The sequence below is a fragment of the Esox lucius genome, chromosome 2 (assembly GCF_011004845.1).
Source record: "Esox lucius isolate fEsoLuc1 chromosome 2, fEsoLuc1.pri, whole genome shotgun sequence".
In the NCBI taxonomy this organism is placed as follows: Eukaryota; Metazoa; Chordata; class Actinopteri; order Esociformes; family Esocidae; genus Esox; species Esox lucius.
Window position 1 is genome coordinate 2,838,182 of NC_047570.1, and position 121,896 is coordinate 2,960,077.

General features: G+C 41.3%; 3 protein-coding genes across 5 annotated transcripts; all 3 read left to right on the plus strand.

Annotated features, from left to right (window-relative positions):
* Positions 1–8,162: 8,162 nt before the first annotated feature.
* Positions 8,163–39,050, plus strand: si:ch211-71n6.4 (para-nitrobenzyl esterase). 3 transcript variants are annotated; one of them, XM_020044131.2, is made up of 10 exons: positions 8,163–8,229; positions 23,054–23,345; positions 28,870–29,290; positions 30,621–30,728; positions 33,897–34,093; positions 34,298–34,497; positions 35,138–35,196; positions 35,606–35,773; positions 36,262–36,489; positions 36,928–39,050. In XM_020044131.2, exons 2-10 carry the CDS (start codon positions 23,064–23,066, stop codon positions 37,068–37,070), a joined length of 1,806 nt encoding a protein of 601 aa, XP_019899690.1. In that variant the 5' UTR covers positions 8,163–8,229; positions 23,054–23,063; the 3' UTR covers positions 37,071–39,050. The 3 variants fall into 3 exon arrangements, with proteins under 3 accessions (XP_019899690.1, XP_010863289.1, XP_019899691.1); XM_010864987.3 differs by having other exon boundaries at positions 23,054–23,333; XM_020044132.2 differs by lacking the exon at positions 8,163–8,229 and adding an exon at positions 18,236–18,340.
* A 255-nt stretch (positions 39,051–39,305) lies between these two features.
* On the plus strand, positions 39,306–96,581 carry si:ch211-288d18.1 (USP6 N-terminal-like protein). The gene is made up of 14 exons (XM_013131961.4): positions 39,306–39,544; positions 51,562–51,635; positions 67,339–67,424; positions 67,535–67,574; positions 71,301–71,381; positions 80,628–80,735; positions 83,765–83,874; positions 85,472–85,520; positions 85,837–85,957; positions 86,163–86,257; positions 88,698–88,763; positions 91,012–91,111; positions 91,564–91,716; positions 92,349–96,581. Exons 2-14 carry the CDS (start codon positions 51,570–51,572, stop codon positions 92,915–92,917), a joined length of 1,644 nt encoding a protein of 547 aa, XP_012987415.2. The 5' UTR covers positions 39,306–39,544; positions 51,562–51,569; the 3' UTR covers positions 92,918–96,581.
* Positions 96,582–100,148: 3,567 nt separating this feature from the next.
* LOC105029473 (ankyrin repeat and BTB/POZ domain-containing protein 2) lies at positions 100,149–121,378 on the plus strand. Its single transcript, XM_020044124.2, has 15 exons — positions 100,149–101,506; positions 106,323–106,472; positions 109,212–109,419; positions 109,923–110,075; positions 110,275–110,440; positions 111,099–111,188; positions 111,536–111,637; positions 112,198–112,430; positions 114,005–114,276; positions 117,991–118,169; positions 118,652–118,757; positions 118,986–119,088; positions 119,557–119,704; positions 119,935–120,048; positions 120,261–121,378. Exons 1-15 carry the CDS (start codon positions 100,654–100,656, stop codon positions 120,504–120,506), a joined length of 3,123 nt encoding a protein of 1,040 aa, XP_019899683.1. The 5' UTR covers positions 100,149–100,653; the 3' UTR covers positions 120,507–121,378.
* The last annotated feature ends 518 nt before the right edge of the window (positions 121,379–121,896 follow it).

Genomic DNA, 121,896 nt, shown 5'->3' on the forward strand with positions numbered 1-121,896 from the left:
CTAAAAAGCATTAGCTGGCTGTCTGTATAGCCTCTTTTCTCTATCCTGAACTAATCCTCTTTTGCCACTGGCCGTTTTAATAGTTAATTGGCCAGTGACACAGTTAAACTGACTAACGTTTCTAACTAAGTTTACCTCCACCACAAATAGCGGCTATGTACTGCGTTTGCCACTGGCCGTTTTAACAGCGTATTAGCCAGTAATAAGCTTTACTGGTATCTACTAACTTACTGGAATAGTCATAAGAATTGAGCAATTGCTAGCGAGTCTGCCAAAGCTATTTAATTTCATGGCAAAACAACATACTTTTTTCTTTCATTTGTGAATGACATTTATACAATAACTATCATTAAGGCAATGATAACTAACTTTTTCTTCAAGTGAAAAGATGAGAGAATTGTGGAATCTACCCGAAATAATTAATAAATGTCGTTGCTCTCAATAGATCCAAACTAAGGACTTCCACCTGAGAGGCACTATTTTTAACCACTATGTTCCAGCAGTCGCTAAACTCCATTGAGGATTGTGTTAAACAGACTAACGTTTCTTTTTAAGTTAACCTCCACCATAAATAGTGTCTATGAACTGTATTGCTTTTGCCACTGGCTGTTTTAACAGCTTATTAGCCAGAAATAGGCTAACTAGTATCTACTAACGTCCTAGGGATAATCATAAGAATTGAGCAAATTGATAGCGAGACTGAAGATGAACTATTCCATGCCAGAAACAGTCTCAATATAACCGTATACAGTTTCAGGTTGCGGTTTTAGCCAGCAAAACTTTAATCAATACAGAATAATTCACAATGCGTATTTTGTTTCGCCTGCAAGGAGATACGCACTCAAGACCTATAGTCTGCTTCTCTAACCACTACGCAATTTAACAGTAGGTCAGGTCCTCCCTCACTCAGTCAGTCAGTAAGTAAGAAACATTCCCTCTTCTTAGCCGGCTCCGCTTAGCGGTCCGGCAAAAATATCTGAAGTGAAAGCATTCTGAATACTGAAGGCTACTGTTCCTTTAAAAATAAAAACCCTACGCAGCCATTTTTATTTGAGGCAAACCCTCGCGAGAAGCGTCAGAGGGTGTTTTGACAATTGTTTTCATTAGCGTCATCCTGGCAACTTTAGAGATTCCCTAGCAAAAACAAGACTTCCGGTTTTCGGATTTTGCCTTCAAAATAGAAGTCTGCGGTGAAACGCGATTTTAATAATATTAAATGTATCGATTTTGACACTTTGCTTAGTGTATATTGTAAAAATGTACTGTAGGAAATGTTCAGGAGAGTGGGTAGAATAATTTTGTGCAAAGAAATCAAGGGGCACTGTGTATTTGCAATTGTTGCTGGCATTTTACTCCACCCAGACCATTGGCCACAATGCAACTCAATGGATATGAAATACATATTGACTCATACAGAAAAAACTATTCTATACGCTGCAGTGAATGTATTGTAGGAAATGTCAAGGAAGGTGGATAGAGTGATTATATGCATAGAAATCAAGGGGCACTGTGTATTTGCAATTGTTGCTGGCATTTTACTCCACCCATCCTAGATCCTATTGGCCACAATGCAACTCAATGGATATGAAATACATATTGACTCATACAGAAAAAGCTATTCTATACGCCACAATGAATGTATTGTAGGAAATGTTCAGGAGATTGTATAGATTGATTATATGCAAAGAAATCAAGGGGCACTGTGTATTTGCAATTGTTGCTGGCATTTTACTCCACCCATCCTATTGGCCACAATATAACTCAATGCATATTAAATCTATATTGGCTTATAAAAAAAAAAAACAGTTCAATACGCTGCAGTGAATGTATTGTAGGAAATGTTCAGGAAAATGGATAGAGTAATTATATGCAAAGAAATCAAGGGGCACTGTGTATTTGCAATTGTTGCTGCCATTTTACTCCACCCATACCATTGGCCACATTCCAAATTGCTGAATAGCCTTTAGATCCATTATTCCTTTTGTTAATGGAGGTGATTATCACCACTTGGTGATTACTTAACAATTCAGCCAATGATCTAATATAGTTGTCAATTACTTATATTAATTGGCCATTAGCCTGCTGTATCACCTTTAGAGATGTAGATGTAGGATTTTATCTGTAAAAATATAAAATTAATGTTACTGAAAAGAAAGGGTATGTTTGCATACTTTCTCTGTAAGAAATGCTGTTTTTGTTCCATCAGAACAGTACCAAATGTCTTTACTACTGAAAACACCAACGTGGGGGGCAAAAAAGTATTTAGTCAGCCACCAATTGTGCGAGTTTTCCCACGTAAAAAGATGAGAGAGGCCTGTAATTTTCATCATAGGTACACTTCAACTATGAGAGACAGAATGAGAAAATCACATTGTAGGATTTTTTATGAATTTATTTGTAAATTCCTCTGTAAAATAAGTATTTGGTCACCTACAAACAAGCAAGATTTCTGGCTCTCACAGACCTGTAACTTCTTCTTTAAGAGGCTCCTCTGTCCTCCACTACATCAGTATAAAAGACACCTGTCCACAACCTCAAACAGTCACACTCCAAACTCCACTATGGCCAAGACTAAAGAGCTGTCAAAGGACACCAGAAACAATATTGTAGACCTGCACCAGGCTGGGAAGACTGAATCTGCAATAGGTAAGCAGCTTGGTGTGAAGAAATCAACTGTGGGAGCAATTATAAGAAAATGGAAGACATACAAGACCACTGATAATCTCCCTCGATCTGGGGCTCCACGTAAGATCTCACCCCGTGTGGTCAAAATGATCACAAGAACGGTGAGCAAAAATCCCAGAACCACACAGGGGGACCTAGTGAATGACCTGCAGAGAGCTGGGACCAAAGTAAGGCTACCATCAGCAACACACTACGCCGCCAGGGATTCAAATCCTGCAGTGCCAGACGTGTCACCCTGCTTAAGCCAGTACATGTCCAGGCCCATCTGAGGTTTGCTAGAGAGCATTTGGATGGTCCAGAAGAGTATTGGGAGAATGTCATATGGTCAGATGAAACCAAAATATAGCTTTTTGGTAAAAACTCAACTCGTTGTGTTTGGAGGAGAAAGAATGCTGAGTTGCATCCAAAGACACCATACCTACTGTGAAGCATGGGGGTGGAAACATCATGCTTTGGGGCTGTTTTTCTGCAAAGGGACCAGGACGACTGATCCGTGTAAAGGAAAGAATGAATGGGGCCATGTATCGTGAGATTTTGAGTGAACACCTCCTTCCATCAGCAAGGGCATTGAAGATGAAACATGGCTGGGTCTTTCAGCATGACAAAGATCCCAAACACACTGCCCGGGCAACAAAGGAGTGGTTTCGTAAGAAGCATTTCAAGGTCTGGTGTGGCCTATCCAGTCACCAGATCTCAACCGCATAGAAAATCTTTGGAGGGAGTTGAAAATCTGTGTTGCCCAGCGACTATAAAATGAACTTGTGCTATAGTTATCCCAATTGTCCTTTCAGTTGACAGGTAGCATCTCGTTCACAAATCTCTCATTTGACAGGCCTGTAATATATAACCAGGTTAGTAGGACCAACCCCATTTGCAGACAGTCTTTGTTTGGACTCTGCTTGGATCAGCTTACATTTGTACTGAATCACCATTACATTTTTTTAAGAGGCATCGTTTCTTCATCAGGTTGGCAATTTCTTCTCAATTTGTTGGTTTTGCTGTTTGATTCATGTTGGTATGCATATGTTGTTAATTTCATTTGCCTAAGCAGAATTCTGATTGATTGAATTATTTTTATAACCAAATGTAGAGACAGAAAATCAATACACACAGCTTCTCCTTATTGGCTTATTTAGATTATTTACAGTAAAACTCTTAAAAAGTATTCATAGCAATATTCCCATAGAGGTCTTTAAAGCACCATGGACATCTCTATGTTAACAAATTTATAGCATATGTCTGCCCTGAATGTTGGTCGCGTAGGGCCAAAACCCAGGTCTTCATTCCGGGGATACCATCTGAGTACAGTTGAGTGCTAACTTCCTCTAAGAAACAAAACAGAAAAGTGTTTTGCCCTTCCAGGACCAACATTGTGCAGTCCTGTAATATATTTGTCTCCAAGCAAATGTTCTCTTTCTAGACAACCGTAAATAATATTGACTTTTCAGTCGTGACAGGAATGTCATGACTGCAAAGAATTGGCCACATTCGTAATACAATGCCCATCCTAAGCATCATAAACTCTAATACAGCCAAGACGGAAGGAGATCAACTTGGGTAGAAAATTGAGTAACTGGTTTGATTTACTGTATGTACTGTGTACCCTATCCTGTTATCATTTAGTACATCATCTTTTATATTGCATGTTGTTTGATGTAAGTTTGGAGTTGTAATGCCCCATATTAGTTGTATTTAGATAAAACCTAACAGCCCACATTCAGAATTTACTAAGAAGGTTTTAGGATGTGCACATATTTCCCCCCCAAAAAAAAAATATATAAAAAAATGTAATTATTGGGATAAATCTCTAACTTTCTTTCCTTATAATTTGTCCTGGTCATTGGTAATTTTCATCTCCGTGCCTTAGTGGAAAACATTGTCCCCATGCCAAATCAGGTTGATTCCACTGGTCGATCTACCATGGCTTTTGGCTTCATGTCCACTCAGGGAGCTAGAGTTTCACATCTGATGGCAGATGTTCGTGGGGAGGTGTTACCCAGAGGCCTTGTCCCAGTCATAATAAGTCTGATCATTCCTGGTAACAACCTTGAAACCTTATCAAGAACTGCTGGCCCTGGAGTATGAAACCCAAGCATGGGATCTGGATGTGCCTTACAGATTGGAGACGTCCAGGGCCTTCCGGGCCCTATGAGCAGTGGCCGAAAAGATTCATTTGAGCAATGATTTTGAGACGCCAAATATGGCTACCCTGATCAAGAACACTTTGTTTAAGGAAATACAAGTAATCGATACAACTAGACCTCGTTGTGCTGGGGTTCAAACTCCTCTTTGCAGATCTTCTCCAAGTCATTAAGGTTTCAAGGCTGACATTTGGCAACTCAAACCTTCAGCTCCTTTCACATATTTTCTATGGGATTAAGGTCTGGAGACTGGCTAGGCCACTCCAGGACCTTAACCATCCATAGTCGACATCCACGATACCGCGGACAGTGCTCATTTGCATAAATATTTCGAAAAATTGATTCTCCATAATTGTCCGATTCCAATGGTATATTATTTTTAGCCACTTTCCTGAAGTGTTCCGTGTATAATTGGGGTTGTCCGTGTATAATATGGGTTGTATAGTTGTATAGTTTGGGTTGCTATGAGAACGTTTCACCAGGCAACGACATTGCCAATGCATCTTAGAAAGGCTCATTTGTAGACAAGGATAGATATTATAAGCGTGTACATCACTATACATGATGTTTTGAACCATAATACATCGTTTGTATTATATATAAGATATAAAAATTAATATTTAGTCAAAATAGTATGGGGATGTTCTTGAGTTTTTGGGAAGAAGTTGGTAATTTTTCTAAGTTTATAAAAGTATATAAGTCCAAACGTAACTAGCGATCTAGTGCTGCCATCTGCTGGCCGTTTTGTGTCATTACACCTAAAAACCGTTAGATAGGTTTTGGATCTTTCATTTTATAGTGTTTCATTTCTAGGTTGAAGAACCAAATTTTTTGGGGGTGCCTATATTTTTTACCTTCTATTATATAACTATTTCATTATTTTCAACCCAATTACAGTGTAATTTGATTTTCAATGCCCTGGCTGAGGGAAGGAGGTTCTCACCCAAGATTTGACGGTACGTGGCACCGTCCATCGTCCCTTTGATGCAGTGAAGTTGTCCTGCCCCCTTAGCAGAAAAACACCCCCAAAACATAAGGTTTCCACATCCATGTTTGACGATGGGGATGGTGTTCTTGGGGTCATAGGCAACATTCCTCCTCCTCCAAACACAGCAAGTTGAGTTGATGCCACAGAGCTCAATTTTGGTCTCATCTGACCACAACACTTTCACCCAGTTCTCCTCTGAATCATTCAGATGTTCATTGGCAAACTTCAGACGGCCTGTACATGTGTTTTCTTGAGCAGGGGGACCTTGCAAGCGCTGCAGGATTTCAGTCCTTCACGGCATAATGTGTTACCAATTGTTTTCTTGGTGACTATGGTCCCAGCTGCCTTGAGATCATTGACAAGATCCTCTCGTGTAGTTCTGGGCTGATTCCTCAATCAATCAATCAAATGTATTTATAAAACCCTTTTTACAACAGCAGTTGTCACAAAGTGCTTTACAGAGACACCCAGCCTTAAACCCCAAGGAGCAAACAACAGTAGTGTTGGATTTCCTCACCATTCTCATGATCATTGTAACTCCACGAGGTGAGATCTTGCATGGAGCCCCAGACCGAGGGAGATTGACAGTTCTTTTGTGTTTCTTCCATTCGCGAATAATCGCACCAACAGTTGTCACCTTCCCCACCAAACTGCTTGGTGATGGTCTAGTAGCCCATTCCAGCCTTGTGTAGGTCTACAATCTTGTCCCTGATAGTCTTGGACAGCTCTTTGGTCTTGGCCATGGTGGAGAGTTTGGAATCTGATTGATTGATTGCTTCTGTGGACAGGTGTCTTTTGTACAAAATCAGCAGAGGATCAAATATATTTTTTCCTCACTGTACAATACAAGCCTTCATACATCTCAATTAAAACATGTATCTTTCAATATAAAGACAAATAGATATTTTTTTCTCAAATTAAGCTAAGGCTGGAATGTAGTTGACAACAACATTAGATCATTGGCAGAATTGTTATGTAATCACCAAGTGGTGATAATCACCTCCATTAACAAAAGGAATAATGGATCTAAAGGCTATTCAGCATTTTGGAATGTGGCCAAGGGTATGGGTGGAGCAAAATGCCAGCAACAATTGCAAATACACAGTGCCCCTTGATTTCTTTGCATATAATCAATCTATAGAGTCTCCTGAATATTTCCTCCAATACATTCACTGCGGCGTATAGAATAGTATTTTTTTTAAAGGCCAATATAAATTTCATATCCATTGAGTTACATTATGGCCAATGGGGTGGGCGGAGTAAAACCCCAGCAACAATTGCAAAAACACAGTGCCCCTTGATTTCTTTGCATATAATCAATCTATAGTCTCCTGAACATTTTCTCCAATACATTCACTGTGGCGTATAGAATAGTTTTTGTTCTGTAGGGCAATATATATTTCAAGTGCATTGAGTTACATTGTGGCCAATGGGATGGGTGGAGTAAAATGCCAGCAACAATTGCAAATACACAGTGCCCCTTGATTTCTTTGCATATAATAACTCTATCCACCTTCCTTGACATTTCCTACAATACATTCACTGCAGCTTATAGAATTGTTTTTTTCTGTATGAGTCAATATGTATTTCATATCCATTGAGTTGCATTGTGGCCAATGGTCTGGGTGGAGTAAAATGCCAGCAACAATTGCAAATACACAGTGCCCCTTGATTTTTTTGCATATAATTACTCTATCCACTTTCCTGAATATTTCCTACAATACATTCACTGTGGCGTATAGAATTGTTTTTTTTCCGTACAGGGCAATATATATTTCATATCCATTGAGTTGCATGGGATGGGTGGAGTAAAATGCAAGCAACAATTGCAAATACACAGTGCCCCTTGATTCTTTTGCACATAAACACTCTATATAGTCTCCTAAACATTTCCTACAATACATTCACTGCGGTGTATAGAATAGTTTTTTCTGTATGAGTCAATATGTATTTCATATCCATTAAGTTAAAAAGACTGTGAGGAAATATTGTGTTGCTAGATGTAGCACACTGTTCCCCATGATTAGAAAGGTTTGTCTTACTCTACACATTCTCCTGGACATTTCCTACACAGCTTTCTCTGTGGAATATTCAATAGTTTATGAGCTATGAGGAAATATGTATTCCATATTCTGTCATTGGCATTGTCTGAATTTTACCCTTGGAACATATTTTAACACCCACTTTTTATCGAAATTACTCTTAAATATGATCATATTTCAATTGTTGTCAATGTTTTGAGAGGTACATGTTCTCCAACAATTAATAAACAAAATGTATCTCAGTTTTTAAGTAATTTGTTGGTCTCTTTAATTTTGAAAAATTCCAGATTTTCGTGACCCGGAAGTGTTTCTTTAATGTTGCTCTCAAGACGCTGATATTGTTTTCGTATTTGCTGAAGTTTGATGGGATATGGTAAGTGATTATATATCAACCGTTTTTTTACATTTATTTTCTTCAGAAACGCATATTTTTCTTCTTTCTTTTAGAAATACAGTCAATGCAAGCTGGATGTTATAGTAATGGAAACTGAATTATTTATTTGTCAAATACTTCATGCAGATGAAAGTTATGTTTTTATGTAAATCTAAAAGTTACTAAGCAGAACATTTTACGCGAATGCACCATGATTAACACGTTTTATTCCAATAAGTGCTATTGAAAATATAAATTCTTATAAATGTTATTCTTCAGCCCTTGATCGGCAACAACCTTGTGCTATTATAGCCTGATTTCATTTGCTACATTACGCAAAAAACGTTTAACCTTTCTTGATACGCCTTGAATTGATATTGATACATTTAAATAAGGCGTGTAATAATGTTAAGGCGTTTTTCTTTGTAAATTCCTCTGGGGTTTGCTACATTGTTTCACTGAACATGGGAAACTTGTATTTCCGCCCTATAATGATATTGCGCACTCGATCTTGGATACCCTGCTATAACAGCACTTTTAAACTTAAGTAACCCCTCAAAAGGGACCTTATCTGCTTAGCAAACAGGCACGATATTTTAATTTTCGGTTTCTAATGCTGTTGAAAAAATTTTCCTTTTAAGGAAGTCCGTCAGAAAGTGGGAGTATAGGATTCTTGGACTCTCTCTAAGCCCTGTATAAACCAACTTTACAACGGTCACTGATTGTATTTGACACACACTCAGGCCCGTAACCATGGTGGGTTTTAGGGATGTTTAACTTTTCAGAAAGTTGAAATAATTTACTGCACACATATACTTATACTTAAATATGCAATGTGATTTTAAGACGGCAGGTTTCGTGTCCTGTGTAATTACTTGATTTATTTTCCCCCTTTAAGGGAGCGATAGGCCTACGTAGGTTTTTGACTACCCCTCGTGAATTACCAAGGTTATCCTAATGATTCTCATTTATTCATATATTATATTGAATATATACTTAAAAATTAGTTTATGTTCTGAATCATATGTAAATTCGTTTTTAAACAAAAAGAGAGTTGCGTAGATCTAATTTTAGCGTCTCAAGTTCACAACACAAAATCACCTTTTCTTGTTACTTCCCATACGGAAAAGAAATATTGCAAAAATATATGTAGAATGTATGCTGAATATATGTCGAATACATTTAACTTAATTCAAAATACATTTCAGGTATCAAAATGTATTTCACCTTTTATTCTGAAATGTATTTAAAAATGTATAAATACATTTAAATATATTTAAAATACATTTCAGTTTTGTCCAAATGTATTTCACCGTCAACAATGCTCTCATTACAATTGAAATGTATTATAGAAAATATATTACAAAATGTATTTTGAAGCCCATATTAAAATGCATTTTTCAGGTCCTGTGAAAGTAATATGATGAAATGTAATTACCGACGTATTGATTATATCACATTTAGGTGTTGAAACATATTTTATAGATGTGTACATTACCAAAATACATTTCATCTCAGTCACAAATATAGTTTAACGTACTAAGGTAAACGTGGTAATACCACTACTTGCCTTTCTGACCAACATGATCTTGTCTGATGTATTGATTAGCGCTCTTGGCTGTGGAACATAAGGTCGCAGGTTCAAGACACCTTCTTGCCAATAGTCCGATATATTTTGGGATGCATTAGGTACCTTTTTTTACAAATATATTTAAACGGCCAATTTCAAACATTTTTACATATATTTAATGTATTCAGGAATATATTTTCCAAATGTGTTCGGAAATATATTTTCCAAATGTATTCATAAATATATTTAAAATAAATTTATTTTCCGTACGGGTTTGGTAAGAAACGGACACGTTAGTTACACGTTGCCACTCATACCTCGGACAAAAAAAGCTGGTTAATCATCAGGGATGCGTTGAATAACGATCAAATGCTGGGCGGCCTCTAGTTACAGTAGCTACGTAACGTAACTTTAACGGCAAAAAAGCAAGTGGCTCCGGCCTGAATTTGATACGCAGTCATAACAAGCGAAAGCTAGTCCTCCAAAATGAGCGTCACCACAGAACTATGACTATAGTTAATATAAACGCAAATCATAGCTATGGAGTATCCCCCCCCCCCCCCCCCCCCCCCCAATAAGGAACTGGACAATATTAAAACAAATAATTATTTATTTTTACGGGTACCTCATATACAGGTGCTGGTCATAAAATTTGAATATCATCAAAAAGTAGATTTATTTCGGTAATTCCATTCAAAAAGTGAAACTGGTATATTATATTCATTCATTACACACAGACTGATATATTTCAAATGTTTATTTCTTAATTGTGATGATTATAACTGACAACTAATGAAAATCCCAAATTCAGTATCTCCGAAAATATGAATATTACTTAAGACCAATACAAAAAAAGTTTTTTTGAAATGTTGGCCAACTGAAAAGTATGAACATGAAAAGTATGAGCATGTACAGCACTCAATACTTAGGTGGGGCTCCTTTTGCCTGAATTACTGCAGCAATGCGGCATACAGGGGCGTCGGACAGGGGGTAAAACCGATACTGATTACCAGGGCCCAAAGGGAGAGAGGGCCCTTGAAAAGTCTGGAATATATTTTATTTCACCTGAATATTTTAATTTCCTAATTACATTTCATAATGCATGTCAGATAAAATGTAAAGTGTATTGGTTGAATAACTTGGTTGATTGACTGACTACATTTTGTATACAAAAAAGACTATATGTAGGGTCTCACCCACCCCTTGCATGCACCTTCACACATTTTGTTTAGTTAAGTTGAGCATCTGGTGGAGACGTGGAGCGCAAACTTCTAGTATAGAAATGTCTTTCTCAAAGAAAGCCAAATCAGGCTGCCAGAAAAGAAAGGAAAGACAGGATAAGGAGAGGGAAAGAGGGAAAATTGGTACAGAGCATTTTTGGACAAATCTGTATTGCACTGAGGATTTTCTGCACCCTTCCTGTCACTGTTGCTGGTGGTGAACGGGCTTTCAGCAAACTGAAATTAGTTAAAAACTACTTGAGGTCATCAATGTGCCAGGATAGGCTCAACAGTCTTGCTCTTCTCTCCATTGAAAGCCAATTGGCAAAAAAAAATTACTTTCAGGACCTCATCAATGACTTTGCCAGCAAAAAGACACGCCAGTGGGCATTTACTGGGGAATAAACTTCAGTATAAGCTATACATTTGAGGAAGCCATAGCATGTAAGCAATAGCATTGGTTTCGTTTTGCCTGTTTTCTTCAGATCAAAATGACTAGTGAGACATTTTGTTTGTCTTTTATTATGAATGTAGCTTTTTCTTAATGTACAAAACTAAAATGGCATGTTTTAAGATTTCATTTATGCCTTGAAGTAATAAAGCATAATACAAATAATGTTCTCAAGTAAAAATAATTTAAGTAAAGTGACTGTAGACCAGAGTATGTTAAGAAAGTCTGAAATGATGACTTAAGCACATATGGCATTAATATTAGGCTACCTTCAGTGGCATTTATTGGAGGGAGAACTCCAAAGTCATGTAAACTCACCTAAAGGATTATTAGGAACACCTGTTCAATTTCTCATTAATGCAATTATCTAATCAACCAATCACATGGCAGTTGCTTCAATGCATTTAGGGGTGTGATCCTGGTCAAGACAATCTCCTGAAGTCCAAACTGAATGTCAGAATGGGAAAGAAAGGTGATTTAAGCAATTTTGAGCGTGGCATGGTTGCTGGTGCCAGACGGGCCGGTCTGAGTATTTCACAATCTGCTCAGTTACTGGGATTTTCACGCACAACCATTTCTAGGGTTTACAAAGAATGGTGTGAAAGGGGAAAAACATCCAGTATGCGGCAGTCCTGTGGGCGAAAATGCCTTGTTGATGCTAGAGGTCAGAGAAAAATGGGCTGACTGATTCAAGCTGATAGAAGAGCAACTTTGACTGAAATAACCACTCGTTACAACCGAGGTATGCAGCAAAGCATTTGTGAAGCCACAACACGCACAACCTTGAGGCGGATGGGCTATAACAGCAGAAGACCCCACTGGGTACCACTCATCTCCACTACAAATAGGAAAAAGAGGCTACAATTTGCACAAGCTCACCAGAATTGGACAGTTGAAGACTGGAAGAATGTTGCCTGGTCTGATGAATCTCGAGTTCTGTTGAGACATTCAGATGGTAGAGTCAGAATTTGGCATAAACAGAATTAGAACATGGATCCATCATGCCTTGTTACCACTGTGCAGGCTGCTGGTGGTGGTGTAATGGTGTGGGGGATGTTTTCTTGGCACACTTTAGGCCCCTTAGTGCCAATTGGGCATCGTTTAAATGCCACGGCCTACCTGAGCATTGTTTCTGACCATGTCCATCCCTTTATGACCACCATGTACCCATCCTCTGATGGCTACTTCCAGCAGGATAATGCACCATGTCACAAAGCTCGAATCATTTCAAATTGGTTTCTTGAACATGACAATGAGTTCACTTTACTGAAATGGCCCCCACAGTCACCAGATCTCAACCCAATAGAACATCTTTGGGACGTGGTGGAATGGGAGCTTCGTGCCCTGCATGTGCATCCCACAAATCTCCATCAACTGCAAGATGCTATCCTATCAATATGGGCCAACATTTCTAAAGAATGCTTTCAGCACCTTGTTGAATCAATTCCATGTAGAATTAAGGCAGTTCTGAAGGCAAAAGGGGGTCAAACACAGTATTAGTATGGTGTCCCTAATAATCCTTTAGTTGAGTGTATAAGCTATCTGTTTCTTTTGTATTGTTCATCCTGCAAATAAAATATGAATGAGTCAAGTGTTGTTTGGTTATCTTTTATTATGCAGTAAGCAGTTTGTTCATGTAGGGATTAGAAAACTAAAATATAATAAATATAATAATATTGTAATATCATTTAGCTTAAATTTAGGAACCACAGTAAAGTAGGTTAGAGAATGTTGGGAAAGGTTTGAAATGTGTGTAGAGAATTTATCAGGCTACTCTAAGCAGTACAGTTAATAGTTATTACCCTATAAACATCTAGGCCTACAGACTCATGTTTACATAGGCCTGATTATTATTTAAAAAAAATTGGGTGGGGGGCCCATCAGGACTGTCTATGCATAGGGCCCAGGATCTTGTGCTACGCCCCTGGCGGCATGGCATGGAGTCGATCAGTCTGTGGCACTGCTCAGGTGTTATGAGAGCCCAGGTTGCTCTGATAATGGCCTTCAGCTCTTCTGCATTGTTGGGTCTGGCGTATCGCATCTTCCCCTTCACAGTACCCCATAGATTTTCTATAGGGTTAAGGTCAGGCGAGTTTGCGGGCCAATTAAAAACAGGGATACCATGGTCCTTAAACCAGGTACTAGTAGCTTTGGCACTGTGTGCACGTGCCAAGTCCTGTTGGAAAATGAAATCTGCATCTCCATACATTTGGTCAGCAGCAGGAAGCATGAAGTGCTCTAAAACTTCCTGGTAGACGGCTGCGTTGACCTTGGACCTCAGAAAACACATTGGACCAACACCAACAGATGACTTGGCACCCCAAACCATCACTGACTGTGGAAACTTTACACTGGACTTCAAGCAACGTGGATTCTGTGCCTCTCCTCTCTTCCTCCAGACTCTGGGACCTTGATTTCCAAAGGAAATGCAAAATGTACTTTCATCAGAGAACATAACTCATCAGCAGTCCAGTCCTTTTTGTCTTTAGCCCAGGCGAGAGGCTTCTGATGCTGTCTTGTTCAAGAGTGGCTTGACATAAGGAATGCGACAGCTGAAACCCATGTCTTGCATACGTCTGTGGGTGGTGGTTCTTGAAGCACTGACTCCTGCTGCAGTCCACTCTTTGTGAATCTCCCCCACATTTTTTAATGGGTTTTGTTTCACAATCCTCTCCAGGGTGCGGTTATCCCTATTGCTTGTACACTTTTTTCTACCACATCTTTTCCTTCCCTTCGCCTCTCTATTAATGTGCTTGGACACAGAGCTCTGTGAACAGCCAGCCTCTTTAGCTATGAACTTGTGTGTCTTGTCCTCCTTGTGCAAGGGGTCAATGGTCGTCTTTTGGACAGCTCTTAAGTCAACAGTCTTCCCCGTGATTGTGTTGCCTACAGAACTAGACAGAGACACCATTTAAAGGCATTTGCAGGTGTTTTGGGTTAATTAGCTGATTAGAGTGTGGCACCTTTTCACAATATTCAAATTTTCTGAGATACTGAACTTGGGTTTTTCATTAGTTGTCAGTTATAATCAACAAAATTAAAAGAAATGAAATAAATCAGTCTGTGTGGTATGAATGTATACATTAAACAAGTTTCACTTTTTGAATGGAATTATTGAAATAAATGAACTATTTGATGATATTCTAATTTTATGACCAGCACCTGTATTTACGGCCCTGTACACAGTATAATGAGGAAAAAAGACCAATAAGGTATATCTGCAGACCGCAAGTCGGGGGCGCTACTTAATATAGGGGTTCCTGAATATTAAGTTATGCCCACTGATGTTCGCCATTGGTCAGTTTAAATGAGGGTTCCTGAATGTTAAGTTACACCCACTGATGTTTGCCATTGGTCAGTTTGGGGACATCCTGGTTTGACACACGGTTCGACGCTAGGTGTCATGTATGGGTAGGATGTCATTACGTTGAGTGTGCTAATGGAGGAAGAAGCGTTAACTAACGTTAAAAATGTATCTCAGAGTCCATGTGATTTCATTCAATATCTTTTGTCAAGATATAACACTAGGTTCAAGTGGTTCAAGCATTGATATAGAAAACAAAAGTATATTTGCTTTGACTACATGTCAAGAATGAGACACTGGTGGTTTAGAAAGCTGCTGAGTGCAGTTATAATACAGACACATGCATACATACACATGCACAGTCATAATCACTATCCGTGCCGTGGTCAGTTTTTCTTTGAGTAGCCATTGCTTGTTTATATGTGATACAGTAGAGGGCCATCATTAGGAGGTTGATGGTTGATAATGCCGCTTATTGCAGTTACAATACAGTTGATCTGAGCTCTACATGTTATAAAGTGAAACCTTTTGCACAAGTTTATACAGGATTACCATTTATGCATTTTCCATGGATTCAACATATTACACAAATGTGAACCTGCTGTGTAAGGTACATTGTGCGGTGGACCTGTGAGCAACAACTTCATTGCCAGCTAAAATTAATGGATCTTGCCTGCTTGCATATAGTGACAGGTGCATCAGGCATCTTTAGCCAGTTATAACATACTTTAATTGACTAGAGTTGGCTAACAAGTACCCTATCCCATCGTATAGCTAGCTATCTTTAAATGTAGCTATAAGGATTGTCGTGTTTTCTGTGTTCTGTCACTGGCAAGCTATTCGAATCTCTGATTCAAAGAATTTAGTAGATACGCGATCTTAGTGAACACGTTAACTATCCCTAAATACATAGCTAGAGGTTGTCATGTGGAAGCACTTACTGAAATATTCGTAATTGACCCAGTAATTCTTCCTTCATGAATGCATGCACTGAATCCAAAACACCACAACAATGGAAAACGTCAATGGGCGTAACTTAATATTAAGGAACCCCCATATTAAGTTATGCCCCCGACTTGTGGTCTGCAGATATACCCTCCTCCAAAAAGAAGGTATTTAAAGTAAAAGATAGTTTTATACAGAATACTCTACTCATACTGGATTGTAACCTCTTGGATATTTATTTGTTTAGTTTAGTATCCCTAATAAAAAGCTTTATATAGCACCTGCACCCACAACTATTCCCGGGGTTAATGTAAAACAATACGTGACAGAGTACACACCAGTTATGGATAAGACAAAATAATATTTATTGTATGTCAATTAATTACTTTTTTCACATTTATATAAATCAGGGGTTCTCAACCTTTGGCAAGCTGGGCCCCCCCAAAGCTGGTTCATTGTAATTGGGGCCTCCTTCTCGGCGCCACCCCCACTACACCACCTTGCGTAGATAGATAGATAAATAGCCCCCCAGGCTATTATTTTTAGGCCCACACATTATTATTATTATTATTATCATCATCAGTAGCAGTAGGTAGGCCTATTATCATTACTAGGCTATTGTTATAATTGGCACTAGCACCAGACTTCTAATGTGAGCTTGCAGGCATTATTATTATGAGTAGTAGTAGGCCTATTATCATTATTAGGCTATTGCTATATAATTATGAGGTTACATGCTTTATTATTGGTATTATTATTATTATTATTTTTATCATCATCATCAGTAGGCCTATTATCATTACTAGGCTATTGCTATAATTGGGAATTGGCACCAGACCTCTGATATGAATGTATGCTCTATTATTGTTATTATTACTAGGCCTAATAGTAAGCATATCATCTGCATTTTTTACAGAAGCTTGCAGGTAGGCAATGTTAATGTGATCTTTGCCTTGCAAAGATCCTCAATTTTTGGCGCAATGTCTGATAAACATAGCCTCAAATCATCCTCGATTTGTGCCCAATTGCGGTATTTCGTTTTGAGTGCAGTCATTTTTGAGAATCCTTCCTCACACAAATATGTTGATGCGAAAGGGAGGAAGATCTTCAAGGCGACGTCACAGAGTTGAGGATATTCCTGCATCAATGCTACCCAGAATGACAAAAGAGGGCAGGAGGTAAAGAGTTCCTTCAGCCTACTGTCACTCTTCAGCTCAATAAGCTGTTCCTGCATATCAATTGACAGCTTGTTTGCTGTGCACAGAAATGGATCTCGAACCCATGCAAAAGAGCGATAATCCTCTTCACAAATTGTTCTCTCATTGCTGACAGGTGCTCAGACGCTGACTGAAATAGAGAGGAGAAATCATGTGACATGCCTGCATCAGTGATAAAGTCTGCAAGGCTGGGGAACATGTCGCAGTTCCCTCGACTGATGCGGCCATGCCAGAGGTCAAGTTTTTGTGTGAAGGCGTCCATTCTGTCTGCAAGGAGCAAAATATGAGTTTTGCGGCCTTGCAAAGACAGGTTGAGGCCATTCAAGCGGTCAAATATATCGACCAAATAGGACAGAGATGCAAGCCACACAGTGTCATCCAGATGCTTTGCCAGATCTGATTTCTGTCAAAAAACACCTCCTCTCGCAGCTCATACAACCGCTGTAACACCCGCCCCCTGGAGAGCCAGCAAACTTCAGTGTGCAGAAGCAGCTGTTCGTGCCCTGACCCCATCTCCTGGCAGAGGACCCCAAACAAGCGAGAGTTTAGTGGCCGTGATTTGATGAGATTTATTATTTTCACGGATTGGTTCAGCACAGAGTCAAAGAGAACTGGCATTTTTTTTAGCAGCTAGTGCTTCGCGATGGACCATGCAATGTGTCCATTTCACAAGTGGAGCTACTTGCTGAATGCGAGCAGCTAGGCCACGCTCATGGCCCGTTATTGCCCGCGCACCATCCGTGCATAAACCAACGCATTGGTCCCAAGTCAAACCATTTTCACAGAGAAAAATATCAAGGACATTGAAGATGGCTTCTCCTGTAGTGTGCGACTGAAGAGGCCGGAAAAACATCCTCCTCAATCGCCTTGTCCCGCAGACATAAGTGAAGAGCTGTGCCTGCCCAGCAATATCAGTGGATTCGTCCAGCTGCAGCGCGTAGTAAGGATTCTTTTTTATGAACTCTATCAGTTGCTCTCTGATATCATTAGACATGTCTGAAATTCTCCTAGCGACTGTGTCACTGGACAGTGGTACTGCACCGAGCTTGGCTCCTCATTATTTGTCCTATCATTATTCTGCATATGTCTTGCGCGGCCGGCAAAATGAGAGTCTCTGCAGTTGTATGCGGTTTACCCAGTTTAGCTATTCTTTTGGCCACTACATACGATGCCTCCAAACACTGTTTAGACACAGTGCTGTGAACTGAAATTGTTGCCTGTTGCTGATGGAGGCCATCAAGCTTTCTTTAAAAAAATATTCAGCCGGTTAACCTTAATGCCAGCATGCTTTGTTTCCAGGTGCCTTTTTAGTTTGCAGGGCTTCATGCTGTCATTTGCCAGCACCTCGGCACACACGACACACTGAGGTCTCAGATCAACCGTGACTGTAAACCCAAACTGCAGGTATGCTTCATCATACCTTCAAAGCTTTTTTGCAGCTGGTGGTGCGTCGGTTGCCTTGTTGGTCTTCACTAGAAATCTCTCCATTTTTGTTTGGTTTTGAAATCATTTGGATGTGGATTGGTTGTGTTTTCAATAAAGTTTAGGCTATGATGTAAAGATGTGTGCGTGTGTGTGGCTATGTTGAGAGACTAGTATCGGCGGCTAATCAGTCGGGACTAAGGCATGATCTTTAATACAACGAACAAAATAATGATTTTATGGGCAATGCAAATTTTATTTTAAGACTTAATGATTGTAGTTCTTTGTCAGTGAGTCAGTGAGTGAGTGAGTGGGTGTGTGTCTCGCGTGGGTGTTGCAACACGGTGAAAAAGGCAGAGGGGTAGCTAAGAACTAAGTAACAATTACTGGCTATGGCCGAGATGGGGATAATCTTTAAAAAGACCGTTTGTGGGAAGTTTTTAAAAAGACTGTTTGGGTTTTGAAGTAAATTGATATCGATGGATAACAACTAGACTAGCGAGAGATGGCAAAAGCGAACTTGGCAAGAGACTAGACTGAAGTGAATGCAGCTATGTGAGTCAAATGCAGTGATTTATTTTTGTGTGAGAGTGAGTGAAGAAACATTTACATTTACACCCCGCTCTGTAAACCAGGGCGGGAATGGCGCCGTCCATGCGCATGCACGATTCATTTGCAGTCTGGATGCGGAGTGGAGTGGTGTGAGGCTACTGAGAGACTGACCGCCTGTGAGTGCTTTTGGACGGGGGAGGGGCTCACGGCAGCATCCGCTGCTCATTGAGCACAGTAACTGCAGAGTGACACGTGCTTTCAAGTCTCCAAACCCACAAAATTCTTTTCGCCATCTTATTAATCACTAAATTCACTTCTGACAACGTTTTAGGAAATGACAATTTGCTTCAAAGTTTTCAGAGTTGAGAAGCTCCATGAAGTTATGCAACAGCCAGCTAGTGCCTGCCCCGGCCGCTAGCCCGTCGGTCGGACAGACCTGCGCAGAGACCTCACTGTAAGCTGGAGGTCTCTCAGACTGCTCTCGTTAATAAGAGGCTTTTATTTCGCCGTTGACGGTTCGTTTGTTTATATCACAACACATGTCCATCATAAGATCAACGGGAACCTGTGGTTAATTTTGGTTAACTGGTCTTTTCGGAGTTAAACTCCAAAAGAGTGCCCTGCGGGCTTGACAACATCGCTGACCGGGCTGTCTCTCACACACACACACACACACGTCCACAGCACAGCAGGCAGAGGCGGGGGAGAAAGAGATACCGTTTCTCTTTGGGAGACTTGTTTAAATTTTGAGAAATATGCTATATACATGTCACTAGATTTGTCGCTAGTCGCTTTTGACACAACAGTCGCCAGGAGGATGATTTGTGTGTTATAATAGTCCAACCACTTGTATTTAAGGGTTTCAGGCAAACTCCATTGCGCCATGCATAAGAACCGCTCTTAGTTGTAGTATATTGGCAATATACCACACCCCCTCATCATGTCAATTTCAAGCGCAGATTGATAATAAAGACGAATAATCTTTACATAAAAGGACAATGATTGGAAGATAAGTAACAATAAAAAAGATTATTTATGGATAGAAGCTGGTCAGGGATGATACCATGAGGCTGTTGTTGAACAACAGAACTCAAGATCAAATGTACATTATAGTTGCTTACCAAGAATGATGGCAATTACAACTTTAACTTCAATTTCTGTCCCAACTTGACAGAGCCTGAGGAATTTTGGAAGGAATATTTCATGCTTTGCAGACCTAACCAAGAACGCTTACAAATGTAACAGCTGCCAAAGGTGTTTCAAACATAGATTCAGTTGGGTGAAGTCTTATTCAATAAAGGTTCACAGATCAGCCATAACATCATGACCACCTGCTTAATATTGTGCAGGTTCCCCTTTTGCCGCCAGAACAGCCCTGACCCATCGAGGCATGGACTCCACTAGACCCCTGAAGGTGTGCTGTGGTATTTGGCTCCAAGATGCTAGAAGAATACATGAAGAATACGGGAGATTGTTGTCACATGTAGCACACAGCCAGTACTTGCCAGAAATTCCTGCAGTTCCTTTAATTTCGCTGTAGACTTCTTGGAGGCCTCCCTGACCAGTTTTGTTCTCGTCTTTTCATACATTTTGGAGGGATGTCCAGTACTTGGTAATGTCTCTATTGTGCCATATTTTCTCCACTTGATGATGACTGTCTTCACTGTGTTCCATGGTATATCTAATGCTTTGGAAATTATTTTGTACCCTTCTCCTGACTGATATCTTTCAACAATGAGATCCTTCTGATGCTTAGGAAGCTCTCTGTGGACCATGGCTTTTGCTCTGGGATGCAACTTAGAAAATGTCAGGAAAATCGTACTAGAACAGCTGAACTTATTTGTGATTAATCAGAGTCACTTTAAATGATGGCAGGTGTGTAATGACTTCTATTTAACATGAATGTGACTGGTTAATTCTGAACACAGCCACATCCCCAGTTTTAAGAGAGTGTGCACACTTATTCAACCAGGTTATTGTAAGATTTTTATTTTTCATTTTTCCACGTCGAAGATTTCAGTTTGTTTTTCATTTGAATTCTTCACATTATAGGTCACATTAAAAGTGGAAAAAGTTCTGACATTATATATCTTTGTCTCATTCTTTTACACCACAAAAACCTGGCATTTTAACAGGGGCGTGTAGACTTTTTATATCCACTGTACAGCTCTGGAAAAAATTAAGAGACCACTCCTATTTTTTCTTAAATCAGCATCTCTACATGTATTGCAGCCATTCCATTTCAGTGTCAGTTAAATCCCAACACAGGCACACCTCATTTTATTTAATGAGGTACTTATTAGGTGATTACCTGAACCAAATGTAATTTAATGAGGAAAAGTATAAAAACCACTGCTGTGGTCATCACAATCCTCTTGCAATAGGACCAGCCGGATGCCAAAAACAGTGCAAGTAGTACCTCAAAGGTATTTTGAATAAAAAAATGATTGTTCAGTATGACAAAACAGTTGAAAAGAAAAGCTTTGAGTGAAGAAAAGAAGGGTTCAATTCTAGCTTTACTGGCACAGGGTTACATTGAGCGTCAGGTTGCTTCCATCCTGAAAATTTCAAAGACGGCAGTTTGTAAGAACAAGATCAAGCAACAAACATTGGGGACAGCAAAGCTACAGACTGGCAGAGGGCGAAAATGATGTCCACAGACCGAGATGACCGTCAACTCATTCGAACGTCACTCAATAACCGTAGGATGACATCAAGTGACTTACAATAAGAATGGCAGACATCTGCTGGGGTGAAGTGCATGGCGAGGACGGTTCGAAACAGGCTCATGGAGTTGTGCAAAGTCAAATTTTCAGCTTTGCTCAATATCTGGTCCTCTAATGGTTAGACGGAGACCTGGATAGGCCTACAAGCCACAGTGTCTCGCACCCACTGTGAAATTTGGTGGAGGATCATTGATGATCTGGGGATGCTTCAGCAAGGCTGGAATCGGGCAGATTTGTGTTTGTGAAGGACGCACGAATCAAGCCAAGTACAAGGTTATCCTGGAAGAACACCTGCTTCCTTCTGCTCTGACAATGTTCCCCAACTCTGAGAATGGATTTTTCCAGCAGGACAATGCTCCATGCCACACAGCCAGGTCAATCAAGGTGTGGATGGAGTACCACCAGACCAAGACCCTGTCATGGCCAGCCCAATCTCCAGACCTGAACCCCATTGAAATCTCCAGACCTGAACACCTCTGGAATTAGATCAAGAAGAAGATGGATGGTCACAAGCCATCAAACAAAGCCGAGCTACTTAAATTTTTGTGTCAGGAGTGGCATAAGGTCACCCAACAGCAATGTGACAGACTGGTGGAGAGCATGCCAAGACGCATAAAAGCTGTGATAAAAAATCTGAGTTATTCCACCAAATATTGATTTCTGAACTTTTTTAATTAAAAAAATTACATTCATTTGTTTTCTTTGCATTGTTTGAAGTCTGAAAACAATACATTTAATTTTTTTATTTTGACCAGTTGATATTTTATACAAATAAATACTCTAAATGAAAATAGTTATATTTGGAATTTGTGCGTAATGTTGCCAGTAGTTCATTGAATAAAACAAAACTGTTCATTTTACTCAAACACAAACCTATGAATAGTAAAACCAGAGAAACAACAGAATGTAAAATAAGTCCAAGGGAATGACTATTTACGCAATCAATTGTAGTTTACAAGCAGGCATGTGTACGGGTAAAGCTCAAGCTGTGCAGAGCACATGCCCCTTTGCTATATGGCGTCTGTCTCCGTGCATGCGTCGTCTGTATTTAAGGGCATCACACACTCCGACGGGTATGTGTTGTCCATCTTTATTACACGCATCATGCACTCCGACACACATTCCATTCTGTGAGAGCCGAAAACTCAGCCCATTTTTTCAGTTTCAGCACATGCCTCTCAAAAGGTCTGTGCACGGTCCTGCTTACAAGATGGCTTGATGGAGCAATTCTAATACATTCAATACCAGGGGGTCCATGAAGCATTTCTTGTGATTTAATTCTACAATTCTACAAAGTTGGAATGCTGTCACATACTGTCTATTCCAGACCCCAAAATAAGTAGTGCTTGTTTCCTGTGGTTATACATGTACTTATGACCTACATTAAATACTCCTGGTCAATATGCTTCTCCCCTAGATCAAAGGAGATGAGTGAGGACGTGTTTGAGGTCCCAGAGGGGGCAGAGTACCGCTACCTGGTTCAGGATGAGAGTGAAGTGGAGGTTCAGTATGTCCGTCCCAGACAAAGACACTACATCAGCCCCTTCCTGGTCCTGTCCCGACGCTGCATCTTCCTTATTGGTGCAGGGGTCGTCTCTCTGCTCACTTTGGCCGGATACCTAGCCTACATTGCCCAGACACTGCCTCCTGGTGCAGTAGAGGTTACTACTAGTTGTGGAGTACTTAAAGGAAGGCAGGTGAGTCCTATTGTGAGTAAACATGCTGGTACAATTTATGTAGGTACAAGGTGCAGCTAAGTCAGTAGAGCATGGCACAGAAAATGCAAGGGTTGTGGGTTCAGTTCGCTGAACCTCCCAAAGGTAAACTGTATGCGCACATCACAATTAACTTTTAATAAGGATTTGAGCCAATGTGTTAGATTGCTAAAAAGTCATTACTACAATCACAGGAAACTGACTGACATATTTTGCAGTTTTGCCAAACACGTTTATATTATCAAAGTGCCTTTGTTTTTTTTGGCCTTCGCTGGTGAGGAAGACTCAACAACATCTTCTTAGCAACTGTAGCTAATTTCACCATGACATCACCTACAGTACAAGTGTGATCAGGGATTACTGTTGCAGAAACGTTTTATGCCTATTGTCATACTAAACCAACTTTAGTAATGGCCTGTTCTATCAATATTGGTCACATCTCCTGCAGCCCTGACAGCTGTGTTGACATTACAAATTGGCATGAGCTAATCATGAGACAACATTTATTTGTAACTAGATGCAGGCAGTAAAGTTGAAAAGGGTCAACTAATTACAACAGTAGCACTGTATTTGTCAGGATGGAAATAATGAGATAATAACTAGGTTCTTTCTAGAAAATAACATAGAAATAAAGAGGAAACAACTGGGTAACAACATGGTACATACACATGAATAATATACGTTTATGCAGAACATTTTAGAAAACTACTAGTAACGTCGTAGGGAAAAAGCTTTGTAACTGCGACGGCAACACCAGGCCAGGACATTATCATTTGTTTTTTTATGCTGAAATAAAAAGGAAACTTTATGGAAAGTTCCATAAAACTTTACAGAATGAAAACCACTACAACCACATCAGAATGTGTCAATTACTCATCAACAGTTTATATGTTGCACTCTTGAATTTCATTACTTTCCTGACATTTCTGTTATTTCAGCACAACTCAGTTGTAAAGATTACCCTGTATTTACAATTCTATACCATGTAGTTTTACTGCAAAGCTGTTGTAGTATTAATGTGCAATATCAAGTTTAAAGGGCAGGAGAAAGGGAAAATGTAGAAAGTCCAATGACCCTCTTCAAAAGCCTTTGAAGCCATAATTGACTCAATGTTTCATCCAACATGTCTCAGGTCCAACACATTGCCACAATCACATCTTAGATTTAGTCCTGTCACAAGAAATAGATATTGTAGATCTAATAATTTCCCTCCAAAATCCTGGAATATCGGATCACTGTCTTATTACATTTACCGTTAAAACAAGAAATCCACTTGCTCCACAAACAATCAGTTTCAAAAGCCGTACTATAAATTCTCGGACTACAAATAGATTTCTTGATATTCTTACAAGCTCGCTTATCAATGACAGAGTAAATAAGTCCGCAAACGATCTAATCGAGGATCTAAACTCAACACTGCAAAATACTTTAGATACGGTTGCACCACTAAAAACTAAAGAAATACACAACAAGAAACTTTCTCTCTGGTACACAAACAATACTAGAGCACTCAAACAAGCCTCCAGAAAGTTGGAAGTATTCAGACTAGCCTGGATAGACAGAACACTATAAAACCGAAAAGCACTGCATCTGCTCAAAGCATGCGTTTCAGATATTAGGAAGTGGATGACAGAGAACTTTTAAACTCAAGGAGCTTTTTCCTGTGCTAGGTCAGCCAATGTTGAACATATTTAAATTGCTTTAAATTGCTCCCTCAATTATGGCTTCAAAGGCTTTTGAAGAGGGTCATTGGACTTTCTACATTTCCCTTTCCTCCGGATGTGTACCAAACTCACTAAAAATAGCGGAAATTAAGCCTCTTCTAAAACAATCTAATCTGGATCCCGACATATTAAACAATTATAGGCCAATATCGAACCTCCCGTTCCTCTCAAAAATTTTAGAAAAATGTGTTTCCCAACAACTGAATGCCTTCCTAAAGACAAATAACATTTATGAAATACTCCAGTCCGGTTTCAGATCCCATCATAGTACTGAGACTGCACTCGTGAAGGTAACAAATGACCTTCTAATGGCCTCAGACAAAGGTTCCGCATCCGTCCTGTTGCTTCTTGATCTTAGTGCTGCTTTTGACACTATTGATCACTCCCTTCTCTTAGAGAGACTGGAAAACCCATATTGGGCTACGTGGACATGTTCTAGCCCGGTTTAAATCTTATTTATCTGAAAGATATCAGTTTGTTAGAGTGGATGGCATATCCTCTGACAAGTCAAAGGTATGCTTTGGTGTTCCTCAAGGCTCGGTTCTGGGCCCATTATTGTTCTCACTATATATGCTCCCTCTGGACGATGTAATCCGAAATCACAATGTAAACTTTCACTGTTACGCTGATGACACACAGTTATACACTCACCTAAAGGATTATTAAGAACACCTGTTCAATTTCTCATTAATGCAATTATCTAATCAACCAATCACATGGCAGTTGCTTCAATGCATTTAGGGGTGTGGTCCTGGTCAAGACAATCTCCTGAACTCCAAACTGAATGTCAGAATGGGAAAAAAAGGTGATTTAAGCAGAGGTCAGAGGAGAATGGACCGGCTGATTCAAGCTGATAGAAGAGCAACTTTGACTGAAATAACCACTCGTTACAACCAAGGTATGCAGCAAAGCATCTGAGTAGCCACAACACGCACAACCTTGATGCGGATGGGCTACAACAGCAGAAGACCCCACCGGGTACCACTCATCTCCACTACAAATAGGAAAAAGAGGCTACAATTTGCACAAGCTCACCAGAATTGGACAGTTGAAGACTGGAAGAATGTTGCCTGGTCTGATGAGTCTCGATTTCTGTTGAGACATTCAGATGGTAGAGTCAGAATGGTGTAAACAGAATTAGAACATGGATCCATCATGCCTTGTTACCACTGTGCAGGGTGGTGGTGGTGTAATGGTGTGGGGGATGTTTTCTTGGTACACTTTAGGCCCCTTAGTGCCAATTGGGCATCGTTTAAATGCCACGGCCTACCTGAGCATTGTTTCTGACCATGTCCATCCCTTTATGACCACCATGTACCCATCCTGTGATGGCTACTTCCAGCAGGATAATGCACCATGTCACAAAGCTCGAATAATTTCAAATTGGTATCTTGAACATGACAATGAGTTCACTGTACTGAAATAGCCCCCACAGTCAGATCTCAACCCAATAGAGCATCTTTGGGATGTGGTGGAAGGGGAGCTTCATGCCCTGGATGTGCATCCCACAAATCTCCATCAACTGCAAGATGCTATCCTTTAAATATGGGCCAACATTTCTAAAGAATGCTTTCAGCACCTTGTTGAATCAATTCCATGTAGAATTAAGGCAGTTCTGAAGGCGAAAGGGGGTCAAACACAATATTGGTATGGTGTTCCTTATAATCCTTTAGGTGAGTGTATATTTCAATGAAGCATGGAGAAGCCCCTAAATTAGCTACTTTGGAAGCATGCGTTTCAGATATTAGGAAGTGGATGACAGAGAATGTCTTGCTCTTATACTCAAGGAAAACAGAAATGCTTGTTTTAGGACCCAAGAAACAAAGAGCGTTGTTAGCAGATCTCACTGTGAACCTCGACGGCTGCATGGTCGTATCCCAAAAAATTGTAAAAAACCTTGGTGTTACCCTTGACCCTGACCTCTTCTTTGAAAAACATATAAAATATGTCTCAAGTTGCTTATTTTCATCTTCGAAACATGGCAAAAATTATAAACTTTCTTTCAAAAACTGATGCAGAAAAATTAATCCATGCTTTCGTTACTTCTAGACTAGATTACTGCAATGCTCTTCTCTCTGGTTATCCAGACAAATTAATAAATAAACTTCAATTAGTGTTGCACACGGCTGCTAGAATCCTGACCAGAACAAAAACATTTGAACACATTACTCCTGTCCTAGCGTCCTTACACTGGCTGCCTGTTAGGGTTAGGGCTGATTTTAAGGTTTTACTCTTATCCTATAAATCAATACATGGACTTGCTCCTACTTACCTTGCTGAAATGATCCAGCCATACATACCTACACCTAACCTACGATCGCAAGGTGCAGGCCTTTTAATTGTACCTAGAATTTCTAAACAAATAGCTGGCGGCAGGGCCTTTTCTCATAGAGCTCCTCTACTGTGGAATGATCTGCCAATTAAGGTTAGAAATGCAAACTCAGTGCAAACAGTGTCTACTAAAAACGAATCTCTACAGCACGGTTTATAATTAGGTGTAGCCTGGCCCGGGGGCGTGAAGGTGACCAATAGGCTTGATACTGTCCACCCTTGCTGTCTTGCCAGGTGGGCTCTCTTCGCCAATGGGAGGCCCTCCTTCCAATGCCTTTTGGGGGAAGAGTCACTGGCTTATTGTTGACTCTCTGTTGCGCACTTGTGCAATTAGGCTGTACGCTGCTGGCAATACTCAGCCCTCATTCAGGGGGGTTGCGGTTGGTGGGTGTCCCTTTGGTTGATGCCTGGATTGATTTCCTGCCTGTTGGGCCCTGTCTGGGGAAATGTATTTATTATTCCAATTGGACTCTTAATATCTCACCCGGCACAGCCAGAAGAGGACTGGTCACCCCTCTGAGCCAGGGTCCCCTCTAGGTTTCTTCCTAAATTCAGCCTTCACAGGGAGTTTTTCCTAGCCACTGAAATCCAACACTACTGTTGTTTGCTCCTTGGGGTTTAAGGCCGGGTGTCTCTGTAAAGCACTTTGTGACAACTGCTGTTGTAAAAAGGGCTTTATAAATAAATTTGATTGATTGATTCATCGTTCCTTCTGGTGAACAAGATTTGAAGATCCTGCTGAGATGAATCATGAATCACAATTCACCAAAAAGATTTGTTAAAAAATAACAAATCATTTGTGAACGACCTACAACTACTAGTAGCACCCATTTTTTAACTGTTCGTAATCATTTGCTGAAAAAGATTGCTGTTTATTTATTTGGCCTATATTGTTGAAGAAAGTCTGAAAGTACGTTTTTTTTTACCATGATTCAGCTGTACATGGTAGTACCGTAAGGGTACTGTTGCCAACTACCGGCATTGCCAAATGCTGTTTCCTTCTTATTTCAGCATGAACAAACGATAAATGCCGATAAATTGCCTAGTGTTGCCGTGTCATTTACAATGCTTTTTCCCTACAACGTTCCTAGCAGTTACCTATTATTTTCCGCAGAAGCATGCTGTCTATTGATGTGTAGTTACCATGTTGTTACCCGGTTGTTTCCTCTCTGTTTCTGTGCTGTTTCCTGGAAATAACCTAGTTATTACCTTGTTATTTCCATCCTGCCAATTAAAGTGCTATGATTACAGTAAAGGTGGAGTTGAGTTGCTTCTAAGTTGCAGGTGGATATTGCATGAAGCAATCCATCAGCACAATTCTATCAGCACAAACAACTATAGTTGCACAAAGGCATCTTTGTTTGTCAGCCGTACCCATGCCAAATATATATGGGATCTTTTAGTAGTAAGATGATATAATTATCATAACAAACAACTATTAATGAAAGGCATTCTTCTTCCAGAGGAATGGGGCATACTCCTTTAAGGGCATTCCCTATGCTGCCCCTCCTGTGGGCGAGCAACGCTGGGCACCACCGGCCGAACCGCCTTGCTGGCACGGGGTGGCTGACGCTACCCGTTTCCGCAGCATGTGCCCCCAGGTGCGACCCCTCACTGTCACGGGCCGGGTCATGGGCCAAGAGGACTGCCTGTACCTCAATGTGTGGACCCCCACCCTGAAACCTGAGGCTGGGTTACCCGTTATGGTGTGGATCCATGGGGGCTACCTCCACATGCTGAGTGGAGGAGAGCCCGGGTACTCCCCTACAGAGGAACTGGCAGCCAGGACTGAGGTGGTGTACGTCAGCTTCAACTACAGACTAAACGCCCTGGGCTTCTTGGCTTTGGAGTTGCTTAGAGAAGGCTCGCCTACCAACACTTCTGGTGGGTATCTGGCTTTATCTTGGTATTTGTTGCAAATTCAACTACAAGTAGTGCTAGAGAGTAATCAAATCAAATGGCTGTGCATCTTAATGTTATCAATGTAACATTATTTTGAATTGTATTGTGTAATTCAGGCAATTTTTCTCCTCGTTTTTTTATGTAGCCAGGCACCAAATGCAGATATGATTTATTAAAGTCTACATAGGTTTTGTATTTCTCATTTAAGGTCTTATGTATTTCCCTAAACTCCCGCCATTGACACATGTTGAAGTTATTAATACAGTAACTTCAAACTCCTGGCCCATCTATGTTACCACCTATCTAGGTTGTAGCTGCAGTGCTTTCAATGTCTAAAGCTGTTTTCTGCTAAATAGATGGAGATTTTACAATATGACAAATGACTGCATATAGCTCACTAAACAGAGCTTTGAAATATTCATGGTATATATCTTTGTACTCCCAGTCATGCTGAATATATTTGACGTCTTCTACCCATTAAGATGTGAATATTTTATTTTCCTTGCTACCAATTCTAGAAAGGAATGTCTTTCCTTTTTTCGTGCTAGCTTGTTATTGTGCGCGTGTATACACACATACTGTACACACGCGCACACACACGCACGCACACACACCCCCACACACACACATAGCCATGTGTGCAAAGAGCATACAAAATATTCACCTCAGCCCCATAATATGTTATGAACTGTTTATATCAAATATAAAATATGCAATTTTACCCGATTTCTTTGATATTTAAGCTATTATTAATTTGGTAAGTACTTCTTCATTTTTATTATTCGGTATGTTACAAAAACAGCTTTTCTGTGTAAGTATGGGGTGGGTGCACCCCAATAACTGAATGTGAGTACACCTCATCTTTTGCTGGACTACTGACTATTGTTCAGTTCTAACCAACATTTTTCAAATGGACTGTGTGACATTTACCCAATCCAGTTTATGTTTTGCCCAAATACAAGTGTAGGACAAGTAAACAACATATGGGTATTAGTTAAAATACTATACTTTTTACTGGGACATTTCCTAGCTATTTCATGTTGTTGCTTTGGTGTAGCTTATTCATGGTGCAACAGTTTTAACCTTGAGGAAGCTCTCACACTCACCCATACAGGAGGTGGTCTTAATCGGTTCATCGTCCTACAGTATATCCATATACTGATCTGAAAGTGTTGGGTATTTGCAAAAGTTAGACTGAGATTCTGAAATGAGAACGATGGTATGCAATGTTGAAAACGAGGCCATGTCCAAACAGGATTGAGCCAGGCATCTCTCATCTCTAATTGGTGCCCTGCCTTTTTGTGTCCCCCAGGAAACTATGGCTTCATGGACCAGATAGCAGCGCTGGAGTGGGTCCAGAGGAACATCCATGTGTTTGGTGGTGACCCGAATAAGGTCACAATATTTGGGCAGTCCTCAGGTAACGTGGGGTGTTGAAGAATTTACTTTATTTTCCTTTATTTGTTAGACAGATATAGAGAATAATAGTCTGTAATGATTGCACACAGACTAGTTGGATGGATGTGCAGAGCGCAGGACACCTTTATTAGGGAGAAAAAGGAACAGGCTGTAGCGAAGTCAAAGGGCAGGCAAATGGTCGGTAACAGGCGAAGCACGTAGGTAGAAGGCTGAAGCACAAGTGGGGAAATCCAGAGGGGCGGTCAGTAGGCAGGCAAAGGTCAGATACCAAACAGACTTATTTCAGTATTAGGCTCAGACATTGGAATGCTCAGGAATAGAAGGCTCAGTAGAGTTGCAAACACAAACAATACCTCACAAGGACTTCTTCTGTGGGGTTTAACGGCAGTTGGCATCCAAGGCTATTGGTGCATTACCACCACCTACTGTAAAGGAGTGTGGGTCAGCTCCAGGGAGGACCTAAATTCTCCCTGCCAACCCTCTCTCAGGAACACAAACAGACACCTAACCACTGCACCCGAACACCCCCTCCCCAACATGTTCACCCCCTCTGCTCTCAGACCCTGTTGCAACCTCTCCCTCTCATAGAGTCTGCACTGCATCAGGACGTGATCCACCATCTCCACTTCCCCACAGTAGTCACACAACCCAGTTGGATGCTTCCCTATCATGTGTAGCGTTCCGTGCAATCCACAGTGCCCCACCCTCAATCTAGTCAAAATCCTTTCCTCCTTCCTACTCCTAACTGCCCTCCTTCCATCCCCAATCACCTTCCTTTCGTGTCCACATTCCACTGGTCCTGCCACAACTTCCTCACCTCATTCCACACCACCACCTTAGCCTCTGCCCTGCTCAAGGGCACCACCACATCCACCACCCCCCTCACCAGGGCCTGTTTCACAATTTTTATCGGCTGCTTCATTTCCCGCCACCCCAGCAGGAGCCAGAACCCACATGAATGAGACGTGCATCCCATCTCTTCTTACTCTATCCTGTGCTTCCAACACCCCGTTTAAAACATCCTACCGCCTAGTGGACTTGGAAGACTGCAAACTAACCAACACCTCACATGAATCAGAGAAAATAGCCACCCTATCCGGCTTCGTGTCCTCCACCCACCTCAATGCAAACTGCACCACCAAAAGTTCAGCCGTGTAAGCCGCCAAGTGATCCATAACCCTTTTAGTGACACTCACACCTGCTCCTCTAACTACAACAGCTGCCCCTGTCCCTGCATCTCACAAGGACTGACAGCAAACAGAACTCATATGGGGGTAAACGAGACACAGGTGCAAACGATAATGGCACATGGATAGGCTAGGACAAAAAGAAAACAGGGCACATTCAAGACCTCACATAGTCAAGATGTTTCAGAGATTTTTATGTGAGATGGTTGGCAAGATTTTAATATCTGACTTGCATTCTAAACAAAAACCAACATTTTAAACCTGCTCTAGAATACAGGAAAAGGGGCTTATGGATCTGGGGGCATGATATTAGGGATTCAACAACTAATCAATACAATTTCTAATGAAAAGTTGTTAGCAGCAAATTTCATTAACAATTAGTTAGATCTATGTGGGACTTAACAAAAAAAGAATTGAAAAACCGGAGGAAGTTGTGGCTACCCCAGTGGGAAGACATGTAACTCAGTTTTTCTGCACTGTATATTGAAGAAATTCAATTTACTTTAATTGTGACGTCTGCGTACTTCAGATCAAACTGCCTGCTATAAGATTCATAGTGATGTTTTGCCGTTCCCTCTTTCTACTTGTTAATGTTTTATGTATTATGTTTTACAGGATCCTTATGTGCACCGTTGTTATGAATTGGGAACTGTGCAAAATATACAATACTTAAGAGCAGTAATTTAAAAAACACATTATTTTTTACATTTACAACACATTAATATAACTTGGAATAATAGATTTGTTTTCTCTCATTGTGTAGACATGTGACAACTCATTTTATGACAAGATTGAGCCAGCAACCATTTAAGATCCAGGGCTAATGTGACCATAGCAAAATAACCACAAGGCACACAAATCAGACACACTTCAGAATTTTCAGACTTATGAATTCATAGACAATAAGTGGAAGACAGGGTTGCCACCTAAAATATTACCAAAGTGTCACAGCATGTGCAGCACCAAACATATATCTTCTGTTTATTTATGTTAGTCACCTTCACATCTTTAACACTTTCAAAGAGCAAGGGCCTATCAAACTCAACTATGTCTCTTCTAACGTGAAAAGTTGTTGTAAATGAAATTAATCAAATGAGACCATACCCCTTTTCTGGTTTCTTGTTACAACATCCACACGATTACAGTAAAAGTTTTTAGCATGTACGTTTTGTGATATTTACATTTTATTTGTGTACATTGTTTATTTTATCCACAATATCAAGGTTTTAATATAAATTTTTCCCCATGCATTTTATGCTTTATTTTACAGGAAATTAGGGAAAGATAGAGATTTTTTTGTTTTTTGAAAAGCTGTGGGTTGGAATCAAGGTGTGGTTAAACTGCTGGACTACTCTAGACCACCTATCACAATTTGTTTTTCAGGTTTGAACTTTAGGAAGCAAACTAGTTCAAAAATGGCCACACATTATCAGTATACAGTTAGCTGTAAATTGATGAGGTCTATTGGACAAAGTCCGGAACACAAAATGCCACTGACTGGCAAAAACAGAGTGTGTTTTGTTTGGAGGATGGATGAGCTATTTTGTGTAAATGCAGAGACTCCATTTGAAAAGTTGGGATTCAAAATGTAATGTCATAGTCATTGTTGATACTCTGATTGGTACTCTGATCACTGATGATTCAGTTTTCCATGAAACCCCTCATTTTGACATTGCATGCAAACATATACAAAAATCTAACATCATTATCTAAAGGCCCACAGTTTTGTAAATTCAACACAAATGTTTTTTCTGTGTTAATACTATGGTAAGAGAAGATCCAATCACATGACATTCAGGATTTTGTTTTGTATGACACTTGTTATTTTGACATCAATGGAGCTCTTGCAGTCATTACTGTAATGCGAAAATGAAGAGTGTCTCGGACTAAGATACGTAGCAAACAATGCAGTGGAAATTACCTGTGTGAGTTGTCAGGCAAGCAACGCTGAGTCGTCCATCTCTCCTGCTCTACCTCCCCAGGTGGGACATCTGTGTGGACCCTGATGATGTCACCTCTGGCAAAGGGTCTTTTCCACAGGGCGGTGGATATGAGTGGCTCCTACGTGTATAACGCATCACTTGAGAGGGCGGAGTCAGACAATCTGGTTTTCCTAAAGAGAGTGGACTGCAACGACCTAGCTTGTCTCCGAAAACTGTCCATTAGTCAAATACTACGGGTAAATGACACACACATACACCCAGGCAATCATGTGTAGTAGATTCACACAGTGATTTTAGAGTCAGCTGTGCCAGACTATTCTTTCTATTACATTATATTGCCACTAGAGGGCATGCGTGCAACATACGGAACACATGAATATGTTGTTTATAAAAGAGAACAATTCCTTAGTAATTTGTCACTCTATCTTTCTAACTGCTAGGCTATCCCATGGCTGGAGTACCCGTCATGGGCGGCTGATGACCTACTAGACCTGCCAACAATAGGGCGCTTTGTGGGGCCTGTGGCGGTGGTGGATGGTCACGTTCTCCACGCCCCTCCCTTTGAGACGTGGGAAAAAGGAGGTGACTACAATGACGTTCCCTTCCTCATAGGGACCACGGAGCAGGAGACAGACATCAGGTGAGGGATGATTGGCTTAGAATTCTCCTAAACCTTTTTCCCTGTCTTCCTAGAGGTTGTCATTGATCTTGACATGACTGGATTGCTGTAAGCAGGCTTGAGTTTTGCATCCTTAAATCAGTCTGTTTTAAAGTGCTAAAGGTAAAATGTGGTGGCTACACTTATTGTAGCAACATTAGTCTGAATTCAAATCATTCTCCTCACATCTCAGTTACGTTTGATTAAAGATTAAAGAGCAATAGCAACAATTATTGGCAAGGGCATTAAGCCTGCAAGTCTTTGTAGGGGGTATTAGATAAGGTAAACCTTAAAACATGTGACTGACATCACATAAAATATAAATGGCATGCACCATAATTAATTTGGGTTCCCCAATTTTGTGTTTTCAGTGACAGATTTTTTTTTTTTCTCACATAAATACATTTTATTTTGCAGTCCATAGAAGAAACTCCATAAAAGGTACAGGAGATAAAAAAACACTGAGGAGAATGCATTCCACAGCGAACCATTGTTGAGGTCACAGGTGCCCGACCTACCAATAGTAATTGCTAAAGATCATGTAGCCCTGAATTTGTAATTTAGTGAACTTTGACTAGCTCTTTAAGTAGTTTTGTTTTTGTCTTTCTCCTTCCGAATGCAGCCCGCCCTTTAAGAACATCTCCATGTGGACATGGGGAGACTACCAGTGGGTTGTGACAGGTAAGACCGATACACAGCCTTTTCTACTCCCCCTCCACCCTGAGATACATAGAGCAGCATAAAAGGTGGCCAAACCCTTACAGAACAGTGGTATTGAAAGTTTGCAATTCAAAAACAAAGAGACTGGGACCAAAACCGTGTTCAGCGTATTGTATAGGACAGTACAAAACAGTTTTTTAGAAAGATAATAGGGAAAATACTATTACATATCTATGAATATTGAATATGTACATAATATTTGAATAATTGGGAAATAAACTATTACATATAAAGTTTTTTTGGTTTGCATAATTTTGTTCCCTTTCTATTGAAGATTGTTGATTTAAATGTTTTTGTAATTTGCTAAATGCAAAAACATGGTTACAGTGTATGACAGTGTAACCAAACTCTTTATTCGTCTCCCAATCAGAGAAGCTGATGCCGTTTGGCCTGGGTCTTGTCCAGGACGCGCTAAACCTGTACCCCCCGTCGGCCCCGTGTACCACCACTGACCGCTGTCCTGAGAGAGCTTATACCACCATGGTGTCGGACATGAGGGTCAACTGTCCGAACAACAACCTGGCCATAAGGGCCGCAGGTATTCTGACCGGACAGACAACGTCTCTGATCCTTTCTCTATATGAACAATCATTTTACAAGGCTAACACACCTAGATTTTAGTTATTAAGCAGACACTTTTTGTTCAAGCCGGCTTGCAGAATTGAGCACATACATTTTCATTTAGTTTTACTCTGCTTTACCTATTGAGTCACAGAAGACTGTTTGCTAGTTTATGTGACCCGTTGAATCTCCTGTGTTATAATGTTGTGGTGCATGTACAGTACACTGGACATCCCAATTCTGATATAGTTTTCCCTAATTGATATTTTGACCAATCAGATCAACTGTGAAATTACAAAAAATGTGATGCAGTTAGTAAAAAAAAAATATTAGTGGAATAAATATCAGAATTCGGCTAAAGACTAAAGATTGTCTGAGTGGTTGTGAACATTTTGCTTAAACGGCTATTTGTGAACATTAAGTGACACTTTGAACTTACGTGTGTGTGTGTGTGTTTGTTCACAGCTGCCCTGAAAAGTCCAGTGTACCGTTATATGGTGACACACATTCCCTCGCAAGCACTCAACATCTCCACTGACCTCTTCACGTTCCCCAGTCGCTTCTCCTTCCATGCTCTAGACTGCCTGGCACTGTTTGGAGGTTTGGAGCGGGCAATGGGGGGGCATCTCTCCCTCAAGGACAGAGCCTTCCAGGACCTCATCACACAGCACCTGGTGCGATTTGCTAAAGAGGGTGAGTTAATAGGAAGGGAGAGTACCTGGTCGACTAGGTTGTTTGCCATTGCTAAGCTCACCGGATATTTCTTTCTCCTTAAATATATCTAATAGTGGATTTTGTCACACCCAGTGTCTGACAACTATACTCAAAACATGCTGCAATTTCAAAATAGTTTTTCTGATATGGATGGGAATACCCTCACCAATGCTGAGCGTCTGCACTTTAACCCCATATTCAATGTGTCATTTTAAAGTGCTGAGTTATAGAGCCAAAACAAGATTGACACTATCCAAATACTTGTTCATTGTATGTGTCTTTTGGAGGTTGGGGTAGATTAGTGCTTTGTATGAATTCTTGTTGGACATGTGACCTGTACTGGTATGTTGTTTCTGACACCAACATTCAAAGACTAACACAGTTCATATCTCTTCATCCATCACTCCTCTCTTCCAGGTAAAATGGAAGCGATGTGGCCAGAGTACCCATCAGGCACTGCTCTCCTGTCTGATAAGCTGACTGTGATCCAGAATTACTCTGATCATCGCTGCCAGCTATGGGAGAAAAATGGTTTTTATAACTATGCCTGGATCAACTGACCTGCTTCTGACCATTCCTGTTCACTTGTGTCAACTGACTATGTTTTCTAACATACGGGCTATGAGTTTCACCCCTACACCCAGATCAGCTGATTTTCTATTTTCTGACTGGGTTTGTGGTCAAACCTAAGTCCAATTCGTCAACTAATGATCCCTTCACGTTACCTAGTCTGTTATTCTATTTTCATTTTCTCTGGGTATTTTATGCTTTTTTGATAGAAAGTGCCAAAGATAGTGTGATACAATTGCATTGTTATGGAGCTGAACCCATACTGCAACAGTGTTTGTGCACTGTAGGCAGTTGTTTAGTCTTCTGGCCCACCAAAGACCACATATCAAGGCTTAGTTTAACAGATTCTCCAGACCCTACTCTCCTCACTAAACAAAGACTCAGCTTTCCCCTACAGTATATACTGAATCTTTTAAGACTCAACTGAAAATAGACCATTATTGAACGGATTGAGCCTACCTGGAACGCTGAAGATGACAAATGCGGACAGTGGCTGAATTCTGATTTTGTCTGTGTGCACAGAAAAAGTCAACTTCACTCAAAAAATTCACTCCCCCAAATCAATGTGTTTTTTGGGGTGGGGGGAGGGTGCTTTGCCATTCATCCTCGCTGACTTCTTTTTGTACATGTGAACTGTACTGTATGACTGACAAGGTGACTTCTTTCTTTTCAAGGCGGTTAGTGTGCAAACACACATATTTAGACAAAAACTATTATTACAACTATTATTACAAGTTGTGGTGGAATGTCGTTCCTTGCATGTAGTAAACCTGACGATGAGGTGTTAACTAATGGTGTTCAGTAAGATACAATGTCTGCTGTATCCTAGTCTATAAAGCAACTGAGCAAATGAAGGGAACTCATCCAAATTGAAACATGCAATTACTATAGGCAAAATGGTGAATGGATCGTATGACAGACTATAAGGAAATTATGCATATAAGCATTAATTCGTCTGCTGTGATTGCTCTTTGTAATCATGAGGCTTTATGTAAGGTTGGAGTATGATCCTTGAATGTATAAAGAGGAAAATATGTTGAAAAGTGAAAAGAATAGTAATTTTACTGCTTGTTTTTTGTTTATAGGGTGCATAGTGTATATAAGTGATGTATACTGTGAGAAAATACATTGCCAAATTTTATATCAACCTTATGTTTGCACTTAAGTGTAATACTTTTATTTACTTGGGGCGTGTGAGGGAATCACACTCTTTTGTCAAGGTGTGTGTGTGTGTACATATAACTCAAAATGTGTTAGTGTGTTTGTGGTTCTATATGTCTTTCTCTTTCCATAATTTGACTTGTGCCTCTGTGGCTAAGTTAACATAGATAAACCAATTAAGATATTTGCCAGCTATAGCTATCTGATGTTTTTCCTCAAAATAAATATAATCAGGTACCACTTTTTTTGTTCCTTTTCAGATTAGTTAGGTGTCAGATATGACATATTATTAGGGAAACGGCAGAATGGGGCAGTCTGTGTCAACACAGCATATGGGGTATAGCCTGAAACAGATCAAAACAAGGTGACTACACAACTATGCTTTAATTCAAATTCAGTCAATTTTCATCGTTCATACTGACCTTTTCCTCTTCAAGTCTGTTAAAGTGTGCAAACACACACTTTCAGACAATACCTACCCTCTGAAACCTTCCTCACTCTTTAGCTCTGACCGTTGTCTTCTGTGTCTAATGAGATGGATGAAAGTTGGCAGATAGTAAAGGAAACAAGAAAGTGTTTGTTTTGTAATACACTTTGAGCTGTCTTCTTGATCTATATGTTATTTGTTAAAACAGACAACTTTTCTACTTCTTAGTTATTTGTTATCTGTCATTCATCAGTTATGTATTACCGTTGCACCACAATTTGTTACATGATAATCACATTATGTTTGAGTCTGTACTCAGGAATATTAAGTCATGCCATATGGTGTATTTCAATCAATTATGTTATTAAACACATAGAATGGAGTGGTTTTGTCTTCATTTACAACTGGAATGTTTGTTCCTTTCTATAGCCTTGTAGAACTTGCTACATAGTTGTTTTACACCATAGTGATTAACATTGACGGATGTAAAGCAGCAGGCTAGCCAGGAGGGGGTGCAAAAAGTATATACAAAACTTCACATCGGCCACAGCTGGAAATAACGTAGGACTGTACCTTTAAGGCATCATCTTACAGTATACATATTTATCTGTCGCTCATGCCACGCTGCTGCGCCTGCTCAGTGTACATCGAACTATTCAGTGCCAAATGTTCTATCGCTATCCGGTTTGATGTAGGTATGCTCTACCAGTATGGACTGTCGACATTTACGGCTATTGTTGTAATTCTGCGATTTGGGTGACAGCTCCTGTGTATATCTAAATTCCATCAAATTCCAACAAGCGACGGAATAATGCGAATAGGGAATTCTAATATTTCTACTGCACGGATAGCGCAGAGAGATATCCACAATAAAAGGTAATCATCGATTATTTCCTTTATTGTCTACCGTGTAGATTTCCCATGTTGGCGTACTGCAATTATTTGCGAGAAAAATGCTGAATATGGAATATTACGCATTCTTGAGGTCGTGTTGCATTTTTAAGTTGCTCTGGCGTAGCTATTGCTTTTGCTATACAATTTTGCGTCTTCACAACTTATGCATTAACGGTGTAGCTAATAGAAAAGGAATACTGTACTTGCAATTTTCCCTATGAATGATGGAATGTTTGCCTTAATCTTTTTTTTCAAGAACAATATTCAGTTGGCCTGTGACATAACCTTATAAAAGGTTATTAATACCAATCATCATATTCTACAGAATATATTTTGTTTGTAGCTTTTTTAGGGACTGGTGGTATCCACAACCAGCTGCGCTGCTGTTATCAATCTATAACGCTTAACTAGTGTAGCCACCAATATTGTAAAAATAGAAACCTGATCTAATGATTATGATACAGAATTCAGTAGATCAAGGATTCCCTAGCTTGAAATATATAGGATTTTTATTTCTTCAATGTATCCCTTCCTAGTGAAATTTAAACAGCATTTTGTTTTACAATATTATATTTGCACTGTGAGTCTTTCTGGTAATGCAAAATTATGTCATGAAAAGACGAGCGTACACTTACATTTTAATCACTGATAGTAGATGACGCTCGATTTCATACAGAGTAACTTCTAGTTATTGCATTCATCTTAAGATAAGTAAAGGTAGGGGACAACCACAACCCAGTAGTAGGTCAACGCTATAAAAAGGTAATTGCTAGAAACACAGTATTTAAAGTGCCTCGCAAAAGTATCCAAACCCCTTACCAATTACCTCATATTACTGAATTACAAATGTAATTACACAAGGATATTACACTGATCACTGGCCTCCACCTGTGAACAACGAAAGTTGCTATCACAATGTCTGGCAGTAAATGCCACTGTTGAAGAATCATTGGTCCAGCTGTGAGTCTGAAGAAAATAGAGGAACAAAGAGTATTCTACAGCAGTTAGATATAAACTAATTAAAATTTGTACATTAGGAAAATGGTACGCAATAATATCAATGGTTTGAATATCCCATTAAAGAAAGTTGGATCAATAATCAGGAACTAGAAGCTGCATTATACCTTTTAGGCACTGTCAAGAAAGGCTGTCACACAAAACTAGAAAGTTAGTTGTGAGTGTAGAGACAGGGAGACAATCACTTTGAAAGAGCTACAGAGTCCATTGGCTAAGAACAGAATAATGGTGCACCAGTCAACCAGATTATGAGCTCGCAAAAACACTGTCCTTTATGGGATGGTGGCAAGAAAGAAGCCATTACACATCTAGACTTTGCCAGAATATATGGGTGGCCAGTAGTCAGATTAGTTCAAGATATAACTTTTTGGCCAAAACTCAAAGCACACTATGTGTGGTGCAAACCTAAGACGGCTCATACCTTAAGACAAACCATCCTTACAATGAAATATGGTGATGGCCTCATCATGCTTTGAGGAGGTTTCTCAGTTGTTAGGACTGGGTATCTTGTTAAAATTGCAGGAAGAATGGAAAACCGAATGCATGGGTGAAATTTCAGCAGGACAATAATCCTGAACACATGGCCAACGCATCTTTAATGTGGTTCAAGAACAAAAAGGTTATGGTTGACCTATAGTGGCCCAGTCAATTCTGAGATTAGTCCTATTGAGAATCTGCGGCACCATTTGAAACACAAGTGCCATCCATCCAATATCCTCAACAACCTGGAGCAAGTCTGCCAAAAATGGACCAAAATCACTACAAAAATCTGTGCTAAGCCGGTACATAGCAACCCTAAAATAATTAAAGCTGTTATTGCACTGAAAGCTGGCTCTACAAAATATGAATGTGAGGACGATGTATACTTATGCAAAAAATTTTTTTTTTACATTTTCATACAGAAATATCCTAAAGTAAAACCAATGTCAACTTGATATTGAGCTTCAGTCTTTTTAAAACATCAAGGTAATGTCTGTGTGTATTAACTGCCTATCCCTGGACCTATGTATGTTTGTGGATCAACTTCCTTTGGGCCAGATGTAAAGTCAATCAGTTGGGGAGGGACAACTGGCTATTTAAACCATCTCTAGTCTCTCTTCCGGTCTCTGCCCTGCCAACCGGGACATTCTCAGCAACTCCATGTGTCTGCTATGAATTCAAACCATGGACCACATACCAGTTTCTGGTAGATGCTTTGAATAGTATGCAGCATACAATGCTCTGTAATAGCTAGCAGACCCATTGCATGTGTCCCCTGACTATGTTCTTCTGAAATTAAGACCAAAAATAAATTGTGAGTGCATTGTTACAGAACAATACTTTATTAATGGTATCTCCCAAAAAAGGCCTCTGTTCTTTTAGTTAAATTAAGACCAAAAGGTGAGGTCAGGAGGAGAATCATTTTAGTTCCATACCTAATAAAACCTTTAAAAAAAATCTAAATACTAGGCGATGGTCAAGAGGGGGCAAATAGCTTTCTCATTGTAGACACTGGTTGGACAGACATCAGGATGTTGCCATAGATGATTGTGGCGCATAAACTCCAGCTGAAACCGCAATCGTCTCTCCTGCTGTGGTCTATCTTTGCCAGGTAGTGACCACTCTCTGCCTTGCAGACATGTTTCTGCAATGCTGAAATATTTAATACAGTCTAGCCTACATACTAGATGTTCAGTTCTACTTTATAGGGGACATCTGGATTGGATTCATGAGCTTTTAGACCTCCTGATTAATTATATATATTAATTGATCCTTAAAGAATATTACTTAGAAATGTGTCATAACCTTAGTTTATTGTACCCAAGCAGAACTTAAAATATTAGCTTGTTTTACTCCAATGTCTGTAAACAAGGGTTAGACTGTTATAAAATCATGCACACACTGTCTGTGGCACTCCAGAACCAAAATTGCCAGATTCCGTCCCAGCATCTTCATTAGCATGTGCCACACTGATAGCTATGCATGTCCCCTTATTATGAATAACATAATCACTATGTGTTTCTTCCCATAATGACATGCAGTTGTAAACAGTATGTGAGAGAGTCTCTACCCTCACTTAGTGGTTTAAAGCAAGTCACGTACCTTCAGAGATACTGGAGTGATAGAATTACATTTCCTTTGTTCCCAAACTGCCTTGCAAATAACCACCATTAGTTGGGTAATCCCGGCCTCAAAAAACAGCCCTAATCCAACTACTGGATGTATCCTGCTGAGGTCCAGATTTTCATTTGGGTCTTGGAGACTGTTGATGATGCAGCCCATGGAAAATGTGGATTAAGTAGGATTAGGCATATCCCGTTGACATGTTTATGAAATATAGTACAAACATTCTGGTACTGAAGGGATCTAATTTAAGACCACACTTTAAAACAAAAAAGTTGTTCTACGTTTATTTGCCTCAAAATGTACAAAATGTTTTCCGTATTTCAGAGTAATGGTGCAATACTTGTGAAATTACACAGATAAACCTGTATTAACTTTTTTTCTTGTAAAATAACTGAAACAATCTATATTAAGAAAACAATAATCTCTGGAGTTGCCCAGGGTGTGAAGCGCCGGGCGGGGGTTGGGATACTCACAAGCCCCCGGCTGAGTGCCGCTATGTTGGAATTTAACCCAGTGGATGAGAGGGTCGCCTCCCTACGCGTACGGGTTGTGGGGGGGGGGGGGTGAGTTGGGTCAGGGGGTGGGGGAAGACTCTGGACAGACCGGGAAAACCCAAACGGGTAGTGCGGGTGAACTGGGAACATCTGGAGGAGGCTCTCTTTCGAAAGATCTTCAACTCACACCTCCGGTGGAGCTTTTCTGGCATCCCTGTGGAGGTTGGGGGCATTGAACCTGAGTGGTCGATGTTCAAAGCCTCCATTGCCGAAGCTGCGGCGGGGAGCTGTGGTCTAAAGGTCTTAGGTGCATCAAGGGGCGGTAACCCTCGAACACCCTGGTGGACACCGGTGGTCAGGGAAGCCGTCCAACTGAAGAAGGAGGCCTTCCGGGATATGTTATCCCGGAGGACTCCAGAGACGGTTGCAATGTACCGACAGACCCGAAGGGCTGCGACCTCTGCTGTGAAAGAGGCAAAACAGCGGGTGTGGGAGGAGTTTGGGGAAGCCATGGAGAAGGACTTCCGGTCGGCACCAAGGTGTTTCTGGAAAACCTTCCGCCACCTCAGGAGGGGAAAACTGGGAACTATCCAAGCTGTGTACAGTAAGGGTGGAGGTAATTGGGCGATGGAAGGAACACTTTGAGGAACTCCTAAATCCCACTAACACGCCCTCTATAGTGGAGGCAGAGCTGGAGGCTGATGGGGAAGCATCGTCAATCTCCATGGCAGAAGTCACTGAGGAAGTCAAACAACTCCACAGTGGCAAAGCTCCGGGGATTGACGAGATCCGTCCCGAAATGTTGAAAGCTTTGGGTGTGGAGGGGATGTCTTGGATGACACGCCTCTTCAACATTGCGTGGGAGTCGGGGAAAGTGCCTAAGGAGTGGCGGACCGGGGTGGTGGTTCTCCTGTTCAAAAAGGGGGACCAGGAGGAAGTGTGGGTTCGCTTCAGGTTCGCGACCAAGATGGCTGGGTAACCTCAAAGCTCTCCGACGGTTTTCCTAAAAACAACCCTAAAACTTTTGGGTTTTGACTAAGTGAAATTTGACTAAATATGGAGGTTAGGGTTGCTACAAGGACGAGAAAGCCGAAGGGCACAGATCCTGTTACTGGGGATTTACAACAGGACAGCCGGAGCTGTTCTCCGGCCCACGAGGCCGATGGGCAAGGCATGGAGGAGGTTAGCTTGGAAAAGGTACTAGCCGAACTGAGAGATTTTAGACGCGACAACAAACAACAACTTTCGGAGATACAACAAGACTTGCACAAGACAAATAATAGGCTGGATGAAGCTGAGAATCGAATTGAGGTGATGGAATCAGCCATGCAGGCGGCTTCTTCGTTACTTAAGCAACTTTTACAACGCCAGGACAATATGGAGGCTAAACTTATTGATCAAGAGGGTCGCGTACGCCGAGAAAACGTAAGGATTTACGGTATTCCCGAGGGGGCTGAAGACAATAATATCGAAGGTTTCATAGATAAACTGCTTCGGGATTGCCTGGATTTCCCCCAGGACACGCAGATCAAAATTGAAAGAGCCCACAGAGCCCTTGGTCCTAAGCCCGTTGACGTCCTAAGCCCCGCTCCATCATTGTCAAGTTTGCGAGTTACAAAGTCAAAGAAGTTATACGTAGAGCCTGGCAGAAGGGACAAGTGCGATACAAAGATGACCGCTTTTATATGGACCACGATTACCCACCAGCTATTATCAAGAAACGTACGGAGTACAATCAAGCAAAAAAGGTATTGAAGGAGAAGAAAATTAAGTTCCAAACTCCCTACCCTGCAAGACTACGCGCCTTCTATGGAGATGAGACCTGCCTATACCAGACCGCCGCGGAGGCAACGTCAGACATGGCATCACGGGGGCTCCCAGTCAAAGTTATCCGTCCCTCAGTCAGCTCGTACCAGAGGGAAATACGGCGGCTTTCATCTTGGCATGCGGCTGGAGACCAGGACGCAGTTACGCCGAGAGGCATGCGCTCCCAGGAGGATGATGAGCCTCTGCGGCGGTTTGAAGAAAAGCTGCAGGGATTCAGACGTCTACCCCCTACTACAGATAAGTGATTCCCAACAGAACGTATTTAGACTGCTGCTTGTTCGAATAAGTTAATAGAAGCTGTCCTTTTAGTTTTAGCTGTGCTTTCATTCTACTCCTAACTAATTGTAAACTAAAATGTCGGGACATACGAACATTTTGAAGACTGGCTGAAATCATAATGCAGCCAATACAGTGGGCCCCACGCTACGTGATGAGCGGGTTCTCCCCTGAAAGGTGCTCTAACATCTCGAGCCCCTTAAAGGTTCAGTTTATTGGAACCTCTGATCTGGAAGCAAACCTAGTGCAAAGCAATGACATTTTGATATTTCATCATACCTTAGTTTTGTTCATGTTTTACTTGTTCGTGTTACAGGTGTGCATTACTTTTATTTGTTTTTGTATGGATACGTCTTCAGTTAAAAACATAGGAAACCATGGCTGACAAACATACTCTAACATTTGCATAATTTAATGTGAATGGGGTTCTTAACCCCATTAAGAGAAATAAAATATAATAAGTACACATTGCTATGTTACAAGAAACACATCTTAATCCCCTGGAACACGAAAAATTAAAAAGAATGGGCTTTTCTAAAATATATTACTCGTCCTATAAATCAGGTCATAGACGGGGTGTGGCTACTCTAATATCACAAAGAGTGCCATTTGAACATCTATCTGAAAGTACAGACAAAGAAGGGAGATTCTCACTGATAACTGGTAGAATAGAGTCCTAATAACACTGCTGAATGTATACGCCCCCCCAGACAGTGACATTTCATTTTATAGAAAACTATTTGATTTAATGGCACAATCAACTGGTATACTTATTTGTGGGTGGGATTGGAATATTCGACTTGATTTCAGGCTTGACTCCTCAAGACAGATTCCCCAAATATCTTTGCAGAAGAAAATTAAGATCCTTGTGTCATGGTATTGTGGACATTTGGAGGGATTTACATCCAACAAACCGAGATTATACCCACTTTTCCCATGCGCATACAGTATATTCTAGAATTGGTTTTTTTTTGTTTTTAAAAGGGATCGCCATAAGGTATGTAACTGCGAGATTGGTAACATTGATCTTTCTGACCATGCTCCTCTATTGCTAAACATAGAAATAAATGATAATTTCAAAAACACACAGTGGAGGTGAAGTGTACTGAACGATTTACAATTTTCCAAATTAATCAAATCTAACATAAAAACATTCCTAAAAGAAAACCTTAATGGTGAGGTAAGCCCAGAAATCGTCTGGGACACATTGAAAGCGGTCATGAGGGGTCAAATTATATAATTTTGTGTCCAGAAAAAGAGAGCTAGGCAAGTTAGATTATCAGAGTTAAATAGGGACTTAAAAGAGCTAGAGGGAAAACACAAGAGAGAATTAAAACCAGAGCTTAATATTAAGATGAAAACATTGAGAAATAATATTAATGCACTATATTTACAAGAAATACGAAAGAAGATGATCTATACCAAACAAAAATACTATGAATCTGGTGCTAAGTTTGCTAAACTCTTAGCGAGCAAATTACAAAAGCAACAAGCAGACAACACAATATGTAAAATAAGAGACCCGAATTCTAAGAGATGCATTTATAAACAAAATGAAACAGGCCTTTCAGAGTTACTATAAACAGTTATACACACAACCAAAGTTAAAAGATGGAAAACAAATCAAAGACTTCCTTGAACAACTTCATTTACCTGTTTTGTCGGATGATCAAAATCAAGGGCTGGTGGCTAGTATCACAGAAAGAGAACTATTCTATGCCATATCAAGGCTTAAAACAAACAAATCTCCGGGTCCGGACGGATTTACATCCGAATGGTATAAAACATTTAAGATAGAGCTATCACCATTCCTCCTTCAAATATTTAATCAGGCTCTAAAAGAGGGTAAGATGCCACCATCATGGAAACAGGCCACTATATCTGTAATTCACAAAGAGGGAAAGGACCGGCTTAATTGTAGTTCTTACAGACCTATTTCTGTTCTTAATATTTATTACAAGCTTTTCACATCAATTATTTCGAAGAGAATTGAAGAGATACTTCCACAACTCATTTCTACTGATCAGACAGGATTTATCCCGCAAAGACAAACTCATGATAATATAAGGCGTACATTGCATATACTAAACCATATTAAAAAACACCAAACACAAGCTCCAGTGATCAGCCTGGATGCTGAAAAAGCTTTCGACTCTGTAAGCTGGGCTTTTCTGTTTAGAGTACTAGAGAGATTTGGTTTTCACTCAGATTTTGTTAAAGTGATCAGGGCACTATACACACAACCAACTGCGCAGATAAAAATAAATGGTCATTTATCAAATACAATTGAACTAGAATGCGGGACAAGACAAGAGTGCGGACTCTCCCCTTTACTCTTCGCCCTTTATATAGAACTGCTAGCTCAATTATTAAGGCAAACAAACAGTATAAAAGGTATAAATATTTCTGGTGATGAACACAAGCTGGCGCTATACGCCGATGATGTGTTATTGTACATAAGTGAACCAAACACATCACTTCCCAAAGTATTTCAGACTCTAAGTAGCTTTGGTGATTACCCTGGTTATAAACTAAATGTAAACAAAACACAGATATTGACATTTAATTATAATCCTCCAAAAACAATAAGCGATTAATTAAATCTTAAATGGGATCGGACCATATTAAAATACCTAGGTATCTTAATCCCCAAAGATATAACTACTATAGCTAAGTGTAACTATAATGATCTCCTGAATAAAATAAAACTTGATGTAAAGAGATGGACCACCGTATAAAACTTGATGTAAAGAGCTGGCTCACTGTATAGAGCACATAAATACCTGGAGGAACCAAAATTGTCTACAATTAAACCAAGATAAAACTGAGATTATTGTGTTCGGCAACAAAAATGAAAGAATAAGTATTAGTAAAGAGCCCGGATTATCTTGTCCTTAAAACCAGGGATCAAGTGTGTAATCTTGGTGTTCTGACAGACTCAGACCTAACAGTCAAATCAAAGCGGTCACCAAAACAGCATTCTATTATCTATAGCCAGAATCAAAGGCTTGGTGTCCCAAAAAGACCAAGAGAACCTCATCCATGCTTTTATCTCTAGTAGGGTTGACTACTGTAATGGCCTCTTAACTGGACTCCCGAAAAAGACTGTAAAACAACTGCAGCTCATTCAGAATGCTGCTGCTAGAATGTTAACCAGGACCAAGAGAACAGAGCACATCACTCTGGTTCTTAAATCTTTGCATTGGCTTCCAGTCAGTTACAGAACAGATTTCGAAGTGGTGCTTTTAGTTTATAAATCTCTGAATGGTTTAGGACCCGAATACATTTCCAATATGTTTGAAGAATATAAACCGAGCAGGGCTCTTAGATCCATGAACACAGGTCAGCTAGTAGAGCCCAGAGTCCAAACTAAACATGGAGAAGCTGCGTTTAGCACTTATGCTGTACAAAACTGGAATAAACTACCAGAAGATTTTAGACATGCCCCAAACGTATACATTTTTAAATCCAGGTTAAAAACACTTCTCTTCTCACGTGCCTATGACTGAGCACTTAAACTTAACCACACTGTTTAGCCTTATAGCTTCCTATGTTTTGATCTCATTTTTAATCTTTATGTTTTCAAATTTTATTTTTTTATTATGATGTATTCTTTTGTTTTGATGTTTTAATTTGAGTATTTGTTTTTATGTTATTGTACTTTCATATATTTTTCTTTGTAAAGCACATTGAATTGCTCCGATGTATGAATTGTGCTATATAAATGAACTTGGTTGCTTGCTAAAAACTTTGATTTCTAGTTTACAAAAATAAACTTTAAATAAATGTATTATTCCTATTTGTGATACAGTTTGCACAAAAGTTTGAAAACCCTTGGAGAATTGGTAATATATGTACCATTTGTAAAGAAAACATGAGTGAGCAGGCAAAACACGTCTTTTATGTCTTATAGGATAAACATTCAACTCTAGGTCATAACAGAATGGCACAATCATAAAACACAACATGGCAACAAAGTAACACATTAACTGACCCCTGTTCAAAAGTCTGCAGTCCCTTAGTTCTTAATACTGTGTATTGCCCTCTTTAGCATCAATGACAGCGTGCAGTCTTTTGTAATAGATGTCTATGATGCTCTGAATTCTTGCAGGTGGTATAGCTGCCCATTCGTCTTGGCAAAATGCCTCCAGGTCATGCAAAGTCTTTGGTTGTCTTGCAGTGTGCCAGAAGCCAAATTACAGTGTGCCAGAAGCTATGAGGCGTGTCAAGGTCTTGTCAGTCATATTGTCGTTTTTGTGGCATTTCCATTGATAACTCCTCAGTTTCTCCCTCCCCTCAGGTTAAGAGTCTGGGTATCATCCTCAACAGCACACTTTCATTTCAAGCTCACATTAATAATGTCACCCGGTCTGCATACTTCCATTTACGTAACATCAATCGTCTCTGTCTGTCTCTCACACCCACTAGTACAGCCATTCTCGTTCACACCCTGGTTACATCCCGTATCGATTACTGTAACTTTTCTCTTCGGTCTTCCTCTCAAACTTATACAAAAACTAAAACTGGTTCAGAACTTTGCCGCTCGTATCATCACCAGAACATCTTCTATTAATCCACTCCTGTTCTTCAGCAGTTACATTAGATCCCAGTAAAATACTGCATTGATTTTAAGATTCTGCTCCTCACCTTCAAGACCATTCACAACCTCGCTCCTCTGTACCTCACTGCCCTCATTCATATCAACATACACACCCGTACTCTCAGGTCTTTTCCTTCTATTCACCTCACTGTACCTCTTGCCCGTTTAACCACTATAGGGTTTGGAGCTTTCAGCCGCTCTGCCCCTCTCCTCTGGAATTCTGTTCCACCAGACATCCGTAACATCAACTTGCTTTCCATTTTCAAAACCCGTCTGAAAACTCATCTTTTCACACTGGCATATCTAACATGATCACTATTCATCAGCTTATAGCAATGTTCATGATCACTGTTCAACTGTTTATAGCAATGTTCACGATCACTGTTCAACTGCTTATAGCAATGTTCATGATCACTATTCAACTGCTTATAGCAATGTTTATGATCACTATTCAACTGCTTATAGCAATGTTCATGATCACTATTCAACTGCTTTTAGCAATGTTCTGTTTGTTTTATTTTTATTGTTATTTGTGTCTTGTATGGTGACCTTGAGTGCTTAGAAAGGCGCCTAAAAATAAAATGTATTATTATTAACTCGACCATGCAGCTCATTTTTGTCCCTTTAAGAGTGTGCTCCTAATCTCAGCTTGTTACCTGTATAAAAGACACATGGGAGCCAGACATTCTTCTTATTGACGGGATCAAATACTTATTTCACTCATTAAAATGCAATTTTAACATTTTTGACATTTTAACATGTGTTTTTCTGGATTGTGTTGTTGTTATTCTTTCTCTCGCTGAAACCTACCATTAAAAATATAGACTGATCGTCTTTGTCAGTGGGCAAACATATAAAGTCAGCAGGGGATCAAATACTTTTTCCCCTCACTGTATTTGTTGTGTATTTTGGATTTTTGTCTTTCTGCATGACCCAGGGTTATGTCAAAAACATATGACCTGACGTTGTCCTTTAGAATTCTCTGATACAGAGCAGAATTTATGTTTCATTAAATAATGGCACTTTTTGAGGTCCCGAGGTAGCAAACCATCCTTAGAACATCAGTGTGTGTATGTCTGCAGATTTGTGTGTAGGTGGGTTCAGAGAGAAGAGGAAGGAGCAGGAGGGAGGTGGGGGTTAGCAGGCATTTTCATCTGCACAATGGCATGACTCTTGGTTCCCAGGGGATTTATATTACTGAAGCACTCAACCGACAGACACACTAATATCCTCAAACAATCCGTCCGTCTCCATAGTGTTCTGCTTCTTAAGTCAGTTTTCTATTGCGTTCAGGTATTAAAATCTACTGTTTTTACTTTTTCTTATTCAATAGACTCATAGATAGTGATCAACCTTTTTTTTCCAACTGTCCCACTTAAGTCATGTGAGGTGCATTCAGCCATATTATTAGTGTCAATATTGAGCTGAAAAGCAGACACAGTCTGGCCTCGTCAGAATTCTGTAGAAACTGTGGCAAAGGAATGCTACAGGCAGTGCTCAGGCTCATGTATTTCTACAATAGTAAATTAATTGAAATAATTAAAACATCATAGCGAATTAATTAAAACATCTATTCTGCTTTATAGAGATTGATGTGTAACATGTAGAATTGGCTTACTAGCATCATGTACAATGACGATAATTTCCAATTAAACTTTGTTTTTCATTTTCCCTTTCAGGTGTTGACATGAAGAAAGACATTGAGACGTTGATTGCAGAGGAACGCGCTGACATCATTTTAAAATATGATACGGTGGGTGTCTTTCAACCAACACAGGGTTTCATAATGTGGTAAACTGTTTTTAGATTTGTCATGCTGTGGGGTTGCAAATGTATAGGCTTTTATTTAATCGACAGTCGACAGTGTAAAACATCAATAAATCGCTTCATCTTATTTAAAAAAATTGTCTATGACAAAAAATCTCTGTCTATGACGAAAAATCTGAAAACAAGCGCAACATTCGTATACCTACTTGATAGATAAAAAATGGAAACAGTGTATTTTAAAACAGAAATAGTCAAAATATCAATGAAAAATAAGTCCTTTTAAACCTAGAACTGTATTTTAAAAGAACAAAAAAATCTATTGGACAATCGGACATCTGCATTTAAATACTCCTGTCAACCTAGCCGACTCTTGAAAATACTCTGTCAAACTAGCTGCTAAAAATTGTATGCGTGGCTGTACGACTATACTCAACAACACGGAGCACTCTGAAAGCAGTCTGGCGTTGCATTCACACTATTCGCAATGGGGGCGATTGCTCAATTCATTTCAATGACAGGAAGCGTGGCGAGCGAGTGGCTTGTGGGGCATTGCGTGAGAGGTGAAGAAAAAGTTCAAATTTTCCAACTTTAAGCAAATCACTATTTGTTGGGGACTGACCAATCACTGCATTTTGCGTAGGTGGTTGTGAAATGCTCTTTTAAAAGAACTTAAACAGAATTAAACTTTTGCAGTCCTTTTTAAAAAGATGGACGACTTTTAGTAGCAGTGATGGGATTCCCTGAGCTGTAAGGTTGCATGCTATTTGCCTACAGAGCCATAAACAAAAAAAAATGCAGTGTGGGGACAGGTGGCCGAGATAGTTGGTGCTTCTGGTGTCAATATTAGATACCTTAGCTGTCTGGTGGCTACCTAATTCTAGCAAGCTGGTTTGCTAGCTAGCATTGCAGGTTGTAAGCCATCAATGAGGCATATGAATTGAGTGAGATATATAAAACGTAAACATTTATGTATATTCCAATTTTAACTATTGTAATGATCTGATGTTCCTTCATTCAAATTTGCAATTCTCACACCTTAATACACAGCTTACCTGCTGTTAAGATGCTAGTTCGCTAGCGTTGGCTATGCGAAATTTCACGAATAGTGTGAATGCACCGTGAGTCGCAAGACAAACGTGTCTTGCTCAGTCAGTTGAATGTTTAGTATTTCGAGATACATTAAGGAATTAAACAATTCCCGAAGATGCAATCAATCAATCAAATGTATTTATAAAGCCCTTTTTACAACAGCAGTTGTCAGAAAGTGTTTTTACCGAGATACCGGCCTTAAACCCCAAGGAGCAAACAACAGTAGTGTTGAATTTCAGTGGCTAGGAAAAAAGAAGGCCGAATTTTAGGAAGAAACCTAGAGAGGACCCAGGCTCAGAGGGGTGACCAGTCCTCTTCTGGCTGAGCCAGGTGAGATATTAAGAGTCCAATTGGAATAATTAATACATTAATCTGGGCTAAATCCAGAGTCTGTTTAAATTTAGACTAGGTCAGAAGTATGACCAGATGGAGAAGGACAGGGACATCAATGGGCCCCCCAAACCAGGTAATCCGCAGGTGTGGACCAGGACCTCATGTCCTCCTAAAGTTTAAAATTCAGAAAATGCATTCCTCATATCAACAACGATTTATAGTGGAGAAGGAGAACTTAGTGGGGAAGGAGAACTGACCCAATCCCCCAGCACAATAGTATAGCAGCGTAAGACCATGGAACTGAGACGGGGGCATCCGGCGACACTGTGGCCCTACCTGGGGGAGGCCCCGGACAGGGCCCAACAGGCAGGAAATCAATCCACCCACATTGCCAGGCATCAACCAAAGGGACACCCACCAACCGCAACCAACCTGAATGAGGGCCGAGTATTGCCAGCAGAGAGACAACAACAAGCCAGTGACTCTTCCCCTGAAAGGCATTGGAGGGAGGGCATCCCAGTGGCGACGAGAGCCCACCTGGCAAGACAGCAAGGGTGGACAGTATCAAGCCTACTGGTCACCTTCACGCCCCCGGGCCAGGCTACACCTAATTATAAACCGTGCTGTAGAGATGATTTTTTAGTAGACACTTGAAAGTTTGCACTGAGTTCGCATTTCTAACCTTAATTGGCAGATCATTCCACAGTAGTGGAGCTCTATGAGAAAAGGCCCTGCCGCCAGCTATTTGTTTAGAAATTCTAGGTACAATTAAAAGGCCTGCATCTTGCGATCGTAGGTTACGTGTAGGTATCTGGGCTTCTCCATGCTTCATTGAAATATATAACTGTGTGTCATCAGCACAACAATGTACAATGTGATTTCGGATTACATCGCCCAGAGGGGGCATATATAGTGAGAACAATAATGGGCCCAGAACCGAGCCTTGAGGAACACCAAAGCATACCTTTGACTTGTCAGAGGATATGCCATCTACACTAACAAACTGATATCTTTCAGATAAATAAGATTTAAACCAGGCTAGAACATGTCCACGTAGCCCAATATGGGTTTCCAGTCTCTCTAAGAGAAGAGAGTGATCAGTAGTGTCAAAAACAGCACTAAGATCAAGAAGCAACAGGACGGATGCGGAACCTTTGTCTGAGGCCATTAGAAGGTCATTTGTTACCTTCACGAGTGTAGTCTCAGTACTATGATGGGATCTGAAACAGGACTGGAAGATTTCATAAATGTTATTTGTCTTCAGGAAGGCATTCAGTTGTTGGGAAACACATTTTTCTAAGATTTGTGAGAGGAACGGGAGTTTTGATATTGGTCTATAATTGTTTAATAATAACAATTTTGGATTGTTTTTTTTCACCTCAATCATTTTTCTAAGATTTGTGAGAGGAACGGGAGTTTTGATATTGGTCTATAATTGTTTAATAATAACAATTTTGGATTGTTTTTTTTACCTCAATCAGGTTGGAAAAATAAACTGATTGAGCAGACGTGAGTGATTTTCGGTATTGTAGTGACTAGTCTGAATACTTCCAACTTGGTGGAGCGCCACTTTCGCTAAAATTTTCTGGAGGCTTGCTTAAGTGCTCTAGTATTGTCTGTGTACCAGGGAGCAAGTTTCTTGTTGCGTATTTCTTTTGTTTTTAATGGTGCAAATATGTTTAATGTATTTCGGAGTGTTAAGTTTAGATCCATCGTTTACAGATTTATTTACTCCATCGTTAATGAGCGAACTTGTAAGAATATCGAGGAATTTATTTGTAGTCCAAGAATTTATAGTACGGCTTTTGAAACTCATTGTTTGCGGAGTAAGTGGATTTCTTGTTTTAACTGTAAATGCAATAAGACAGTGATCCGATAATCCAGGATTTTGGGGGGAAATTATTAGATATTGCGATGCAATAAGAAAATGTTTCAGTGTTTATACATCTGATCCGGACATCTTTTGAGAAGAAATATGAATATCCTATTGGGGTATATGTACATTACTATAATTTGATGCTAAACCGCAGTCTCATTTTGAACTATCTCCTCTATGGACACAACACAACGCATTGAGAGACATTTCACTCTATGAAATTTCTAGAAATTTAAATATAGCATAGCATAGCATAGCATAGCATCATCTTCCGCTTATCCGGGGCCGGGTCGCGGGGGCAGCAGTCTAAGCAGGGATGCCCAGACTTCCCTCTCCCCAGACACTTCCTCCAGCTCTTCCGGGGGGACACCGAGGCGTTCCCAGGCCAGCCGGGAGACATAGTCCCTCCAGCGTGTCCTAGGTCTTCCCCGGGGTCTCTTCCCGGTGGGACGGGACCGGAACACCTTCCCAGGAAGGCGTTCCGGAGGCATCCGAAACAGATGCCCAAGCCACCTCAGCTGACCCCTCTCGATGTGGAGGAGCAGCGGCTCTACTCTGAGCTCCTCCCGGGTGACCGAGCTTCTCACCCTATCTCTAAGGGATCGCCCAGCCACCCTGCGGAGAAAGCTCATTTCGGCCGCCTGTATCCGGGATCTTGTCCTTTCGGTCATGACCCAAAGCTCATGACCATAGGTGAGAGTAGGAACGTAGATTGACCGGTAAATCGAGAGCTTCGCCTTGCGGCTCAGCTCTTTCTTCACCACGACAGACCGATACATCGACCGCATTACTGCAGAAGCTGCACCGATCCGTCTGTCAATCTCCCGTTCCATCCTTCCCTCACTCGTGAACAGGACCCCTAGATACTTAAACTCCTCCACTTGAGGCAGGCACTCTCCACCAACCTGAAGTGGGCAAGCCACCCTTTTCCGACTGAGGACCATGGCCTCGGATTTGGAGGTACTGATTTTCATCCCCACCGCTTCACACTCGGCTGCAAACCGTCCAAGTGCTGAAGGTCCTGGCTTGAAGGGGCCAACACGACAACATCATCCGCAATGAGCAGAGACGAAATTGTGTGGTCCCCAAACCTGACACCCTCCGGCCCCTGGCTGCGCCTAGAAATTCTGTCCATAAAAATTACGAACAGAACCGGTGACAAAGGGCAGCCCTGCCGGAGTCCAACATGCACAGGGAACAAGTCTGACTTACTGCCGGCAATGCGGACCAAGCTCCTGCTTCGGTCGTACAGGGACCTGACAGCCCTTAGCAAAGGACCCAGGACCCCATATTCCCGAAGCACTCTCCACAGTGCTTAAAAAGAGTCTGCCATCCCAGAGGCACTGTCCCCGACTGCCACGCGATGTTGCACAGGCGTGTCAGCCAAGACAGCCCCACAACATCCAGAGACTTGAGGTACTCGGGGCGGATCTCATCCACCCCCGGTGCCTTGCCACCGAGGAGTTTCTTAACCACCTCGTTGACTTCAGCCCGGGTGATGGACGAGTCCACCTCTGAGCCCTCATCCTCTGCTTCCTCAATGGAAGACGTGACGGCGGGATTGAGGAGATCCTCGAAGTACTCCTTCCACCGCCCGACGACATCCCCAGTTGAGGTCAACAGCTGCCCACCTCTACTGTAAACAGCATTGGTAGGGCACTGTTTCCTTCTCCTGAGGCGCCGGATGGTTTGCCAGAATCTCTTCGAGGCCAGCCGATAGTCCTTCTCCATGGCCTCACCGAACTCCTCCCAGGCCCGAGTTTTTGCCTCCACAACCACCCGGGCTGCAGTCCGCTTGGCCTGTCGGTACCCGTCAGCTGCCTCTGGAGTCCCACAAGCCAACCAGGCCTGATAGGACTCCTTCTTCAGCTTGACAGCATCCCTTACTTCCGGTGTCAGAAGTCCAATAACTGAACACCGCTCGGGTTCAGATCAGGGGGGCCGTTCCTCCCAATCACGCCCCTCCAGGTGTCACTGTCGTTGCCCACGTGGGCGTTGAAGTCCCCCAGTAGAACGATAGAGTCCCCAGTCGGAGCACTTTCCAGCACCCCTCCCAGAGACTCCAAGAAGGTCGGGTACTCTGCACTGCCGTTCGGCCCGTAGGCACAAACAACAGTGAGAGACCTATCCCCGACCCGTAGGCGCAGGGAAACGACCCTCTCGTTCACCAGGGTAAACTCCAACACATGGCGGCAGAGCTGGGGAGCTATAAGCAAACCCACACCAGCCTGCCGCCTCTCACCATGGGCAACTCCAGAGTGGTGAAGAGTCCATCCTCTCTCAAGGAGTGTGGTTCCAGAGCCCAAGCCGTGCGTAGAGGTGATCCCGACTACCTCTAGTCGGAACCTCTCAACCTCACGCACCATCTCAGGCTCCTTCCCCGCCAGCGAGGTGACATTCCACGTCCCTAGAGCTAGTTTCCGTGTCCGGGGATCGGGTTGTCTAGGCCCCTGCCTTCGACTGCCGCCCGATCCTCTTTGCACCGGCCCCTTATGGTCCCTCCTGTGGGTGGTGAGCCCACGGGAGGGCGGCCCCATGTCGCTCGTTCGGGCTGGGCCCGGCCGGGCCCCATGGGGAAAGGCCCGGCCACCAGGCGCTCGCGAACGAGCCCCAACCCCGGGCCTGGCTCCAGGGTGGGGCCCCGGCTGCGCCATGCCGGGCGACGTCACAGAAATTTAAATATAAAAAATTTAAATATATAATGAATCTCTATGGAGATGTATAAAATGTAAATATAGATGTTAATGCTGCCACACTGAAAGCTACATTACAGGCTCAATTCCCACAAGTAGTTGATGATTCAACTAAATTTGAGTTAAAGTAGGTCCCCTCTATATGTACACCACATATAAAGAATCCTTACTGTATTATTGTTGAGAAATTTGCATTTATAGGTATCTCTATGGAGACATGGATGTTGTCACATTTAAAGCTACATTACAGGTTTAATTCCCATAATTAGTTAATGAGTCCACTTTATTTGAGTTAAGGTAGGTCCCCTCAATAAGAACACCACATGAAGAGCAATATTACTGTAGCATTTTGGAGAATTTATAGTTATAATGTTTCTCTATGGCAACTTGAATGCTGCTACACTTAAAGTGCTGCTACACTTAAAGCTACAGTAACCACCTAATTCCCATAATTAGTTAACAGTTCTACTAGATTTGAGTTAAGGTACGTCCCCTCTGTGTACACCACATATAGAGCAATTTTACTGTACTGTAGCAATTTGGAGAATTTAATATTTAAAGGTATACTGCATTTCTATTGAGACATGGGGGCTGTCACACTTAAAGATACATTACAGGCTCAATGCCCATAATTAGTTAACAATTCGTATTGATTTGAGTTAAGGTAGTTGCACTCTATGTGTCCATGACATATAGAGCAATTTATCTGTAGGAGTTTGAAGGTATAATGCATCTCTATGGGGACTCCAATGCTGCTACACTTAAAGCTACAGTAAACGCTCAATTCCGCTCACATTTATTTTAACACAGTATTTGAAATGAACATTATAATTTTTTTAAATCAAAATGATCACAAGCAACACTTATTTTTGCCTGCTTAATCTTTGATTGGTTTATACCAGTAGATGTAGATTATAGATTGTAGAATGTAGATTATGCAGAGGGTTTCCCCCAACTACAGTAGTTATATAGTACTACTTAACTGAATGTCGATCAAATAAATGGTCATTGATCAAATTCTTATCAACATTTATTAAATCTTCGATTAATCATTAACATCCCCATCATCTGCACTTTCAATCTTTAAAAAACAGAACAAAGACACCCAAAATTATCTCTAACGAATGTCTCCATGGTTAATTGAATCTTAGATAAATAACACTCATGTTTTATTTGCATCAAAATAGGGCTGTGAAAGCCAAACAGCAAAGTTGTTGTTACAGCATGCCGACACTTATGCAGATCTAAGAGAGATGGAAGTACATACCCTTGTTCTCTGAAGGAATTAAGTAAGAATGGAGTTCCAACCTTCGGTGGCATTGTGCGCTAGTCTGGTCTCACTTGAGCTCCTCTGTTCCTTTCTAAAACAGGGTAAAGTATTTTTTTCACTTCTCTAATAGGAAATATTTTGTCTGAATTCATAACACATCTTTTGTGTTTGAAATGTCCAGAGATAAGCCTACTATAGGGTATACAAGACACACATATAGGTCAGATGTCACATAGGTCATCGTGTTTTAGAAATTAAAGTGGTTAATGCATGGCCATGTTTGGCATGTGCGCAACCAGTAGGCAAGTCTGAGTGAAAGAGGAGCGGATATTTTCAACCTTCTTTTGAAAGTGGATGTCAAAGTCATCTGCAGAGAGAAAAAATGGGGTTTCCTGGGGTAAGAGGATGAAGCAAGGAATTTCTAGTGATTAAAAGGTGGCTTTCGTAGCAGATAAGGAGAAAGAGAAGGAAGCAAGTAGGGATTGTAATGAGGCTAGTTTATTCAGAATTTTTTTCCTTGAATTTTCACTCAGCTGCTTGAAGCCCAGTCCTGTGAGCTCGCTTGTGAATCACCTAGCCACAGAGCAGGAGGGATTGGCATGCCAGCCGGGATGAAAAAGGACAGGGAGAACGATTTAGGAAATTGGAGAGATGACAGCATTGACCAGAACTCATCTGCAGTTAATGTTTTAAGTCAATGTTTTTGTCATAGTGCGGTGAGCAGCAGCGCCACCGTGCCATAATTTCCACACCGACTACCCCTGCCTGCACCTGGTTCCTTGTTCAAGCAACACTGCACTACACCACCTGTTGTGACAGTTTTAAATACTTTTTTTTACAAAATGATGAGTGCTTGAGATGTTGCCCTTTTAAACGTTCTAATTGGTCTGTCTATTTGATTGCATTGATGTATGCTTTCCTTATACTGGCTGTAGACACTTGCAGTACTATCTCCCTACCCTAAACTAGCTAATATTATTCCAGTATTGTTCGGTAAGGGAAGACAAGGAAGCACCTGTTGGGTGTGACTGAAAAATCTATTGAATCTGCATGGACCATAAGGAATGTTTCCAGCACCTTCTAGCTGTTCTGAATTCTAGCTGTTCTGGAGGCAATCATTTGTCCTACTTGATACTAGGTGTACCTAACACCGATTCTCAGAATTTGTAAGGTTGTTTGTGTACATATTGGTTTTATACACCGATCAGCCGTAACATGGCTGTCAGGTGAAGTGAATAACACTGATAATCTCGTTATCATGGCCCCTGTCAGTGGGTGGGATATATGAGGAATATTGTGTTGATCCCCCTGACCCATTGAGGCATGGACTCCACTAGACCTCTGAAGGTGTGCTGTGGTATCTGGCTCCAAGAAGTTGGCAACAGATCCTTTAAGTCCTGTTAAATGCGAGGTTGGGCCTCCATGGATCAGACCTGTTTGCCTAGCACATCCCATATGCTTGATTGGATTGAGATCTGGGGAATTTGGAGGCCAAGTCAACAACATGATCTCGTTGTTTTCCTAAAACCATTCCTGAACCATTTTTGCTTTGTGGCAGGGTGCATTATCCTGCTGAAAGAGACCAATGCCATCAGGGTATACCGTTGCCATGAAACGGTGCACATGGTCTGCAACAATGCTTAGGTAGGTGGTACGTGTCAAAGTAACATCCACATAAATGGCAAGTCACAAGGTTTCCCAGCAGAACATTGTACAAAGCATCACACTGCCTCCACTGTCTTGCCTTCTTCTCATAGTGCACCCTGGTGCCATGTGTTCTCCAGGTAAGTGACACACACACACCCGGCCAACCATTGTAGGTGCTTTTGGCAGTGGACAGGGGGGTCAGCATGGGCACCCTGACTGGTCTGCATCTACGCAACCACATACCCAACAAACTGCGATGTACCATGTGTTCTGACACCTCAGAACCAGCATTAACCTTTTTAGCAATTTGAACTACAGTCTTTTTTCTGTTGGATCGGACCAAACGGGCCAGCCTTCACTCCCCACATGCATCAATGAGCCTTGGCCGCCCATGATCCTGTCCCCTTTTGATAGGTACTGACCACTGCAGACCGGGGACACCCCACAAGGGCTGTTGTTTTGGTGATGCTCTGACACAGTTGTCTAGGAATCACAATTTGGCCCTTGTCAAAGTTGCTCAGATCCTTATGCTTGCCCATTTTTCCTGCTTCTAACACATCAACTTTGAGGACAGAATGTTCACTTGCTGCCTAATATATCCCACCCACTTACAGGGGCCATGATAACGAGATTATCAGTGTTATTCACAAAACAATAATTACAAGATGGAGGTAGGAATGGCTCTCACAAATTGTATAACATCTTATGGTTAGCCCACTAACATTGGCATAGTAACAATAACGGTTAGTCAGTTAGTGCCATGGTTGGCAGTGATAGCATGCCAACAGTTTGGTAACTTGCACTAAGACAGGCATATGTACAGGTAAGGCTCTTTGCTATATAGTGCCATTTCCAGTTGATGTGTGCCCATTTGTCTCTGTGACATGCATCACGCACACCAACGGGCAAGCGTCCATCTTTTGTTCTTGAAAGGTCTGTGCTTGGCCCTGCTCTGAGACCTTTAAGTGATTTTTTCTATTCTCTGCAGGTTCCGTGGCTTTTGACGGGCAATGGTAATGATGCAATGTGTGTGAATTGTGTTCAGAGGATCGCTGGTTTGAGGACCATGTGAGGCGATCGGAGCAAAACAGTTACAGTAGCACCACCTATCCAGTAGGCTGCTTGTGCACATGGAGTTTGTTTACAGATGAGTAGCTAAAGCCCCCTATACATGATCACCGTCAAATGGGGTTTCCTTCAGCTTTGCCATTTATTTGCTATGGAGCAAGCATTCAAATCCACCCTAATGAAGATCAAGGCGCTGACTGTTGATCATGTATAGGGACTATAAATGTTTAAGTAAATAACTTCTTGAATACATTGAGTTGTGCATTAATTAATGTAGCTCTTGCAGTAGCATCTCTAAACCAGCTAGCTACTGGTGCTTGAGGAGTTGGTTTACGTTAAGCAAGCTGCGGGTTCCCCAGCTGTGATGGAACATGCCATGAGTGTCACCTTGAAACCTTGAGCTAAATGCTGCCCTAGTCAAATCCAATGTATTGAAATATACAGAAGTTCTCTGTGTACTATTTTTTAAATAGTGTGTACTACCAAGCAATTTTTTAAAGCTACCTGTTATAGGATTCTCAGCAATGTCTTACCTTCCCTTATTCCTACTTACTGCAATTCTGGGTGAATTCCAACATGCATTCTGTACTATTCAGTGGTATAATAGAATACTATTTCATACAATCTTTTGCCCATTATCCGTGTTTTATAACTGCCGTCTTAAGTTGTTTTAAAGAAAGCATTGTGCAAGATAAGGGACATTTTATAAATAATATACACTGCTCAAAAAAATTAAGGGAACACGTAATCATCACAGTATAACACAAAGTCAATTAAACTTCAGGGACATCAATCTGTCCAGTTAGGAAGCATAAGTGATTGTGAATCAGTGTCACCAGTTTTAGTGCAAATGAAAGTGACAAAAGGTGCACTGGAGAAGCAACAGCAAGACAACCCAGAAAATGGGAATGGTTTTGCAGGTAGTGGGCACAGACAGTTGCTCTCTCCTTATCCTTCCTGACTGATTATTCTCAAGTTTTGCATTTTGTGTCCTTTTCACTACTTGTAACATGAGGCAGTACATGCATCGCACAGGTAGTCCAGCTGCTCCGGGATGACACATCCATACGTAACGTCACAAGAAGGTTTGCTGTCTCTCCCAGGACGGTCTCAAGAGCATGAAGGAGATACCAGGAGACGGGCTGTTAAACGAGGAAAGCTGGACAGGGCCGTAGAAGGGCATCAACCCAGTAGCAGGACTGGTATCTGCCCCTCTGTGCAAGATGGGAACAGGAGGAGCACTGCCCGAACCCTACAAAATGAACTCCAGCGGGCTACTGGTGTGCATGTTTCTGACCAAACTGTGAGGGTGGCATGAGGGCCTGACATCCTATAGTGGGACTTGTACTCACAGCCCAGCATCGTACAGCTTGATTTGCCAGAGAGCCAGAGGTCCCCAGAATTGTCAGGTCTGCCGTTGGTGCCCCGTTCTCTTCACATATGAGAGCAGGTTCACACTGAGCATGTGACAAACATGAAAGAATCTGGAGACACCGTGGTGAACGTTATGCTGCCTGCAACATCATCCAGCATGACTGGTTTGGCGGTGGGTCTGTGATGGTCTGGGGAGGTATATCCAAGGAGGGTCGCACAGACCTCCACGTGCTAGCCAACAGTACCTTCAAGGTAGGGCTGCACGATTTGGATAAAATATTGAATCGCGATTTCTTTGACAAATATTGCAATTACAGTTATTATTTGCGATTTTCAAACATGGGTGTAAACAGGTAGATCATTTCACTTAAAAATATTCATCTGGTTGCCTTTAACTGTTCATTAAGTGTAATTGTTCTTTTTGTATGCTTTTTAAATTTTATTTGTACAGTTAGGGTTAGAGACTCTCTCCACCTCCATACAATCGTATTTTGAGTGTAATTAATTTTCCAAAAAAGAGAAAAAGAAACACCTTAAACAAAGTTGAAGATGAATTTGACGGATAACATTTATTTCTTAAAATTTTCTATAGAGACTGCGATAATATCGTTACCGTGAATTATTTTGGCTGCGATAATCATGTAGTGAAAATCTGATATCGTGACAGCCCTAATACACACACACATTTATTCTAGTAATTAATTAGTTCCATCCCTTTAGATACCAAAGAGGCAACCATCTTTCCCAGTAGACTAAAATATTTTCATTACCAGCAGCAATATATTTCTCGGTCTTACTATGATTCTTTACAGCAAATTTGAATCAGTCGAGGCTCAAGGCGTCCACCGATGTGGTCATGAAAATGAATGTTTTACCAAGGAGAAGAATCATGTTTTCAAATGATTGAGCATTGCCTCTCAGGTCACCCAATATGACTCTCTGTAAACTAACTTCCAGGGTGACTCTATGACACAATAACAAATCTTGAACTTGAATCCAGAATTATGCCAAAATCTATTGTTTCTGTTTTTTCCTGGCACACAGGTGACTGCTCAATTCCCCATAATCCAATAAATTGTTTGGTGGCCAGAATTCTATACAGCAATTTAAACTGAAAGGTTTTCAGAGACACATCAATAGTTGTTTTACATACTAGTCCAAACACTTGGTGCCATGGGATTGGAATATCAAGAAGATTTTTCCCAAATGTTTTGAATATTGTAGGGTGCCGCAGTCAGACTTTTTGTAGCAAGATGGAAGAGATACATTTTATGATTTATGTTAGTCTGGTTTATCCATGCATGATCTTTAATAGATGGGCGACCAGGAGATTCATTGCTTTCTAGAGATTTAATTTTCTTTCTCCATTTGACTGTTATGGCTGCAATGAGTGGGTTATACCTCTGAAATGAGATTGTTTCACCATATGCTTGTTTGAGTTGCTCATGAGTGGTAAGTTTCTTTGTTCGTGATGTCTTTAAGAAACAAGATACCCTTCTTGTAAATGTTTTCAATGGAAATTGCTTTATTTTCAATTAATATATTTGAGTTTAGCCATATCATTTGGTGTAAGATTTATTCAAGCTGTTCATGGGGTTGGAATTGGAATTGTAACCAGCTTTGTATAGATTCCTTCATAAAGGTCGATGTTTCTTTAAATATGGGATGGCTTGTCTTATTAGTCTACTTGAGAAGCAATTTGAATTCATATATAGTTTGGGTGTAATTAGGCTTTAAGTGACTGATTCAAAGCTCTGATGTTTATTTGTTTGACATTGTCAGGAGTGCATACAGGCACATGGGGGCCATACATACTACTGATTCACATATTACTACTGAGTCATGTGATGAAATACACGCTAGTTGGAGCAGCCTGTGATTTCAATTGTTTTGGTTGAAAACTATTCATGCACCATATATAATCAGTAGCCTGGTTAATCAAAGGGTATGGGTCAGACAGGTGCCAAATTAGAAGGTTTGTTCGTAGTTAAAAGGGGGTACATAAGTATAATAATAATATATTATAAAAAACGTTCGAAATGGCTCCTACACCAACATTTGAGAGAAATTAGGTTTTTGTTTACAAAGAACACACGGTTCTAGTCTGTGCTCTAACCTGTCCAGCTACTGTTCAAGAAACTTAGGGATACTCTTGGACATCCTTGGCACTCTGTTTGACCCAGATCTGCTGTTGATTATCTTGGGAGTTTCAGAGGCCCAGAACAGATTACCAATTCCCCAGCATTTCTTAAAATTAGATTTTGGCAAAACATTTATCTTGTTGTCCCTTCAACTAACCGCTAAGTTCAGTGAATTGGCAAACACCCTACATTTAGTGAAAAATGTAGGATGAAAATTTTACCAAATTTGATAAGATCTACCAGCCTGTTTTCTCCTATTTGGAACATTCACCCTTGCAAAGTATTTCTGATTCAAAATTGTGAATTTAACACCCTGCTGTTTTTGCGTATAGTTGTGGACCTGCCCCTTCAACTGAGCAGTAGAGCTGGGAAGGGGTGGCAGGTGGGGGGAGTAGTGGGAAATCTTTCCTGTTGTATCCTGTTATTTTTTTTTTTCCTCTGTTCATTTTCACCTCTGTTTTTTATTTAAATTGCTTAACAAAAACAGCAAACAGAATATTTTTTCTAAAAAACGTATCCTGAACATGTCATGGAATTATCCCATCTGACAATATCACATGCCCTGTTGCCCATCTGTTCACACAGGAGGAAGAGTTCACTCTTATTGGAATGTGATTGTCGCTCAAACAAGAGAAACAGAATTCATGTTTGTGTGTGGTTTCTAAGCACGTTGTGTGTTGGTTGATGAAAAGGCCTAATAGCATGCCTGTGGTTTGTTGTGTAACAGTAAATGATTATATAAAGTAATACATCATGATTTTGCAGAGATTTAGATAGATACTCATGTGCAGCTAAAATAGTCACAGTTGCCAGGCAAACCATCATACTGTGGTGATGTAGGCCTGCCTGTGCTTTATGTTGTTAACCCTATAAAAGCTGGAAAAGTCCTTTCAAAATGATAGATTGAAGTTCTTCATGCGACCCAAATTGAAATTAGAGTTGGCAGACTGCAGACCCTGAACAGATAGAAAGAGAGAAACAGACAGCCATGGTAAGTGCAAGGGGTACACTGATTGATGAGGAGAGGTGGTGAGGGAGAGAGACAAGGAGAGAGGAAGTGAGTGAGAGAAGGGTATATAGGGAGTGAGAGAGTCAGTGCGCACGTGGGGAGGAGATTGAGCTAAATTTATCTCACAGTCAACAAGATGTGGGTAGGGGGACCCTGTCTACCCGAAGGAACAGCAGTAACAGGAGCCGTAACTTGACCATAGCAATCTATTAGACCACAGATCTGTGAACTTCAACAGAATCTTTGTTTCTCTGTAGGATTCTACCATCTAAAATATGTTTACATTCACTTATGAACTGAAGCATCACATCACACGCTGTCCCAGCGCTGACACACAGCAAAGGTGTTAAGTTTAAGGCAGTGTGCAATTTGGTTAGGTTGTGTGCCCTTTCTGTTTCAGCAAAAACGTGATTTTGGCTGCATTGACAAAAAAAGTGATGCAGTGTTGTTGATAGTGATAACAGGTTTCTAACAATCCACAGACATTTGAAGGAATGATGGGAAGTACAAGCAGGTTAAATAAAACCCATACAAATACGAACATCTGCAGACGGCTCGTGTATACCAATCTGTCCTCTTTGTCCCCCTTCCGCAGTTTCATTAAACCCCCCCCCCCCCCCATTTTACAGTTTCATTGTTTGTATCTTTTTCTCGCTCTCGTCTCTCTGTTTTTCCTCTAAGGCCTATTTACAGTGCCTTCTCAGAACCTGTCACTGACATCTTTAATCTGTGATGGCACAGATTTATTTCTGTACTGCATATTTATTGAGCCTTTCTCTCTTTTTCCACGTTCTGCCTTCTTGTAGCTTTCAATGCTTTGTAATAGTTGGACACATCCACATATTTAATTGGCTAGGCCTAAGAAACAAATTGTCTATGCCCCTGTGGTAATATCTGCTCCACATTGTAATGGAATAGAATTTGGTCATGGTTTAACAAAACATGGACACAATGAATCATTTGTATTGTCTTTGAGACAGGCACAGCAAGTATGATGCGCTCTTGTACTGAAAGATAATGTATTGTTCTGTAGAGAACAGTGGAAGCATGTGTTTTGCTAGTGCCTCCAATTCAAAAGGCCTAAAGCCTGCCTTAATAAAACAATTTAACCGCTTGACCGGCCGACTGACTGGTCCTTCTCCCATAGCCTGGTTTTGTTTCTGACATGTGTGAGTGTGTTTTATTCTAGGGCAGACATGAAGGGGTGGAGATTGACCCCTGGGAAGATGCAGACTACAGCATTTACAGAGTCATTGATCGCTTTGGATTCCTACAGTAAGTCAACCTATTGTTAATGCTTGTTCGTGTGTTAAATGGTAATTGCATGCTACCATACAAACTTGACTGGCAGAATCTGACTGCTGTTGTCTGTTCTTTTCCTGCAGTGAGGAAGAGCTTCCAACTCCTAGTGTGCATGAGGAGAAGGTATTATTATTATTATATTTAGCATCTTGTCCGCGGCAACTTGCAGGAGCAGTTAGGGTTAACTGTCTACCTTAAGGACAGAATGAAAGAGTTCTCACGTTGCTGGGTCCAGAGTTGGATCTAGCAACCTTTCAGTACAATTATGTACAGTTGTGCTCAAAAGTTTGCATACCCTTGGAGAATTGGTAATATACACTCACCTAAAGGATTATTAGGAACACCTGTTCAATTTCTCATTAATGCAATTATCTAATCAACCAATCTCCTGAACTCAAAACTGAATGTCAGAATGGGAAAGAAACGTGATTTAAGCAGTTTTGAGCGTAACATGGTTGTTGGTGCCAGACGGGTCGGTCTGAGTATTTCACAATCTGCTCAGTTTCTGGGATTTTCACGCACAACCATTTCTACGGTTTACAAAGAATGGTGTGAAAAGGGAAAAACATCCAGTATCCGGCAGTCCTGTGGGCGAAAATGCCTTGTTGATGCTAGCGGTCAGCGGAGAATGGTCCGACTGATTCAAGCTGATAGAAGAGCAACTTTGACTGAAATAACCACTCGTTACAACCGAGGTATGCAGCAAAGCATTTGTGAAGCCACAACACGCACAACCTTGAGGCGGATGGGCTACAACAGCAGAAGACCCCACCGGGTACCACTCATCTCCACTACAAATAGGAAAAAGAGGCTACAATTTGCACGAGCTCACCAAAATTGGACAGTTGAAGACTGGAAGAATGTTGCCTGGTCTGATGAGTCTCGAGTTCTGTTGAGACATTCAGATGGTAGAGTCAGAATTTGGCGTAAACAGAATGAGAACATGGATCCATCATGCCTTGTTACCACTGTGCAGGCTGCTGGTGGTGGTGTAATGGTGTGGGGGATGTTTTCTTGGCACACTTTAGGCCCCTTAGTGCCAATTGGGCATCGTTTAAATGCCATGGCCTACCTGAGCATTGTTTCTGACCATGTCCATCCCTTTATGACCACCATGTACCCATCCTCTGATGGCTACTTCCAGCAGGATAATGCACCATGTCACAAAGCTCAAATCATTTCAAATTGGTTTCTTGAACATGACAATGAGTTCACTGTACTGAAATGGCCCCCACAGTCACCAGATCTCAACCCAATAGAGCATCTTTGGGATGTGGTGGAACGGGAGCTTCGTGCCCTGGATGTGCATCCCACAAATCTCCATCAACTGCAAGATGCTATCCTATCAATATGGGCCAACATTTCTAAAGAATGCTTTCAGCACCTTGTTGAATCAATGCCACGTAGAATTAAGGCAGTTCTGAAGGCGAAAGGGGGTCAAACACAGTATTAGTATGGTGTTCCTAATAATCCTTTAGGTGAGTGTATGTACCATTTGTAAAGAAAACACAAGTGAGCAGGCAAAACATGTCTTTTCTTGAACTAATTTTCAACTATAAGTTATAACAGAATGGCACAATAATAAAACAAAAAATGGCAACAAAGAAAAAAATGAACTGACCCCTGTTCAAAAGTCTGCATACCCTTAGTTTTTAATATAGTGTATTGCCCCCTTTAGCATCATTCACAGCGTGCAGTGTTTTGTCATAGTTGTCTATGAGGCCCCGAATACTTGCAGGTGGTATAGCTGCCCATTTGTCTTGGCAAAATGCCTCCAGGTCATGCAAAGTCTTTTGGTCGTCTTGCACGAACCGCAAGTTGAGATCTTCCTAGAGTGGCTCTATGCTATTTAGGTCAGGATACTGTGATGGCCACTCCAAAACCTTTACCTTTTTCTGTTGTAACCACTGGAGGGTCAACATGGCTTTGTGCTTAGGGTCATTGTCATGCTGGAAAGTCCAAGTGCGTCCCATGTGCAGCTTTCGTGCAGAAGTCTGCCACTATTTTCTGATAACATGCTGCATTCATCTTGCCATCAATTTTCACAAGATTCCCCTGTGCCTTTAGAGCTCACACACCCATAAAACATCAGTGAGCCATCACCATGCTTCATGGTGGGGATGGTGTTCTTTACACAATAGGTCTTGGTGTTGTTGGGTATATTGTAACTGGGCTTTTTTGAGGCATTTCTGGCAACAGCTTCCTTCTGGCAACTCGACCATGGAGCAAATTTTTGTTCAAGTATCATCATATTGTGCTCCTTGAAACAACCACACCGTCTTTTTCCAGAACAGCCTGTATATCTCCTGAGGTTACCTGTGGGTATTTCTTTGTATCCCAAACAATTCTTCTTGAAGTTTTGGCTGAAATCTTTCTTGGTCTACCTGACCTTGGATTGGTATCAAGAGATCCCTGAATGTTCCACTTCTTAATAAATGATGGCATTTGCAAGCCTATCTTTTTATATCCTTTTCCATCTTAATAAAGTTCCATTACCTTGTTATGCAAGTCTTTTGACAGTTCTTTTCTGTTCCCCATGGCTCAGTATTGAGCCTGCTCAGTGCATCCACATGTGAGCTAACAAACTCATTGACTATTTATACACAGACACTAATTATAATTTAAAAAGCCTCAGATGCGGGAAATTAAACTTTATTTGCCATTTTCACCTGTGTTCAAAACCTTGTGTGTTTGTAATGCCAAACATTCAAGGGTATATAAGCTTTTGATCAGGGCCATCGGGGTGATTTCAGTTGTCATTATGATTTAATAAGGAGCCAAACAATTATGTGATAATAAATGGCTTCATATGATCACTATCCTTAAATAAAAGACATTTTTTTGCATGATCAGTCATATTATTCAAATCAATGCCACAATTTCTGACAGGGTCTGCAAACTTATGAGCACAACTGTATGTACACTACCATTCAAAAGATTGGGGTTTCTTACAAATGTCCTTGTTTTTGAAAGAACCTATTTTTTCATCCATTAAAATAACATCAAATTGATGATCACATAGCCTTTTAAAATTATAAACTTGGATTAGTAAACACAATGTGGCATTTGAACACAGGAATGGTGGCTGCTGATAATGGTCCTCTGTACACCTGTGTAGATATTCTATTAAAAATCTGCAGTTTCCAGCTACAATAGTCATTCACAACATTAGCAATGTCTGTTCAATTTTATTGTATTTCAATGGACAAACAAATGCTTTTCTTTCAAAAACAAGGAAATTTGTAACCGACCCCAAACCTTTGACCGGAGGTATGCTGATCAGAACCTTAGCCAAAATGACACACTGTATAGTTTCAGTTAGCTGGTTAACAGGAGCCACTGAACAACATTTTGAAGTGTGACAAATTACATATAGGTGCCAGGTGAGGTGTAATGTTCTGTGATGTATGTGTGCGCGCGCGCATGTGTGTCTATTACCCACTAGCAGGGGCACACACAACAGGCACCCATCTAAGGAAAAGTTGATCTTCATCTCACAAACTCCTGAAAGGGAAACCCTGCTCTGTGATTTATCTTAGAACCCAAGTTCTAAGTAATTAGTTGAAAGCACTGGTCATCATTTGAGAAGCTTTTCTCAATGTGAAATGCCATTAGAGTGCATACCATCAAATTACATTGTAATGAGGGCAGCAAACCAGATTCTCACGTGAGATCCCAAAGATCTTATGATCCCACAAATCAAATACGTTCGTATGCAGTTTAGAAATAATAAAAAAATACATATATAACCTGTTCTGTATGCATCTCATATCTAGTGACTATATCTTGATATTACATACTTTAATATTTGAACTGGTTTAATGTGTCTCTTTTGTGTCATCCTGAAAGAAAAAGCACCTGGAGATTGAGAGAGTGGAGAAATGGCTAAAAATGGTGAAGAAATGGGAAAAATACAAAAACAGCGACAGGGTGAGCATTTCACTTTTACACTAAAGGCTGATTTATGCTTCAATGTCAAATGTGTCTCCGTAGGATCACCGCAGAGAGACGTACAGGTCCGCACAGCCAGGCCGCATAGGCTACACGCACCACCTCAAAAATCTAAAACTGCGTAGCTACGCATATGTGAACCACAGAGCCGCACAAACGATGATTGTTTGGATGGCGGAGGGGGGGTTTTATACAGAGTAGGGAATTCCGGTAAATTTTAACTTCCTGTATGAACAAAAACGAAGCAACAATGGAGTCTGAAGGCATGGCTCAAATCGAGGAACATTTGATAGTATTTGACAAATTTTGGGTGAAGAACCAGCAAATTGTGGAATGTGTAAGCTGATGAGGGACAAATATGTTAGAATAAAGAAGTAATGGAAGAGAAAAAGTGGCGATACAGGAGTGAAAATAGTACCTCAGTTTTCTATAATGCTTTCTTGGCTGTATAATACTAGTCTGCTAAATGGCATACGTATAATGTCCGTTACTGTTGAAACAAGGTGCTGCCATCTTCGTTTACGAACTCGGGGCTAGTGGGGTTCGACTTTCCGAGTTGGAATTCCGACATGAGGAGGCGTTTCAGTTGAAACTTCCCAATTACAAATGGAACACACCATTGTATTATAAATTATATAGGAAAATGACTAATTCTAATTTAGTAGTAATTTATCTTTCAATAAGCTTCTGTAATTTGTTTTCTGTAATAATGTTTTGCGCTCTCCAAATCTATTGTAATTCTAGCTTTTGAAACCCCTCAAAATTTAAATAATTTATTCACTGATTCAAATTTAGATTTTTCAGTATCGTGTGGGGAATCCCATCTTTGATTGACTATATCATGTCTCAGATTTCAAGTTTTCCTCCTTTCAGATACAGTCTCTCACATATGATTTAAATCACTCTTGCAACAGGCCCTTCAAAAAGCATACAGTATCTCACGAAAGTGAGTACACCCTCCACATTTTTGCAAATATTTGATTATATCTTTTCATGTGACAACACTGAAGAAATGACACTTTGCTACATTGTAAAGTACTGAGTGTACAGCTTGTATAACAGTGTAAATTTGCTCTCCCCTCAAAACACACAGCCATTAATGTGTAAACCGCTGGAAGCAAATGTGAGTACACCCCTAAGTGAAAATTTCAAAATTGGGCCCAAAGTGTCAATATTTTGTGTTGCCACTATTATTTTACAGCACTGTCTTAACCCTCTTGGGCATGGAGTTCACCAGAGCTTCACAGATCGCCACTGGAGTCCTCTTCCACTCCTCCATGACGACATCATGGAGCTGGTGGATGTTAGAGACCTTGCGCTCCTCCACTTTCCATTTGAGGTTGCCCCACAGATGCTCAATAGGGTTTAGGCCAATCCATCACCTTTACCCTCAACTTCTTTAGCAAGACAGTGGTCGTCTTGGAGGTGTGTTTGCGGTCGTTATCATGTTGGAATACTGCCCAGTCTCCGAAGGGAGGGGATCATGCTCTGCTTCAGTATGTAACAGTACATGTTGGAATTCATGGTTCCCTCAATGAACTGTAGCTCCCCAGTGCTGGCAGAACTCATGCAGCCCCAGACCATGACACTCCCACCACCATGCTTGACTGTAGGCAAGACACACTTGTCTTTGTACTCTCTATCTGGTTGCCGCCACACATCTGAACCAAATACGTTTATCTTGGTTCCAGTAATCCATGTCCTTAGTCTGTTTGTCTTCAGCAAACTGTTTGCAGGCTTTCTTGTGCATCATCTTTAGAAGAGGCATATGGTCTGAGCACCCCTTCAACCTCTGCAGCAATGCTGGCATCACTCATACGTCTATTTCCCAAAGACAACCTCTGGATATGACGCTGAGCATGTGCACTCAACTTCTTTGGTCGACAATGGCGAGACCTGTTCTTAGTGGAACCTGTCCTGTTAAACCGCTGTATGGTCTTGGCCACCGTGCTGCAGCAGGGTCTTGGCAATCAGGGTCTTGGCAATCTTCTTATAGCCTAGGCCATCTTTATTTAGAGCAACAATTCTTTTTTCAGATACTCAGAGTGTTCTTTACCATGAGGTTCCATGTTGAACTTCCAGTTTGCCAGTATGAGGGAGTGTGTGAGCGATAACACCTAACCCATTCACACCTGAGACCTTGTAACACTAACAAGGGGTGTACTCACTTTTGTTGCCAGCGGTTTAGACATTAATGGCTTTGTGTTGAGTTATTTTGAGGGGACAGCTAATTTACACTGTACAAGATGTACACTCACTACTTTACATTGTAGCAAAGTATGATTTCTTCAGTGTTGTCACATGAAAAGATATAATCAAATATTTGCAAAAATGTGAGGGGTGTTCTCATTTTTGTAAAATACTGTGTGTGTTGTGAATCATATCCCATTACTATTGTAAGGATTGTCTGGAAGAGTTGACCCGATGGAGTGTCTTAGCAATAGACACAACATGAGTGACAGTAGAGGGTACATACAGGGAGGAAGGAGACTATGTGAGGACAAAGATCTTCAGGATGACAGGCTTTCAGTTGGAATTCCCCGTCTGTGTGTTATAGTTTAAAATGCTGTATATTTGAAATTTCACTGGTTATTGTATGAAACTTCATATTACATTGTACAGTGATGGAAAAAAGTATTTGATCCCCTGCTGATTTTGTATGCTTGCCCACTGACAAAGGACATAGTTTGGTTGAAATGTTTGCGTGCTTTGCAAGACAAAGGATTTCTCTTCTCCTGTTTCCATGTCTGAAGTCATTGGACTTTGATAAATGCTAAAAATCACTCCATCCATGTATCCCCATTTATTTTGATTTGAGATGGATACTTTTATGAGATGGATACTTTTGGTTACTTTTATGTTTTGCAGAAAATCATTTCACTCCCTCTTAAAGGGATGATTGCGTGTCTAGTGTAAGTACATGTAACACATGCATAATGAAACGCAGATTATGGTATCCTAATAACTTGCATGATAGCTTATTTTTGACCTTAGGCCAATTAAGCAGAGTGAGGTTCTTACATGACTAATGTTATACTTGGCCTACTTCCATAGTCAGCTTTAATATAATGTTATATGTGTGTGTGTAAACATGCTTATTGACACTTCTTTATTGTAATAAAAATTAACAGCATAATAGCAACAGAGGTTTAAGGTATTATGCACTCCTTACTCTTGAACATTTTAAGAATGGTGTAGGACATGGCAGTAAGTATCTTCTCTCCTTCCAGAATGTAGATGTCCCACAGCCGGAGAGTAAGTGTGAATGGGGTCTGTGATGATAAGAGACAAAAAGGATTTCCCATTCTTATAATCAAATTATTCCATCATACAATTTGGTAAATGTTCTAAACATTGGTCTGTATATGCTATAGTGTATACAGTGAGGGAAAAATCTATTTGATTCCCTGCTAATTTTGTATGTTAGCCCACTGACAAAGAAATGGTCAGTCTATCATTTTAATGGTAAGTTTATTTGAACAGGGAGAGACAGAGTGCTCCTAATCTCAGCTTGTTACCTGTATAAAAGACACCTGTCCACAAAAGCAATCAATCAATCAGATTCCAAACTCTCCACCATGGCCAAGACCAAAGAGCTGTCCAGGGATGTCAGGGAAGATTGTAGACCTACACAAGGCTGGAATGGGTTACAAGACCATCGCCAAGCAGCTTGGTGAGAAGGTGACAACAGTTGGTGAGATTATTCACAAATGGAAGAAACAACATGTGTTTCAGACCATGTCTGTTGACACTCTCCACTGCTAGTCTGTTGTCAGTACTGACCAAACACCATCCCTGTCATCTTTATGTGGTTCTTTCACCTTTACGCAACTGTCCCCTGGAATGTGGCCTTTGCTTAGTTTGTCTTGTGTGACAGATGGCATGGCAACCTACCCATTGGGGCCCATTTATCCTGTTGCCACTCTTTTTTGGGCGGGTTGACTAGGCACCTCAAGTCAGTAGTCAGCCTCTCTGGCTTATGTGCTGTGTATTGTCCCCATAGTGACAACGAAGTGACTGAGTGAAAGTGAAGCTTTGGGTATGACTATACCATTTGTTCCCTGAGGGAGAAAATGAGGTGAAAGGGATAGTTTGTCCACTTACCAAACGATATTCCTGAAGCTTGGTGAGAAGGCAACAACTGTTGGCGCAATTATTAGAAAAGTTCAAGATGACGGTCAATCTCCCTCGGTCTGGGGCTCCATGCAAGATCTCACCTTGTGGGGCATCAATGATCATGAGGAAGTTGAGGGATCAGCCCAGAACTACACAGCAGGACCTGGTCAATGACCTGAAGAGAGCTGGGACCACAGTCTTAAAGAAAACCATTAGTAACACACTAAGCCGTCATGGATTAAAATCCTGCAGCGCATGCAAGGTCCCCCTGCTCAAGCCAGCGCATGTCCAGGCACGTCTGAAGTTTGCCAATTAACTTCTGGATGATCCAGAAGAGGAATGGGAGAAGGTCATGTGGTCTGATGAGACAAAAATAGAGCTTTTTGGTCTAAACTCCACTCGCCTTGTTTGGAGGAAGAAGAAAGATGAGTACAACCCCAAGAACACCATCCCAACCGTGAAGCATGGAGGTGGAAACATAATTCTTTGGGGATGCTTTTCTGCAAAGGGGACAGGACGACTGCACTGTATTGAGGGGAGGATGGATGGGGCCATGTATCGCGAGATCTTGGCCAACAACTTCCTTCCCTCAGAGCATTGAAGATGGGTCGTGGCTGGGTCTTCCAACATGATGACCCGAAACACACAGCCAGGGCAACTAAGGAGTGTCTCCGTAAGAAGTATCTCAAGGTCCTGGAGTGGCCTAGCCAGTCTCCAGACCTGAACCCAATAGAAAATCTTTGGAGGGAGCTGAAAGTCCGTATTGCATAGCAACAGCCCCGAAACCTGAAGGATCTGTATGGAGGAGTGGGACAAAATCCCTGCTGCAGTGTGTGCAAACCTGGTCAAGAACTACAGGAAACGTATGATCTCTGTAATTGCAAACAAAGGTTTCTGCTTTTCTGATGTATCAAATACTTATGTCATGCAATACAATGCAAATTCTGTGTCAGAGGTTCTATTTCTAGAAGTCCTTGGGCCAATGTTTCCAAGTCCATTGGTACTTGGGCCAGAGGTATATGGGTTACCGGAGTCAGAGGTTCCTGTGTCAGGGGTTTCTAGGTCACCTGTCTCAGGTGTTCCTGGAACACTTGGATCAGGGATTCCTGGGTCAGGGTTTCCTGGATCACTTGAATCAGGGGTTCTGGGGTCAGGGGTTCCGGGATCAGGGGCTCCTGGTTCACTTGGGTCAGGGGTTCCTGGGCCAGATGTTTCTGGGTCAGTTGTGTCTGAGGTAGATTAACTACTTCCATGGAGTCAGCAAATAGGGATCCTAATCCAAAATCTACTTTTTTGGTAGGTTTGTTTGTGGGAAACAAATCTTTAATCATTATTGATACATTTTCCTGATCATCCTATGGTGGGGCTTTATTCCGGTAGTCAGGGCTATCAGACTTTTAGAAGAACTATCCAGCATGGACATAATGTCCTCCTGGATGGCTAGATCCCAGAACCAAATGAGGTAACAGTTCCTTGGTGGGGCCTGAGACACTCTACCAGCTGGGGGATAAATCAGGGCTATCCTGGTTCTCACCTGTCGAGTGTTATTCATCCCACAAATCCAATAGGGCCTGGTCTCTGGATGGACCACACTGGGTGTTGGGACAGGTTCCTGCTGGACCACAATGACTGTCTGGAGTGGTTCCTGGACCACATTGGGTGTTAGGGTAGGTTAGTAAGGAGCCTACCTTGCAAGGGTGGGGTGCTAGCCCATTTGGGTACCATGGGAGGCATCAAGGTGTCCATGAAGTCCTGGAGATATGGATTCTGAAACTTGATGTCTGTCAACATGGTAAGGAAGCAATATGTGATAGGCTCCTGGAATAAACTGGGCAGTGAGAGAGGTTTCTTCTGGGCGTCACCCGGGGTCAGCAGAGGTTCCTGGGCATCAGTTTGATGTTTCCTGGGCCTCTCTTGTCCTCTGGCGGTTCAGTGGTCTAGCGGGGGTTTTGGCTGTGGTCTCAGAGCTACACTCAGCAAACAGCCTGGCCCAGGTCAGTGATGGCTCTACCCTGCAGGGGTGGGGTGCTGGCCCAATGTTTGGGTACCATGGGAGGCATCAAGGTGTCCATGACATCATAAAAAAAATATTGATTCTTCAACTTGATGACCAACAACATGGTAAGAAACCAAAATTCCTTAAAGAATCTGTTCATAATTAAAGAAGCAGCAAATTCGTATAGAGAAAGTAAACAATATCCACACTTTTTGTCTGCCAGGCATCTTTATTTTAATGTGTAATGGAATTTTTTTCTATGTCGTCACAAATGGCCCATCATCCTGTGATCTTGAATAGTGAGAGTTAGAATTCTAATTTCAAATTGTATGGTAACGACATAAAAGGATGGTCCCTCTGTGACATCATCAACAAGTCATTGATCTAAATGAAGGCAAAGAACTTTAGCTTGTACATTTAATTTGCATCTTGCATACCATTTTGTCACAACATTTGAAGCCTTGTTAATTCCCCCAAAGAGCACAGTTTGCATGAAATAAACCAGCGATAGTCCTTTCAATAAAATCAATTAAACGTTGTGCTGTGCTTGCAAAGCCTTTACATTTGTATAACACTTTATTAGAATACTGTATGCAACTTCCATGCAGATGGCATATGCACGCAGTTGTCCATTTAAAAATAACTCTACACCAATCTACAGTAAGTCGTTCTGGGTCTGTATTCATAAAGCATCTGAGGTCAAATGAGATTCCCCATGTGTGTAATCTTTCTGGTATGTCTAATAGTAATAATAGAAGCAGCTTGTATAGCTATTGTCATAGAATCTCAGAGAGCTAAAACAGCAAAAAAGAAACACCACTATGTCATGAGGTCAACTGATAAGTACCATCTCTGTAAATACTGCGACTGGCTATAAAATATCGTAGCCAGATGTCCAGACTAGGGATGTCACGAGAACCGATTCTTCGGGTACCAAGTCGATGACAAAATTCTGAAAACATGATGGTACTCATGTTTGTAAAGTACGGCTGTGCCTCACCATTGTTCAAAACAGAGTCTGTGAAATTAGGTGCTATATACTTTGTTGCAGGTGTGTTGGCAGCATCTGTATAGGCCAGATAGTTGTACAGTGCAGCACAGGCCTTCACAATGTGTACATTTGTCTGGTAGGAATTCCAATGGTCTGCCTAGAATTCTCCACCTTGTGACCGTCATACCAAATGAATTCTCAATCACACGTGAATGTATATAGTTGTAGATCCTCTTGCTTTTGTCCAGATTGGCATACATTGAATTTTAAAATAACAAAACACCCACTGACTTCAAACTGCTTGTGGTTGTACTGTACTTGTACTGTTCAATGACAAAGTTGAATCTATTGTCAGTGAACAATTGCAGTACAAAGAAATGCAGTGTGTGTCTAACCAGAAGTGCAAATAGAGGGCCAACTATTTACAAGTATTAAGTATGTTTATATACAAGTATGTATAGATTCTAAATGTGCAATGGAAGCAAATAGAAGGCAGAACATTTGCAAGTATTACATATAAATCTATTATTAATCTAATATATTATCTGCTTATGATTTAACCCTCCAAATAATTTCAGAATATCAATAAACAATTGCTTAATTCTAAAAGGGCTTAATCAGATTTACATGTGATGGAACAGCAGCATCTCCAACGATGACATGGGGATGGTGACTCCTATCCCAGGAATGTTTGCAGGTGGAGGGATAGCAATTGTCCCCTGAAGCAGGATTGCGTGAAGTGGGTGGCTTGATGTGTAATAAAGGGTTTCAAGCAATGCAGAAGATCATTGAAACGATTAGCCGACGCACCATTCCATAAACCGTCTTCCCCAATTTAGTTAGCTACCTATAGACTCTGTGCACCAGCGTAGTGACAAACGTCCGCTTTTGTGTAGAAGTCGGTATTGCAGTTTCCGGTTTACTTACTAATACTCATCCGTATTAGTAAAACCTAAACTCACAACAAGATGAGTGATGCTGTTGTACGGAAAAAAAAGAAATATAATGTACGTGACTCATTTAAGTTTCAAGGTACAACTTGTGCATCATTTTAATCACGAGAATGTCCTCTTTTTAATAAAATATGGCTTGTGCCATTCAATGACTTTAAACACTAGACTAGAAATAGTCAGAAAAGGCGATTTTTTTATATACTTCCACGTAACGCAGGTTTAAGCACAATTAATACCATATAGGACGAGATGTTTACTTCCTATGCCAGTTGTTATTTTTCATTTTCGTTGTGAAATGAAGTTACAGTAGTAAAATAAAAGAGGAGATCTGTTTTGGTGCTTTTTTGAGGCTATGGAATTTTAAGCTAAATTCAGGTTAGAAGAGGCTGAACGAAGGTTCATTTCAATTCACTTGCTATGGGGACGTGCTAGCGTTCCAGCTCAGCCAGCGTTCTTTTGCCGTTTTTGAGGCTAGGGTGAATTTTTATGCTTTCTATTGTCCTGCCTAATACTACACTAAAAAGGAACACGTCGCTAACTAGCTTAGCCGATAGCCGGCCGGCACACCACAGTAAACTACTTACCCTCGTAGTTGTGCAGATAACTCGATACGTAGAGTTTGAATCCCTTGTTCTGCTTGCCTGTTGGAGCAGGGGACCAGGTATCAACAATTCGATGAACATCACTAATGCTTATTTTAGGCAGGTCTTGGAGACATCTACTAAAAACTGAAATTATGGGTGACGCGGGTGATCGCCTTAAGTAAACCGGAAAATGATATGCCAACATCTGGCTAAAGTGGAAGTTCGTCCATACGCTTGTGCACAGAGCCTATTATATTGTTGTTTACTACTATACAGATACTTCTTCTGTGAAGCTTTCCTGCACTATAGGCCAACAAACCAACATTTTGCATGACATCGCCCCCTAGTGCTAAGAATTGTAATGGCTATCTACATAACAACGCCAAACAAGGCCTCACAACTATAAATGCTGAGCATGTCTCATGACACCTGCACATGACATTAACAACGCAGACCTGCAGAAGCATAAATCAGCCTTTAATACACACACACACCTTACTTGTGTCTAGAAATGTTTATATGTTTCTGAAATGCATGAAGTAACTCATGCATTTGTTTACACACTGTTCCCCTGTATCCCTTCAGATGGTGAAGAGGGTGTATAAGGGCATCCCTCTGCAGCTGAGAGGCCAGGCCTGGGTCTTGATGCTGGGTGTGGACAAGGTGAAAAATGAGAACATGGGGAAGTATGAGGTAAATACATATACTTATATACTTATAATTGCAGTACTCTCCCTCTTGATTTAGCTTTGCCTGTGTTTACTACTGTCACTGTTGTACAACCCTTTTTCCAAAAGATTCTGGACGATATGTAAAATGTAAAGAAAAACAGACTACAATGATGTGCAATGTTGTGCAAATCATTAAAACCCTATAGTTAATACAAAATAGTACAAAGACAACAAATCAAAATGTTGAAACTGAGAAACTTTATTTCTTTCTTGAAAAATAAATGCCCACTTTAAATTTGTTGCCATCAACCTGTTTGAGCCTGGGACAGGCGCAACAAAAGACTGGATATTTTATGAAATGCTAAATAAAAGTTGGTGTAACATCTCATTAGGTTAATTGGCAACAGGTCAGTAACATGACTGGGAAAAAAGAGCATACCAGTGAGGATGTTTTTCAGAAGTAAAGATGGGGAGAGGTTCACCACACTGTGAATGACTGAGCAGGTAAATTATGCAACAATTTAAGAATAATCCAACCTAAAATTGCAAAGAGTTTGGATATCTCATCATCAGCTGTACATAATATCAATAAAAGATTAAGAGACTCAGGAGAAATCTCTGTACACAAGGTGCCATGTGACAGTGCCAAAAACCTGAACAATAAGTAGTCCCCGAACTGTTGATGAAAAGTTTATGAATTGCAACCATTTTCATACAAACTCTCCTTATTTCAGGGTCTCAAATGTAATTGAACAAATGAACACAATCATAAATAAAATCCTCCTTTGTGGGCAGTGACTGCTTGAAGTCTGGAACACATGGATATCATCAAACTCTGGGTTTCCTCCTTTGTGATGTATTGCCAGGGCTTTACTGCAGCTGTCTTCAGTTGTTGTTTGTTCGTGGGTCTTTCAGCGTTAAGTTTTGTCTTCAGCAAGTGAAATGCATGCTTGATCAGGTTGATGTCAGATGATTAACTTGGCCATTGCAGAATATTCCACTTCTTTGACTTAAATAACTCCAGTGTTGCTTCTGTAAAGTGAAGCGACGTCCAATCAACTTTGCTGAAATTGGCTAAATCTGAGCAGACAATATATCCCTATACACTTCAGAATTCATCTGGCTGCTTCTATCTTTTGTCACATCAGTAATAAACACTAATGACCCAGTGCCATTGAAAGCCATGCATGCCCATGCCATCACACTGCCTCCACCGTGTTTTACATATGATGTGGTATTTTGGATCATGAGCTGTTCCAAGCCTCCTCCATACTTTTTTCTTCCCATCATTCTGGTACAGGTTTATCTTAGTTTCATCTGTCCAAAGAATGCTGTTCCAGAATTGGACTGGCTTTTTTAGATGTTTTTAGCAAAGTCTAATCTGGCCTTTCTGTGTGGTCCAATCCAACAGACGAGCTACTGTACGTACCACACACGTACCACTTACCTGAGCATTGTTGCAGACCATGTGCACCCTTTCATGGCAACGGTATTCCCTGATGGCATTGGCCTCTTTCATCTAATCTAATCTACCTGAAACAGACATTATATTCTGAGTCATTACACTCACCAAGCTTTCTTGGAGAACCAAATGTCAACATCGCTAATTTGTGATCAGTAGCACAGTAAAAACCATAGCCGCTAAGCTATTCATGTTTATGACACCAGTAGTAGCCGCAGCCACAAAGCTACAACTGTTATGGACACTCATGCCATTTTTCTCCTTCCTTATTTTTTCTGCCCTGCTCACATACAAGCGTTTCATATTTTAAATAAAGATCTAATAACTTATGTAGCATAGCAGGCTCAGGCTGACTGAGTAAGCCACCTAACGTCTTTCAGGCTGCTTCGGTGAGGTAGAATATGGGACAGACCAATAGGGTAAGATTATTTGTATTACATTATTTGTTCAGTCTGAAAGGCATGATTTATTGTAATCATTTTGAGCAACATAATCAGATTTTAAGACAAAAAAGAATTACAAAAAACTATGTTTTGTTATATTTTAAATTGTATTTGTTTGAATTTTCATGGGGGCCTATGCCTTCTGGGGCCGTTGGCGGCTGCCTACCTTGCCTAATGGTACCGACTGCCCCTGGCCATGGACAATGTATTCTCTACTGGTTCTGGAAAGTAAACATTGTTAAACTGGAACCGATGTGTTTTGGAGTTAACAAGTGTACCCAGAATCTAACAATGCAGCCACTCTTATACACTAAACTTATACACACACATCGTCTTCTCTATGCAGTTTATAAGTGTATCATTACCAAACTACAGGGATTTGATAGAGTGCTTCAACCAGTCAGTTGCTGTCTGAAGCCAATGATCACTCATCTAATCTCTTGTAGGACTGCTACTTGAGGTCACAGGGAATGTGAAGTTGTTTTACCAGGCTATGCTACATTGACTTAATTTTTAAATAGCTAACAGTAGTAATTACTCTTCTCCATTGAGTGAAATGTATGCACTTACTATCGTAAATTCCTCTGTATCAGAGAGTCTGCTATAGGAACATGTAAATGTATGTGACTGTAGTATAAGCTTTATTCCACAAAAGGCAAGGGGAGTGTGAGTGTGTGGGGGGATCTAAATACCCCATCCACCATGCGGATCATCTTTCATCGCTGTAGTGCCATAAGTGCTGATCCCCAGACATTGTAATGTTATGAACCAATTCATGTTTATAGGAACGTTACTTTTCCACAACTACCCTCCTCCCGCCTGCCCACTCGTCGATTCATTCAGCAAGATTATAGTAGTGACATTGTTTAGGATTTGTCATCGGGTGCAGGGCTCCATAAAGGGAGGATTATATGTTCTGTGAGATGAAAACAGACAGATGGTCTTGACATGGAGGACATAGAAAGAACACACAACACATTTGGATGAAAGATTTTTTGACTAGAGATTAATTCACATAAAGTTGATAAGAAACTATTTTACCTGCTTATACTGTAGAATGCTTTTTATCCATACTCTTGCTGTACATTTACACAATTTTATGTATGACATGAAGGAAATTAACATTGTTTACATTTACTTTTTCAGAAGATGAAGGAACAGGCTAGAATATATTCCCAGGAAATCAAACAGATCGATCTAGACGTGAACAGGACATTCAGAAACCACATCATGTTCATGGACCGATTCGGAGTCAAGTGAGTAAGAACCAGTATTCTGCACTAAAGATGCAGTCTGGGATATTTGAAATCATAAAAATATTTTTTAAACCTAAATTTTTGTGCTGGATGTCATTGGATGTCTTTTGTACTCTGTGTGTAAGTTGAATCACTATAACACCTCAGTTGGTATCAATTCCAAGTTTTAAAGCCATGCGTTTTGATGACATGGGGCACCAATCAGCAAATGCATTACACAATTTCTGGGCCCCCATTTTGTCTCGACAGTGTCATTTTAACAGCAGGGGACAAAAATGACACACTGCATTTTTATGGGTGGGGGGTTCATGTATGTCACAAGAGTACTGATCCTGCATCAGATCTCCCATTTAACATTATTTAATATGGTATTCAGTTTTGCCATATGATAAGACTGATTCCAAAATAGACACCCTGTCAGGCTCGAATGGAGCAGAAAGAAGAAGTCGTACTGATGACGGTTATTTAATAATTCCAAAATGGTGTAGCCCAACAATGCTCTAGCAGGTGAGACAATAACACACAAAGACAGGGGGAGCAGAGGGAACATATATACTGGGGGGAATGATGAGAATGAGAACCAGGTGTGCTAAACAAGACAACAGGTGAAATGAATGAATGAGATAGGTGGTGGTGTTAGAAGTCTGGTGAAGTCGACCGCTGGAGCCTGCCTGCTGCAGGGGGAGGAGAGGCAGCAGAGGGCGCAGTCGTCTGGAGAGGCTTTTTTTCAGAAGTTGTAGTCTACTTGGATTTCAGTGATTCGATAGGACAACATTCATAAGAATTGAATAAATAGAACTGTCTCTGTTCAGTTTAACAAATCACATATTATATTTCCTGCTAATATGTCAAGTGAAACTCCAGATGAATAACCTTTGAAAACCGTCTCCTGGACTCTGAACAGTGTTTCCAAGACTGAACGCTGGCCTGTTAACAGTAGAGTGTGTGTGTGTCAACAAAATGCTAGTAAGAACTGTAAACATGTGTTAGAGAGAGAGTGCAAGAAAAAAAGAGAGAGCACGCGTATGCATGTGTGACGGTTTGTTTCGAATGTGAGCCAGAAGCCCAGTGATGACACTAACAGTTTAATAAATCACAGGCCTATTCTAGAAGTCGGGTGGAAAGTCTGGCACATCCAGAAGTTCCTCCCTGCCTGCACACACACTACATTCTTCAATACTTAAAGCAAGAAATCATGTTAAAATAAAGCACAGAAAAGCCAGGGCATATGGGATGTAGTTTGTTGAGTTGTTCAAGTTGCCCATAATCAAAGGTTATGCTTCATACATTTTAACTCTTAATGTCATTTCCAGTTTAGTAGTTGGCTTAGTAGAGTTGTTCACAGCATGTTACAAGTTATTATGCCTAGTTAGAGTCTTTTGTACCTCAATTGATAGCACACCGCACTTGCTATACCAGGGTCCTGGGTTTGATTGCAACTGGGGTCAAATGAAATAATTTATGCACCCAATACTGTAAACTAACACTGGTGAATGACAAAAATGTGAATGTCTCAACAAAAGAAATCTCAATAATTCTGAATATGGCAACTAATGTGTCCTTGCATGTGACTGGCCTCTCCTGTGCGGCTTTACAGGCAGCAGTCTTTATTCCATGTGCTGTCTGCTTACTCAGTCTACAACACGGTGAGTTTGTGTTTGTTGTCACGGTAAAAAAAAAATTACAACTCTGCTTTATCAGGTATTTACAAATCTTAGGTTAAGAAACTAATGAAAAAAAATGAAGGTGGAACCTAAATATTTATAAATGTTATGTATTTTGAATTTAGTAAATCAGTAAAATTATTTGTGTTATTTGTGTCACCTATGTTATTTATGTTGTTTATAAATATTTTTAGTCTTGCATTAGGATTCTGACCTATATGGTTATTTGAAAATGAATACAGCAGGAGAAACTATGACTGGTAATCAATGAGAACTAGTTTGATTTCTGACCCTATAGGAGGTGAGCTACTGCCAGGGCATGAGCCAGGTCGCTGCCTTGTTGTTGATGTACATGAATGAGGAAGACGCCTTCTGGGCCCTGTCGCAGCTGCTGACCAATCAACAGCATGCTATGCATGGTGAGGTGGCCAATCAAATATCCTTAACACATTCTACAAATCAGATGTCACGGATGTTAACCGGGGAATGTGTTCTCCTGGAGTGGGTGTGCTGGTGATTTCCTCCTGGTTGTATGACTGGTGTGATTAGATTAAAAACAGCTTGGCAAGATATGCATCAAAATGTTATGGAGCAATTTGAACACACCCTCTTTCTCCCCGTAAGGCTTCTTTACTCCGGGGTTTCCCAAACTGCAGCGCTTCCAGACACACCACGATAAGATTCTCTCCAAACTTCTCCCTAAGCTGAAAAAACATCTGGTGAGATCATCGTTTAGGTTGACTTCACACCCTCACACACAAACAAAAGTACATACACACTCATACTCATGTGTGCACACAAATATGCACACACATATATATATAAAGATTATAATAGTATTATTTTGTTTTATTATATTAATAAAGAAATAGAAACTGAGAGCAATGCTATTGTCGTTAGGTGCATAAATTGGCTCTATAAATGATTCACCCTATTGGACTTTTACATATTTTGTGTTTCAACATGAAATCAAAATGGATTTACTTAGGATTTGGTGTAGACATGGTGTAGAATTATATGAATGTATGCTTGTTTTGTTTAGATTACAACAGAACATCCGTTTATTCATACACATGAAGTTGTGTTCAGTCAAAGCACGACAGTAATTAGGTAATGGGCTTACAGTACTGTGTTGTGTATTCTGGATTGCGATGTCTATAAAGTAGAGGACGACCGTAAGTTTCTTTGAGATTGAGTCTGTAAGATCATGAACAATAGACTACCGAATGCTGCAATAAATAATTTAATTACTGTCTCCTTGATGACCGGGTACGCAATCATTATTTCACCACTATACAGTGGGGCAAAAAAGTATTTAGTCAGCCACCAATTGTGCAAGTTCTCCTACTTAAAAAGATGTGAGAGACCTGTAATTTTCATCACAGGTACACTTCAACTATGAGAGACAAAATGAGAAAAAAAGTCTCATTGTAGGATTTTTTATGAATTCATTGGGACCGGTTTGAACTTGTTATCAGTATAAAAGACACCTATCCACAACCTCAAACAGTCACACTCCAAACTCCACTATGGCCAAGACCAAAGAGCTGTCAAAGGACACCAGAAAAAAAATTGTAGACCTGCACCAGGCTGGGAAGACTGAATCTGCAATAGTTAAGCAGCTTGGTGTGAAGAAATCAACAGTGGGAGCAATTATAAGAAAATGGAAGACATACAAGACCACTGATAATCTCCCTCGATCTTCCACCATAATTTACCAATATATTCATAAAACATCTTGTGTGATTTTCTGGATTTTCTTTCTCATTTTGTCTCTCATAGTTGATGTGTACCTTTGATGAGAATTACAGGCCTCTCTCATCTTTTTAAGTGGGAGAACTTGCACAATTGGTGGCTGACTAAATACTTTTTTGCCCCACTGTACGAACAATGGAGACTTACAATGGTATCTTACAATGGAGACAAAAGAACATTCAAAGCAAATCCAGAATAAGGATAATTAAAAGCACAAATAAGTGGCATGATATAAGGAATTGAATATGGCCCGGAGCAATGTATAGACCATTATAAAAAATTGAGAGAATAGCACAAATTAACACAAATTATTGTATAAAATAACACAAATTATTTTACTGAAGGGGAAGGAGGCCACCAAGATGCCTATAAAAACTCTAAAGGAAGTATAGTTTTCCACGGCTGAGTTGCATTCTGCAACAGAAAAGTGGTGCTTCACAAAAGTGGCCTTTATGGGAGAGTGGCAGAAAGTCATCAAGCCTTGGCAGAGGCTGAGCCAAGATTTGATTTGTGTGTGACTCTGAGACCAAATGGAAGAAGATTCTGTGGTCTGACAGAGCTTTTTGGCCTCAACGCTAGGCAGTGGTGCAAGCCTAAGGGCAGACATCAACCTGAGAACACCATGCCTACCATGTTGGGAGCATCATGCTATGGGGATGCTTCTTTGTGTGAGGACCCAAATAATTTGTGAAGATAGAAAGCTAAATGAATGCAACAATGTAGAGAAATCCTGTAAAAAGTCCTGTGTTAAGTCTGCAAGAGATCTGGGACTTGGGAGAAAATGTATCTTCCAGCAGGACAATGACCCCAAACAGGCAGCCAAAGCCACACTAGAGTGGCTTGAAAACAAAATATGTCCTGGTGTAGCTCAGTCCGAAGCCTCAATACTATTGAGTTGGAAATTGCTGTTCTCTGAAGGTCTCTATCCAATTTGACAGAGCTTGAGCAATTTTGCTAAGAAAAAAGAGTAAAGAAAATTGTGTCTCCAAGTGTGAAAAGCCTGTACACACTTATCCAAAAAGACTCATGGCTGTAATTGCTTTCAAAGTTGCCTCTACTAAATATTCACTAACGGGGTTGAATACTAGTAGAATCAATTATATTCTGATTTGAATTTCTAATTTAGAAAAATAAATCTGTTCACTTTCAACATTATGGACTTTGTGTTGATCAGTGGCAATAACACCCTAATATATTAATTTACATTTTGTGTTGTCAAACAATAAAATGTGGAAAAGTCCAAGGGGGTGAATGATTTTGAGAGCCACTGTACCTATACATTTCTAAGTGAAGAACTGATGTTTCTAACCTTTTCCCTCTCTGTCTTGCTCTCTTTATGTTTACTTTGTTTTTCCCTGCATCCTCATCTCCATTCATCTCTTGCACCCATCTTGGACTCTCTAGGACAGGGAACAGATGACCTGTGGGATCTACAGCACCAAATGGTTTTTGCAGTGTTTCATTGATCGGGTGAGATGGAATGTTTACGGCACAGTTTTCCAATGTCCATGAAAAACTGTGCCGTAAACAGTACAATCAGGGTTTACTCTAAAAAAATGTCCTGCATGTTAAACACATTTTAGCATTAAGCTGTCAAACAAGTTACCAATTGATGATATTCAGCAGAAAACTTAAAATAGACACATTTTATTAATGTTATGCTTATCTAACACAATGACAACTCCAAGCAGGACCAACTTAAGGGAAAAGTCATGTCAGCATTTATTAGCGTTGTTAACTTCCTACTGGGGTCACATAATCACAAGGCTTAATAACTATGCCGTGTACTTGAATTATTTCATAAAAACAATCCTGTGGCGCTGGTGGTTTGGAGAAAGACATGCTGCTGTCAGCGCTTCTCAGTCCATCATGGAGATGGCACTGGAACTGTGGGCCGGGCCTGGGGCTGTGGTGGGCTGGGAGGAATGCCACCAGGCCTTTAACTGCATCACGGGACAGGGGTGGGGGGGAGGGGGGGTTGGTGGTGGTTGGAGTGGGCAGAGAGTGGGAGAGATGCAAACAATCAAAGAATCGGAGTCATCACTTTCAACTAATTATGTGAATGATTGATAATCTTTTGAGATGATACCCATAAGTAGCTAAGCAATATTTTTTATGGGTCTTGCAAGGACCCACTCTAAATCTTCCACATACAGCTCCAGAAAGAATTAAGAGACCATTGCACCTTTTCATTTCCTTTCCAAAAAAGTCGTAAAGGAAGGATTTGAGTGAGGAACAGAAGGGTTAAAATTAAGAGACCACTGCAAATTAAACTCTTCTGTTCTTTACTCAAAACCTTCCTTTTCAACTTTTTTGGGAAGGAAAGAAAAAGGTGCAGTGGTCTCTTATTTTTTTCCAGAGCTGTACTTCTGACTATGATTTGGAATGCTAATTCATTTAACATTGTTTAAAACAGAAAAGTTGTTTAAACTTGAAGATGGGCAGAGTGGTCAGGAGTAGTGTGCTTGTGTACAACTATTTGTCAACATTTTATATACAGTGAGGAAAAAAAATATTTGATCTCCTGCTGATGTTGTATGTTTGCCCACTGACAAAATTGTTATAAATTGATTTGCATTTTAATGAGTGAAATAAGTATTCAACCCCTCTGCAAAACATGACTTAGTACTTGGTGGCAAAACCCTTGTTGGCAATCACAGAAGTCAGACGTTTCTTGTAGTTGGCCACCAGGTTTGCACACATCTCAGGAGGGATTTTGTCCCACTCCTCTTTGCAGATCTTCTCCAAGTCATTAAGGTTTCTATGGGATTAAGGTCTGGAGTCTGGCAAGGCCACTCCAGGACCTTAATATGCTTCTTCTTGAGCCACTCCTTTGTTGCCTTGGCCGTGTGTTTTGTGTCATTGTCATGCTGGAATACCCATCCATGACCCATTTTCAATGCCCTGGCTGAGGGAAGGAGGTTCTCACCCAAGAATTGACAGTACATGGTCCCGTTCATCGTCCCTTTGATTCGGTGAAGTTGTCCTGTCCCCTTAGCAGAAAAACACCCCCAAAGCATAATGTTTCCACCTCCATGTTTGACGGCGGGGATGGTGTTCTTGGGGTCATAGGCAACATTCCTCCTCCTCCCAACACGGCGAGTTGAGTTGATGCCAAAGAGCTCGATTTTGGTCTCATCTGACCACAACACTTTCACCTTTTTTCCTCTGAATTATTCAGATGTTCATTGGCAAACTTCAGACGGGCCTGTACATGTGCTTTCTTGAGCAGGGGGACCTTGACAGGGAGGGAGATTGACAGTTCTTTTATGTTTCTTCCATTTGTGAATAATCGCACCAACTGTTGTCACCTTCTCACCAAGCTCCTTGGCGATGGTCTTGTAGCCCATTCCAGCCTTGTGTAGGTCTACAATCTTCCCTGACATCCCTGGACAGCTCTTTGGTCTTGGCCATGGTGGAGAGTTTGGAATCTGATTGATTGATTGCTTTTGTGGACAGGTGTCTTTTATACAGGTAACAAGCTGAGATTAGGAGCACTCTGTCTCTCCCTGTTCAAATAAACCTACCATTACAATTATAGACTGATCATTTCTTTGTCAGTGGAAACATACAAAATCAGCAGGGAATCAAATAAATTTTTCCCTCGCTGTATACACTATAGCATATACAGACCAATGTTTAGAACATTTACCAAATTGTATGATGGAATAATTTGATTATAAGAATGGGAAATCCTTTTTGTCTCCAATCATTACAGACCCCATTCACACTTACTCTCCGGCTGTGGGACATCTACATTCTGGAAGGAGAGAAGATACTTACTGCCATGTCCTACACCATTCTTAGAATGTTCAAGAGTAAGGAGTGCATAATACCTTAAACCTCTGTTGCTATTATGCTGTTAATTTTTATTACAATAAAGAAGTGTCAATAAGCATGTTTACACACACATATAACATTATATTAAAGCTGACTATGGAAGTAGGCCAAGTATAACATTAGTCATGTAAGAACCTCACTCTGCTTAATTGGCCTAAGGTCAAAAATAAGCTATCATGCAAGTTATTAGGATACAATAATCTGCGTTTCATTATGGATGTGTTACATGTACTTACACTAGACACGCAATCATCCCTTTAAGAGGGAGTGAAATGATTTTTTTGCATTTATCAAAGTCCCATGATTTCAGACTTCCTTTGTCTTGCAAAGCATGCAACCAAACTATCCTAAATAATCACATTAATATGTGCTTTAAACCATGCCTTATGTCAGAATAAGATTGTGTTGACTTCCTTTCTGTATGTGTCAGAGCGTCTACTGAAAATGAACCTGGAGGACCTGAGGGAGTTCCTCCAGGAGAAGATTGCCCTTTCTTTTTTCTACAGCGACGATGTCATTATTGATCAGCTGCAGGCCTCAGTGGCAGAACTACGCAAGATGAAGCTGGATCTCCCACCCCCAGGTACACTGCCTAGCTGATTTGTGTACTGTTTGACAAGAACAATAATATAACACAGCTCAGGAAAAAAGGAAGAGACCACTGCACCTTTTTCTTTCCATTCCAAAAAAGTTGGAAAGGAAGGTTTTGTGTGAGGAACAGAAGGGTTAAAATGAAGAGACCACTGCAAATTTAACGCTTCTGTTCCTCATTCAAAACCTTCCTTTTCAACTTTTTTGGAAAGGAAAGAAAAAGGTGCAGTTGTCTCTTAATTGTTTCTGGAGCTATGTAAGTAGAATATTCAAAGACCAAGTCACTTTGGCTTGTCGATGGGCTCCACCTTGTGGAGAGAAATTTAAATATTGAGAAGTTGGGAAGATGTCTTTGAGACAGATCTGACGAGGTATGATTGATTTATTCAAACCTCCGAGCCCAGAAGTCTCTCATTTGCAGTTAAATTGAAAACAGTTTGGCTAAAGTCACGGTTCAGTAAAGGTTAAGGTCAGCATTAGGAAAGGGGTTTGGGATAATGTTTAGTGTAGCCACAAGCAGTAAACCTTGTTGAAAGGTTCTCTCTGAATATTTAGTCAGTTTGAAATGCAACCTCTACACTTTCCCTTGACTCAACCAATCATACATTTGGGTTTTATTTTTAGCCAAGCCTGAGGAGCTGCCACGGAAGGACCTGGGTATGGAACTGCCATTGCTGGTCACTCCAGTCGCCACAGACCAGGCTACCAAACGACCAGGAGCCCGGGATTTGTGTCTTGATCTCATCACCCACCAGCCAGACATAATCTCCCGAGACGGCAGCCCCTCTAAGGTGGACAGGAAGGACAAGGAAGCCCTCAACAGGGAGGAAGAGGAGGAAGCCCCTCCTCCATCTCCAGAACCCATTCTCATCCACACAATCCAGGCTCTAGGGCCACCTGATGGGTCTCCCCCTACTGGGGCTGGACCACCCCATACTGGGGCTGGGCCACCCCCTTATGAGCCACCAGGGGGTGATAAGCACATTTGTATTGGACCACCTGCCATTCCTTTGCCAGTCCATAAACCAGAAAGTACAGAAAACTCCTTCAGCCCAGTGGCTGTACCAGAGAAAGTCCAAAAGGCTACAAACACATCTCTGCAAAGCCTCCTGGAGGAGCAGAGCCTGACTGCCCACGTCGCCCCTTCGTCCCTCAGTGCTCCAAACTCCCCCTGCAGGCTCCCGTGGACTTAGTCGGCGCCCATAGCCCAGGCTTCAGACAGGTTTATGTGAAAGCCTGCTGCTAAAGGGTAGAAGACTGGGAGGAGGAGGATGAGAATCTGGCCAGGTTGCTGGAGCAGGTCTCCACCCTGTCTAAACGAAGGCCACAGACAGGAGACACAGAAGGGTCCGGGTAGACAAGAGAATTGTAAAGCATTCAAGGTCCATTGTGTCATGTTGTGAGGGAAGCTCCCACATTGAATCTCCAAGTAATGCCGTTACATTGTTTCCTATCCCACTAAAAACATTATAACTCACTTCGTTTTTGTAGTTTTCTAATCATGTTCACTTAGCCTTTGTCAAATATTTGCTAGTATAGTCTTATTTTAGCATAGTTTTATTTTTGGTACTTTATCTTATTGTCTAAAAATGCCTTAATTTAAGCTGTACCATCCTTAATGCAATTAGATTATTGCTATCTTGATAATAGATGTACTGATTGCAAAACAGGTAAGACAGCGAATGGTCATGTTTTAAAAAGATGAAACCTAACACTCAAGGTCAAGGTACTACACAATATGGAGTGAGTTAGCTTAGTGAAGAGCTGGATTGTAGTCAATCTGGAATGCAGCTTATGACAACTCTTCCATCAGGGGATCAGCCTCTGATTCAATTTCCCATTATCTATGCCTGTTCTAATAATTCAACAATGGTTTTAGTTAAACATTTAATTTAAGGTGACTGCCCTTTGTCAAAGGAAAAACAAAATGTACATTTTGAATTCACGCATTGGAAAAATTCTATATTTGAGAAGCAGTTATTCCAGCACTTGGTACTGTGTGTACCCAGGGTAATGGCTTTGCATACATGTACAAATATTGTTCACACCTATAGCGTCAATCCTCAAACTTGTATGCATGCATCAATCGGCATCATCTGGGGAGTGTGTGCAATAGAACATCTAATTTAACTTGTTGGTACCACTTCTGCATACAGCATGATCCATATGTTCAATAAATGTGTGTGCAACACAGAACACTCAGCAAATGCCTCTGCAACATACCGATTGCATTAGAAATGAATGAACTTCCAGTATTTCAGAGCTTTAAGCCTTGAATGTGCCTGCAGTGTCAATGTGCTGTGGTAGTGGTACCAACAGGTGAAATTTGAACTTCTTTTGCGTAAATACCGCAATGATGCATTCATAAATGTTCAAGGCATAAATGTTTGAGGTGCACTGTAGGTGTTAAGCTAAGATCAAACCTACTTTATCAATGAACTCTGGAACGCTGCACTTGCCTTGCTAGGCAGTTGCAAATTGTTCTATGCGGAATCGTCTGAAGTGCTAGCAACTGATGAAATTGGAACTCATCTTGCACACATACCCAGGCATTTGGCCTTGTGCAGACAGAAAGTGTCAAGCCATATATGTTGCAATGGAAGTCCATTCATTACATTGGAGTGCATTATGCACTGGTGCGACTCATCTGCAAGATGAATCCACCATAAAAGATACTGATGTTAAGCTTTCAGCTAAGTATCCAATGCGGCATACACACCTACAGCATCAAAGCAGAAAGGTTGCAGAACATTTTGCACAGTTATGCAATTACCCAAAATACATTGAGTCTCCACAGATGTTACATATGCAGCGTAAAAAAAAAAGGAGGGAATAACTTTCAATGGAACCTCAAACACTTGCAGGTTAATGTTAGTGAGTGTAATATTAATATGAATATTAATACAAATGATGCAAGTTAGTAAGAACTATCCCACATAGTTTGTCCTGGTAAGTGTGTTTGCAAGTGACTGATTGAGAAATAGTAATATATTCTTAAATATGTACTATTAATGTAGTACTTCATGAATTCTAAAAATGTTATATGTTGACAATTTCTATTAAAAAGGTTTGCTCTACTAGTGCAACATAATTTTGATATTCAGCATTTGCTAGCACTTCTGCCCAGCTTCCACACATACAATTTGAAGTATATGTTGGATAAGTCCAATGCATGCACAAGGCCAAACGTTCTGCAACTGCTTCTGTACTGCAATAATGCAAGCCATTGAACTTCCCATAACGCTGCAGGTGTGATCAAGGCTTTATGGCAAAGGAATCAAACCGATTCCACAGAGGCCCTAGGGGATGCCGGTTTTTGCTTTTCCCTTTCTTTTGGGGCCCAACTGAGACCTAAACCAGCTCAACCATAGGTGAGAGAAGATCCTAACTAATTAATGACATAATTCATCAAGTACAAGGTAGGAGGGGAAACGTGCAGACACTCAGCCCTCGGTGGAACTGGTTTGACACCTGTGATTTACGGGATAGCGACACACTTTCATTATACTTTTATAGCATAATATTTATATTATAGAAAAAACTACATTGGTTGTCAATTTAATAATAATAAATATCTAGCCAGTAATAAATAGAGGCATTTTTATGGTACTTAGTATACATTTCAGGGTGAAATTTCCTTATAAATGATTTTCTAAACATTTATAATTTATCTACCATAAGTTCAGGAAACTTAAACATCTGGCATCTGACTACTTTTTTGGCGACTCAATTCAATGCAGCATGTCTGGCATTAGGATCTCAGTAAACATGTACTTTAATCGTAGATAGAATCAAACTCTCCATGCAGCATGGTTATTTCTGTTGTGATGCACCACATGGATTGGGATGATTATGTAAAATGTACCGAAGGGCAATGCATCAATGTGATCTTTTAAGCAAACAGATCACATATTGATAAAACCCACATGTTGCATAGAAATTATGGCACGCATGGACAGCTTAAGCACAGATTTGTACGTACAATGCTTGATTAATGAGGCCCCTGGTGTAACCCTAGTGTAGAAGGATTTTTTACTGGTCATCCAGGAAAAAATCCAAGTGTGTAACTCTTGGGCTTCAGTTTGTCATTTAGCAAAAGTATTTAATATTGAACTTTTCTGTTATTGGAATGTTTAGGCTATTAGGCTGTTTCTTGGCCCATCTTTGCGCATCAGTGATCTAGCAACATTGTATTTTTTTATCATTGGATCTTTGCTGTAATGTATTATAAAGCTTTTTTAGTATTTGTATACAGAGCAAATATGTTGTACTCATTGTGCCCAGGTAGAGTCCCTTTAACTGAAGTCTTAAATACTGCCTTTAGATACTGTAGTAGTAATGATATGATATGTATCCGTAACCCATAGACATTTATTTTTAAATAGTTTGTAGTTAGTAAAGGCCCTTATTACCACTTGTGTACATTTTATTTATTTTAAATAACTTAGGTGACTTACATTAGCACCTAGGGTTAAGCAACTTGCTCAAAAGCACAGCAACTTATTTTTTACTTGTCAGATCTAGGATTAAAAACACCAAACTTTCAGTACCTGGTAATCTGCTATTTTCATAGGGAGATTTGCAAAGACAAAGGCTATTTGCATATGGATGGAAAATATGATTATTATTGGGGTTGAGATTTTACCAAACATGTTCTGTAGGTATGTTAAAACCATGAAATTTGTGAAATGAATTTGTATATTGAAATAGTTTTTTATTTGGTTTCATTTAGTTTATGTTGTGGACCCCCAGGGGCCCAGCAGTCAGAAATGATCAAGAGGAAAATGTGTATACAGCATATATTTTCCATAATACCATGTTTATGCTTGCCCCATTAAAGAATATTCAACCTTGGAAGTGAAATGGCCATTCATTTCCCCTATATACTGACGATTTCAACAAAATCTCACTCTCACACTCACTCTCACTCTCACTCTCACACTCACACTCACACTCACACTCACACTCACACTCACACTCACACTCACACTCACACTCACACTCACACTCACTCTCTCTCTCTCTCTCTCTCTCTCTCTCTCTCTCTCTCTCTCTCATAAATACTGTGTTTGACCCCCTTTCACCTTCAGAACTGCCTTAATTCTACATGGCATTGATTCAACAAGGTGCTGAAAGCATTGTTTAGAAATGTTGGCCCATATTGATAGGATAGCATCTTGCAGTTGATGGACATTTGTGGGATTCACATCCAGGTCACAAAGCTCCCGTTCCACCACATCCCAAAGATGCTCTATTGGGTTGAGATCTGGTGACTGTGAGGGCCATTTCAGTACAGTGAACTCATTGTCATGTTCAAGAAACCAATTTGAAATGATTCGAGCTTTGTGACATGGTGCATTATTCTGCTGGAAGTAGCCATCAGAGGATGGGTACATGGTGGTCATAAAGGGATTGACATGGTCAGAAACAATGCTCAGGTAGGCTGTGGCATTTAAACGATGCCCAATTGGCACTAAGGGGCCTAAAGTGTGCCAAGAAAACATCCCCCACACCATTACACCAACACCACCAGCCTGCACAGTGGTAACAAGGCGTGATGGATCCATGTTCTCATTCTGTTAAGCCAAATTCTGACTCTACCATCTGAATGTCTCAACAGAAATCGAGACTCATCAGACCAGGCAACATTCTTCCAGTCTTCAACTGTCCAATTTTGGTGAGCTCGTGCAAATTGTAGCCTTTTTTTCCTATTTGTAGTGGAGATGAGTGGTACCCGGTGGGGTCTTCTGCTGTTGTAGCCCATCCGCCTCAAGGTTGTGCGTGTTGTGGCTTCACAAATGCTTTGATGCATACCTCGGTTGTAACGAGTGGTTATTTCAGTCAAAGTTGCTCTTCTATCAGCTTGAATCATTCAGCCCATTCTCCTCTGACCTCTAGCATCAACAAGGCATTTTCGCCCACAGGACTGCCGCATACTGGATGTTTTTCCCTTTTCACACCATTCTTAGTAAACCCTAGAAATGGTTGTGAAAATCCCAGTAACTGAGCAGATTGTGAAATACTCAGACCGGCCCGTCTGGCACCAACAACCATGCCACGCTCAAAATTGCTTAAATCACCTTTCTTTCCCATTCTGACATTAAGTTTGGAGTTCAGGAGATTGTCTTGACCAGGACCACACCCCTAAATGCATTGAAGCAACTGCCATGTGATTGGTTGATTAGATAATTGCATTAATGAGAAATTGAACAGGTGTTCCTAATAATCCTTTAGGTGAGTGTATATATATATATATATATATATATATATATATATATATATATATATATATATATATATAAATATATACAGTGGGGAGATCAAGTATTTGATACACTGCCAATTTTGCAGATTTTCCTACTTACAAAGCATGTAGAGGTCTGTAATTATCAAAGGTACATTTCAACTGTGAGGGTCGGAATCTAAAACAAAACTCCAGAAAATCACATTGTATGATTTTTTAATAATTAATTTGCATTTTATTGCATGACATAAGTATTTGATCACCTACCAACCAGTAAGAATTCTGGCTCTCACAGACCTGTTAGTTTTTCTTTAAGAAGCCCTGTTCTCCACTCATTATCTGTATTAACTGCAACTGTTTGAACTCGTTACCTGTATCAAAGACACCTCTCCACACACTCAATCAAACAGACTCCAACCTCTCCACAATGGCCAAGAACAGAGAGCTGTGTAAGGACATCAGGGATAAAATTGTAGACCTGCACAAGGCTGTGATGGGCTACAGGATAATAGGCAAGCAGCTTGGTGAGAAGGCAACCACTGTTGGCGCAATTATTAAAAAATGGAAGAAGTTCAAGATGACGTCAATCTCCCTCGGTCTGGGGCTCCATGCAAGATCTCACCTTGTGGGGCATCAATGATCATGAGGAAGGTGAGGGATCAGCCCAGAACTACACGGCAGGACCTGGTTCAATGACCTGAAGAGAGCTGGGACCACAGTCTCAAAGAAAACCATTAGTAACACACTACGCCATCATGTATTAAAATCCTGCAGCGCACGCAAGGTCCCCCTGCTCAAGCCGGCGCATGTCCAGGCAAGTCTGAAGTTTGCCAATGACCATCTGGATGATCCAGAGGAGGAATGGGAGAAGGTCATGTGGTCTGATGAGACAAAAATAGAGCTTTTTGGTATAAACTCCTCTCGCTGTGTTTGGAGGAAGAAGAAGGATGAGTACAACCCCAAGAACACCATCCCAACCGTGAAGCATGGAGGTGGAAACATCATTCTTTGGGAATGCTTTTCTGCAAAGGGGAGAGGACGACTGCACCGTATTGAGGGGAGGATGGATGGGGCCATGTATCGCGAGATCTTGGCCAACAACCTCCTTCCCTCAGTAAGAGCATTGAAGATGTGTCGTGGCTGGGTTTTCCAGCCTGACAACGACCTTAAACACACAGTCAGGGCAACTAAGGAGTGGCTCTGTAAGAAGCCTCTCAAGGTCTTGGAGTAAAGTCTGTATTGCTCAGCGACAGCCCCGAAACCTGTTTTAGATTCCGTCACTCACAGACTTCTAGATGCTTTGTAAGTGGGAAAACCTGCAAAATTGGCAGTGTATCAAATACTTGTTCTCCCCACTGTAGCTTCGGAAAAAATTAAGAGACCACCTTTTTCTTTCCTTTCCAAAAAAGTCAAAAAGGAAGGTTTTGAATGAGGAAGAGAAGGGTTAAAATTAAGAGACCACTGCAAATTGAATGCTTTTGAAATTGAAACTCAAAACTTTTTTGGAAAGGAATGAAAGAGTTGCAATGGTCTCTTAATTTTTTCCAGAGCTGTATATATGTATATATATACTATTTTCAGTTGATGGTTAATTACAGAGATTTCTGAATCTTTATGTGCTTTTGGAAGCACTAGAACCATCAATGTGTGTGAGGAAAATATAGCATGTGAGCGCTGTTTAGATTACGAGGTGGCTTAATGTTCAAATAGTAGAAATTGGTTAAATGACAACACAGCATCCTAAGGTTTTCCATATTTATCATAAGCTACAGCACGATATCATGAATCACATGTTTGTTTTTAATGGTTGAACCCAGTGCTCAAATCTGGAAAGCCGGTATTTTTTTACTAATAAATTAAAAGGTTTCAGTGGTAAGATTTTTGGCTAAGATTTTTCATGTGCATTCTTAATTCATGTTGGTATTTTGAAATGCTTTCCATTTTAATGTGTTTGACCGTCAAAGCAAAACAGTTGTGGTTATGATTACGTGTGCTCTATACTATGAACCACTGAGACTGTTTAATAACTTTTTGGCAAATACATGTTTTTTTTTGCAGAGAACCTAAATGTTACATTGTATTATTTTCAACATAGGTAATAAAGCATACAGGAGTATATTAGTAGAGGAGTATTACAGCCTTAATATTTATTAATTAATACATATAATATTCATGCGATTCATGCATATACACTTACATCAACACTCGGTGGCATACTTGAAATTCCTTGTTACTGTATTGGTCGAGATAAATTTTGTCCTGTACCAGAAAAACTCAAGTTTAAGAATAAGTGCAATATTTTATATTTTCCACACGATGGCGCAGTATGACGGTATTGTAATACGATACCAACCCTTGTTATAGTATGTTTAATTTATCCTATTGGCTCAAAGACTTCTCAAAGCCGATTGGTGCATGCACCGTTCTTTTTAAATGTTAGTTTGATTGAGACTGCAGAACAAAACATATGCTTATGTTTAAAGTATCGGCTGGCAAAAAGTGTCACTGCATCCGTAGACAGACAACGAAACTGCTAAAGAAGTGATAACATAAACTTAAAATAAAAGTTATTTACGTTCATTTGACACTAAAAGTTAATGGGTTGTATTTCTTTCCGTGCGTAAAACTGACCTTTAAATCTAATTTGGCGCTGTAAGGCCAACTAATTTGGCGCTTTAAGGAACAATGTCAAGCAGTCCCAGGATGATAAAGACCCTTGAAGATCTAAGCCTGGACTCCGGCTACGGAGCGGGGGAATCCTACCAGTCCCTCAGCCTTTCATCGTCCAGGTCGCGGCAATCCCAGACCCATCTACACCAGGCAACCTGGTGGCATCAGACCGGCTCTCTGAGCAGCAGGAACACAAGCTGGGATGCGGTCAACACAGTGTTGCCCGAAGATATAGACGACGTCCTCACCGAGTTTCCCCGTCTGCCGGAACTGGAAGATGTCCCCTGGACCGACCTGGAGGTCGCTGAAGTCTTGCGTAAAGTGGCGGGCGGGAAGTTCCTTTTCCTAGGGGATGCAGTTCGCCGTCTTTCTGTGCTGCTTCGAAGGGCTTTGGTTCGTATCTCTCGGGAGGCGCAGAGACTGAGCGTGCTGCACCGGCGATGCACGCGGTTCGAGGTTCAGAGCGCCGTTCGTCTGGTGCTGAGCTGGGGGCTGGCGGAGCGGTGCGTGGCTGGAACGGTGAGGGCCATCTCTCTCTACTGCATGAGCTCAGGCGAGACCCTGCGTCAACGCGGCAAGTCCTCGCGCTGCGGGCTCAGCCTATCGGTGGGAAGATTCTTCCGGTGGATGGTGGACACCCGCGTGTCAGTGCGCGTGCATGATCACGCAGCCATCTGTTTGGCTGCATGTGTGGAGAGCTTGGCGGAAGATGTGGCCGCGCGGGTGCTGATGATGATGTCGGACGAACGAGAGCGCGAGGGCACCTGTGATCAGGTATCCATTGAAATCTTGGACGAGATTGTCAATAATGACGCAGAGCTGTGGGGAATGATGCAGAACTATGAGCATCTGATATGCGGGAAAAATGGTAAGTATGGTTTGTGTGTGTGCGCGCGTACGTGTCTGTGTTTATCAGGCAGAATAATTGGCGAGTTCGAGAATACACGGTATTCCCTCATAACATGTCTTGAAGCACAGTTGGTGTAATTGCTCTAAATGTAACCAAATGGATTTCCTTGAAAATCAATCACATGTCACTAGCTTCCTGTATCCTTTTGGACCTATAATTTATTTAGCAGATGCTCTTATTCAAAGCATACATTCTCATACTTGTTTTGTACTGGCCACATGTGGTTATCAAACCAACAACCATGTTGTTGCAAGCGACCTGCTTTACCAAATGAGGCTCCTAGTACTCTGTTTCCAGACCAACTGCAACATGTGAAGATTAAGGGGAAATTCCCACAGACAAGAAAAAGTAATTTGGGGTAGTATTCTAATGGATCAGGGTGATGTGGAAGATCTCCACTGATAAACAGACTCTGGGGTGCTGTGGTTGAGCCACTAGCATGCTGGAAGGCCATTGTTTGTGTGTGTGCACAGTGCATTTGTCTGTGGTTGTAGCTTGAGAGTGGTTTGTGTGTGTCAGACTGTGAGAAATTAGGGGTTAAAATAAGGAACCATGGTTCAAATCAACAGTGAGAACACTAATTGGAGGCTGATTATTGGATCCCGTTTTCCTACACTTACCACATGCAGAAAAGTCTCATTGTGTCGGGATACAAATCTGGCTTTCCCATTAATAATCACATAGAATGTTTTTGCGCAGTTACAGTGGAGCTGTTTTTACTGTTCATGTGTTTATTCAATTTTCACTGCAATTTAACTCACCTCAGCTCACCCCCTTTCACCATTGTGTTCTAATTGAATTTGTTGTAAAACTGTATCTAGTACATAACTCAAACCAGCACCACTTGTCAAGGTCCTGTTCCATTGTGCCACTTTCATGGAGTTTTTTAACAACTGTGTGAATTTGTGTGGGGACATGCTCTTAAAACACTAGTTCCCACCAGCTCCTAATTAACCTGACAGACAGAAGCACAGTAATTACAGAGTGGCATCTTGTAAACATTAACAAATACAGAGCAGTACATTTTACAGTTTTAACACTACAAACACTGCTTGCAACTCTTCCAGGAAAATCACTTTCTGTCATGCTGGAGCATGGGTTTATGGTTCTCCAGTTGTACTTACACTAGAAGGAACCGGTTATAAATCACACACTAGGGGTTGAGTTAGGTTATGTTAACCTGCTGCTGCATCAGGTGCTGTTACTGTATTCCTGAAAAGGTCCAAATTAGGTTGGAGGGAAGTGAATGTCAAGTAGTCTTGATCACTTTGTGACAGTATATCAAGAAAGTTAAATTCCCAATTTGGAACTTGAGACAATGTATCTTCTCACGATACTCCCTCCTGTGCTATACACACACAGACACACCCAGCTTGATATGTCATCATCCTCCTCATTTAAGATACCCATGAAAGCAGGCTCATACTGTTTGTCTGCCTTACATCAACCATTCTACAGCCCCGGCAATCCTGAGTTCTGTCTCCGGGTATCATCTTATATACATCATTGCTCTGAGTAATGCTGAGATTCATTAATATCCAACATAAAGTTTCACAAGGGGTCTTTATTTAAAATAATGATCCCATCCCCACACACTTGTGATTCTGAAAAGCAGTGGCAGACTGGGGAGGGAATTGTGTGTTTTTCTTTCAGTAGTGTGGATACTGCAGGTCTGATTAAATTGAAGCGCATCTGTGTAGTTTTTACTTTGGGTATTTAATTGGTTCATGGCTTGTGCTAAAAATAATGCATGATTTAGAAAAAGTCTGATTTATTCAAGTACCTATTGCCATGTCAGCCATTGTTCTTTTAAGGGTGCACAAAAAAAAACATATTACAGTCCTGAACTAGAAAATAAAATACATCAATGGGAAGGCTTAATCTTTGTCGGAAAGGCTCCCATTTTCTCACAAACCTTACCGTGATTATGTACGGCAAAGGGATATATATATTATTTTGAGATGTTCTGTGTTAAGAAAAGACACATTTTGATCAGTGTTAAAGTCATGTGTTGTAATTCTAGTTGAGCTGTTAATCAAGGAGCCTTTAAGCTTGTTTAGCATTGACGATCTGCCATTGATTAGGTTATTAGAAGACTTGTGCTTTGGCCTTTGAAAGTCAGGAAATTGACAATGTAGAACTCTGAGAAATTGCAACAGATACTTAAGGTTGGAAAACTGCTCTGCCGGGAAAAGCATTTGTTTCATAATTGAATGAAGAAAACAGATGGAAATATGGAGATGTCATTTAATAGTGATTTAATGGGGCTTCTTGGTCCATTGGTGTCTATTCCATAGGGGACACTTTGTTTTGGCATGGACACTTCTTCCACCTGTCAGCTTTTGCACTAACCCCTCTCTGACCCGAAGGACCTAGATGTCAGAGATCAGTGCCAAGAGGACACCCTCTGTCCATATGGCAAGATCCTTAAGTTCCTCTCTTACGGTGTCCACTCTAATTTTGTCTTTCATTCGGTGTCAAAAAAAGGAGGTTAACCAATGAAAAAGGTGCAACATTTAGCATGCCCCTTTGGTTGCAGTAAAGTTTCATATGCATACGCATATCTCAGGGAAGTGTGCATATCTCAGGGAAGTGTTGCTTTCTTTATCTCCTCTTTGTCCATACTTCAGTTTTACCCTGTCCAAAACAGTCATGGCATTATGCCCTGCCACAGAATGGACCTGTTGTGTCACAAGTTGACTGGGCATCTGTTTTCACATATCGGCACACACACCGGATTCAAGTCTCGGTTTTCATTCAGCCACCCACATTGGAGAGAGGTGAAGGAAATGACTTAATCACACATGATTAAGGAAGTAAGCATGGCTTGTATGCACACCCGTACACACACACACACACACACACCGCAGTAGCCAAAGCCTTTGAGAGTTTGCATACAAATGTAGGGATTAGAAAACACTCAGTTGTGCTTGGTACCTCTGTAGACCAGGTTCGTATGAATGAATGGCCAGACACTTCTTCAGACTGTTCAAAAGTAGCCAAGGGTAATCACGGTAAATTATATAAATTGCTTTTATTGTATTTTGCTCCTAAAACCTAGATTTGTTTTTGTTTTGAATCAGCATTTTTACATCAACTGGATTGAGAGTGATTGCAGTTTGTTTTGACTGAGGACCTAGCAATTCATTTTTGGTGTCATTTATCATTAGCTACCAATAGTGCCATTCTAAACTTATATAGTGCACTTCTCCTATTCAGTAAAACAATTCTAGTACTGTAAGAAGTTCCAATGTAACTTTAATCTATCTTCTACTATCAAATCCTTCACTCTCGCACATCAGACATACACAGCAAAGATAACATACACCACAGGGCAAAACAATTCATGAATCAACTTTTGTTTCTGCCTTATTTCAACCCCAAAATTAAATGTGATGATGTTGAATCAATGTGGAAAACAAATTGGATTTACTCTACTTCAATTTTTACCCCAAATTCCATAACATGGTGACATTTGGGATTATGTCAAATTGAAATTACATTGAAAACAAGGCCAAACGCGAATTTAACCTAGACTTTGAACTGTCATCTACACCTATTGGGGCATTGTCCAGAGTAGGCTTGTGAAGTCAGGGCTTTGAGTAGAGTCATGAATGACGCATGGCTGATTGGTGACAGGGTTCTGCCAGTGCAGGGTCTGTGATGTGTGGGAAGGACAAATGGAATAGGTGACTGCGTCTGTGCAGCTTATCTACTTACAGGTGGTTGTAAATTACTTTCCAAACGTCATCCCATTCCGCATGTCAAGTTTTATTTGAATACATGTATTGTCATACAGTGATTTCGGTCATGGGAAAAAGGTATATTTCTTCTTTGGGCCTTGAGTAAATTATTTTGGAGGAAATCCTACTTTGCTCCTCTACTTTTATGGGAGCCCCATTTGCATCACAGACAGAAATCATCCAACGTTATCCAATATCAGTTCATCATAGGCCTATCCTGGAATCATTTAAATAGCTGAGTAAGGATTGGTGGAGGGTTGGGATAGATCTTTGCATACTAACCCAGCGGAGAGCTGAGCTAGCCCGACTTGGCTTTTAGGGCCCTCTCCCATTGTGTCGTAGAGGAGAGCGTCAGCAAATACCAATGGCGCAAAATGTGTGTGTGTGCACATGCATGTGTTTTTAGGAAACCTCCCAGTATGAGGATGTTCTATTCAAGAGTGTGTGCGTCATATTGCAGAGATGACTGACTTCGCAGATTGAAGTTTTGTAATATTCTGTAGGAGATTGTGATAAGATATACTCCCCTTGGGTTAGGGCAATGAACAACTTTTTTTTGTTCTGCTCTTTTACATTTCTAACAGTTTTTTGTTTAAATATACTGTTACATTTTCTCAAACACTTCTGTTCATGGTTTTGGCAATAGTAGCAACTACCCATTCATGCTGATAAATAATTCATTGAATCTAATTAAATTACATAACATAATAGGGAGTGATGGCAGTTACTTTTTTCTTAAATCGAACTAAAGCCAATATCATCCCGTCAAAATCCTTCCTGAATAACATAACGGTCCTGGTACCTGGCACTAGCAAGGTGAACATTTCTTATCTTCAGTCTGGATCGTGGTTGTTACGGTACAGACGTCAAAAGCCATGGTTTCAGATGTTTACAACTTTAGTAAATGTAGATAAAAAGTTATGTTGTTGTTATTATTGATATTATTGTTGTATATTGATGTTATTGTTAATAATAATAATAATTCAACATGTATTTATTTTGGTGGATATTTTCTATTAATAAATGTATAGTTGAGCTTTCCCCGTCGGCCCATGTCAGTCCATACCCGGAGGATCCCTGTGCACCAATGGAAAGCAGTGAGGATGCCTATGCCCAGCAGGAGCTACATGCTCTGGAACAGTCCCTTCTGGTCACATACGTGGGCAGCATCGCAGAACTCAGTAAGTTAGGTGTTTTAGACCCTCTCGCTCTGTCCCTTTAGAGAGCTTTAGGTTCTCTCCAACTTTGATCTCCCACACCTGATTCTAATAATGACCTGGATGAAAAACTAGATTAGTTTAGTCTTCACAGGGGTTGGAGAGAGAACCTTAAACAGGGATCTCCAAAGTGTTTCCTGGGGAGCTACCCCACGTAGGTTTTCACTCCAACCCCACTTACAGTTAGGTCTGGAAATATTTGGACACTGAGTTTTGTTATTTTTCGCTGTTTACCAAAATATATTCAAGTTATGAGCATAGGAAATTGGACAATTGACTCAAAAGCTGTTTCATGGACAGGTGTGGGCTATTCCTTTGTTATTTCATCATTAATTAAGCAGGTAAAAAGTCTGGAGATGATTCCAGGTGTGGCATTCGCATTTGGAAGCTGTTGCTGTGAACCCACAACATGCGGTCAAAGGTGCTCTCAGTGCAAAAAAAAATCCATCAGAGAGATAGCAGGAACATTAGTAGTGGCAAAATCAACAGTTTGATCCATTCTGAGAAAAAAGAATGGCCTGGTGAGCTCTGCAACACAAAAAAGCCGGGATGTCCACGGAAGACAACAGTGGTGGATGATTCTAGGATCCTTTCCATATAAAGATAAAAAAATTAAAACATCACAACATCCAGCCAAGTGCAGAACACTCTCCAGGAGGTAGGCATATGTAAAACATGGTGGAGGCGGTGCGATGGCATGGGCATGCATTCCTTTCAATGGCATTGGGTCACTAGTGTTTATTGATAATGTGAGAGAAGTCAGAAGCAGCCGGATTGGACAGCACTTGAAGTTGATTGGACAGCACTTCACTTTACAGATGGACAATGACCCAAACATAACGCAAAAGCATCCCTAGGAGTTTTTTAAGGCAAAGAAGTGGATTATTGTGCAATGGCCGGGTCAACCACCTGATCTCAACCCGATCGAGCATGCATTTCACTTGCTGAAGACAAAACTTAAGGCAGAAAGACCCATGAACAAACAACAACTGAAGACAGCTGCAGTAAAGGCCTGGCAAAGCATCACAAAGGAGGAAACCCAGCGTTTAGTGATGTCCATGCATTCCAGACTTCAAGCAGTCATTGCCTGCAAAGGATTCTCGACAAAGTATAAAATAATTATCATTTTATTTATAATTGTGTTAATTTGTTCAATTATATCAAATTACATCTGAGCCCCTGAAATAAGAGGACTGGGTATGAAAATGTTTGCAATTCCTAAACATTTCATACAATATTTATGTTCATCCCTTTGAATTAAAGCTGAAAGTCTGCACTCCAATCTTGGTTGTTTCATTTCAAATCCATTGTGGTGGCATACAGAGCCCGAATTATGAAAAATGTGTCAGTGTCCAAATATTTCTGGACCAAACTGCATATCCAGCCTCATTCAGCAAATCAACCAGGTTATCAGTAGAATCAGGAGTGTTACATTAGGGTCAGATTGAAAACTTACAGGATGGTAGTTTTCCAGGATGATTGCTTTCAAAGGACCACTGACCACTGACAACCCTCCAGAGACAAGGTAGTGCAAGCCTTAAAACTTAAAACTTTATCAGAATCAGTGGGGGATGTTGTATTCACTGAAACATTAAGCAATATAACAGACTACTGTGTTTGTAGAACACAAGGGCACGTTCACATCAGCCACAAGGTGTTTTAGACCCGCTCGCTCCCCCTGCCCCCCTCATATACACACCCCAAACACTCACACACACTCCTCTGTCTCCACAAACCAAACAAATACTGGGTGTGTTCTTGGTGTAGCTTGTTTCTCTAAAAGTAGCACCTAGCAAAACAGAGGGCACACTTGTTCATTCTTAGAGACCATAATGAAATGGGACAACATGTTTCTTTCACCATGGATTTGAACAGAAATGATCATGGTGCCAGCATGTCCCTAGACAATTAACGTGTAAGTCAGTTCATCTACAGTGTCCATACCTAAAATATGCGATGACAGACACTCTAGACATTTAAGGAGCCTCAATTTAATAAAATAAGAATACCGTTGTTATGAGATTCTGATGTATTTTTCAGGGACAAAATTCTCTCACTGTTCTCCAGTTGCTTGTAGAGCAAGCATCTCTAATGCCTTTCACATATGTTGCATGGAAAGGGACTGTCCTGGCTACCACAACCACAGAATCTCTCTCTATAGAGAACTTGTTAAGCTGAGCCAAACCCAGCTCTGCTCCCATTTTCAAATTCTAATATGCTCTATTTGAGGTTGAATTATTGAACATTTCTATATTGGCTATAATGTTTAGAGATATAATATGAAAATAATGTAACCGATTCATTTCATTAATTTTTAATGTTAGGTCCAGCTCTTACAAAATCTCAGAAACTGAAGGGCTCTGTCTACAGCTATACAGACAAAGGTCAGACAGTTTTGTATTAGGACATTGATTCCTTATACGAAGCATCATTGTTATTGTTATTCAGTGATTCTAAACCTTTTTCAGTTACTCATTTAGCCCCAAAATAATCGAACTTTGGAGGTAGCCTGTCTGAATTACCCCTTCATGTGCATTTTACCAGAAAGCTTAATATCTCAATAGCTTATACTCTATAGGTATATGCAGTAGCCCCTGTGGAATGGCCAAAGGAACCACTGCTCTTGTACACCATACCAAGACTACAGCATCCCATTGAATTGATCCCGTATCGTACGGAATATGTGTGTCTGTTTCTTTTCAGGTGATCTCGTGTCGCGGGCCATGCACCATATAAAGCGTCTCTGCGCCGTAAGCTCCTCCCTCAGCCCTATTCGCCCAGCCAATAACTATTCAGTATGCTGGGCGCCTGATGCTCTGCATACCCTTTACTACTTCCTGTCCAGCTCGCAAATGGAATCACTTGAGAACCCTAATCTGGAACCCCCCAGGACAGCCTTAAGTACAGAGCGGTAAGGGCGGTGTGTGTTTGTACGCGTTTGTATACTTGTGGGGACAAATACATCTCCACAAGGACAGTAAAACAAGTAAAATTCAACATTGGGAAGGGATATTTTGCTGTTCTTCTACAAAGATGGAAAACAAGGCTGTGTGTGCATGTGTCTTTGTTTGTTTAAGCAGACAGAGATATTATGTCCCTCCACCTGGTACCAATTATAATCCCAGGCCTCATTAACCAGTTAGCTTCCAGTTACACTCAGTGCTTTCTCAACTGACTCCTATGAACGTCTCAAAGACCTGCCTCAAAGATCTGTTAACAGAAAGGGAGTGCCCTTTGTCTCAAAGTGTATCATGTTTGCAGTTAATTAAGTTTAATAAAGCTACAAACATTAAAGGTCTACTTTGGGAGTTTTTTTTTTGCATCATATTATATTTAGAAAAAAACAAATTGGACCAGATTGAGGAAAAAGAGTATGATTCACCAAATGTTTAAAATATTTGTTCCCCCCGCCAGACAATTCATGCTCCTCCCCCCTCTTGTGGAGTGGATACGGATTGCCGTGGTGCACGCCGAGCACCGCCGCAGCCTGTTGGTTGACAGTGATGATGTCAGACAGAGTGCCAGACTGCTCCTCCCCGGTCTGGATTGCGAGCCCAGACAGATGAGGTGAAAATGCAATGAGCATAGCCTATCTCATGACATTTAATAAGATAGCTAATAGACATAACAAATGAAAGATATTGAACCATATGGTTAAGTTGATAACCAGTGAGTTATAGTGAGTTCCTCGTTTTATCTCTGTCTATCCTCATTCGCCTCTATCTTCATCCTTCACACTCCCTCCCTCTCCATTTCTGTCTCACAGGTCTGAGTGTTGTTTCAGCTCATACAGGCTCCTGGATTCTAAGGCAGCTACAGAGAGGCTTCAGCTGGACCTGGGCTTCCGCATGCTGATGTGTGGCAGAGCAGACCTTATTGGTCAGGCCACTCGGCTACTGGGACCATCAGGGATTAACACCAAAGACGACCAGGTGGGACTAGTGTGATGGTAATTCCATCGATTAGAACTCTTAATGGAAGTAGTACAGAGACAAAATTCTCTTTGCACAATTAACAGTTTATTTGCAAATAGAGAGAAGAGTCACAAAGCTTACAGAATCAATATGAGGCATCTCTAGCGTAACACAGGACAATCATCAGTACTTATACAGTAAAAGGAGTGTGGTAAGATACTGAATATTCATCCGACAACATTATGTTCCTTATCCCTTCCTGCCCCCGGTTGTGTGTCTTCCTCTATCCTGTCCTACTTCCCCCATTTTTAATGACCATTTCATTAGCTGGCCACATTCCTGAAGAACAAAGAATAGACACCCTGATGGTTTAGGCAGATTAACAGATGGTCAGAGGACCAAATGATCGATCCACTGATATCATTCAGACACCAGAATTACATACCAGGCGATAGAAAAGCAGACAATTCTAAAATGTACATTAGTTCAAGAAACTTCCATAACACTAGGGATAGGAGATAACCGGCTGGGAGGAGTTGGCTAGGACATAAGACTAGGTGGGTTTAATAAAGAAATCAACCAGAACTGTTTTAATCTAATTTCTATCGAACATGGAAATTATGGTGAAAACTCAACTGAACTTCAATAACAGTAATGTATATTTTCATACCAACAGGGAATGACCCCTCTAATGTATGCATGTTCATGTGGAGACGAGGGTCTCGTCCAGATACTACTGGAGGCTGGTGCCAAACCTGACCTGGCGGTAAACACTGTCTTTCTTTAGATATTACAACAATAGGATGCAGATAGAATGTAATTTTCTGGGGCTGAATCTACTTCAATATAATAATTTAAGTTGATGGCATTTCATAATTTGTTGGGGGTCACTACCGAACTCCAATATAACAGGTTAGCTATCAATGCATATTCATTGTAGATTTGTATAGCAGATTTGCAGCTGTATAGTTTTAATACAGCAGTACTGTATCCATCCATCATCTTCCGCTTATCCGGGGCCGGCAGCAGTCTAAGCAGGGATGCCCAGACTTCCCTCTCCCCAGACACTTCCTCTATCTTATCCTAATGTTTACCATTCTTTGGTTCCACTAGGTTCCTTGCTATTCACCGAAACAGCCTTCAGTCCACCCTGACAGTCGTGGTTGGGTTGCCCTTACATTTGCTGTGCTTCATGGACACCTTGCAGTGGCTCAGGTGAGAGCTCACTGGTCAGTCCCAAAACAGACAATTTTGGGATATAAACACATTATTCTGTACATACTGTATATGTTAATACATATATTAATATTAAGGTTCTATTTATATATCCTGTGTGTATGCATGCAATTATTTTATGTATTGAAATTATTTTTGCATGAGGTGCCCTGGTTCTGATCGCGTGTAGAGTCATTCCAACCCACCATATCAATGTTTATGCAGTGTTTTTATTTACCTGCTCTTTTTCTGAAATACGGAAGTGAATTTATGAGGGTTGTATTATTCATGGCAGTTGTAGGTTTTAATACATTACATAAGAGCATTCTACTATAGGTAGTCATCTTTTATACAGTACCTAAGACCAGTCTGGTAGTAGTTGGAAGTTTGTATACAGTCCCCCAATAAACAGTCTGTGACTTGATTTGACCATGGGGGAAATAGACTGCTGTGTAAATCCTGTGATTAGAACTTGATTGAATCAAAATACTGCCAAACGCCTCTGCCATTTTGAGTGTGGTGGATAAGGACCCACTCCTCTGTGTTTGTGTCTTGTACAGCTGCTGTTGGAGGCGGGAGCAGACGTGGAGGGTAGGGCTGTTACGCCTAGTCAGGAGAGCTTTGCTGAGACTCCGCTGCAGCTAGCCTCCGCCGCTGGAAACCATGAGATGACCAGCCTGTTACTGGCCCACAGTGCCGACCCGCTGTTCAGAGTGCAAGACGGGAATGCTCCGACATCACCGCTTTACGAAAACATGAACTGCTTCAGCTGCGCCGCTGCACATGGACACAGGTAGCCACATCTGGTTCTGCTTCAGGAGAAAGGGATTTGTTTCAATAGAAACTTTGACGAAGCGTTAGGCAGTAAGAGACAATAGACGTTAGACGATTTTAGTACTAATCGCAATGGAAAATACTCTAGATCAAGGGCATAGGAGTGACTCTGATATTGGGGCGGACACATTTTACTACAGTGGGAATATTATTGTATTCACCAAAATGTCTTTATATGTAGTTCTGTGTGTTTTTACACTTCTAGAATCCACTTCTATTTCAATTCTCTTTGTCCATGACTATTTTAGATGCATGATGGGACTTTTCAGCTGGAAAGGCATTTCAGATAGATGATAATGTAACCAGAGTGCATTTTTATGACTAATACTAATACTACAATGATGTTGGTAACATCTCAGTCAGGCATGTTAGGCTAACTTTAACTTTTCCAATCTGCTCCTATACACTGCCTTGAATTAATACTTCTCACAATCTTACCTGCTGGTTTGTGGCCTCTCCCTTGCTCTGCTTAGCTTTCTCACCAGTGTTATTGTTATGACAGCCTCACTTCTGCATAAAGTAAACACATACAGTATACCCCTAAATCCGGGTGCTGTCCTTTTATCAAAGATCCTATTCAATGATTGATTTACATGATGACAGATCAACAGTCTAACCCGTTTCTAATATTGGGGGGGACATGTCCCCTGTGTCCCCCCAGCTCCTACGCGCTAGAAATTCCATAATCGTGATAATCGTAAATCGGGGATAATCCTCACACGAGTGACTTGAAAAAGTTATTCCAGTCGCTGAAGTTTCCCTGACTGTTTCCCTGACTATTGTAGGCTAATTGTTAATGTTTTCCTACTGAAAGTGACAGGAGAAGACACATAGGATATAATTTGCGCGGGCCAAAATAGCATTGACTATCTGCATGATCTGCACAATACATGATGCGCACAATATAACGGGGAGCTGTTATCATTAATTATAAAGTTATTATGAAGAATCAACACATAAAATAGGCCTATCCTTAAATAATAAGGCACATAAAATGCACACGGAAGTGCATGCACCCACAGGTCAGTACCCGTAAGAAATTAAATCTATTTTCACCCCTGATCCTCAGAAGTGCGAATAGAGGAGGGCAGAACATTTACTTTAAGTATTATATTAAGTATATTACAGATGTGACATACAGATTTGCAATGTATAGATATGTAATGAAGGCAAATGCAGTATAAATGGCCATTCTAAATGCCATTAAACATCCTCTGCAATGTATTGTCAATTAAGCTGGCAACCATATACATTTAGAGATGTACATGTTTTTATAGTATTAGTTAATTATTAAAAACCTTCTTTGTTATTATTTTATTGTAATGGCTATTTATGTAATGGAAGTATATCAGATCAGCTGTTTTGAGCTACAAACCACAGTTTTTATTGGGATTTTTATTAATTGGGATCATTTTGGCCAGAATAATCTTGGCATGAAATTCTCATATCGTCCCACACCTAGTACTGAATGTATGTATATTTTACTCTGTTCCTGTACTGTAAGTGTGTATTTATTTGACTGTTCTCTTGCAGGAACATCCTAAGGAGACTTTTGACCCAACCCCATCCAACCAAAGAGGACATCCTCTCTTTGGAGGAGATATTGGCTGAGGGCTTCCAAGAGAAGGAGGAGGCTAGCTCCCTCTCTCCTTCCTGTCCCAGTCCTGGTAGCAATTATTTCTGCCCCAGTAGCTCCAACCCAATGCCCAGGCTGTGTAAGGCCAGGATGAAGGCTCTTCAGCAGGCTTCCTACTACAGCGCTGAGCACGGCTACCTGGATGTCACCATGGAGCTTCGATCTCTGGGTAGTTATAATTTGTGGTCTAACTTTTATTTCAGTCAATGTATGTGGCTCTTTCCCACTGCTATGCCAGAAAGCATAACAAATACATTTAAATATATCCATCCATCTTCTACCGCTTATCCGGGGCCGGGTCGCGGGGGCAGCAGTCTAAGCAGGGATGCCCAGACTTCCCTCTCCCCAGACACTTCCTCTAGCTCTTCCGGGGGGACACCGAGGCGTTCCCAGGCCAGCCGGGAGACATAGTCCCTCCAGCGTGTCCTAGGTCTTCCCCGGGGTCTCCTCCCGGTGGGATGGGACCGGAACACCTTCCCAGGAAGGCGTTCCGGAGGCATCCGAAAAAGATGCCCAAGCCACCTCAGCTGACCCCTCTCGATGTGGAGGAGCAACGGCTCTACTCTGAGCTCCTCCCGGGTGACCGAGCTTCTCACCCTATCTCTAAGGGATCGCCCAGCCACCCTGCGGAGAAAACTCATTTCGGCCGCCTGTATCCGGGATCTTGTCCTTTCGGTCATGACCCAAAGCTCATGACCATAGGTGAGAGTAGGAACGTAGATTGACTGGTAAATCGAGAGCTTCGCCTTGCGGCTCAGCTCTTTCTTCACCACGACAGACCGATACATCGACTGCATTACTGCAGAAGCTGCACCGATCCGTCTGTCAATCTCCCGTTCCATCCTTCCCTCACTCGTGAACAAGACCCCTAGATACTTAAACTCCTCCACTTGAGGCAGGCACTCTCCACCAACCTGAAGTGGGCAAGCCACCCTTTTCCGACTGAGGACCATGGCCTCGGATTTGGAGGTACTGATTTTCATCCCCACCGCTTCACACTCGGCTGCAAACCGTCCCAGTGCATGCTGAAGGTCCTGGTTAGAAGGGGCCAACACGACAACATCATCTGCAAAGAGCAGAGACGAAATCGTGTGGTCCCCAAACCTGACACCCTCCGGCCCCTGGCTGCGCCTAGAAATTCTGTCCATAAAAATTACAAACAGAACCGGTGACAAAGGGCAGCCCTGCCGGAGTCCAACATGCACTGGGAACAAGTCTGACTTACTGCCGGCAATGCGGACCAAGCTCCTGCTTCGGTTGTATAGGGACCTGACAGCCCTTAGCAAAGGACCCAGGACCCCATATTCCCCAAGCACCCTCCACAAGATGCCGCGAGGGACACAGTCGAATGCCTTCTCCAAATCCACAAAACACATGTGGATTGGTTGGGCAAACTCCCATGAACCCTCCAACACCCCGTAGAGGGTATAGAGCTGGTCCAGTGTTCCACGGCCCGGACGAAAACCACACTGTTCCTCCTGAATCCGAGGTTCTACTATCGGCCGTATTCTCCTCTCCAGAACCCTGGCATAGACTTTCCCGGGGAGGCTGAGAAGTGTGATCCCCCTATAGTTGGAACACACCCTCCGGTCCCCCTTCTTAAAAAGAGGGACCACCACCCCGGTCTGCCATCCCAGAGGCACTGTCCCCGACCGCCACGCGATGTTGCACAGGCGTGTCAACCAAGACAGCCCCACAACATCCAGAGACTTGAGGTACTCAGGGCGGATCTCATCCACCCCCGGTGCCTTGCCACCGAGGAGTTTCTTGACCACCTCTGTGACTTCAGCCCGGGTGATGGACGAGTCCACCACTGAGCCCTCATCCTCTGCTTCCTCAATGGAAGACATGTCAGCGGGATTGAGGAGATCCTCGAAGTACTCCTTCCACCGCCCGACGACATCCTCAGTTGAGGTCAACAGCTGCCCACCTCTACTGTAAACAGCGTTGGTAGGGCACTGTTTCCCTCTCCTGAGGCGCCGGATGGTTTGCCAGAATCTCTTCGAGGCCAGCCGATAGTCCTTCTCCATGGCCTCACCGAACTCCTCCCAGGCCCGAGTTTTTGCCTCCACAACCACCCGGGCTGCAGCCCGCTTGGCCTGTCGGTACCCGTCAGCTGCCTCAGGAGTCCCACAAGCCAACCAGGCCTGATAGGACTCCTTCTTCAGCTTGACGGCATCCCTTACTTCCGGTGTCCACCACCGGGTTCGGGGATTGCCGCCTCGACAGGCACCGGAGACCTTACGGCCACAGCTCCGAGCGGCCGCTTCGACAATGGCGGTGGAGAACATGGTCCACTCGGACTCAATATCTCCAACCTCCCTCGGGATCCAGTCGAAGCTCTGCCGGAGGTGGGAGTTAAAGATCTCTCTGACAGGAGACTCGGCCAGACGTTCCCAGCAGACCCTTACAGTACGCTTGGGCCTGCCGAGTCTGTCCAGCTTCCTCCCCCACCATCGGATCCAACACACCACCAGGTGGTGATCAGTTGACAGCTCCGCCCCTCTCTTCACCCGAGTGTCCAAGACATACGGCCGCAGGTCAGATGAGACGACAACAAAGTCGATCATCGACCTGCGGCCTAGGGTGTCCTGGTGCCACGTGCACTGATGGACACCCTTATGCTTGAACATGGTGTTCGTTATGGACAAACTGTGACTAGCACAGAAGTCCAATAACTGAACACCACTCGGGTTCAGATCAGGGGGGCCGTTCCTCCCAATCACGCCCCTCCAGGTGTCACTGTCGTTGCCCACGTGGGCGTTGAAGTCCCCCAGTAGAACAATAGAGTCCCCAGTCGGAGCACTTTCCAGCACCCCTCCCAGAGACTCCAAGAAGGTCGGGTACTCTGCACTGCGGTTCGGCCCGTAGGCACAAACAACAGTGAGAGACCTATCCCCGACCCGTAGGCGCAGGGAAACGACCCTCTCGTTCACCGGGGTAAACTCCAACACATGGCGGCAGAGCTGGGGAGCTATGAGCAAACCCACACCAGCCCGCCGCCTCTCACCATGGGCAACTCCAGAGTGGTGAAGAGTCCATCCTCTCTCAAGGAGTGTGGTTCCAGAGCCCAAGCCGTGCGTAGAGGTGATCCCGACTACCTCTAATCGGAACCTCTCAACCTCACGCACTAACTCAGGCTCCTTCCCCGCCAGCGAGGTGACATTCCACGTCCCTAGAGCCAGTTTCTGTGTCCAGAGATCGGGTTGTCTAGGCCCCTGCCTTCGACTGCCGCCCGATCCTCTTTGCACCGGCCCCTTATGGTCCCTCCTGTGGGTGGTGAGCCCACGGGAGGGCGGCCCCACGTCACCCGTTCGGGCTGAGCCCGGCCGGGCCCCATAGGGGAAGGCCCGGCCACCAGGCGCTCGCATTCGAGCCCCAACCCCGGGCCTGGCTCCGGGGTGGGGCCCCGGCTGCGCCATACCGGGCGACGTCACGGTACTCAAAATTTTATTCTTCATTAAGGGGTTTTGAACCGCTCTTAGTCTGACCCGTCGCCTAAGACCTGTTTGCCTTGGGAGACCCTACCAGGGGCATATAGCCCCAGACAACATAGCTCCTAGGGTCACTCGGGTACTCAAACCCCTCCACCACGTTAAGGTGGCAGTTTTAAATATAGAAAATTGGAAATAAAAAAGAGTAAACTTTAAATTTGGAACAATTAAATCCACTAAAGGTTGTTTAATAGCATTTTGCATGATGTTCGGTATTATGCGAATGTTTCGTTGCTTTCTGCAGTGTTTTGTTTGGATTGTTTTGTTTTTGTGTGGACCTCACGACAAGTAGTTTAGAAGCTAAAGTGGAATCATTTTAAATGAATCTAATACATATGACCTAACATTGGTAGTTAACATCTTGGGACTCTCTTTTATTTTTCCCCAAGGTGTTCCCTGGAAGCTCCATGTTTGGCTAGAGTCCCTTCAAGTGGCCCAACAACTGTCCAGGGAGGAGGTTACCCTCCGACTCCTCAGTGACTTCCCCTCCATCAGGCCACAGGACTACTGTCAGGATCTGATATCACCTGGCCTACCTCTCATGTTCAACATGCTTGCGACCAGCAAGGTGACCATTCCATGATATAATCCTTGCTTTAAATTTCTCATTCCGTTGCTGTTGATTGGTCTCAGCTTTACTATGCAGCCTTAGATGTAGATATGTCCATTGAGTACATTTTAAACATATAATGAAAAACAGCAGTTCTTTTGGCCTGAATGTGAATCAGAAAGTGATCTGAAATCTAAAGGTGCATTTACACAGCTGCCCAATTTGCATATTTTTTCCATTAATTGGTCTTTAGACCAATCATGTCAGATCTTTTTCACGGCAGATCTGATTGGTCGAAATACCTTTTGTGTATGCAGCCTAATCCTACAAATACATGAAGTATTGTGTGTGTGAATATATATATATATATATATATATATATATATATATTTCATCCAGCAACATTTCCAATAAATTAATTATGTAAGGGTTCACAGACATGCAATTGCTCTTAGATGAACTCCCAAGACTCTTTCCTTAACATAATTATATCTCTTTAGGACTATGCCATAACCAAGAGACTGGCAGCCATCTTCTCCCACTGTTATGGCTCAGCTCCTATTCCTTCAGTTCCACAAATGGACCTCACTCTCTCCACACAGCTAGGTAATGGAGAATAATATATGTAACATGGTATGGAACAGTCTGTATGAAACAATCAGCATAGTCTGTCAACTGTTTCTAATTTCCCTGGTCCAAGTTATCACCTCACTCCAATAAAAAAGAATTATGGACTCATGTCAGAGAATGTCTGTGCTGTTCTTCTGTGCCTGTATTTCAATGTATGTTTCTGACTCTGAGTGGTGTTAACATCATTTATCTATAATCCAACAGATGCACATTTCCTGAACAACCCAGAGATGTCTGACGTGACGTTGTTGGTGGAGGGTTGTCCCTTCTATGCCCACAGGGTCCTCCTCATGTCTGCCTCTGAAAGGTAAGCTTGCTCTTTCTTTTTACCACAGGAGACCGCTTTTCTTTAATGCATACAAACAGAATGGTGTTGGCTGGGGAATGTATTCACCTCCAGCGTGTGTGTCATGGTGAAATGTCTTAGTTCAGCAAGCAGTGTGATGAAGGCATTGTGCTTTGGAGTGGTTTAAAGATGTAATGATTTTCAACTCTGCTAAACCTGCCTATGACATGTTTGTAAAGTTAATAATCACTAATTTAAACAAATTAGGAAAGGATTTGTTAACAAAAGAACAAGAAAATGATTTGCCTGAATCGGGAGTCCAGTACTAAACAATCTGTTTCTTTGCATAGTCATATCTGACAGGTGAAGCCCAGGTAGATTAAAAAAATCTAAATGACTAAAAGTGTTTTCCGTCAAGCATAGTATGCAGGCTCTTGAGGCCTTTCGCCTTTGTATCTTCCCAGTAGTCATTAATACTTTTTTTGTCAGGTTTCGGTCTCTGTTGAGTTCCTCCGGGTCTGGCACCAGCACCATTCACATTTCGGACATGCCCTATGGCACCTTCCAGAGGATGATGAGTTGTCTGTATTGTGGAGGGACCGAAGGTCAGAAGCTCTCCCAGGTGGATGCCATGGAGGTAAGAAATGTATCCTTATTTGCATAGAACCTCTCTAACTATGATCCATAACTATTTAACTAAGGGGAATATGAATGTGCCCCACTATGAGTTGTCAAACAGGAGTGAAAGGGCAACATTGTGTGGGTCAATCACTTTCAGATGTTGGCACTTTTGAAAGTGGCGGTTGATTGATTGTACGCCTGGTGTAATGAAAGCTGTTTCTCTTCTCACCGCTCTGGTGTCTGCAGCTTCTTCCATTGGTACATTTCTTCCAGCTGAGGACTCTAGAGAAACAGTGTGAGATCCAGCTCTCAGAGAGTATCACCTTAGACAACGCTGTCAGCATCTACTTAATGTCCAGGGTAAGAACTGAAACTGTTATCATGTGAAATAGTCCCTACACAGGCTTATTAAGCTTATTAGCTTAAAGCTCTGAGTGATAGTTGTGTCTTTATGGCAATGCACCTCAAAGTTATTCCATGTAATACATTATATTAGAATTATCATAATGCCGTGAACAAGAAGTGTGATACATGCATCAATCTAATTGTAATGGCTGGGTCGGTGTGTGCAGGATCACGGCGTGGTAGATCTCCAAAGGTTCTGCGAAGGCTTCTTTCTGCAGTACATGGACCAGCTCTTGGACAGAGAGGAATTCCACAGACTGCTCCTGGGAGGGGCGAATGAGAACCAGTTCTCCCCAGCGACAGAGACTCGGAGTGGGCCAAGCTGTGTCCGACAATCCCCTCTCCTTCTGGACAATCTAAAGGCCACTCTGATCCACAGGCTGCTATCGCTGTATCCACCCTGCAGAGATTGAGCTACCTGCCGTGTACTAGTTATAAGTCCTTTCCTTTTTTTACCCTTTGCATGCATTGATGTCAAACAACCAAACAGGTGAATGACAAGTAGCTATACCTGGTCTCAAAAGGCATTAATGGTTAACGAAAAAGGAGAAAGAGAAAGGCACACAATGTTTCTGAGATGGTCCTAATTATCTGGGAGAAGAACCGACATGCTAGCAGGCCTGGAAATGTCTGATAACCCCAAAGATGTAGTTGTAAATAGAAATCCCTGTGCGGGGTCCCCACACCAAATTTCAGGGAGAAAACAAGTTAAGTTGAAGATTCTGCATCTGTGAAAACTGGATATTTCCAGTTTCTTATGACCTCAGTGAAGGGATAGAGATGACTAACTGGTGTAGCTCAAGGCATGTTGTTGAAACAGGTAGTTGAAGAAAGCATAGTACTTGGTACTTCGACAATGTCACATTGTCACCTCCAGAGGTTATAGTTGCTCATATGTGAAGCAGTCTCTGGACAGAGTACTTATACTGTGATCTGCCAGGCACTCAAGCCTGCTGCTATTCTATCTAAATGCCTGTGATACTGCCAAGACTGACTGTGATGGTTGGAGATGTGTAGGTAGTTTGGCAGCTTCTTTCCACACGTATATCTATTTGGGAAAATGCGACAGAAAGTGAGGTGAACAGCTCGGGTCCTCACAGACAGCATCCCAGAATGGGTATATGGAGTACTGCTGCCATCTAGTGTTGTATGTGTGACTGCTGTTTATTGGCAATTTGACCTACATTACACCAAGCAGCCATAACATTACATGACCACTGACAGGTGAAGTGAATAACACTGATAATCTCATTATCATGGCACTTGTCAGTGGGTGGGATATATTTGTCAGCAAGTGAACATTCTGTCCTCAAAGTTGATGTGTTAGAAACAGGAAAAATGGGCAAGTGTAAGGATCTGAGCGACTTTGACAAGGGCCAAATTATGATGGCTGGAAGACTGGGTCAGAGCATCTCCAAAACTGCAGCCCTTGTGGGGTGTTCCCGGTCTGCAGTGCTCAGTACCAATCAAAAGTGGTCCAAGGAAGGAAAAGCGGTGAACCGGCGACAGGGTCAAGGTTTACCTGGAGAACACATGGCACCAGGATGCACTATCAGAAGAAGGCAAGCTGGCGGAGGCAGTGGGATGCTTTGGGCAATGTTCTGCTGGGAAACCTTGGGTCCTGCCATACCTACCTGTACCAACTACAAACCCGATTCCAAAAAAGTTGGGACACTGTACAATTGTGAATAAAAACAAAATGCAATGATGTAGAAGTTTCAAATGTCAATATTTTATTCAGAATACAACATAGATGACATATCAAATGTTTAAACTGAGAAAATGTATCACTTTAAGGGAAAA

Excerpts from the sequence above, each read along its gene's own strand:
- si:ch211-71n6.4 (XM_020044131.2), top strand. The coding sequence starts at position 23,064 with ATGAGTGAGGACGTGTTTGAGGTCCCAGAGGGGGCAGAGTACCGCTAC. Across the intron at positions 29,291-30,620 it reads CTCGCCTACCAACACTTCTG|GAAACTATGGCTTCATGGAC; the intron begins GTGGGTATCTGG and ends TGTGTCCCCCAG. Across the intron at positions 34,094-34,297 it reads CCATTAGTCAAATACTACGG|GCTATCCCATGGCTGGAGTA; the intron begins GTAAATGACACA and ends TCTAACTGCTAG.
- si:ch211-288d18.1 (XM_013131961.4), top strand. The coding sequence starts at position 51,570 with ATGAAGAAAGACATTGAGACGTTGATTGCAGAGGAACGCGCTGACATC. Across the intron at positions 85,521-85,836 it reads CTTACTCAGTCTACAACACG|GAGGTGAGCTACTGCCAGGG; the intron begins GTGAGTTTGTGT and ends CTGACCCTATAG. Across the intron at positions 88,764-91,011 it reads TGCAGTGTTTCATTGATCGG|ACCCCATTCACACTTACTCT; the intron begins GTGAGATGGAAT and ends CAATCATTACAG.
- LOC105029473 (XM_020044124.2), top strand. The coding sequence starts at position 100,654 with ATGTCAAGCAGTCCCAGGATGATAAAGACCCTTGAAGATCTAAGCCTG. Across the intron at positions 110,076-110,274 it reads TGCGAGCCCAGACAGATGAG|GTCTGAGTGTTGTTTCAGCT; the intron begins GTGAAAATGCAA and ends TCTGTCTCACAG. Across the intron at positions 119,705-119,934 it reads CCCAGGTGGATGCCATGGAG|CTTCTTCCATTGGTACATTT; the intron begins GTAAGAAATGTA and ends TGGTGTCTGCAG.